At 45.5% G+C, this 134,505-nt stretch overlaps 3 protein-coding genes across 3 annotated transcripts; 2 read left to right on the forward strand and 1 right to left on the reverse strand.

Moving 5' to 3' along the window:
- Positions 1-62,836: 62,836 nt before the first annotated feature.
- On the reverse strand, positions 62,837-95,030 carry tex2l (testis expressed 2, like; the record flags this gene model as incomplete). Its single annotated transcript, XM_084322332.1, has 12 exons — positions 62,837-62,983; positions 66,364-66,484; positions 68,446-68,649; positions 70,092-70,217; positions 71,196-71,328; positions 78,340-78,439; positions 82,142-82,291; positions 84,013-84,269; positions 84,741-85,092; positions 88,356-88,556; positions 93,701-93,989; positions 94,162-95,030. The coding sequence occupies 12 exons, from the start codon at positions 95,028-95,030 to the stop codon at positions 62,837-62,839; spliced, it is 2,949 nt and encodes a 982-aa protein (XP_084178458.1).
- Positions 95,031-107,529: 12,499 nt separating this feature from the next.
- Positions 107,530-109,677, forward strand: neurl2 (neuralized E3 ubiquitin protein ligase 2). Its single transcript, XM_084323210.1, has 2 exons — positions 107,530-108,592; positions 109,396-109,677. The coding sequence occupies exons 1-2, from the start codon at positions 107,800-107,802 to the stop codon at positions 109,509-109,511; spliced, it is 909 nt and encodes a 302-aa protein (XP_084179336.1). The 5' UTR covers positions 107,530-107,799; the 3' UTR covers positions 109,512-109,677.
- Positions 109,678-111,774: 2,097 nt separating this feature from the next.
- On the forward strand, positions 111,775-121,430 carry msrb1b (methionine sulfoxide reductase B1b). The gene is made up of 4 exons (XM_084322692.1): positions 111,775-111,928; positions 114,659-114,801; positions 118,081-118,198; positions 119,202-121,430. Exons 1-4 carry the CDS (start codon positions 111,874-111,876, stop codon positions 119,219-119,221), a joined length of 336 nt encoding a protein of 111 aa, XP_084178818.1. The 5' UTR covers positions 111,775-111,873; the 3' UTR covers positions 119,222-121,430.
- The last annotated feature ends 13,075 nt before the right edge of the window (positions 121,431-134,505 follow it).

Here is a 134,505-nt window from a genome sequence, read left to right on the forward strand (position 1 = left end):
GGTTAGAACGGTTAAGTTTAGGCGCTGTTAAGGAGCTGGTTAAGGTTAGAGTTTGTGTTAGAGAATGGCAATAGACAGCCTATTTCCGCGCGACAGCTCTCAGCAGCCTCGTTGCGCGTCCTGAGTTTGCCGCGTCACGTGCCTGTCGGGGCCAATCAGGCCTACCCCGGAAGTCACTTACTGTTGCGGAACAGGTACACGCGTCCCAGGCACAGGATATCAGAGAGAGGCTGCCTCTGATCTCTGGCGAACTCCCCATTTGTTTTTGGTTCTTTGTTTGTCTGGTTGCTGTTTGTTGATTATTTGGTTCTTTGGTAATTTGGCTGTTACTTTTGGTTCATTTGTTTTGGTTGCTTTTCTTTGCTTTTACACCTACACATTCATGCTGCACATACACTCATCCACACACTGCTGACACACTGATACTCATATATATTGGCTGATCCTTTAAATGACTGATAATACATTCTTTGTTATTTCTTAAATTGTGCCTGTCTCCCTATTCTTGTTGCGAGCTTGAGTCAGTTCGTAACACTACTCAATGTCACAGAGCGGAGCAGCACTGCAGATTTACCCTACTCTTGGAATTCATTGCCAGATCCTTTAATGGGGGCGCTGTCTCGATAATGCAGTGTTATTAAAGCAGCGTGTAGCCGACGCATGAACCAGTTGGGATTCGAATAGAAAGCGTCAACACGGAACTGGAAATCCGTTGGTAAAGAAATAGCGGCCTGGAATAGTTTTTGGGACGCTCAATTCGCAGTAAAGGAATATATCTGCGGTTTCCCTGGCGGATGGCGAACAAGCCAGCAGAACTATCCGAGCCCCCGGGAGGGTGGTCGAAGACCTTTTGCATGTCGGCGATGTATGCTGGGAACGAATTGCAGAGGGAGGACTGACTGAAGTGGAGAGCTGCCTGTCGCCCATTCTAACGCAGGACCCTTGAGCAGACCTGACAGGTAAGCGATTTTAGATGTATCACTTTGGAAGTGTGCGGCTGTTGTCCGAATACTAGTGAACATTGAAAAATAAAGGCACGACATTTAGGCTACGTTTAGACGAGCGTTTTGGGATGGAAGTCTGAACAGAAACCGCAAAAGTCGTCTTGCGGTTTCACTTTTAATTTTGCGTTTAGACGAGCGTTTTGGGGTGGAATTCTCCGTGCAGACGAGGCTGTAACAACTCGAGACAACGGAGCCCCGCTGTCACACGATTGGCGCATATGTCACATGACGTGCTGTGAAGACCCGCCCTACTCTGCCTCTGATTCGCAGAGTGTGGGTGGGGAATGTGATTGGACCAAAGCAGAGTCACTCACAGACAGTGGGTCCAGTCATAATAGTTGTGATAGCCGCGGGACAGATTCTTGTGTATTTAAAAGTACTGCCAATGTAGCCTTCAGGTGATCGCCATGGATAGAATCAGACATGCTTTGTTTACGCTTCTAGGCTACTGGCGCATGCCTGTGATGTAAGCAGTAGGTGCGACGAGAGCCTTGACGACCCTTTCGTCATCGTTTTATGCGGTTTGACAGTTTAGACGAGAGCGCAAAGGTTTACCGTTTCTAGGAATTCCACCCTGGAAGGTGGTTTCACTTTTTTACGGTTTCACCCCGTAAAAACGCCGTTTCCGTATAAACGAAAGGCACATCTGAAAAAATATTTTTGCGGATTCACCTGCTAGCGTTTCCGTCTAAACGGGGCCTTAGAGACGTCCCCATCGTAGCGTTCTGGTGTGGGGACATGGGGCTCTCTGTGCGGGGGCGCAACAGGTGGGGTAGGCTGGGCATCGCACGCTCCGCAGAGCTGAGCGTGAGAGCGCGGAGTTGGGCAGTGGTCTCCTCTAGTCAGTGAACCAGAGTGAAATGTCAGATTTAACAACAACTCTTTTCAGAAAAGTGGGAGTATTTAATTTTTTTATCTGACATTACAAAAAACCAAACATCTAAAAATAAAAATGGTTGAAGTTGAATAAAAGATGTATGAGCTGTTTAGACTTCGTTACTCTCTGTCTGTTTACTCTCTGTACTCTGTCTGTTTTTTATATATTTTTTTGCTATGCGACTTACTGTGAAGCACTTTGGTTGACGTGTGTCATGACTCATGTGTCATGTTGTGTCATGTTGAAGTGTCATGTCTAAATGTGCTATACAATTAAATTAGATTGATTGATTGTCACAGTTATCTCATGGTTGTTCCCCACTTAGGTTATCTAACTATCGCGTCGCTGCAACTAGAAACGCTGGCCGCGTGAATATTAAAGGCAACCAACTTGTGTTCGGCTTTTCTCTGATTGGCCGCGCCCCCACGCGCAGGCAAGCGCAGTCGTCCCACGTCCCAAATGAAATCCAAGGAGCGCAAGCGAGCGGCAGCGCGGGCAACCAACTTGTGTCAACCAACTTGTGTTCAGCTGCGGTAGCAGTGGAGCGCTATGAAATGCGCTGAACTAGAAAGCGTAACGTTATTATGTTTCGCGTCACTGTACACCAGATTCACTCGTGTATAAACAAAGCCCATACAGTTATGAAATGCGCTGAACTAGAAAGCGTAACGTTATTATGTTTCGCGTCACTGTACATCACTTCAGCTCCAGCAGCAGCAGCAGCAGCAGCACCGTTGTACTACCAGATTCACTAGTGTATAAACAAAGCCCATACAGTTATGAAATGCGCTGAACTAGAAAGCGTAACATTATTATGTTTCGCGTCACTGTACATCACTTCAGCTCCAGCAGCAGCAGCACCGTTGTACTACCAGATTCACTAGTGTATAAACAAAGCCCATACAGTTATGAAATGCGCTGAACTAGAAAGCGTAACATTATTATGTTTTTCGCGTCACTGTACATCACTTCAGCTCCAGCAGCAGCAGCACCGTTGTACTACCAGATTCACTCGTGTATAAACAAAGCCCATACAGTTATGCTCATATTTTGCGAATGCATAAACTATATCTTAAATTATGGCTATGTGTCTAATATGGCTGTCGCTTATCAATGACTTCGCGACAGCCATATTAGACACATCGCCATAATTTAAGATATAGTTTATGCATTCGCAAATATGAGAGCTCTGTCATTGAAGTGGGTGGTGGCACTAACAGTAGCGATTTTTATTGTTTTGTCATGACCAAACATAATCCCAACATAGATAGGAGGTGTACTGTATGTCAAATGTCGGTCATGTGGGCATGGTGGAAGAGTTTAGTACAGTCACACAACAGAACACCAGTGGCATTAACCAACAAGGGCGCTCCTCTCAAGAGTACCTGGGGGAGCCTCATGCGCATGCGCGTCTCTCGAGTCTCTCTTGCCGCGAAGGGCGTGTGCTAGTGGATTGATTGATTGGCCGTGTGGCCAATCAGAGAAACGCTGAACGAAAAGCTGAACACAAGTTGGTTGCCTTTAATATTCACGCACACTGGCCTGGCCTGCTTCTTTTTTTTTTGGTCTTTTTCCCCCTCCATTTTCCTCCGATTTTCTCCCATCCCAATGTTAGTCGTATGCCAATTCCCAGTCCCTTCCTGGTCGCTGCGCTTTACCCCCCACAGTCAGATCATTTTGGGAGAGTGGAGGCTACCACGTGCTTCCTCCGACACACGTCCAGCCAATCACCGCTTCTTTTCACCTGGCAGCGCGGATTCTCATTGAGAGGGCGTAGCGTGTGGGAGGACCACACTATCCCCCTCACGTCCAATCCGCGCTTAGCAGGCGCCCCGACCGAACTGTAGGAGTCGCTGTTTACAACGACCCGGACCCACCCTGCCAGCTTCTCCCACCCTCTGATACAGCCAATTGTATCAGTGCAGACGGCCAGCCAAGCTGGTGACAACCCCGGAGCTGTGAGCTGGATTCGAACAGGCGAACCAAGCTCACAGCTCCGGGGCTGGTGACGAACGCAATCTCCGCTCGACCACCTAACCGCCTAGGCCTGGCCTGCTTCTAAGTTATGTGGCCTGATTTTTTTTTATAAAATAAATAAATTATATAATTTTCTTTACAGCACAGGCCAGGCCAGAAAACTCCCGGTGCTCCCGATGGCCAGTCCAGGCCTGCATACTGCCATCAATAAAAGCACTTGCAGTGTACATACATTAGTATTTAGTAATGCATAATTGGTAAAAGAAACTCAATCTTTGCAACTTCAAAGAAAGCTTGCTATATTACCTCACACACAGCAGTAGGGTGCAGGGTTACAGCTCAGACTGCATTATGCCCTCTGTCATCTGAACATTCAAGAGGGGACATGTCTAAAACTGACAACTTAAATGGATGGAATATTGTAGTGACGGGGCCATAGATATATATATAGAACACTAGATAGCTTACCTGTGCTGCCGGCCAATAGAGAGTGACACCATCGTAGGGCGGCCATCTTGCCAGAGGCAGCTCAGCTACTGATAACATTAATGTATATGGTGCATGTACTATTTAAATAACCATAGATTGCTCAATTCTTTACCGATTTTCAAACTGGTTGGTTTGCTATAAACATCAAAGATGTAGTTATGATACTGCATACTTATAAAAAAACAAACCACTTGAATCATAGCCACGTTAATAATGCTTGTAATAAACCAAACCGTTTGTAAATCCGTCAATATTTCAGCGAGTTATGAGTATTTTTGTCTGTGCAGATCACTCACCCTCACTCAAGGCTGACTCGAGCAAGATGGCGGCGGTTCAGAGATGCTGGTGACTCCGCCTTAAGCTATCTAGTGTTCTATATATATCTATGGACGGGGCTGCTCAGAGTTGTGCCTCAAGTTCCCAGCATGCTTGGACTTTGTGCCTCAGTTAAACTAACTTACTCTAACCTAACCTAAAGGATACATTGGGGGGGAAATAGGGACAGTGCAGATCGAGAAACATCAAAATGTTAGCTAGATATTAGCCCATCGGTTCCTTGCAAAAACTCAGAAAATATTTGCTAATGGCCATATAATGTGTTTAGAATATACTGTAAGCAGGGTTTAACTATTTTGCAACACCCCTAGACTGTCTTCATCATGGCACCCACTTTGGGAAAGCCATAGTAACCTGCATCACATTTTATCCACTAACAGAGCAGCCATTAAGACACGCTATTTAATTTTCTTGCTATGTTTTCACCACTCAATAGGGCACTTTAGCATGACGTTTTTCAACCGTGGGGGCACATGGTCAAGTTTAGACCATTGGAGGGGCACTAATGGGCATGTCCTCTCATTTTCGCCACTCAAAAGGGCACTTTAGCGTGATGTTTTCAACTGTGGGGGCACATGGTCAAGTTTAACCATTGGAGGGGCACCAATGGGCACGTCCTCTCATTTTCGTCACTCAAAAGGGCACTTTAGCGTGATGTTTTCAACTGTGGGGGCACATGGTCAAGTTTAACCATTGGAGGGGCACCAATGGGCACGTTGTGAAGGGTAATTTCACATTCTTAATCCTCTGGGGCCCCACAACAGGGTTGATCGTGAAGTCATGTTATCCTTCTCTCAAAAACTGTTAAAACACTATATCCATTCATTATATTCAGAGCAGGCCAGATAACGCTTGCATTCAAGGCCGCAGCGAGCCCTCCGCAAGGGCCCATCCCATCCGACTCCCCAAATGACCATATAAAGCCAACCCAATCAGAGACGGAGGCGTCTCTATCTCACTGTGTTAAGCCATTACAATATTGCTTTGTCTTCACTTTGACTCTGACAGACCTGTGATATGCACTCTGACAGACTAGAAGTCCGTCCGTACGGACGTAGGCCTACTGTATATTTTCTTTTCCAATAAACCTGTATTCATTTAACGTGAGTATTCCGGCTGTCTTTTATCTCCTGTTTCATTATTTCAGAATACCTGATTCGCAGTGTGACACTGTTTTAGGCTGCTGGATGTCCGTGGAGAACCTGGTGGTTTGCACGCTCATGAGGCCAATATGACTTGTCTCTGTATTTTACTTACCCTGGATTAGGGCTGGGCGATATGGCCTCTAAATGATATCGCGATATTTTTTGGCCATATCGCGATACACAATATATATCGCGATATTTTGACATTTCCTCTAAAGCACTTAAAAATGCTTGATTTAACCCTTTGATGCATAGTCACGCCAATATGATGATTATAATAAGTCCCTGCAACATATGTTTGCATTATTAAACCATGAAGATGCTTTAAAAAATAATTTAATGAAAATGTACTAAGAGTAGTCTACTGACACACTAATAAAAAAGTGTATTTACATCTAAGACAATTTATATAAAAACTCTTGGGTGCCTAAGACTTTTACACAGTACTGTGTTTTCTATCCACTTTAGCCAAACACACACACACATATATATACACACCCTACTGTGAGAAAATAATAATCACACACAAAGGTATAATGGCTTATAGCAGACTTAATGATTTTATAATATTTCAGATAATGAAATTAAATGTTTATATCATCAACTATCCAGTTAGTATTTATACTGTCTGTAACGTTTGGCTACTGAATGTAGAGAGAGAGCGAGAGAGAGAGAGAGAGAGAGAGGGGGCGAGAATGAACAAGAGAGCCAGCCCCCCCCCCCCCTCGGGTTTTGTTCTAGGTTCGCGTTTTGATCGTCTAAGCTGCCGTAGGTGATGACGTCACACCCGAATGTAAACAGGAAGAGATGGAGACACACAGAGATGGAAATTGGATGATATACAGAAACGAATAACCAATAAATATGAAGTTATGTTTAAACTTCTGTTGTCAAGCGTTGTCAATATAACCCACCCCCTTTCCTCACGAATGGAACTAGTCTTGTGGAGTCCGCTTTGACCGTTTTCCAGGGTTAGCAGCTATCGCTAGTTAGCTTAGCATAATCCTAATGGATACCTTGGTTACTTAGCAGCTACCGTTAGCTCATTGCTCGTGTCAATTAACTCTTTCAATGCCATGCCTGGTTTTCCGTTTTACCGCTTGAATGCCACCATCCGCGCCAATGTTAACGTTAATATCGCCTAATCTATGTTTTAAATTATGGCTATGTGTCTAATCTGCCCATCGCATTATCAAATACTATTTTCCAGTCAGTGCTGTGAAGGCAGATTCTTTTTTTATCGCGTCGTTTCCGTTTCAGAGCAGTTAGAAAAGCCCCCGTTTTGATATAAAAAACAGCTCATTCTGGAGCATTCTATGAAAATCGTCTTTTAGTGGAATATTCCACAACGTTGATATTCGTCGGCCTTTTTATGAATCGTTTTCAAATAAACGCTAGATGATCAATATTATACGTGCACGCACGCACATTACGGCCGCGCACTGATAATCGCCCTGTTGATTTCCTCTCAGACTTTTACAATGAAACCGAAAGAAGACATTTCACAAAACAGCTTATAACTTCATCAAACTTACTCCGATTATCCTACCACTGATAACACAGAGTCCTTACCTGACATCAGATGGTATTCAACTGGTATATTCCAATTCCTGATCACCATTCGAAAAAATCGATAAGTGTATGGATCCAACGCGACACAGTAGATCTCTATGATCCGCGGGGATCTGAGGCTCCAGAATGAACTGTGGTAACCCCGGCTGGATCAGTGAACTGGAAAATGTGGAGTACCGGATTTTTTTCCCCATTCATTTTCATTGAGTCCATTCCAAAATCACTTATGTCATCTGGGAGACGACAGGGGGCGCTTTTTTCCACAGTGATCGTCGGCGCCCCTCGGCTATACTCGGGTAGGCTCGGGTGATGCAAGAATTTTTCAGATCGCAAAAAAAATAAAAAATCCGAGAAATCTCGTGAGTGGCTAGCAACCACCTATAAAAAAACACGAGAAATCTCGTGAGTGGCACTGAAAGAGTTAAATTGCAAATTGCATGTTATTAAAGGTCCGCGCTGGTCTGTCTAATGAAATTACAACCGCAACATTATATCGCACTGTACAGCCCTGACTACACTAACGTTAGCCTATAGCTCCGCCGTCCCTGCTACACTCGGGACCAGTACACTAACGTTAGCCTATAGCTCCGCCGTCCCTTCTCTTGGAAAGTACTGCGAGTGTCTCTCGGCCGCGGGCGGCGCCATATAAACTAATACTCGATGTTCGCGATATAGTACAGTACTACATCTCGGGTAGAACAATCCACGATACATCGAGTATACTCGATATATCGCCCACCCCTACCCTGGAGACGTCAAAATCCACCACATTCTTGGTGTCTGAAGTGGTGATGCTAACCGATCCTGCCGGTGCAGACGGGCTCTTCATCGCTCTACAACACAGCCACGTCTAGGACAGTGAGGAGTACTGAGGGTGAATTGTCTGTCTGCATCGGCTGGTCGGGCCGGCATTCCACGGGCATTACACGCAGTGTCACGTTAGCAGGTTAGCTTCTAGCTAGGGCTGCGTTTATCTAATAATACTTGAGTTAATAATATAGAACTACCCTGTCGACGTTTTTGGATCACCGGTGTTTTTAATAAACCGTCTTTATCAGAATTGACGACAAAGCTCCTACTGCGAACATGGACCCGAGGGGTCTATAGTATATGTGTGCGCACGCACGCTCGTGCCTTGCGCTGATAATCGCTGCTATTATTTCCTCATGGCTTTTACAGTGAAACAGCCATATCACATATAGTGGAAACGCTTATATCTCTATGAAAACGAGTCTGATTATCCTAACACTGATAACATAGATTCCTTACCTGACATCAGATGGTATCCAAATGGTATAGTCCAATTCCTGATCACCATTCGAAAAATATCGATAAGTATATTGATCGCGGCTCAGAGGCTCCAGAATGAACTCTGGTAACTCCGGCTGCATCAGTGGACTGGAAAATGTGGACTGGAATATTTTTTTTCCCCCATCCATTTTCATTGAGTCCATTACAAAAGGGTGATTTACCATCTGGGAGACGATAGGGGGCGCTTTTTTCACATCTGATCGGCGGCGGCCCCTGAATCTCCAACGGTAGGCTCGCTTGATGCAATATGATTTCAGATCGCTAATAAAAAAATCAGAGAAAAGCCGTGACGTGGCTTTCAACGTCACAATTGTAAACCCGAGATTAGCCGTGAGTGGCGCTCAAAGTGTTAATAAACTTATCAATCAATTAGGCAGTTTAATATTTTATTCTGTATTCTGTTTTCTAATAATACAAAGTTATCTAGTGTAGTGCCGAGAGATGGGAGTCGGGGACAGTGGCTCAAGGCAGAGTGAATAGGCTTTATTAAGCACAGAAATACAACATGCTACTGCTACGTTGCTTGCAGTCGACTGACTGACTGAGAGAATTGCCGAATACATATATACATACACGCCATGTTCTAGAACGTTTGGCTATGACATGACCACAAATGTTCCAGAATGTTCGGGCGGAACTAATGTTCCTAACCCTAGTTCCGTGGGTGAATTATGTACAATTAACAATCACTACACTAGGCTATATTAATTTTTTACTGACAGGTCTAATAAATAAATAAATTTCACCACAGTCAGGTGTTCTCAGGTTAGAACCTCACTGTTTTGTTTAGGTCCTAGTCTGAAGTTGTTCTCAAATGTTCAAAATAACATGGCTCACATCCCTGGAGACGTCAAAATCCACCACATTCTTGGTGTCTGAAGTGGTGATGCTAACCGATCCTGCCGGTGCAGACGGGCTCTTCATCGCTCTACAACACAGCCACGTCTAGGACAGTGAGGAGTACTGAGGGTGAATTGTCTGTCTGCATCGGCTGGTCGGGCCGGCATTCCACGGGCATTACACGCAGCGTCACGTTAGCTTCTAGCTAGGGCTGCGTTTATCTAATAATACTTGAGTTAATAATATAGAACTACCCTGTCGACGTTTTTGGATCACCGGTGTTTTTAATAAACCGTCTTTATCAGAATTGACGACAAAGCTCCTGCTGCGAACATGGACCCGAGGGGCACATGGCGCACAGACTTCGGCTGTGAGCTGACTGAGAGCTCTGTCGTGAAGTTCCAGAGTGATGATGAGCTGAACTTCAACCATGAGCTCCACCTGACTCTGGCCACCGCCTTGGATCAACCTGGTGGCTGGAAGACGGTGCGTCTGCAGGAGACAGGGGTGGGCGGGCAGACTTACAGGGTTAATGTCAACCCCGAAGTTAATATGTACTACAAATGAAGACTACCAGTCGAATTTGAAATGGAAATTGGTGCGGGGCGCGTGGAATTAACGGGCCATCACGTGCGCACCGTACTGCAAGGTTCCGGGATGCCGGCTGAGGTGATGCAGGGACGCTTGAGGCGCAATGGCGACAAAGCTCCTGCTGCGAACATGGACCAGAGGGGCACATGGCGCACAGACTTCGGCTGTGAGCTGACTGAGAGCTCTGTCGTGAAGTTCCAGAGTGATGATGAGCTGAACTTCAACCATGAGCTCCACCTGACTCTGGCCACCGCCTTGGATCAACCTGGTGGCTGGAAGACGGTGCGTCTGCAGGAGACAGGGGTGGGCGGGCAGACTTACAGGATTAATGTCAACCCCGAAGTTCATATGTACTACAAATTAAGACTACCAGTTGAATTTGAAATGGAAATTGGTGCGGGGCGCGTGGAATTAACGGGCCATCACATGCGCACCGTACTGAAAGGTTCCGGGATGCCGGCTGAGGTGATGCAGGGACGCTTGGAGGTTGGAGTCGGCGGCCAGGTTGGAGCTCCTGGAGTCGGCGGCCAGGTTGGAGCTCCTAGAGTCGGCGGCCAGGTTGGAGCTCGTGGAGTCCGGGGCCAGGTTGGAGCTTGTGGAGTCCGGGGCCAGGTTGGAGCTCCTGGAGTCCAAGACCCGGGTATGGCTACTCGAGTCCGGGGCCATGGTAGAGCTCGTGGCCAGGGTGGAGCTGTTGGAGTCTGGGTCGCGAGTAGAGCTCTTGCAATCGGGAATTAACGGGCCATCACGTGCGCACCGTACTGCAAGGTTCCGGGATGCCGGCTGAGGTGATGCAGGGACGCTTGGAGGTTGGAGTCGGCGGCCAGGTTGGAGCTCCTGGAGTCGTCGGCCAGGTTGGAGCTCCTGGAGTCCAGGGCCAGGTTGGAGCTCCTATAGTTTAACTACTGTGGCAACGACTAATCAAATGATAAAGGAAATGCACACCTTACTGCTAAAAAAATGGTGCAGCAGCAGCAACCGTCCCAGATGGCCTTCCATTTACGATGTTACCACTTTCCACCCTGGATGAGCGGAGAACCCTTGATGAGCGCATTGCACAGGAGGATGTTTATAAGGAAAAATTGGTAGGTGAAAATGTATATTTGAGGAATTGACATTTGCTGAGACTTTTGACCTATGGCCCTTTTTTTATTATCTACTTTTTTTCACCCATTCTATTTATTATTATATATTTGGTTACTTGATCATGATTAGGGCTACTTCTACGCACTAGGCCTTATGCTTTTTCTTCTTTTTTTTGCTATCATGAATATGATCAGTTTCCAATTGTCTACCTATGGTGGTATGTTCTTATGTTGGTCCACCACTCCTGAATGAAGTGTAGAGGAAACTAAACAATTTTGTCTTTCAGATCCTTCACTTGGCGATGGCTGGGGGATTGACTGTTAAAGAAACTGTTTGGAGGACTATGGCGAAACTAGTGACAAACCAGCTGGCCAAGAAAATTAACTGGCGTGGGGCAAATGGCAAGCAGGCCTTCGAGCCACTTGCAATTAAAGATGTTGTCCTGAGTAAGTTTTGCTTTATTATTATATGGTTTCTTAATCTTCTAAAGGAATAGTTCAACATTTTGGGTAATATGCGTATTTGCTTTCTTGAGCTCCTGGAGTCGGCGGCCAGGTTGGAGCTCCTAGAGTCGGCGGCCAGGTTGGAGCTTGTGGAGTCCGGGGCCAGGTTGGAGCTCGTGGAGTCCGGGGCCAGGTTGGAGCTCCTGGAGTCCAAGACCCGGGTATGGCTACTCGAGTCCGGGGCCATGGTAGAGCTCGTGGCCAGGGTGGAGCTGGAGTCTGGGTCGCGAGTAGAGCTCTTGCAATCGGGAATTAACGGGCCATCACGTGCGCACCGTACTGCAAGGTTCCGGGATGCCGGCTGAGGTGATGCAGGAACGCTTGGAGGTTGGAGTCGGCGGCCAGGTTGGAGCTCCTGGAGTCGTCGGCCAGGTTGGAGCTCCTGGAGTCCAGGGCCAGGTTGGAGCTCCTAGAGTTTAACTACTGTGGCAACGACTAATCAAATGATAAAGGAAATGCACACCTTACTGCTAAAAAAATGGTGCAGCAGCAGCAACCGTCCCAGATGGCCTTCCATTTACGATGTTACCACTTTCCACCCTGGATGAGCGGAGAACCCTTGATGAGCGCATTGCACAGGAGGATGTTTATAAGGAAAAATTGGTAGGTGAAAATGTATATTTGAGGAATTGACATTTGCTGAGACTTTTGACCTATGGCCCTTTTTTTCTTATCTACTTTTTTTCTCCCATTCTATTTATTATTATATATTTGGTTACTTGATCATGATTAGGGCTACTTCTACGCACTAGGCCTTATGCTTTTTCTTCTTTTTTTTGCTATCATGAATATGATCAGTTTCCAATTGTCTACCTATGGTGGTATGTTCTTATGTTGGTCCACCACTCCTGAATGAAGTGTAGAGGAAACTAAACAATTTTGTCTTTCAGATCCTTCACTTGGCGATGGCTGGGGGATTGACTGTTAAAGAAACTGTTTGGAGGACTATGGCGAAACTAGTGACAAACCAGCTGGCCAAGAAAATTAACTGGCGTGGGGCAAATGGCAAGCAGGCCTTCGAGCCACTTGCAATTAAAGATGTTGTCCTGAGTAAGTTTTGCTTTATTATTATATGGTTTCTTAATCTTCTAAAGGAATAGTTCAACATTTTGGGTAATATGCGTATTTGCTTTCTTGAGCTCCTGGAGTCGGCGGCCAGGTTGGAGCTCCTAGAGTCGGCGGCCAGGTTGGAGCTCGTGGAGTCCGGGGCCAGGTTGGAGCTTGTGGAGTCCGGGGCCAGGTTGGAGCTCCTGGAGTCCAAGACCCGGGTATGGCTACTCGAGTCCGGGGCCATGGTAGAGCTCGTGGCCAGGGTGGAGCTGTTGGAGTCTGGGTCGCGAGTAGAGCTCTTGCAATCGGGAATTAACGGGCCATCACGTGCGCACCGTACTGCAAGGTTCCGGGATGCCATGCGGCTGAGGTGATGCAGGGACGCTTGGAGGCGCAATGGCGACAAAGCTCCTGCTGCGAACATGGACCCGAGGGGCACATGGCGCACAGACTTCGGCTGTGAGCTGACTGAGAGCTCTGTCGTGAAGTTCCAGAGTGATGATGAGCTGAACTTCAACCATGAGCTCCACCTGACTCTGGCCACCGCCTTGGATCAACCTGGTGGCTGGAAGACGGTGCGTCTGCAGGAGACAGGGGTGGGCGGGCAGACTTACAGGGTTAATCTCAACCCCGAAGTTCATATGTACTACAAATTAAGACTACCAGTCGAATTTGAAATGGAAATTGGTGCGGGGCGCGTGGAATTAACGGGCCATCACATGCGCACCGTACTGAAAGGTTCCGGGATGCCGGCTGAGGTGATGCAGGGACGCTTGGAGGTTGGAGTCGGCGGCCAGGTTGGAGCTCCTGGAGTCGGCGGCCAGGTTGGAGCTCCTAGAGTCGGTGGCCAGGTTGGAGCTCGTGGAGTCCGGGGCCAGGTTGGAGCTCGTGGAGTCGGCGGCCAGGTTGGAGCTTGTGGAGTCCGGGGCCAGGTTGGAGCTCCTGGAGTCCAAGACCCGGGTATGGCTACTCGAGTCCGGGGCCATGGTAGAGCTCGTGGCCAGGGTGGAGCTGTTGGAGTCTGGGTCGCGAGTAGAGCTCTTGCAATCGGGAATTAACGGGCCATCACGTGCGCACCGTACTGCAAGGTTCCGGGATGCCGGCTGAGGTGATGCAGGGACGCTTGGAGGTTGGAGTTGGCGGCCAGGTTGGAGCTCCTGGAGTCGTCGGCCAGGTTGGAGCTCCTGGAGTCCAGGGCCAGGTTGGAGCTCCTAGAGTTTAACTACTGTGGCAACGACTAATCAAATGATAAAGGAAATGCACACCTTACTGCTAAAAAATGGTGCAGCAGCAGCAACCGTCCCAGATGGCCTTCCATTTACGATGTTACCACTTTCCACCCTGGATGAGCGGAGAACCCTTGATGAGCGCATTGCACAGGAGGATGTTTATAAGGAAAAATTGGTAGGTGAAAATGTATATTTGAGGAATTGACATTTGCTGAGACTTTTGACCTATGGCCCTTTTTTTATTATCTACTTTTTTTCTCCCATTCTATTTATTATTATATATTTGGTTACTTGATCATGATTAGGGCTACTTCTACGCACTAGGCCTTATGCTTTTTCTTCTTTTTTTTTGCTATCATGAATATGATCAGTTTCCAATTATCTACCTATGGTGGTATGTTCTTATGTTGGTCCACCACTCCTGAATGAAGTGTAGAGGAAACTAAACAATTTTGTCTTTCAGATCCTTCACTTGGCGATGGCTGGGGGATTGACTGTTAAAGAAACTGTTTGGAGGACTATGGCGAAACTAGTGACAAACCAGCTGGCCAAGAAAATTAACTGGTGTGGGGCAAATGGCAAGCAGGCCTTCGAGCCACTTGCAATTAAAGATGTTGTCCTGAGTAAGTTTTGCTTTATTATTATATGGTTTCTTAATCTTCTAAAGGAATAGTTCAACATTTTGGGTAATATGCGTATTTGCTTTCTTGAGCTCCTGGAGTCGGCGGCCAGGTTGGAGCTCCTAGAGTCGGCGGCCAGGTTGGAGCTTGTGGAGTCCGGGGCCAGGTTGGAGCTCGTGGAGTCCGGGGCCAGGTTGGAGCTCCTGGAGTCCAAGACCCGGGTATGGCTACTCGAGTCCGGGGCCATGGTAGAGCTCGTGGCCAGGGTGGAGCTGTTGGAGTCTGGGTCGCGAGTAGAGCTCTTGCAATCGGGAATTAACGGGCCATCACGTGCGCACCGTACTGCAAGGTTCCGGGATGCCGGCTGAGGTGATGCAGGGACGCTTGGAGGTTGGAGTCGGCGGCCAGGTTGGAGCTCCTGGAGTCGTCGGCCAGGTTGGAGCTCCTGGAGTCCAGGGCCAGGTTGGAGCTCCTAGAGTTTAACTACTGTGGCAACGACTAATCAAATGATAAAGGAAATGCACACCTTACTGCTAAAAAATGGTGCCGCAGCAGCAACCGTCCCAGATGGCCTTCCATTTACGATGTTACCACTTTCCACCCTGGATGAGCGGAGAACCCTTGATGAGCGCATTGCACAGGAGGATGTTTATAAGGAAAAATTGGTAGGTGAAAATGTATATTTGAGGAATTGACATTTGCTGAGACTTTTGACCTATGGCCCTTTTTTTCTTATCTACTTTTTTTCTCCCATTCTATTTATTATTATATATTTGGTTACTTGATCATGATTAGGGCTACTTCTACGCACTAGGCCTTATGCTTTTTCTTCTTTTTTTTGCTATCATGAATATGATCAGTTTCCAATTGTCTACCTATGGTGGTATGTTCTTATGTTGGTCCACCACTCCTGAATGAAGTGTAGAGGAAACTAAACAATTTTGTCTTTCAGATCCTTCACTTGGCGATGGCTGGGGGATTGACTGTTAAAGAAACTGTTTGGAGGACTATGGCGAAACTAGTGACAAACCAGCTGGCCAAGAAAATTAACTGGCGTGGGGCAAATGGCAAGCAGGCCTTCGAGCCACTTGCAATTAAAGATGTTGTCCTGAGTAAGTTTTGCTTTATTATTATATGGTTTCTTAATCTTCTAAAGGAATAGTTCAACATTTTGGGTAATATGCGTATTTGCTTTCTTGACCAGAGTTGAGGAGATTGATACCATTCATGTCTGTATACTTTAAATATGAATTGGCACGGAAATGTACGTGGATTCACGTGGATCACAATTTCAGGCCGGAAAAATCACATCCTTGATTTATTTGAGCTTTGAGCCGATGTAAATCTAATGCCTTCATCACTCTGACCGACTCTCAAAACACTTATAGTTGGATGAGTATCAAGAAAGCATTAAAAAAAAAATGTATGGAAGTTTCTTATGATAGGGCTTCACCTGTCCCATTCTTTGTCTTTTTTTAGGGTCTGTGAGACTCAATGCGGGCACTAAAAGTGCATCTGATGCAGATGTAGAGCGCTATACTAAAAGGTGGCTTCAGCTCTCGGCAGATAGAGATGGAGGAAGGAGAGAGCGGGCCTTGAGACAATTAGCAGTTCATTCTTAGTAAGTTGTGGTCTGTCTGTCTACGTTTACATACTTACTGAATGTTGAAGTCATTAAAACTACATTTTAACCACTCCACAGATTTCATGTTGGCAAACTAGTGTTTGCAAGTCAGGACATCTATACTTTGTGCATGACACAAATAATCTTTCCAATAATTGTTGATTTATCACAGTGAAGACTGTATTGAAAACTCCACCTTGGTGACACCAGTGTACCGCTCTGTAGAAACATCAAACTCTCAAGCATGAGGTACAGAAGCCAACCTAGACATAACCAAGAAGCAGATGGAGAAATGTCACCACCTTCATTCTCAAAATCGACTTGAGAGCGAAAGAGTCCATTAGTCCAACTGCAGCCCTTCGCAGTAGGCAAGACTAGAGGAGGCGGTTACAGGTGTTGCACAATCTGGTTGCAAAGAAGAAAAGATAAGGTCCTACCGTTAGTGTTTGAGCCAGGATGACTTGGGAGGGGTCCGATGACCCCCTTCAAATTGTTTAGGGGGACACTGAGATATTTGATGCATTTTCTTTGTCCCTTTCCTCTCCCACCTTCCTCTTCCCTGGGAACAGTTCAATCTATACAAATAAAATGTGTTCATTCATTCAAATGGAGTGTTTATAATATATAAATAAAATAATATCATTTCGAAGATTTTCATGTTTTTTTCTTAAGGCACAATCGCATCCCTGAACTAACTATCTGTCCCCTCCCCCTACTTTTCTCTATCTATCTTTCTATCTATCCAGGAGCGGGAATCAAACCGGGAACCTCCGGATAAAGACGACTGCTCTACCGACCAAACCACTGTCGTATACACATGCAAACACACAGTAAATCCCCCAGCCATCCCTAAGTAAAGGATCTGAAAGACAAAATTGTTTCCTCTACACTTCATTCAGGAGTGGTGGACCAACATAAGAACATTACCACCATAGGTAGACAACATTTTGAACTGATCATATTCATGCTTACAGTCTTCTCCAGAGAGACAAGAAGATGTATACCAGTCTCGTATCTGTGCATTGAGTAGAAATCTATCTGGCTTAGCACAATGAATGGAAGCGGACATGACTGTGTATAGCCTTCGGGAGAGGTGTTAGTTGGACAATGCCTAGGCTAACCAGTCATGCCCGCTTCCATTCATTGTGCTAAGCTAGGCTAACATGCAGCCAGATAGCTTTCTACTCGACGCACAGAGAGGAGACTGGTATCTATCTTCTTGTCTCTCTCTGGAGAAGACTGCTAATTTCACAAAATGTTGGGAGTTTTAAGTGAAAGTACATGGGTACCGTCTCAAAATTGTACTCAAGTAAAACACAAAGTCTCTACTAAAGTTTCTACTTTTAAATGTACTTAGTTAAAAGTACAAACATTTTTTCTGACTGTCTATTCTTCTGATAGCAGTGTTTAATCAAAGATCCCCGCCTTCTATAGTCTTACACAAGGACCAATCCGCACTACTCAAGTAAAGTACAAATGTACTTTTGACTAAATGCACTTCATTCTTTACACCCATGTTGCGTGTATGGACTATTTTATTTTGTTACATGTTTTGTTAATTATCTCTCAAGGCCTGTTTTATGGTACACATGTTGGGTATGGACTCTGGGAGAAGACTGTTACAATTGAGTTGTAACAATGATTATATATCTATAGTCTTGCACAAGGACCAATCCGCAAACCTAATACTACTCAAGTAAAGTACAAATGTACTTTTGACTAATTGCACTTCGTTCTCTACACCCCTGCACACACATGTTGGGTATGGACTCTGGGAGAAGACTGTTACAGGGGTACAATTGAGTTGTAACAATGATTATATATCTATAGTCTTGCACAAGGACCAATATGCAAACCTAATACTACTCAAGTAAAGTACAAATGTACTTTTGACTAATTGCACTTCGTTCTTTACACCCATGTTGCGTGTATGGACTATTTTATTTTGTTACATGTAATTATCTCTCAAGGCCTGTTTTATGGTAATACATGTTTACTAATGTTCACAGAGAGAGAGAATACATTATTCTATATGTATGTTGGTGTAGGTATATTTACATAATGAGCAATAATGGATATTCAAATGTTTATTTTTTATTTTTTTGAAGGTAGTAATTACCACCATAGGTAGAAAAAAATTGAAACTGATCATTCATGCTTATGTGCATTTGAGTAATCTATCTGTACATAATTTATTGTGATGTTGATTTTGATTAAACCTCATTTTGGGTGTAATGGCCCAGTAAAGTCATTAATGTGATATTTCCTTTGCTAATAAATGTTTAAATATCTATTCAAGTTGTCATTTTTAACTGGAAAAAGTAGCATTGTTACTTTACTTGATATTTGAGCTTCACTGCAGAATGATGTATATTGTGTACAATATGCACATACATTGAGAATATATTTCAGGTAGGAGACAGCATGTAAACTTCTGAATTTTTCAATGAGGGACATGCCAATACTGAATTGGTAAAGGGAAGGGTCCTTAAATATGTGGCATTGTATTACTAATCAACCATTTCCTACTGTATTTCCGGTAATGTACGGTCATAGGCAGATAGTGGAGTAGCTCTGGCAGATGGGTACACAGTAAATTCCGCTGACTCAAACTGAGTACATTTCACTCAAACTGAGTAAAATTTACTGTGTAGTACCATTGCATTGGCAGTGTCGGCTAGGCTCAGTGTGTTTGGGCCGCATCTGGGCTGCTTTAGGCAACCGGACGTTCACCGCTTCCGGCAACCCCGGACATGGCCCAGTGTACTCGGCCGCAATCGGCCAGTCAGTCATTGCCGCCTACTGGGCCGATTCCGCCAATTCCGGACGTTCACAGCTTCCGGCAACCCCGGACCTGGCCCAGTGTACTCGGGCTGGAATCGGCCAGTCAGTCATTGCCGCCTACTTGGCCGACTCTGGCAACCGGACTTGGGCCGATTAATTTCTTCCGGCCTGCCGGATACAGGCCATTAATGGGCCGGAACTTTTTGGCCACCTGGGAAGTTATTACATTTTGAGTTAAGTTTCACTCAGTGTCGCACTAAACACTATTGTTGTTGTTTCTCAGTATCACACGCTGCGGTAAACACTTGTTGTTTCTCAGTATCACACCCTGCAGTAAACACTGTTGTTGTTCCCCGTAAAAAAAAAAATAAAATTAAAAGAGTGATTCGAACTTGTGACCATAGGCTCCACAGCAAGCTGGTGAACGAGTTAAGCTAAGTGCGTCGATGTTAAAACTGAGTGACGAATGCATAATTTACACTTGTGCCAATTGCGTGCGTTTGTCTAAGTATTATTATTCTAAGTATTATTATTATTATCTACCGGCGTGGCGGCAAAACCTGCATTATTATTATTATTAAAACCTGCGTGTGTGAGCGTGTGGGGGCAAAACAAAATGCGCATGCGTGCGCTACCGGCGTAGGGCGAAACGAGCGTAAGATCGCTGGCCAATCAGAGCAACGCGGAAGGAAATGTTTGTTGCCGAAAGGATACACGCGAACGGGACCCACCCATTGACCACTGTCCATGACCATGTCACAACACAACCCCTAGCCCGAGGCCACAACATAACTCAGTACATACAGACCAGCATTAGTGCGTTCACTCAGAGGAATCCCCAAGTTCCCTACCCTACACTAACACCATTCAAACCACATACCTGCAGACCCACTAGTAGCATTAACGCTTTCCTTCCACGTACCTGCAGACCCACTAGTAGCATTAACGCTTTCCTTCAGAGGAATCCCCAAGTTCCCTCCTACACCAACAACACACATACCACATATCAGCAGACCTACCAGACATATTAACACACTGAGAAAAATGGTGGACTGGGGATTAGGGGTTCGTTCAAAATGGCTGTCTACAGATAGACAGTTACCCAGGCGCCACGTTTAGACATGCAAAGGCAATTATAACTAAGGCCCCGTTTAGACGAGCGTTTTGTGAACAGAAACCGCAAAAGTCATCTTGCGGTTTCACTTTTAATTTTACGTTTAGACAAGCGTTTTGGAGTGGAATTCTCCGTGCAGACGACGCTGTAACGACGGAGACCCGCTGTCACACGATTGGCGCATATGTCACATGACGTGCTGTGAAGACCCGCCCTACTCTGCCTCTGATTCGCAGACTGTGGATGGGGAATGTGATTGCACCAAAGCAGAGTCACTCACAGACAGTGGGTCCACTCACGCCGCGGGACAGATTCTTGTGTATTTAACCCTTTCACTGCCACACGACAGCCGGTTGTGTGATAGTAAAGGGGTAACCTTCTGTCGTGTGGCAGTGAAAGGGTTAAAAGTACTGCCAATGTAGCCTTCAGGTGATCTCCGTTGATATAAGTCAGACATACTTGCTTTGTTTACGTCTCGGCTACTGGCGCATACCTGCTACCTGTGACGTAAGCAGTACGCGCGACCGAGCCGTGACAAACCTTTCGTCATCGTTTTATCAGATTTATACGTTTTAACAGTTTAGACGAGAGCGCAAAGCTTTTGCGTTTCTAGGAATTCCACCCTGGAAGGTAGTCTCACTTTTTTGCGGTTTCACCCCGTAAAAACGCCGTTTCCGTATAAACGAAAGGCACATCCGAAAAAATATTTTTGCGGATTCACCTGCTAGCGTTTCCGTCTAAACGGGGCCTAAGGCTACCACAAGTGTCACAGTAGAGAAGATTATCCTATCATTTGGCGTCAACAACAGAACACAGAAAATTAGAGAAACAAAACCAAAATTCCCCTATGCGGAAATCTGGATACCGCAAATACATTTGTCTAAATCCCTGAAAATGGAGGAACAAACCAATTTACAATGCATCAACCGGCACATTAGCTCTAGAGTGGGACATATACCACCATTGCCAGAACAGCTGTTTAAGACAGAGAACGATAATGTCCAACGTATCAGGGTCCATCCTGTCCTTCTCTCTGGCAACGCCGGTCTGTGAGTTGCGAAACGCGGTTATGGGGGTCAAAATAATTTGTATGTAGATCTCCCGTGCATATAGTGATACTGGCCGTGCCTGCCACTCCTCTGGGGATGCCGGAGGTGGCCATGCGGCATCCGACCCTCTCTTTGTGGGTCTTGTCTGCGTGCCTCACATCCACGGTCCAAAAGCGGACCGCGCTCAAAGTGCTCCATATTCTTGTCAAGCAGATTGCGACGTTTCGATAAATATTTTATCTTCTTCAGGCTATGCTTGACTTATTTTAAGGGGTTGACATGTTTATTCACTGGCTCACTGGCCATGTCTTTCTCTCTTACTAGATGTCTCTGTGTTCCGTCGTACGAGTGAAGTGAGGGACTGTGTCTCCCTTTTATAGGAGGGAGGGAGGGACTGGCCCACTTCCAATTGGTCTCCCTTTGTTGAGGGGCGTGGTCCCACTTGATTGACAGCTGACCGTACTTTCGCACTGTCAACAACACTGGCTCTTGTGGCCATGCAGGTGAGAAAGCCATAGGAGATGTGAAATATTAGATAGATTCATATTGAGACATACATAATGGAAATGGACAAAAGCGTTATCGTATTATAATATATCATACAATAAATGGGTCAATGATGTGTTTTTTTTTGGGTCCAAAACCAACATTTTCATCAAAAAGCAGATATATTTAGCTGATTCTAGTGATGGGAAATACATAGAAAACATTCATTTTCACTTTGAGAGCCACTCACGGCTAATCTCGTGTTTACGATAGTTACGTTGAAAGCCACTCACGCGATTTCTCGGAATTATTATTATTTTTTTTTTTTAGCGATCTGAAATCATATTGCATCACGCGAGCCTACCCTAGCCTACCCAAGGGCAGCCGGCGATCAGATGTGAAAAAGCGCCCCCTATCGTCTCCCAGATGGTAAATCACCCTTTTGGAATGGACTCAATGAAAATGGATGGGGGAAAAAAAATATTCCAGTCCACATTTTCCAGTCCACTGATGCAGCCGGAGATACCAGAGTTCATTCTGGATCCTCTGAGCCCCGCGGATCATGAGTTCTACTGTATACACGTTAGATATATACACTTATCGATTTTTTCGAATGGTGATCAGGAATTGGAATATACCATTTGGATACCATCTGATGTCAGGTAAGGAATCTATGTTATCAGTGTTAGGATAATCAGACTCGTTTTCAAGGAGATATAAGCTTTTTTGTGATATGTGCTCTATCTGTTTCACTGTAAAATCCATGAGGAAATGAAATCAGCTATTATCAGCGCGCGGCTCGAACGTGCACGTATACTATTGATCATCTAGCGTTTATTTGAAAACGATTCATAAATAGGCCGACAAATATCAACGTTCTGGAATATTCCAGTAAAAGGCGATTATCACAGAATGGGCTGTTTTTCACCTGAAAACGGGTGCTTTTCAAAATGCTCTCAAACGGAAATGAAGCGATAAAAAACCAATCTGCCTTGACAACATTGACTGGAAAATGATTCTTTGATAAGCGACGGGCAGATTAGACATATAATTTAAAACATAGATTAGGCGATATTCAGTGATGGGCAGTAGCTAGCTACAAGTAGCGACGCTACATAGCTTAACTACAATTCTCAGTAGCGTGATGGTAGCGTCGCTACTTTTGAATCATGTAGCGTTTTCTGTAGCGGAGCTATTTATAGAACGAAGTAGTGACGTAGCGATGAGGAAACGCTACAACGCTACTGGAGTGTCGGGAGAAACAGTCTAGACTAAAGATTTGGGAGGAGAAAAAAAAATCCCTGTAGAAAACCCACTATGATTGGTTGGTTGGTTTAGATATGAGTATGACGACTCACGATTGGGTATGGTTAGGCCAAAACATTACGGGTAGGCCAATCAGAGGCAGGATAGGGCGGGACTCCAGCCCGCAAACCAGGAAGTGAAAATCGAAACGCAAACCACTGAATGAGAATGAATGGATGCAATTTACAATAACAGAACCAGTCCGCGCGAAATAATGGCAGAGGGATTTGATGTTTCCACTGATGGCATTGATGGCATCTCCATGGCCCTACCTGGACACGTTTATGAGTTTGACTGAAAAAACGCCTAAAACATATGTGTTTAGGTGTTTATTGTGTCAACCAAAAACAAAGATGCTCTCAACGTCCCACACGTCCAATACTAACTTGAGAACACATATTCAGGTGAGCTGATGAAAACCTTTACTGTCTTTACATAAACATTGTCAACTGTTCCCAAACAGCACACAAGTCAGTGCACTTTTTATCAACAGCTTTAACTAACAGTCTGAGATAGGCTAGCTGCTATGAACAATATTATGGGGGTGGAGAAAAGAAAAAAATAGGGAAAAGGTCACCTAGACCAGTGGTTCTCAACCTGTGGCCATGGAATGTGTTGTGAGTTACATATCTAGCAGCCAAGGATAGTATTTTGTCTAGCAGTGTCAAGCTTGAGTGTTATACTCTGAGTACATACTGTAGTAGTATAGACATATTAGCATAGTTGGTAGTACGACCAAATAGGATGTGTGGACCCATGGCGTTTTTTTAATCCGAGTAAAAAAACACTTTTCTTTCTACTCTCAGGTCCATAAAACATTCTCTAGAATTGATTACTTCTATATTGATAAATATTTCATTCCGGCTGTCAATAATACAGAATACTCAACTATAGTGATATCGGATCACGCCCCATTACTACTTCGCATTCTCACTCCTACAAAAATCACGCCCCCCTTGGAGGTTGGACTGCACATTGTTAAGTGATGATGGATTCTGCCAAACAATATCCAAGGTGATTGACGAATTCCTCATAACCAATAACCATGACAGTATATCCCCATCCCTACTCTGGGAGACCTTAAAGGCGGTAGTTAGAGGAGAGATTATATCCTACTCTGCAAGACAAAACAAACTGAGAAAACAAAAACAGGAACAGCTCATGGAAAGTATTGCAAAACTAGACAGAAAATTATCAGTATCCCCAACCCCTGAATTAGACAAGGAAAGACAAAATCTCCAAATGGAATATAATTTACTTTCAACTCGTGAGACTGAAAAACAACTTTTAAGATTACGTGGGTCTTTCTACGAACATGGGGAAAAGGCAGGACGCCTTTTGGCACACCAAATTAAGAGTAGATCGACATCCCAACAAATTGAACAAATAAGGACTCCCTCCGGAGAACTCACAGTCATCCCATCTCTTATTAATGAGACCTTTAAAACATTCTACTCCGAGCTTTATACCTCACAAACCCCTCGGATGATACAGACATGACAAGGTTTCTTGACAACCTGGAATTCCCATCCATAACCCACACGCAAGCGAGCGAAATAGACCAACCTCTAGAACTTGGTCATATAGCAGACTCGATTGGACTGATACAAAGTGGCAAGGCCCCTGGCCCAGATGGCTATCCAATAGAGTTCTATAAAAAATTCATAGATAAACTAACCCCCCTCCTGTTAAAAATGTTCAATCACTCTCTGGACCAAGGGGCTCTGCCTCCAACTCTCACTGAGGCCTCAATAACCTTGCTATTAAAACCGGGTAAAGAACAATCTGACTGCAGCTCCTACCGCCCTATCTCCCTTTTAAATGCAGACTATAAAATCCTAGCAAAAACACTAGCCATGCGGCTAGATTCGGCCAGGTATCATATCATTAGACCAAACAGGGTTTATGAAAAACCGCAACTCCTTCTCTAATATCCGGCGCCTTTTAAATATTCTTCATTCTCCTGCATCCGGTGAGACACCAGAGGTGGTGGTCTCCTTGGATGCGGAGAAAGCATTTGATAGGGTGGAGTGGGGGTATCTGCTAGAGGTCCTTAATAGGTTTCGTATGGGCCCCAAATTTATTTCTTGGATAACACTTTTATACTCGGCACCTAAAGCATCTGTGAGTACTAATGGGATGATATCCCAGTACTTCACTCTTGGTAGAGGTACCCGCCAGGGATGTCCTCTGAGTCCTTTGCTATTTGCCGTAGCAATCGAACCTTTATCTATTGTGCTCAAATCCGCCAACTCCAATCAAGGAATCTTTAGATATGGTTCGGAACACATACTCTCCTTGTATGCAGACGACTTATTATTATTCATTTCTGATCCACTGTCTACCATCCCTCAGACTATCGGACTGCTGAATAGATTCGGAACCTTTTCAGGTTACAAACTTAACTTTTCAAAAAGTGAATGCTTCCCAGTGAATAATCTAGCCTTACATATCCCTGAAAAGCAATTCCCCTTTAAGATAGCTAAAGACAGTTTTAAGTATTTGGGAGTGAACATATGTCGTAAATTTCCAGACCTTATCGAGAATAATTTCTCACCCCTAATAGCCAAGCTTAAATTAGACCTGGAGAGATGGAATAGCTTACATATAACTATTGCAGGGAGGGTAAACTGCATAAAAATGAATGTGCTTCCACGTTTTCTATACCTTTTTCAATCCCTTCCAGTCTTCTTACCCAAATCCTTTTTTACTAAAGTAAATGCACTTATTTCCCATTTTATATGGGGAGGCAAGCCCCCCAGAATCAAAAGAGAGTTCTTACAGAGGCCTAGAGAGGGTGGGGGATTGGCACTCCCTGATATAAGAAACTACTATTGGGCAGCCAACATCCACAAAATGATTTTATGGACCCAAGAACCGGCACTGAGTTGGTGTGAATCTGAAGCAGGATCCTGTCAGTCTACCTCACTATTGGCTCTGCTCTCATCTGAATTGCCAATCCGGCGACCAAATTTTCAAGAAACCCAATTGTTGTATCGACTTTAAAAATATGGCTTCAATTCAGGCGCGCCTCTGGACTCCTTGGGTTCTCTAGCCACAGCCCCATTTGCAACAACCACCTCTTTATCCCTCCCCACACTGATGCAGCCTTTTTGACCTGGCAAAGGTCAGGCCTAGTTAGAGTGAGGGACCTATACACCAATAAGGTTTTCTGTAGTTTTAGCGATTTGTGTGAAAAATGTTGCCTCCCGAGATCTCATTTATTTCGATGCTTTCAAGTTCGAAACTGGGTTAAACAACACAATACCTCCTTCCCTATTATCTCCAACTCAGTAATTGACACAATTCTGGACATCCCCACAAATCAAAAAGGTCTTATATCAAGGATTTACACCCTGATCTCCCGTAACACAGAAACATGTCTTGATCAAATCAAAGAGGACTGGGAAAAGGAATGGGGTGAGGCTATAGATGAGAATATTTGGAATGGAGTATTGGCCAGAGAAACATGTCTTGATAAAATCAAAGAGGACTGGGAAAAGGAATGGGGTGAGGCTATAGATGAGAATATTTGGAATGGAGTATTGGCCAGAGTAAATGACAGTACATCCTGCTCCAGGCTCAATCTGATGCAATTTAAGGTGGTCCATCGCATCTACTTCACAAACTCTAAACTTGCCAAAATATATCCCAATATTACAGACTCTTGTAATAGATGCCACATGTCCCCAGCAAATATGGTCGCTTTCACACAGGGGCTGTTTGGTCCGGACTTTCGGACCAGAATTCGATAGTCCGGTTTTTCGGGTTTGTGTGAATGCGCGTTGAACTCGGTCCGCGGACCAAGCAGGCGAACTCTGGTCCGCCTGAAAACGTAGGTCTCGGTTCGGCTTCATCGAACCAAACGTAGGAAGTCACCTGATAAACCATCTTGGGTATATTATTACCGCGGCGCGCATTCACTGCAAAACAAGCACACTGCATCTATCTATCTATCTATCTATCTATCTATCTATCTATCTATCTATCTATCTATCTATCTATCTATATCTACTGTGCATCTTGGGGTAGAACAAGGATGAAAAAAAACACAGCTGTTATTATTATTAATATTACCGCGGCGCGCATTCACTGCAAAACAAGCACACTGCATCTATCTATCTATCTACTGTGCATCTTGGGGTAGAACAAGGAAGAAAAAAAACACAGCTGTTATTATTATTAATATTACCGCGGTGCGCATTCACTGCAAAACAAGCACACTGTGTAAACATGTCTCGTGGACAGACTTGGGGGGCTGAAGACCAAATAAAACAGCTGCTTGTGGGGAATGTGGGCACTCACAAAAACAACGAGGTGTACAAGTTGTTTAGCGAGAGGATGGCGGTAATGGGAATTATAATCGAACGATGGATCAATGCCACGTCTCTGCTACTATCACGCTCACGCAGTTTGTGTTGACGCGCATTTCACTTCCTGAAAGGGAGGGATTTCCACTCTCCATTGTGTCCAATAGACGAGTGCCCTTTTCGACCGCGTGACATTGTTCAGATAGTTCGGTGCATAGGGGCGCCTCACAGATTTTAGTGTGAACGCAGGCGAACCAAATGAAGAATGCAACAATGTTGCAACTTCACCACCAGAACCGCACAGAGTCCACCAAAACTATATGTGAATCTTGTCCCCGCCTACACATCTTCTGGACAGCTATTTTCAACACCTCGCCGAGGCTTTCGACATGGAGCTAACTCCCAGTGCAGAAATAGCCATCTTTGGAGTCTTACCAAGACCGGATCACCAAGGGGTTAGGAGAAGAACAATAGATAGAATTGCCTTTGCATCCCTACTAGCACGCAGAAGGATCTTGCTAGAGTGGAAATCACCAGCAGCCCCCAAAGCATCCCTATGGCTTAAAGATCTCATGTTCTTTTTAAATCTGGAGAAAATCAAACACAACCTAAGGGGGTCTAGTGAAAAGTTTGAAATAGTATGGGGCCCTTTTATTGGTTACATAGCCAAGCTAAAGACACTAGGATAATGAGAAGGAAGGATGAGTGAGAGAGATATGTGTTTGTATGTTCTATGTTTCCTGTTGTGTATTTGTAGGATTAGGCAAGATAGGGGAGGGAAAATGGGAGGGAGGGGGGAGGGTTCGTACAAGGTCCTTGAAATGCTAAATACTTGTATTTTGACACAAGGTAGCGCTAACTGTCGGAGATTGGCTTTGAGCCATAAAATGTGATGCTGGATGCAATGGCCATCAAAAAGCATGTCCAGTATGATCCACAGACACAAACAATGTCTGGATATGTGGACATGGGGGATCGATCGAACGAGACTGACGTCGCTGCCGAGGCTCTTGTATTTATGGTGGTTGGGCTTCAAGGTTATTGGAAAGCTCCAATTGCCTACTTTTTAACCAAGACACTCACACCAGAAACACAAAAAGTCTTGGTAGACCATGCATTAGAAGAGCTGCATCGGCGTCAGATAAGGGTGGTGTGCACCCAGCTTGGGTGTAATCTGAAGGGAAACCCCTGTGAGCCTTTGACGACCCATTTCCCCCATCCAGCAACCCAGGACAGGGTTTTTGTTACGATGGACGCTTGCCACATGCTGAAGCTGACACGCAATATGGTGCAGGCATACAGCCCAATTAGAAGCCCCACTGGGATAATTAATTGGAGTTACATCGTCCATCTGAACAATGTCCAGAAGAAAAGCGGACTGCATGCTGCCAACAGAGTTACAGACAAACATGTGAACTTTGCCCATCAGAAGATGAAGGTCTCCCTGGCTGCTCAGACTCTGAGCAACTCTGTGGCAGTGGCACTTCGCACCTTGCGGGACTTGGGCTATGTGGAGTTCAAAGACTGCGAGGTTACTGCAGAATTCATTAAGTTCATAAGATGTTCTGTCCTGTCTGCATCGAGTTCATAAGATGCTCTACTCTTCTGCATCGAGTTCATAAGATGCTCTTTCCTGTCTGCATAAAGTTCATGAGATGCCCTACTCTTCTGCATCGAGGTCATGAAGTGGTTCCTCTCTATCCTGGGCTTCATCATCAACATTGACACGTTGATGTTGATGGTTCCTGATCTGCTTGAGGGACAGCGATATGTCCTGACGTACAGGTTCAGCCAGGACCACTTGGAACTTCTCTTTAACTCCATCAGAGCATCCGGTGGCTGGAATAACAACCCCAATGCCAGCCAATTCAAGTACATTTTTAGAAAGCTAATGGCCCGGTGTGGGGTTGTTAAACCAAGCTCCAAAGGGAACGTGACGGCACAGGATGACACCGAGTCCCTGCCAGCTTTTGCATTGTCCTCTGCTGCCCAGTCCTACCAAATCGACATATCTACAAATCTGTCAGCTGTAGATATGTCCTCTGCTGAAGGAGGAGAAGATCTTCCATCCCCGTTTGCTGACATTCCTGCCATTGTACATGACCACAGCTACCTCCCCACCCGCTTCGATGGTCTTGTGGACAACGCCCTTGTGTACATTTCAGTTAAGGTAGCCGATTGTGCCAATAATCAAAACCTAGGGTGAAAATGATTGCTGATTAATTGGATGATAGTCCAAAAAAAGAAATGTTCACAGTTGGAAATTCTAATTTCCCCATACTTATTAATTATTATTATAAGTTATTATATTATTAATCAGTCTACCTCTAATTTTAGGATTTGTTGTGCGATGGACATTAAAGAAGCTGTCCTGTGATGTCTGCCGTGCCAGCCTGGTGACGGACGCTGCATCTGCTTGTCAGGACAAGAGTTACCACCTGCTCTCTCTAAGAAACAATGGAGGCCTAGTGATTCCATCTGAAGGCACGGTGAGGGTTGTCAGGGCAGCAGAGTGGGTCATTCGCCAGTCATCAGCTGATTCCAGACGATCACAGCCCATCAAACCGCTGGAAGTCCTCTACATTGTGCGCAAGAGGATAGGGTCAGAGGATGTGTTTTTGCTCGGGGAGCACATCGGTGAAACACAGCATGGCATTGACAGTCACCACCATATGCTGTTGACATTAGTCCTGTCCCTGTTTTTCAAGCTACGTCTGCACCACATTGCCAAATTAGATACTCTGACCTTACAGAGTGGCAACATGAGACAGAAGCTCACCAAAACTGTCCTTTTCAAAGGGCATTAGGAGAGTAAGAGCGTTGACTTGGTGTTTCTCTCCTCAGTCGTACTCCGTCACAAATGTGGAAATTCCGGTATGGCTCTTTTTTTTTTTTTTTTTTTTCACTTTTTTGTTTATTATACTTTTTTTGAGGACATAGAAATCGAAGTATATGTCTGCATATATACATTATTGTATTGTCATTGTCCACATAGAACAGATAACAACATTAAACATTAAAGAAAACAGTTCAAAAGTAAATAATAAGACAAACAAACACTGATTTGGTCGCACGACAGTCGTCTGAAAAGTATATACATAGTATATCAAATATATAGCACATGATCAGGTACCCAAATATGCTTCTCCAATGTATATACGGTATATCAAATAACTCACGTTGAATTAACGTTCACACAGATGAATACCAGCAAGCAAGCAGCATAAGAATTGCTATTCTGGAATAGTATGGAACTGTCCATCATCCACAAGTACAAGGAATGAACCCCACGTTTTCTTGAACATAGATGAAGAACCTCTCAGAGTACATCTTATCTTTTCAAGTTTGATAAAGTACAGTATGTCTCTAATCCAGTGAAGGTGAGTGGGGGGACTCTCTTTTATAAACGTGTTTTTTGTGTATGTGACATCTATGGACCAAGTGTCTGACAATAAAGGTTTGATGATTGATGATGATGCTGTGTGGCAATAAAAAAAAAAAAAAAAAGCATAGTTGGTAGTAGTATATGCATGGTAGCATAGTAGTAAAATGAAGACAGTTAAAATTCAGATATTGAAGAAGACATAATATGGGCGGCTACGTGGCGTAGTGGGCAAGGCACTCGCCACGAATGCAGAGACGCTGGGCTCGCCTGTTCGAGCCCAGCGCTCCACATTGCTTTCAGTTTAGCTGGTCGTTCATACTAATACACATTGGCCGTATTAGGGGGTGGGAAACTGATGGGTAGGGATCGGGCGTTGTGGACAGCGACTCCTACAGGTCGGTTGGTGCGCCTGCGCAGTAGAATCAGGAAGTGTCGGGGGCAGCGTGAGCCTCCCACGCGTTACTCCTCGCCAGATCGAGCTGCGCAGGTGAAAAGATGCGACTGCTGTTACCTCAAGTACCGGAGGGGACTTGTGCTATGTATGACTTAGTCCACATTGCAGCCGGCTTGTGGGAGGCAAGAAACAGCGTTCGTGACAGGGGAGGGTTGAATTAGATGATATGAAATTGGGATGGGAGAAAATATAGAAAATGGGAGAAAAAGTGGATAAAAAAAAATATTTACAGTATTTTTACAGAAGTTTACAGTATTTACTGAAGGAGCGTACAATTTTGAAAGTTTTATAGAAGTTCTGTTTTGTTCTGGCTAACCTGACGGTGCACAGATGCGTGAGCAAACTGCTCAGGGAGGATGGAGGCGATGTGAAAGTTCCAATGCCGATTACCCCATGCTGCTTATTTTCGTACTTAAGAATGTATAAATGTTACATAGGATTTCGTTAATGTCTATTTTGTAGACAAATGTTTCTTGCACTTTTTCTTTGGCCAGGTTATTGTCATTTTGCTACTGTGGTTTTAGTTGAAACAGTAGTTTATCCTGTGCTGAAAAGTCTCCATTCCAATAGAGAGTATATATTTGTGTTTATTTTATTATTGTTTCACTGCCTTTTATTTATTACGTTTCCACAGTTCTTTCCTCATGTTAAAAGGATGACACAAAAAGCCAGACCGAGGGCTTGTTTCAGTTTTATAATAAACAATCAAACTGAGCTATTTTTTTGCCTGCCTATTTGTTTGGTCAGGTGTAAACTTGATCACAAAGTAAAAAAGAAAAAAAAAGTAGTGCCGATGTAGCTAGCTATTTTTGCCATGTTCTTGTAGTGTAGCTTGCTACATTTCTCTGGGGATAGCTTCCATTGTAGTTTAGCTATATTTAATCGAGAGTAACTTGTAGTGTAGCTTGCTACATTTTCCAAGTAGCTTGCCCATCACTGGCGATATTAACGTTAACATTGGGAGTGGACCGTGGCATTCAAAGGGGTAAAAAGGAAAACACGGCGTGCCGCTCAAAGTGTTAAAATAGGCATGTTTACACCAACTGACCTTTTTACGGGATACATACATATTTAAAATAATATTTGATAGTTACATAATTGTATTTAATATTGTCACAGCTCAACATAGGCCTACTAAAAGGGCTTTTTTGTAATAAAAATTACTAAAATATTCTCAACATTCTTCTATATATATATTTTTTTTTAACTAGACAAACCCAGGTCCAAGGCTACACCAGTTTATGGAAGAGGTTGGGCCAGGAAGCATCTGGCAGGTTGTCCAGCTCAGCAGGACCAATGCTGATGATGACACCTTCAACACACTGAAGCTTCGCCTCACCAACAGCTTCTGAGGCTGGAGTTACACCTAGGCTGTTTTCGTTTCGTTTTTCAGGTGAGTTTCGCTTTCCAGAGCGCAACGCACGTGGCAGCCGAGTTAGACATTCGTTTTGCACCTTGAGCGCTTTCGTTTAGTCAGAACGAGGCTTGGTCAGACCACAACGGATCTCGTCTCGAATTCAGCACTGAGCATGCGCGGGGAGGTAGTTACTCTCCCTCATCCCCGCTGTCGTCCACACTCAGCTGTGAGAGCTGGACCTGTACTTTGTGACGTTATGTTATTTCGGGCATTCATAACATTATTTCGCGCGACTGTACATTGTAACTTTAACACAGCCCAGCTGTCAACTGTACTTTGTAACGTTATGTTATTTCGGGCATTCATAACGTTATTTCGCGCCACTGTACATTGTAACGTTAACACAGCCCAGCTGTCAACTGTACTTTGTAATGTTATGTTATTTCGGGCATTCATAACATTATTTCGCGCGACTGTACATTGTAACGTTAACACAGCCCAGCTGTTAACTGTACTTTGTAATGTTATGTTATTTCGGGCATTCATAACATTATTTCGCGCGACTGTACATTGTAACGTTAACACAGCCCAGCTGTCAACTGTACTTTGTAACGTTATGTTATTTCGGGCATTCATAATGTTATTTCGCGCGACTGTACATTGTAACGTTAACACAGCCCAGCTGTCAACTGTACTTTGTAATGCTATGTTATTTCGGGCATTCATAATGTTATTTCGCGCGACTGTACATTGTAATGTTAACACAGCCCAGCTATCAACTGTAGGCTACTTTGTAACTTTCGGGCGTTTTATTCATAACAAACATTGACGCGATTCCGCCAACACATATGTAATATTAATAGGTTTTGCTCACAGAGAGATAGATAAATAAATAAACATAATCACGGTTATCTACCAACAACTGCATGTACTGTAGAAATGTATGTTTCAGTGCAGATAAAGGTACTGTACAAAATAACATCTAAAACACTGCTAGAATACACAAGCAGTTAGGGTGCGCTGTGTTAATGTTACAATGTACAGTCGCGCGAAATAACATTATGAATAAAACGCCCGAAATAACATAACGTTACAATGTACAGTTGACAGCTGGGCTGTGTTAACGTTACAATGTACAGTTTCTGACAGCTGGGCTCGCGGAATAACGTTATGGCATTATGCTTGGTGCTGCTCGAGGCAGGAGAGATGAGGCGCGCGGGGCATGGGGGCTGCTGCTGCTCGGTGCTGCTCGGGCTGCTGCTCGAGACAGACAGACAGACAGCCCAGACAGTAGAGATACACGGTGCTGCGCCAGCGGCTGCTCCCCGGGCTCGAGACAGACAGCCAGACAGGAGGGATATACATGGTGCTGCGTGCGGGCTGTAGGTTACACTGCAGTCTGACAGTCTACTGCGCATGGGCGTTGAGCAAAAACGGCTCTGCGCAGATTACACGGCCACGTTGTCGGCGAGTTTTGGCGAGTATCCAAAACGAAAACACCTTCTCAGCGTTCCTGCTAGGGCAACGCGTTTTCCTGCCAACACAGCATTTCTGTGTAACAGGGACAGCAAACGTATTCATTTAGCAACAAAACAAAAACAAAAACGCCCTGTGTAACCTAGGCCTCAGAGCGCTTCAAGAGTCTGGAGAGCGGCGTTCTGAAGGCAACCTCCACACAATTTGACATATCCAACTGGCCAGAAGACACCACCAATCTGGCAACATTTGGCACAGCTGAGCTGAATGCCTTCATGGAGCATTTCCATCCAGTTTTAGAAGAATGTGAGGACTTTGAATCGGTGGAGGCAGCTAGGCGAGAGTGGCTTGACCTCAAGGTATAAAAGATTGTATAATTGATTGATATGAACATAGATAATGTATGTAAAAGCTAAATAGTATTATGCTGTATTGTATTATGAATTAATTATGAGTAGGTATTGTTGTATTGTATTATGAATTCATTAGGCGTATATATTGTTGTATTGTATTATGGATTTGATTAGGAGTATTTATTGTTGTTTTAATTGTCTGTATGACATGTGAATGTTGTGAGTGTATAAAGTCTGTAACTGTATTTTACGTGTTATGGACCCCAGGAAGAATAGCCATGGGGATCCAAATAAACTTCAACCTCCGACAGTTATATTCACAGATATGCTCTCTGGTTATTAATAAGCCCACAGACACTGCTTGCCCGCCTTCCTTAAACCTCTGTAAATAAAGAAAATAAATACATGTCAGTATGATTGCTGAAGTAGTAGTGGAATTATTACATTAGCGCTAGCTGCGAGCTAACGCACGGCTAACGTCAACACAGTTGACGTATTTATTTCGCAAATGCAGTGTTTTCAAATAGCCACATTGCTGTATTTAGTGTATTCATTAGTGGGTCATATTCCTATAATGTAACATATCTCGTTTCAACCTAGAATTGACGACAAAGCTCCTGCTGTCGCCCGACTTCCTCACCAGCGAACATGGATGGATACACATGGAGCACAGACTTCCTCACCAGCGAACATGGATGGATACACATGGAGCACAGACTTCCTCACCAGCGAACATGAATGGATACACATGGAGCACAGACTTCCTCACCAGCGAACATGGCTGGATACACATGGAGCACAGACTTCCTCACCAGCGAACATGGATGGATACACATGGAGCGCAGACTTCGGTGAGTAGTGCTGTCAAAAAAAAATCTATACATATCGATTCTGAATATTTAAAACGGCCATCTACTGATGGCTCACAATATCAAGATATTGCTCAGTGTCAGCAATTATTGGCAGCCGTGCAATTTGGAAAAGACGCTGCTATCTGTATCCATGAGCTGTGTGTTGATTGTCAGGTTCATCATCCATGTGTGTGTGTAACTTTGGTTGCCAGTCAATTTGGGCACGATTGTATCAGAATAACCCACAATGTACAAGTGCACTGAAGATTCTAAATGTGTGCATGTCCCCAGGGACACTGCGTTACGTGTCTAGCTGCTTGCTTGTTCTGTGAAACTACAGATCGGATAGCTGCGTATAGAGCTGCTGGAGGCCGGGGCCATGGTAGAGCTGCTGGAGGCCGGGGCCAGGTTGGAGCTCCTGGAGTCCAAGACCCGGGTATGGCTACTCGAGTCCGGGGCCATGGTAGAGCTCGTGGCCAGGGTGGAGCTGTTGGAGTCTGGGTCGCGAGTAGAGCTCTTGCAATCGGGGGCCAGGGTGGAGCTCATGGAGCCCGGGGCCAGGGTGGAGCTCGTGGAGTCCGGGGCCAGGTTGGAGCTCCTGGAGTCCAAGACCCGGGTATGGCTGCTCGAGTCCGGGGCCATGGTAGAGCTCCTGGCCAGGGTGGAGCTCCTGGAGTCTGGGTTGCGAGTAGAGCTCTTGGAGTCTAGGTCCAGGGTGGAGCTCCTGGAGTCCGGGGCCAGGGTGGAGCTCCTGTTTCCGAAGAGCAAAGAGCTTCTTGGTTCTTGATTTGACCTACTGATACACTCATTCTTTAATTTAATTCTTTTTTGTAAATAGTTTAGTAGTATACTTAAATAACATTTCTTTAAAAACCTTAAGTACTTGTGTGGTCTCCCTTGTTTTTGTCTGTACCTTGAGTTTGGTTCATGACACACACACACACATGCGAGTAGAGTAGAGCTCTTGCAATCGGGGGCCAGGGTGGAGCTCATGGAGCCCGGGTGGAGCTCGTGGAGTCCGACTACCAGTCGAATTTGAAATGGAAATTGGTGCGGGGCGCATGGAATTAACGGGCCATCACGTGTGCACCGTACTGCAAGGTTCCGGGATGCCGGCTGAGGTTATGCAGGGACACATGGCGCACAGACTTCGGCTGTGAGCTGACTGAGAGCTGTCGTGAAGTTCCAGAGTGATGATGAGCTGAACTTCAACCATGAGCTCCACCTGACTCTGGCCACCGCCGCCAGGTTGGAGCTTGTGGAGTCCGGGGCCAGGTTGGAGCTCCTAGAGTCGGCGGCCAGGTTGGAGCTCGTGGAGTCCGGGGCCAGGTTGGAGCTCGTGGAGTCTGCGGCCAGGTTGGAGCTTGTGGAGTCCGGGGCCATGTTGGAGCTCCTGGAGTCCAAGACCCGGGTATGGCTACTCGAGTCCGGGGCCATGGTAGAACTCGTGGCCAGGGTGGAGCTGTTGGAGTCTGGGTTGCGAGTAGAGCTCTTGCAATCGGGGGCCAGGGTGGAGCTCCTGGAGCCCGGGTGGAGCTCGTGAAGTCGGCGGCCAGGTTGGAGCTCCTGGAGTCGGCGGCCAGGTTGGAGCTCCTGGAGTCGGCGGCCAGGTTGGAGCTCCTGGAGTCGGCGGCCAGGTTGGAGCTCGTGGAGTCCGGGGCCAGGTTGGAGCTCGTGGAGTCTGCGGCCAGGTTGGAGCTTGTGGAGTCCGGGGCCATGTTGGAGCTCCTGGAGTCCAAGACCCGGGTATGGCTACTCGAGTCCGGGGCCATGGTAGAACTCGTGGCCAGGGTGGAGCTGTTGGAGTCTGGGTTGCGAGTAGAGCTCTTGCAATCGGGGGCCAGGGTGGAGCTCCTGGAGCCCGGGTGGAGCTCGTGAAGTCGGCGGCCAGGTTGGAGCTCCTGGAGTCGGCGGCCAGGTTGGAGCTCCTGGAGTCGGCGGCCAGGTTGGAGCTCCTGGAGTCGGCGGCCAGGTTGGAGTTCGTGGAGTCCGGGGCCAGGGTAGAGCTCGTGGAGTCCGGGGCCAGGTTGGAGCTCCTGGAGTCGGCGGCCAGGGTAGAGCTCCTGTAGTCCAAGACCCGGGTATGGCTGCTCGAGTCCGGGGCCATGGTAGAGCTCCTGGCCAGGGTGGAGCTCCTGGAGTCTGGGTCGCGAGTAGAGCTCTTGGAGTCTAGGTCCAGGGTGGAGCTCCTGGAGTCCGGGGCCAGGGTGGAGCTCCTGGAGTTGGGGGCCAGGGTGGAGCTCCTGTTTCCGAAGAGCAAAGAGCTTCTTGGTTCTTGATTTGACCTACTGATCCACTCATTCTTTAATTTAACTTTTTTGTTTTTGTCTGTACCTTGAGTTTGGTTCATGACACACACACACACATGCGATGGGCGACCCACAGGAACACACACACACATGCACTGAGTCGCTGACGAAATGTTCTCTGCACCTCCCATCCCGTCGTCCTTCTCCCCAAAGGCAGCCGGGAGCAGACAAGGGCTGCAGCGTGCGCCGCGCCCGGGGACCAATCCAAGTGCTCCTGTCCGTCTTTGTCAGGGACGCGACAGCGTTAGCGATCTGTTGTACATGTTTTTACATTGGGTTTATCTTATCGGGAGGGGAAACCCTTGCAAGCACGGGGAGAGAACATGCAAACTCCACACAGAAAGGCCCGGGAGATACCCCACCTTAGTAACTGGAAACACGGCAACCTGGTCCCCAAGCAGGAATCTAACCCACAACTAGGCTTGGGCGGTATGACGGTATACCAGGGTATTTAGAAATCCCGACGGTATTGAAAATCAATACCATCCGTCACTGTCAAAATCACAGATGCGCTTCAGTTTATATTACAGTGAAACGGAGTTTTGAGTGTAGTGCACACACGCGCCAGCAGAGGGCGAGACCAGTCCTCACTAGTGGAGCGAGTGGGTCACAACGGGGTTCACGTTTTACGGTAATGTTGCGACAGTGCTGTGAAAATACCGTAAAGCGTTGTGGTAACTAGAGTTGGTTTGTGTTGTTGTGCACTAGTGGAGCAAGCAAATAATCCGTCTCTTATTATATGTGAACTAATGAGTACAAGGTTTACACAACAGCCCCCACCCGCCTTTTTATTGTATTTGTACCGTCCTGTACTATCCGCTGTCAGCTGTTTATCTCTCTCTGCGAGCTTGATTAACTAGCGTTAGGTCACGTTAACTAGCGTTAGCTCTGCGGCTAATCTTAGATTACCCTGAACTAAATCAATGACTAGGTTATAAAGCATTCGAGTAGTTTTCACTGCTCATAGAAGTAGCCAAACAACGGGAGCATTTCGGGAGCATATGACCAAAACCCAGGCAATTTCGAGCCCGTAAGGAATCAAATAGTCTGCCATGGCTAGGCTAGATGCTAACGCTAACTGTGCGGGCTTCTGACTACCATTCTGAGAGCTGATGATTTGTTTACTTGGTAACACGGGTTGCCCCCCCCCCCCCCCCCCGCTGATGAAAATGAAAGTCATACCGTCATGTGTGAGTCAGTCTATAAGCGAGCACTGGGAGAGACGGCATTCTAATAAGACCGAAACAGGCTATGTAAATGCTTCTTAGTTTTGTTTATTTATTACGTTCATATAAAACCGTGTTTTGAATATTTAAAACAAATACAAAAAAAATTATATTTTAATAATAATAATAATTTTTTTCGGGTTTTCACGCGGGCTAGGGCTTAAAATATTATTTACAGTCGGGCTTATTTTCGGGCAGGGCCTGAAGTTCACAGGCTCGGGCAGGGCTCAGGCTTTATTTCAAGGCCCTTGCAGACCACTAATGTATATCTCCACCTCCCAACGACTTGGTGCTGGTCATAATGTCCGGTGAAAATAATTCCCTCTAAGCACAATTTGATTATTTGAATTGTATTAAAATAGGCTAAAATTAAATAGCCTATGCGATGAACGAAACAATCATTACATTTGTTTCATCGTTGCTTCACCAAGCAGGTCTAATAATGTTGTCAGCGGGAGCTTGCTGCTAGATTTGCGAGAAGCATGCAGCTGCAGACCCGCAGACCAGCAGTGTTTTCAGGTCCGGTCTGGGGACCGCTCAGCAGCGCGCCCCACCCAACAGCTGAATTGCCAATGGCTGAATTGGAGTACTCCACTGTGCCGGCAAGGCTGGTGGGTTCTGTGGCTCTGCAGCTGCATGCTTCTCGCAAACCCAGCACTAAGCTCTCGCTGACAACATCGTTAGACCTGCTTGGTGAAGCAACGATGAAACAAATGTAATGATTGTTTCGTTCATCGCATAGGCTATTTAATTTTAGACTATTTTAATACAATTCAAATAATCAAATTGTGCTGGGGGAATTATTTTCACCGGACATTATGACCGGAGAGATTAAATATGTCGGACTTCAACAGATTTTGCCGGTCAAATACCGGTAATTACCGGCTAACGGAAACCCTGGACCTGACCCATACAGCGGTACCAGTATACAGCGGTACCTCGGCCCGGGATTACGAGGTACTGTATACATTTGGTCATTTAGCTGTACGAAAGTGTTGAGTGCTATACAGTGTAGGATAATAGGTAAATAGGACAAGTAAGTAAGTAATTCTATTTTTATTTTATTCATTTTAGGTACGCCATCGCTCGTATTAGCGAGATGGAGGACTCGTTGATGTTTTTCATCACAGATGAAATCAGTGAGATCATTGTGGAAATGACCAACCTCCACGGTTAGTTATTTCATCTTAGTCATTTGTAATTACTTTTATTGTAAGTAATCATGTCATCTGTATATGTGATAATAAATAAATAAATCTCTTGAATATATTTTGAAGGGCGCCGAGTGCATGGCCAGTGGAGTGGGGCTATTGGTCTTGGCTGGTGTGTTCCGCTCCCGGGGCGAAGCCACCAGGAGTATGTGGGGCGAACGCACCGGCCGGCCGATATTCCGATAAAAGATTCTTGTGGTTTTTGGGTTAATACTCTCAGGGTTGCAAAAGGCCTACAGGAAGTAGGAACTCTGGTGCACTTTATTATTATAAATTTTTTAACAGATGCAGGCTTTTAACACTTTGAGCGCCACGCCTGGTTTTCCTTTTTACCGGCTGAATGCCACCATCGGCGCCAATGTTAACGTTAATATCGCCTAATCTATGTTTTAAATTATGGCTATGTGTCTAATCTGCCCATCGCATTATCAAAGACTATTTTCCAGTCAGTGCTGTCAAGGCAGATTGTTTTTTTATCGCATCGTTTCCGTTTCAGAGCATTTAGAAAAGCACCCGTTTTCAGATAAAAAACAGCCCATTCTGGAGCATTCTATGAAAATCGTCTTTTACTGGAATATTCCACAACGTTGATATTCGTCTGCCTTTTTATTAATCGTTTTCAAATAAACGCTAGATGATCAATATTATACGTGCACGCAAGCACATTACGGCCGCGCACGGATAATCGCCCCGTTGATTTCCTCTCGGACTTTTACAGTGAAACCGAAAGAAGACATTTCACAAAACAGCTTATAACTTCAAACTTACTCTGATTATCCTAACACTGATAACATAGAGTCCTTACCTGACATCAGATGGTATCCAACTGGTATATTCCAATTCCTGATCACCATTCGAAAAAATCGATAAGTGTATGGATCCAACGCGATACAGTAGTACTCCATGATCCGCGGGGCTCAGAGGATCCAGAATGAACTGTGGTAACCCCGGCTGCATCAGTGGACTGGAAAATGTGGAGTACCGGATTTTTTTCCCCATTAATTTTCATTGAGTCCATTCCAAAATCACTTATGTCATCTGGGAGACGACGGGGCGCTTTTTTCCACAATGATCGCCGGCGCCGCTCGGCTATACTCGGGTAGGCTCGGGTGATGCAATATGATTTCAGATCGCTAAAAAAATAAAATAATTCCGAGAAATCTCATGAGTGGCTTTCAACCACCTATAAATAAACCTGAGTATTCTCGTGTGTGGCACGGAATGTGTTAACAGATTTGATAAAATTGTAGCCTACTCTTTGGGGATCCATGACCTAATATACTGTGTATGTCTCCTTGGAGGTCCATGACATGAATATATCTGGAAACCGCTGTTCTAAACCACAACTCTTTATGGTTTTGCCCTTTGTTATAATAATACAGGTTGGCAACATGGCAAACAAATACATGCATGGCTGACGAGATGTCACAGACCAAGAAGTGAGCATACAAAATGCCCCAAGTTATTACATTTTGAGTTAAGTTTCACTCAGTGTCGCACTAAACACTATTGTTGTTGTTTCTCAGTATCACACGCTGCGGTAAACACTTGTTGTTGTTTTTCAGTATCACACCCTGCAGTAAACACTGTTGTTGTTCCCCGTAAAAAAATAAATAAAATTGAACTAAGAGTGATTCGAACTTGTGACCATAGGCTCCACAGCAAGCTGGCGAACGAGTTGAGCTAAGTGCATCGATGTTAAAACTGAGTGACGAGGGGAGCTCCAGTAGCTCACTGCGTACCTCGGACGCTATTTCGGCGTCGGGGACAACCGTGCGCGTCACGGATCTGGGGTACACGAGTTCGACTCCCGGACTCGCCGTATTTTCTCAGTGTCTTTCACCCGATCTATACCCCATTCAACCTGTTTCTGTCGGTCATGCTTGACCAGAAAAAGCGATAAACGCTAAAAGAACCAGCTGACTGGTCAAAGTTTAAAAAAAAAAAAACTGAGTGACGAATGCATAATTTACACTTGTGCCAACTGCGTGCGTTTGTCTAAGTATTATTATTCTAAGTATTATTATTATTATCTACCGGCGTGGCGGCAAAACCTGCATTATTATTATTATTAAAACCTGCGTGTGGGGGCAAAAGAAAATGCGCATGCGTGCGCTACCGGCGTAGGGCGAAACGAGCGTAAGATCGCTGGCCAATCAGAGCAACGCGGAAGGAAATGTTTGTTGCCGAAAGGATACACGCGAACGGGACCCACCCATTGACTCAGGCCCAGCCACTGTCCATGACCATGTCACAACACAACCCCTAGCCCGAGGCCACAACATAACTCAGTACAGACCAGCATTAGTGCGTTCACTCAGAGGAATCCCCAAGTTCCCTACCCTACACTAACACCATTCAAACCACGTACCTGCAGACCCACTAGTAGCATTAACGCTTTCCTTCCACGTACCTGCAGACCCACTAGTAGCATTAACGCTTTCCTTCAGGGGAATCCCCAAGTTCCCTCCTACACCAACAACACACATACCACATATCAGCAGACCTACCAGACATATTAACACACTGAGAAAAATGGTGGACTGGGGATTAGGGATTCGTTCAAAATGGCTGTCTACAGATAGACAGTTACCCAGGCGCCACGTTTAGACATGCACAGGCAATTATAACTAAGGCTACCACAAGTGTCACAGTAGAGAAGATTATCCTATCATTTGGCATCAACAACAGAACGCAGAAAATTTGAGAAACAAAGCCAAAATTCCCCTATGCGGAAATCTGGATACCTGTAAGGGACAAGGACAGACAAGGAGGACACAGTGGTTTTGGCAAGAAATAAGGGTTTTATTTTACCCATTTCAAAAACATAATTTAAATATAACATAAATGGTCCAAATAATATAGCAGGACAAAAACAGACCTGAACAGAACGGAAGACCCCACACAAAAGATAACTCAAACTATATATAGGTCCTGGCCAGACACATAAACATAGGCAGGCTAATTTGATTAATTTATATTTGACTCTACTATCTTAAAAATGCACATTAATCAAATAAACAATAAACATACAACATATCTACCGAACTAAACAACCAATAATCTTAAGTAATAAGGGAAATACATAAAATAAACTAAATCACAATACAAGGAACCCCCCCCCCCCCCCGGACATCTCCTGTGACATGGTTTGGTCCACCACACCCATCGGGCTATTTAGGGTGGACCAGTTGCAGCTGCTCTGTTTGCCCAGAGTTAGGACGGCTGGCTGTAGAGTTGAAGCAACCAAACAAATGATAAGGGTGAGGGAACAAGTTAATATGTGCGGGTGCGGCGCACAGACGCATCCGTCACAATACCGCAAATACATTTGTCTAAATCCCTGAAAATGGAGGAACAAACCAATTTACAATGCATCAACCGGCACATTAGATCTAGAGTGGGACATATACCACCATTGCCAGAACACCTGTTTAAGACAGAGAACGATAATGTCCAACGTATCAGGGTCCATCCTGTCCTCTCTGGCAACGCTGTTACCAGCCGGTCTGTGAGTTGCGAATCGCGGTTATGGGGGTCAAAATTATTTGTATGTAGATCTCCCGTGCATATAGTGATACTGGCCGTGCCTGCCACTCCTCTGGGGATGCCGGAGGTGGCCATGCGGCATCCGACCCTCTCTTTGTGGGTCTTGTCTGCGTGCCTCACATCCACGGTCCAAAAGCGGACCGCGCTCAAAGTGCTCCATATTCTTGTCAAGCAGATTGCGACGTTTCGATAAATATTTGATCTTCTTCAGGCTATGCTTGACTTATTTTAAGGGGTTGACATGTTTATTCACTGGCTCACTGGCCATGTCTTTCACTCTTACTAGATGTCTCTGTGTTCCGTCGTACGAGTGAAGTGAGGGACTGTGTCTCCCTTTTATAGGAGGGAGTGAGGGACTGGCCCACTTCCAATTGGTCTCCCTTTGTTGAGGGGCGTGGTCCCACTTGATTGACAACTGACCGTACTTTCGCACTGTCAACAACACTGGCTCTTGTGGCCATGCAGGTGAGAAAGCCATAGGAGATGTGAAATATTAGATAGATTCATATTGAGACATACATAATGGAAATGGACAAAAGCGTTATCATATTATATCATACAATAAATGGGTCAATGATGTGTTTTTTTTTTGGGTCCAAAACCAACATTTTCATCAAAAAGCAGATATATTTAGCTGATTCTAGTGATGGGAAATACATAGAAAACATTCATTTTCACTTTGAGAGCCACTCACGGCTAGTCTCGTGTTTACGATAGTTACGTTGAAAGCCACTCACGAGATTTCTCGTAATTATTATTATAATTTTTTTAGCGATCTGAAATCATATTGCATCACGCGAGCCTACCCAAGGGCCGCCGGCGATCAGATGTGAAAAAAACGCCCCCTATCGTCTCCCAGATGGTAAATCACCCTTTTGGAATGGACTCAATGAAAATGGATGGGGGGAAAAAAATATTCCAGTCCACATTTTCCAGTCCACTGATGCAGCCGGAGTTACCAGAGTTCATTCTGGATCCTTTGAGCCCCGCGGATCATGAGTTCTACTGTATACACGTTAGATCTATACACTTATCGATTTTTTCGAATGGTGATCAGGAATTGGAATATACCATTTGGATACCATCTGATGTCAGGTAAGGAATCTATGTTATCAGTGTTAGGATAATCAGACTCGTTTTCGAGGAGATATACGCTTTTTTGTGATATGTGCTCTATCAGTTTCACTGTAAAATCCATGAGGAAATGAAATCAGCTATTATCAGCGCGCGGCTCGAACGTGCGTGCGTGCACGTATACTATTGATCATCTAGCGTTTATTTGAAAACGATTCATAAATAGGCAGACAAATATCAACGTTCTGGAATATTCCAGTAAAAGGCGATTATCACAGAATGGGCTGTTTTTCACCTGAAAACGGGTGCTTTTCAAAATGCTCTCAAACGGAAATGAAGCGATAAAAAACCAATCTGCCTTGACAACACTGACTGGAAAATGATTCTTTGATAAGTGACGGGCAGATTAGACACATAATTTAAAACATAGATTAGGCGATATTAACATTAACATTGGGAGTGGACCGTGGCATTCAAAGGGGTAAAAAGGAAAACACGGCGTGGCGCTCAAAGTGTTAAAATAGGCATGTTTACACCAACTGACCTTTTTACGGGATACATACATATTTAAAATAATATTTGATAGTTACATAATTGTATTTAATATTGTCACAGCTCAACATAGGCCTACTAAAAGGGCTTTTTTGTAATAAAAATTACTAAAATATTTTGGGTCCAAAGCCAACATTTTCATCAAAAAGCAGATATATTTAGCTGATTCTAGTGATGGGAAATACATAGAAAACATTCATTTTCACTTTGAGAGCCACTCACGGCTAAACTCGTGTTTACGATAGTTACGTTGAAAGCCACTCACGAGATTTCTCGGAATTATTATTATTATTTTTTAGTGATCTGAAATCATATTGCATCACGCGAGCCTACCCTAGCCTACCCAAGGGCCGCCGGCGATCAGATGTGAAAAAAGCGCCCCCTATCGTCTCCCAGATGGTAAATCACCCTTTTGGAATGGACTCAATGAAAATGGATGGGGGGAAAAAAATATTCCAGTCCACATTTTCCAGTCCACTGATGCAGCCGGAGTTACCAGAGTTCATTCTGGATCCTTTGAGCCCCGCGGATCATGAGTTCTACTGTATACACGTTAGATCTATACACTTATCGATTTTTTCGAATGGTGATCAGGAATTGGAATATACCATTTGGATACCATCTGATGTCAGGTAAGGAATCTATGTTATCAGTGTTAGGATAATCAGACTCGTTTTCGAGGAGATATACGCTTTTTTGTGATATGTGCTCTATCAGTTTCACTGTAAAATCCATGAGGAAATGAAATCAGCTATTATCAGCGCGCGGCTCGAACGTGCGTGCGTGCACGTATACTATTGATCATCTAGCGTTTATTTGAAAACGATTCATAAATAGGCAGACAAATATCAACGTTCTGGAATATTCCAGTAAAAGGCGATTATCACAGAATGGGCTGTTTTTCACCTGAAAACGGGTGCTTTTCAAAATGCTCTCAAACGGAAATGAAGCGATAAAAAACCAATCTGCCTTGACAACACTGACTGGAAAATGATTCTTTGATAAGTGACGGGCAGATTAGACACATAATTTAAAACATAGATTAGGCGATATTAACATTAACATTGGGAGTGGACCGTGGCATTCAAAGGGGTAAAAAGGAAAACACGGCGTGGCGCTCAAAGTGTTAAAATAGGCATGTTTACACCAACTGACCTTTTTACGGGATACATACATATTTAAAATAATATTTGATAGTTACATAATTGTATTTAATATTGTCACAGCTCAACATAGGCCTACTAAAAGGGCTTTTTTGTAATAAAAATTACTAAAATATTTTGGGTCCAAAGCCAACATTTTCATCAAAAAGCAGATATATTTAGCTGATTCTAGTGATGGGAAATACATAGAAAACATTCATTTTCACTTTGAGAGCCACTCACGGCTAAACTCGTGTTTACGATAGTTACGTTGAAAGCCACTCACGAGATTTCTCGGAATTATTATTATTATTTTTTAGTGATCTGAAATCATATTGCATCACGCGAGCCTACCCTAGCCTACCCAAGGGCCGCCGGCGATCAGATGTGAAAAAAGCGCCCCCTATCGTCTCCCAGATGGTAAATCACCCTTTTGGAATGGACTCAATGAAAATGGATGGGGGGAAAAAAATATTCCAGTCCACATTTTCCAGTCCACTGATGCAGCCGGAGTTACCAGAGTTCATTCTGGATCCTCTGAGCCCCGCGGATCATGAGTTCTACTGTATACACGTTAGATCTATACACTTATCGATTTTTTCGAATGGTGATCAGGAATTGGAATATACCATTTGGATACCATCTGATGTCAGGTAAGGAATCTATGTTATCAGTGTTAGGATAATCAGACTCGTTTTCGAGGAGATATAAGCTTTTTTGTGATATGTGCTCTATCTGTTTCACTGTAAAATCCATGAGGAAATGAAATCAGCTATTATCAGCGCGCGGCTCGAACGTGCGTGCGTGCACGTATACTATTGATCATCTAGCGTTTATTTGAAAACGATTCATAAATAGGCAGACAAATATCAACGTTCTGGAATATTCCAGTAAAAGGCGATTATCACAGAATGGGCTGTTTTTCACCTGAAAACGGGTGCTTTTCAAAATGCTCTCAAACGGAAATGAAGCGATAAAAAAACAATCTGCCTTGACAACACTGACTGGAAAATGATTCTTTGATAAGTGACGGGCAGATTAGACACATAATTTAAAACATAGATTAGGCGATATTAACATTAACATTGGGAGTGGACCGTGGCATTCAAAGGGGTAAAAAGGAAAACACGGCGTGGCGCTCAAAGTGTTAAAATAGGCATGTTTACACCAACTGACCTTTTTACGGGATACATACATATTTAAAATAATATTTGATAGTTACATAATTGTATTTAATATTGTCACAGCTCAACATAGGCCTACTAAAAGCGCTTTTTTGTAATAAAAATTACTAAAATATTTTGGGTCCAAAACCAACATTTTCATCAAAAAGCAGATATATTTAGCTGATTCTAGTGATGGGAAATACATAGAAAACATTCATTTTCACTTTGAGAGCCACTCACGGCTAATCTCGTGTTTACGATAGTTACGTTGAAAGCCACTCACGAGATTTCTCGGAATTATTATTATTATTATTATTTTCTTTTAGCGATCTGAAATCATATTGCATCACGCGAGCCTACCCTAGCCTACCCAAGGGCCGCCGGCGATCAGATGTGAAAAAAGCGCCCCCTATCGTCTCCCAGATGGTAAATCACCCTTTTGGAATGGACTCAATGAAAATGGATGGGGGGGGGGAAATATTCCTGTCCACATTTTCCAGTCCACTGATGCAGCCGGAATTACCAGAGTTCATTCTGGATCCTCTGAGCCCCGCGGATCATGAGTTCTACTGTATACACGTTAGATCTATACACTTATCGATTTTTTCTAATGGTGATCAGTAATTGGAATATACCATTTGGATACCAACTGATGTCAGGTAAGGAATCTATGTTATCAGTGTTAGGATAATCAGACTCGTTTTCGAGGAGATATAAGTTTTTTTGTGATATGTGCTCTATCTGTTTCACTGTAAAATCCATGAGGAAATGAAATCAGATATTTACATTTATATTATCAGCGCGCGGCTCGTGCGTGCGTGTATACTATTGATCATCTAGCGTTTATTTGAAAACGATTCATAAATAGGCAGACAAATATCAACGTTCTGGAATATTCCAGTAAAAGGCGATTATCACAGAATGGGCTGTTTTTCACCTGAAAATGGGTGCTTTTCAAAATGCTCTCAAACGGAAATGAAGCGATAAAAAACCAATCTGCCTTGACAACACTGACTGGAAAATGATTCTTTGATAAGCGACGGGCAGATTAGACACATAATTTAAAACATAGATTAGGTGATATTAACGTTAACATTGGGAGTGGACCGTGGCATTCAAGGGGGTAAAAAGGAAAACACGGCGTGGCGCTCAAAGTGTTAAAATAGGCATGTTTACACCAACTGACCTTTTTACGGGATACATACATATTTAAAATAATATTTGATAGTTACATAATTGTATTTAATATTGTCACAGCTCAACATAGGCCTACTAAAAGGGCTTTTTTGTAATAAAAATTACTAAAATATTCTCAACATTCTTTTATATATATATTTTTTTTAACTAGACAAACCCAGGTCCAAGGCTACACCAGTTTATGGAAGAGGTTGGGCCAGGAAGCATCTGGCAGGTTGTCCAGCTCAGCAGGACCAATGCTGATGATGACACCTTCAACACACTGAAGCTTCGCCTCACCAACAGCTTCTGAGGCTGGAGTTACACCTAGGCTGTTTTCGTTTCGTTTTTCAGGTGAGTTTCGCTTTCCAGAGCGCAACGCACGTGGCAGCCGAGTTAGACATTCGTTTTGCACCTTGAGCGCTTTCGTTTAGTCAGAACGAGGCTTGGTCAGACCACAACGGATCTCGTCTCGAATTCAGCACTGAGCATGCGCGGGGAGGTAGTTACTCTCCCTCATCCCCGCTGTCGTCCACACTCAGCTTTGAGAGCTGGACCTGTACTTTGTGACGTTATGTTATTTCGGGCATTCATAACATTATTTCGCGCGACTGTACATTGTAACTTTAACACAGCCCAGCTGTCAATTGTACTTTGTAACGTTATGTTATTTCTGGCATTCATAACGTTATTTCGCGCAACTGTACATTGTAACGTTAACACAGCCCAGCTGTCAACTGTACTTTGTAATGGTATGTTATTTTGGGCATTCATAACATTATTTCGCGCAACTGTACATTGTAACTTTAACACAGCCCAGCTGTCAACTGTACTTTGTAACGTTATGTTATTTCGGGCATTCATAACGTTATTTCGCGCGACTGTACATTGTAATGTTAACACAGCCCAGCTGTTAACTGTACTTTGTAATGTTATTTCGGGCATTCATAACATTATTTCGCGCGACTGTACATTGTAACGTTAACACAGCCCAGCTGTCAACTGTACTTTGTAATGTTATGTTATTTCGGGCATTCATAACGTTATTTCGCGGGACTGTACATTGTAATGTTAACACAGCCCAGCTGTCAACTGTAGGCTACTTTGTAACTTTAGGGGTTTTTATTCATAACAAACATTGACGCGATTCCGCCAACACATATGTAATATTAATAGGTTTTGCTCACAGAGAGATAGATAATAAATAAACATAATCCGGTTATCTACCAACAACTGCATGTACTGTAGAAATGTATGTTTCAGTGCAGATAAAGGTACTGTACAAAATAACCTCTAAAACACTGCTAGAATACACAAGCAGTTAGGGTGCGCTGTGTTAATGTTACAATGTACAGTCGCGCGAAATAACATTATGAATAAAACGCCCGAAATAACATAACGTTACAATGTACAGTTGACAGCTGGGCTGTGTTAACGTTACAATGTACAGTTTCTGACAGCTGGGCTCTCGGAATAACGTTATGGCATTATGCTTGGTGCTGCTCGAGGCAGGAGAGATGAGGCGCGCGGGGCATGGGGGCTGCTGCTGTTCGGTGCTGCTCGGGCTGCTGCTCGAGACAGACAGACAGACAGGAGAGATACACGGTGCTGCGCGCGGGCTGCTCCTCGGCCGCTGCTCGGTGCTGCTCCCCGGGCTTGAGACAGACAGCCAGACAGGAAGGATATACATGGTGCGGGCTGTAGGTTACACTGCAGTCTGACAGTCTACTGCGCATGGGCGTTGAGCAAAAACGGCTCCGCGCAGATTACACGGCCACGTTGTCAGCAAGTTTTGGCGAGTATCCAAAACGAAAACACCTTCTCGCCGTTCCTGCTAGGGCAACGCGTTTTCCTGCCAAAACAGCATTTCTGTGTAACAGGGACAGCAAACGTATTCATTTAGCAACAAAACGAAAACAAAAATGCCCTGTGTAACCTAGGCCTCAGAGCGCTTCAAGAGTCTGGAGAGCGGCGTTCTGAAGGCAACCTCCACACTATTTGACATATCAAACTGGCCAGAAGACACCACCAATCTGGCAACATTTGGCACAGCTGAGCTGAATGCCTTCATGGAGCATTTCCATCCAGTTTTAGAAGAATGTGAGGACTTTGAATCGGTGGAGGCAGCTAGGCGAGAGTGGCTTGACCTCAAGGTATAAAAGATTGTATAATTGATTGATATGAACATAGATAATGTATGTAAAAGCTAAATAGTATTATGCTGTATTGTATTATGAATTAATTATGAGTAGGTATTGTTGTATTGTATTATGAATTTATTAGGCGTATATATTGTTGTATTGTATTATGGATTTGATTAGGAGTATTTATTGTTGTTTTAATTGTCTGTATGACATGTGAATGTTGTGAGTGTATATGTCTGTAACTGTATTTTACGTGTTATGGACCCCAGGAAGAATAGCCATGGGGATCCAAATAAACTTCAACCTCCGACAGTTATATTCACAGATATGCTCTCTGGTTATTAATAAGCCCACAGACACTGCTTGCCCGCCTTCCTTAAACCTCTGTAAATAAAGAAAATAAATACATGTCAGTATGACTGCTGAAGTAGTAGTGGAATTATTACATTAGCGCTAGCTGCGAGCTAACGCACGGCTAACGTCAACACAGTTGACGTATTTATTTCCCAAATGCAGTGTTTTCAAATAGCCACATTGCTGTATTTAGTGTATTCATTAGTGGGTCATATTCCTATAATGTAACATATCTCATTTTATCAACCTAGAATTGACGACAAAGCTCCTGCTGTCGCCCGACTTCCTCACCAGCGAACATGGATGGATACACATGGAGCGCAGACTTCGGTGAGTAGTGTTGTCAAAAAAAATCTATACATATCGATTCTGAATATTTAAAACGGCCATCTAAAACGGCTCACAATATCAAGATATTAATTATTGGCAGCCGTGCAATTTGGAAAAGACGCTGCTATCTGTATCCATGAGTTGTGTGTTGATTGTCAGGTTCATCATCCATGTGTGTATGTAACTTTGGTTGCCATTGTCAATTTGGGCACAATTGTATCAGAATAACCCACAATGTACAAGTGCACTGAAGATTCTAAATGTGTGCATGTCCCCAGGGACACTGCGTTACGTGTCTAGCTGCTTGCTTGTTCTGTGAAACTACAGATCGGATAGCTGCGTATAGAGCTGCTGGAGGCCGGGGCCAGGTTAAGACCCGGGTATGGCTACTCGAGTCCGGGGCCATGGTAGAGCTCGTGGCCAGGGTGGAGCTGTTGGAGTCTGGGTCGCGAGTAGAGTTCTTGCAATCGGGGGCCAGGGTGGAGCTCCTGGAGCCCGGGTGGAGCTCCTGGAGTCGGCGGCCAGGTTGGAGCTCCTGGAGTCGGCGGCCAGGTTGGAGCTCCTGGAGTCGGCGGCCAGGTTGGAGCTCCTGGAGTCGGTGGCCAGGTTGGAGCTCGTGGAGTCCGGGGCCAGGTTGGAGCTCCTGGAGTCGGCGGCCAGGTTGGAGCTCCTGGAGTCGGCGGCCAGGGCAGGGCAGGGTAGAGCTCCTGGAGTCCGGGGCCAGGTTGGAGCTCCTGGAGTCCGGGGCCAGGTTGGAGCTCCTGGAGTCGGCGGCCAGGGTAGAGCTCCTGGAGTCCAAGACCCGGGTATGGCTGCTCGAGTCCGGGGCCATGGTAGAGCTCCTGGCCAGGGTGGAGCTCCTGGAGTCTGGGTCGCGAGTAGAGCTCTTGGAGTCTAGGTCCAGGGTGGAGCTCCTGGAGTCCGGGGCCAGGGTGGAGCTCCTGGAGTTGGGGGCCAGGGTGGAGCTCCTGTTTCCGAAGAGCAAAGAGCTTCTTGGTTCTTGATTTGACCTACTGATCCACTCATTCTTTAATTTAACTTTTTTGTTTTTGTCTGTACCTTGAGTTTGGTTCATGACACACACACACACATGCGATGGGCGACCCACAGGAACACACACACACATGCACTGAGTCGCTGACGAAATGTTCTCTGCACCTCCCATCCCGTCGTCCTTCTCCCCAAAGGCAGCCGGAGCAGACGAGGGCTGCAGCGTGCGCCGCGCCCGGGGACCAATCCAAGTGCTCCTGTCCGTCTTTGTCAGGGACGCGACAGCGTTAGCGATCTGTTGTACATGTTTTTACATTGGGGTTAATTCATATTTATTAAATAATCATTAGTAACCTATACATAAAAAAAAAGACTGCCGTTTGAAGTGACCAGATGACGCTCAGTTTACCGTGCATGCAAGGTATTAATTGAACTTTAAAAGAACGAAACGAAAAAAGGCATTCATATTCCAGCATGGTTAATAATGACACCAATGACAAACAAAAGTGGTTATTAACGGTCTTTATTGCTCTTTTCGAGCAATTTGTATCCCCGACATCACCGTGACCAACTCTGACAAAGTCTGGCGTGCGAGCCGCACTTCGTCCCTTATCTCGCCCATAATAGTAATGGTGTTCTCCTGATTCGACATCCCTCCCCGTCAGGACCCTCTCCCCCCGGCGCGCCGAAGGGGGTTAGCTGCAGGACGCCTCCTGCTCCTCCTGGGTGTCGACGGAATTGATGGGCAAGGGTTGTCTGTGAATAGGCAATTTAATTACGTTGTATTTATTTGCTAGAAAGGTTTGAAACCATACGGTTAAATATTGTTTCAAATACAAATGAAGATATTCTTTGTCATGTTCCTCAATAAAATCGTTGACAACAAAATTATTTCTATGCCCGTCTTCTTTACTGATATGTGACAATTCCTGTATGAAAGGTGCTATACAAATGAAGTGTATATTATATTATTACCTTCCATGACCATCTGTTGGCTGGATGGCCCAGCCACGACATAAAGATCGGTGTCACCAGACACTGCACTGGCATCGATGCCTGACAGCACATCCACCTCTTTGTCTGTATAATTTCGTTGTTTTGTTCGCTTGGCCATTTTCCAACATTCCACGGACAGTAATATCCTCTTGGTATATTATTTTTGTATCTACTTTTTCTCCCCATTTTTCCGTTTTTCTCCCATCCCCAATTTCGTATTGTCCAATTCTACCCTCCCCTGTCTCGAACGTTATTAGACCATGCCTCCCACAAGCCGGCTGCAATGTGGACAAAGCCTTGCATCACGTGTCCCCTCCGGTACACGAGGAGGCAGCCGTCGCATCTTTTCACCTGCACAGCGCAATCTCAGCGGCGAGGGTCTGTGTGGGAGGGACACGTCGCTTCCTGATTCTGCTGCGCAGGCGCACCAACCGACCTGTAGGAGTCACTGTCCACAACGTCCGATCCCCACCCACCAGCTTCCCACCCCCTGACTTACTTGACTTAATCCTCTTTACCCCGTTGGGGGGCATAGGGCGTCCACCAGAGCTCTCCATCTCACTCTCTTCTGGGCCAGGGCCTTTGCTTCTTTCCAGCTCACTCCGATGTTCTTTAGGTCTTGGAGTGTGGAACCCACCCCCTAATACTGCCAATTGTATTAGTATGAACGACCAGCCAAGCTGGTAGCAATGCCGAGAGCTGGGCTCGAACCCAGCATCTCCTGCATTAGTGGCGAGCGCCTTGCCCACTGCGCCACTTAAGGACACGGCGTGCGATTTTAGCCGGGCGACCGACCTTTTTTTGCGAGCCGACCGACAGAATTGTATCGCCTCCATTGTTAAGAATGAGAGAACCCACACGGCAGGAGATTTTGAAGCGACGGTCGCGCAGCTATTTCTGTCGCCTGGCTAAAAATCGCCTCGATCCTATTTTTTGAGGCGACACAGAAAGGACAATGAGGAAATAACATGACTTCTACTGGTGTATCATTTGTACACCATTAACACTTTCGCGACCACTGGGCTGAGTCTAATTAAGAGGACCGGGGAATGTAAACAGACGTGGGGCTTTTTGTAGAGCTAAATCTATACTTTATAGTATTGCTATCTGTCCATTCTCATTGTCAATTGAGTTCATAAACCGTCCCTTCAAAATGGCTTAAAGAGAAAAAAAAATCATCAATAGGTTCTTATTTTATAGCGCCGTGAATATAAGCTTTATAGCGGATTTGGTCTCGTATATTTTCTGGAAAGCTAGATAAATGGCTAATAGCTGCTAACGTTATATCCAATGGCATTTCCGTTTTACAGATGCTAAAGAAATAACTCAAACTGCATATGATCGGGACTGTCCCAAAGCATGTATGCATGAAAGGGGGGGCGGGGGACGTCGTTTATTATTATTGATTACCAATAACCGTGTTCGTCTAACTAGCCACATACGCTGGTCAGCTGGTTGAGTGTCATAGCAAGCTCTGATCGGGCTGTAATTTATGTGAAAAAGATCTTACCATGAGCCGGTGGGATCCCCCCGAGCATTTCCCCGTTATCGATCGCCATCTGGTAGATCGATATGTCCATTGGCTGATGATAAATCCCCTTATTGCATGGTGAAATCCGCAATTCAAAATGTATCCCGTGCAACAGACAATAGCTATCGCTTCAGATGAGTAGAAAACGACATTAGAGATCCAAAAAAAAAAGACAACTTCTGCCACAGGGAACACTCTATTATCGCGATAGCGCGCCTAAGAGGATCTGGCCGGTATTGCACCTTTTCGAATTCACAGCGTAGGGTAGATCTGCAGTGCCGGTCGGCGACCTTGAACAGGTTATTAAAATGGAATAAAAGCAATAACAACTTGCCACGGCTTTATCCGTGATTCTGTCCACAGCGCATGGATTCGAAACACGTATAAATACGTGCTTCGTCCCCAATGTGTTAATGTATCAATACATTCATTGATCAATAACCTACGTATATTTACCATGCTACTTATGTTAATTATTATTAACAGGAACAATTTAAATAAATAACGTTAGTTGCAGAACTTAAGGTTTAGTGGCCGCTTGTCATTAACTAATAAATTGACAAGGCGCCACGGTGCACCTACTAGATGTGTTTGTACTCGGGTAACAAACAATAAGTTGTGGATGTTGACAGAGTTTAATGTCCAGGCTGCAGCTGATGTGGTTTATAAGGTTTATTGTCCAAAGAAATTATGGTTGATAACAGAACAGCGTCTTCAGTGAAAAAACATTCAGCCACACCCAGCTAGACAGAGCGGCGGTCGCCTCTGGTGTGGGGGGACAAGCGATTGTCGTTGGGACATCGGTCGCCCCGCCGTGTGCAGACCACTTTAGCCGCCCGCATTTTTCAAGTAACAGAGTTTATTAACAAACTATTTATTACATGCATATTATACTGTGCGTGCGTGTGCATACTAAGGGTCAACATCTGTGCAATAGCACATATCACCAAAATCACACATTGGCCCATGCCTACTAGACACAGGATATCTGTTGTCAAGCTACTTTTGTATGTTGTACTGTTGTCACAAAAACCAACATTTTGACTTTGATACAGATAGGAAAGGTAATGGAATATATTATTAGATGACAGAACATGGAAAATTCTTTATACAATTATTTAATTCATTATAATTTAAACGCTATTGAATGATAGTTAATCAATAGTAATTAATACAATTATTCTGTTACAGCTACTGAGCTATATACTATAGCTACTGTCCATCAATATCTTCCTTTTGAATGAAATGGGAATGAAATTATAATAATAATAATAAATAAATAATAAATGAAATTGTACCCTCCCCTGTCTCGAACGTTGTTAGACCATGCCTCCCACAAGCCGGCTGCAATGTGGACGAAGCCTTGCATCACGTGTCCCCTCCAGTACACGAGGAGGCAGCCGTCGCATCTTTTCACCTGCACAGCGCAATCTCTCAGCGGCGAGGGTCTGCGTGGGAGGGACACGTCACTTCCTGATTCTGCTGCGCAGGCGCACCAACCGACCTGTAGGAGTCACTGTCCACAACGTCCGATCCCCACCCACCAGCTTCCCACCCCCTAATACTGCCAATTGTATTAGTATGAACGACCAGCCAAGCTGGTAGCAATGCCGAGAGCTGGGCTCGAACCCAGCATCTCCTGCATTAGTGGCGAGCGCCTTGCCCACTGCGCCACTTAAGGACACGGCGGGCGATTTTAGCCGGGCGACCGACTTTTTTTGCGAGTCGACAGACAGAATTGTATCGCCTCCATTGTTATGAATGAGAGAACCCACACGGCAGGAGATTTTGAAGCGACGGTCGCGCAGCTATTTCTGTCGCCTGGCTAAAAATCGCCTCGATCCTATTTTTTGAGGCGACACAGAAAGGACAATGAGGAAATAACATGACTTCTACTGGTGTATCATTTGTACACCATTAACACTTTCGCGACCACTGGGCTGAGTCTAATTAAGAGGACCGGGGAATGTAAACAGACGTGGGGCTTTTTGTAGAGCTAAATCTATACTTTATAGTATTGCTATCTGTCCATTCTCATTGTCAATTGAGTTCATAAACCGTCCCTTCAAAATGGCTTAAAGAGAAAAAAAATTCATCAATAGGTTCTTATTTTATAGCGCCGTGAATATAAGCTTTATAGCGGATTTGGTCTCGTATATTTTCTGGAAAGATAGATAAATGGCTGATAGCTGCTAACGTTATATCCAATGGCATTTCCGTTTTACAGATGCTAAAGAAATAACTCAAACTGCATATGATCGGGACTGTCCCAAAGCATGTATGCATGAAATGGGGGGGCGGGGGACGTCGTTTATTATTATTGATTACCAATAACAGTGTTCGTCTAACTAGCCACATACGCTGGTCGGCTGGTTGAGTGTCATAGCAAGCTCTGATCGGGCTGTAATTTATGTGAAAAAGATCTTACCATGAGCCGGTGGGATCCCCCCGAGCATTTCCCCGTTATCGATCGCCATCTGGTAGATCGATATGTCCATTGGCTGATGATAAATCCCCTTATTGCATGGTGAAATCCGCAATTCAAAATGTATCCTGTGCAACAGACAATAGCTATCGCTTCAGATGAGTAGAAAACTACATTAGAGATAAATTAAAAAAAAAGACAACTTCTGCCACAGGGAACACTTATTGCGATAGCGCCCCTAAGAGGATCTGGCCGATATTGCACCTTTTCGAATTCACAGCGTAGGGTAGATCTGCAGTGCCGGTCGGCGACCTTGAACAGGTTATTAAAATGGAATAAAAGCAATAGCAACTTGCCACGGCTTTATCCGTGATTCTGTCCACAACGCATGGATTCGAAACACGTATAAATACGTGCTTCGTCCCCAATGTGTTAATGTATCAATACATTCATTGATCAATAACCTACGTATTTTTACCATGCTACTTATGTTAATTATTATTAAGTGGGCAGTGTCAGAGAAGTTCAGAGGTATCTGTTAGGTGGTTCCTGCACTGTATATACAGATAACAAGCCACTCACCCACCTAGACACAGCCAAACTCGGTGCAGTAGAGCAACGATTGGCAGGCGAGTGTCACGTTTTTAGACTCGGACGTGAAAGTTGTATTAAAATATTTAAAGATAAAAGAGATGAAACACTTTTGAAGGTATTTATTATAAAAAGTGAACAAGCAATGTAATTTAAAAAGTGAATAAGCAAAGTATTATAAAAGGTGAATATAGCAACCTAGTTTGTTACAACCGGCCGGTCGTGTAGAAAAGAAAAATGCAGTCAAGTCATTGTTCCGTCAGTCCAGTCTCGTCCGTCCAGTCAGTCAGTGCAGTAGTCTAGTCGAAGTCAAGCAGAGAAGTGAAGTGAAGTCCAGTCCTTTCTCTGTCAGGGTGTTTTATTGGTCCCCCAATCGACCAGTGTGGCTGTGGTCTTCGTCCTGCGTGCACGTTGTGTGTCTGTGTGTATCAGCCAGTATGTCCGCCGTGCATGAGTGCGTGGTACGCACATTTACGTGCGCATTTGTGCGTGTGTGTCTCTATCGATAACGATCTGTGATTAATGGAGACTGTGCTATGTTGACCAGTGGTTGACCGGGATTTTATAACTCTTTGCCAGTCGTATATTAGTTGGCTTGTGGCATTTTGTGACAATGAGTTGAATTATTTGATCCGGGCTAATCTGGTGAGATCTCTCACCAAAGGAGTCAATGTGTGCGTGTGGAGAGTGAGGGTGTATGTGTGTGTGTGGGGGGGAGATGTGTGTGTGACAGTGAGAGTGAGTGATGGGGGAGGGCTGATCTGTGTACTGTAGTGGAATGTATCAATGTGTCTCCTGCAGTATTATGGAGAATTGCTACATGGAATTTGGCTCCATTTAACCTGACCTTAAAATATTGTCCCGGGGCTAGGAATGGGAATGCGGATCGGATGCCTTGTCTCGCCGGTACAGGGAGCCCAGTACAGCTGAGGCCTCAGAGGAGAAAGATGTTTGGGAGGAGAGGCTCTTTGGCATCCAGTCTGACATTTCTGTGCTTCCAGGTTGTTCCAAAGAGAGCCGTGTTGCAAGAACAAGATCGAGTTATTGGACGACTGTTGGCCCGTTGGAGAAAAGCCTGAGCGCCTGGCGCCTGAGGAAGGGAAAGTGCTGTATCGACAGTGTACTGGCCAAATATGTACAGAGATGTCGAGAAATGGTGTCAGCAGTGTGGGAGATGTGTTTTTTAGCAAAAGCTGTACAGCCAAAAATCTAACCGGTTATGGGCAGTCTTGCAGGCTTCTCGGCCACATGAAATATTTTTACCATGTTGGAACCAGCTTCAAATGGAAGAGAAAATGTGCTGGTCTTAACAGATGTGTTTTCTAAGTACACCCAGGCCATTCCCACTAAAGATCAGCGGGCCAGTACAGTAGCTGATGTTCTGGTGAAGCAGTGGTTTCATTTATTCGGGAATGTATCTGTGATGTATTGTCCTTAAATACTTGCCGTAGTTCCCAGCTCCCAGTTGTGGGTACTTCCCAGATCAGGGAAGAAACTTTGAGAGTAGCTTGGTCAGACAGTTATGCAAGGTCTACAAGATTCACAAGTCTCGTACTACCCCTTACCATCCTCAGGGCAATGGTCAGTGTGAGAGATATAATCGCACATTACACTGCCCCCTGACCAGAAGAGATATTGGCCACGGCACCTTCCTCAGCTATGCATACAACACCACAACGTGCATCAGTCAACTGGCATGACTCCCTACTTTTTAATGTTTGGCCGGGAGCCCCGGCTGTCTGTGGATTTCTTGCTAGGGGCGGGGCTAGATGAGGGTAAAGGAGCACCAGGAGTCACTGGAGGGAGCGTATAGCCACGTACGACAGCGGCTGGCTACAAGGAGAGAGTACAGAGATAGGAAACAGGAAGAGAAAGTGAGAGATCCATTTATAGGGGAGGGAGACCTTGTATATGTCCGTAACCATGGGGTAAAGGGTCGGAACAAGATTCAGGATGTCTGGGAACCGACCCCTTACTGGGTGGTACACTTCCCCCCAGAACGCGGTGTGGTCTACTCCATCACCCCTGCAGTTCAGGATGGTCCGGTGCGGCAAGTCCACCGGACTGAGTTGAGAGGTTTGCCCATAGGTGAGTTGAGGCCATATTCAGGCCACAATTTAGGGGAAGAGCAGGGGGATATAGGCGACAAAGGAGTGGGGGAAACAGATTTTACACTGACAGAAGTTTTAAAAAGGGTCATACTATATAGTTCAGTAAACTAAAGCCCACCACCCTCTTTTCATCCCCCTTTCTCCATCTCCTCTCAACTCCTCCATCTTCCTATTTACCACACCTCCTTCTCGTCCCGTCCCCCATGCTGCTATGATGCCTGAATTTCCCCAAAGGGATAAAAAAAGGAATATCTTTTCTTATCTATCGTCTCCATCGCTGTTCTCTCCCTCCACTCCTTCTCCTCCCCTCTTCTCTCCACACAGTGTCAGAACACAGGCTGCTCCGCCACCTTCCCCCTCCACGAGGAGTTCCACCACTCTGCCTCCCGTTTGTTCCAGGACGTCCCGTGCCCCCACCCGGGGTGTGAGCTCCTGGTGCCGAGGCACCACCTGGGGGCCCACGCCCAGCTCTCCTGCTCCTCTGATCTCAAGACAGCTGAGGCAGCAGGTGGCGCCACGGAGGCCACCATGGGTAATCTTACCTGCTTCTCGACATGGCATCCATTCGGGCTCATCCGGGTCTGACTCGGTAATCGCTGTCTGTGTCGCTATCGCTGAACATTTCAGTGAAATATATATACTACTGCTGCGCGGTGAGACGCTCTAAACATTACATCCTCAGCCGGTTTGGCTTTAGTATTTTTCTGATTTACCAGAAATGCGGACTCCAACGTATATTCTTCACCTTGTTTTTCATCTTCATGATAATCTCCAATTGTTCGCTACACACCGATAACTATTGCCACCTCTCTCACAAACAGTTTGCTCAGCTGAGTTCATGGGGGACAGGACCAACTGGCCCAGATGTACTCAAAAGGTAGGCGACACTGCCACCTATCGGGATTCGATCGTCATTTATTTCAGTCCCAGGGTTACCACATCCATACACAAGGTGTGCGAGAGTAGTATCGTAATACATTTTTATTTTTTTTAAACGAATATACTTATTTTTGGTGTTCAATGCATGGGCGCAAAAAACAAATATACTCGTTATTGGCAGTCAATGAGTTAAAATAACTGTTAAATAGCTCTACATTCTGACAGCCATCACTGATATAGAGTGTCTGGTCAGTAACATGGGTTCATCAGACACTCTATATCAGTGATGACTGTCGGAATATAGAGCCAGTATTTGAACACTTATTTTAACATGTAGACCATTTTAATTTAACAACAAGAGAGACCAATTACAGCACCTTTAATGACATGTTTTAAGATAAAGCTCATATAGAAAAGGTAGGAGGAGTGAGATTATCTGAGAGGGAGGAAGGCTGAGAGGAAACCGGAGGATGAAGAGCATTTGAGAACCTATAGGGATCGACCATCTCATAGCTGCATCACTGAGTTCTGATCTGAGACTGTTAGTTTTGTTTCTAGTGGAAGGTACGTTAGGGAAGGAAGGAGGACTCAGATGTGTGTGGAAGGAGGACTCTGATGTGTGTGTATAATTTAAATGTTATCCCTTTAGTACTTTGTGGAACTGGGTTTTATGATTGTGCGAAATGTCAACGGAAGCGTCTCTGGGGAAATATGAGGTGTGTGGAGGGAAATCCGTATGCAGCCGCCGTCAGCTTTGTGACGTTTATTTTGTGCAAGATTGACATTTATGGGGGTGGGGAGAAATGTCCTTTGTCTTAACGAAAAATAATCTCTGTACATTTATTAATTGTAATTATTATTATTATTTTTTTAAACTTTATTTTTTTTAGCGTTTATCGCTTTTCCTGGTCAAACATGACCGACAGATACAGTGAGGGTGAAACGGGAGAGAGAGCAGGGGAAGACGGCGGGTCCGGGAATCGAACTCAGGTCAGCCGATCCGCGACGCAGCGCGGTACATGGTGTGCTACTGGAGCGCCCTTTAATTGTAATTTTTATATATTAACTTTATCAATGGACAAGTGATTTTGTATGCAGATCATTCTGTTGGGAGGAAAATGTTACTCCGTGCTATTTTGCAATACGGGGATAGGACCTGATAAGCATATGGCTTCTACCTATTCCTTTTCAGACAAGACTGTTTTGTTTATTATTTTATCTTCTTTTTTTTCCACATCAAATTGTCTTTCTATTTAAAACAATTTTTGATTGTTATTTCTTCATGTTTATTGTTCGAAATCAAACTCATTTATTCATTTATTTATAAGGTTGTATTAGAATAAAGAGGATAGCTATATCACCATTGTCCATCGCCAACTTGTTTTTATTTGATTAACAACTTCCATCATCTCACGTCAAGTACACTGCTCACAATGACATCGAACTGTAAACAATCGAAGCAGCAAGCAAATGGGTCAGAGTCAGACTCATTGTGTAAACATTAACAAAAGGTGTCACTTTGTAGTTGTACGTCACAGCATCTCATCGTCATGGCTACGCCACACCATCCCGTTACTATTGTGTCACACACAATATAACCACAGGTAAACAATACCACGTGTCTCAAACAGCAACACAAACATCTACATACCGATCGCCCAGATCTCGAGGGATTCTTTGCTGCCTACCAGACACCAATATTAGGAGAAGCAAGTCTACCTCAGGGCTACGTGGAGTAGACGACTTTATAGAACATTCTCATTCATCGATCTGATCACAAGATTCACCCACACCGACAACAATGGAGATGAACAGTAATGATCCGGTATGATGGATGGAGCCGTCCGTACATGAAAGTCAGCCCCTCCTGCTGCGGTTGCGTGGTTCGGCCACAGGGAGGCACTAGTCTGACTCTGCCCCAGTGGTCTCTGGGGGGATCCTGGCGGACTCCACGTGAGGGGAGGGGTGCCGTGACGCGGGAGGACTGTCCGTCACGGACTGCATCAGGGGCAGGTAAACGTCGTCCATGTTGGGCATCACAAACACTTTCTGTGACAAGAAGAAGTAGAGGGGAGAATATAGATGAGAATGTGAAGCACTGGAGTCGCTATGGGTCAGAGTGGGCTGAACCACAGGGGATAAAGCGATATCAAAACGGATGAGGGTTAAGTGGTGCTGTAAGTGGTATTCTTCTGTTAAAAAGTGTTATAGCTAGGGATGCTCGATATTGGCTTTTTTACCGATACCGATATTCCGATATTGTCCAACTCTTAATTTCCGATACCGATATCAACCGATATCAACCGATACCGATATATGCAGGGTTTCCCACCCCAAAAAACGGAATAATTTCAGGTAACTAATCATTTCACTGGATATATATATAACAAATATTGTTATTGTTTTTTTCTTTTTTTAAACCGATACCGATATTTTCCGATATCACATTTTACTGCCGATATCGGCCGATAATATCGGTCGGCCGATAATATCGGACATCCCTAGTTATAGCTCTACATTCCGACAGCCATCACTGATATAGAGTGTTTGGTCAGTAACATTGGTCTCCCAGTCCCTCTGCTCTGCAGTAAACAGAATTTATTTTCCCTAATATCTAATATATAATACCTAATATATCCTGTTCCCACTTTATCCAATCAGGAGAGAGAACCCTAGATATTTCTACTTATTTCAAGAGATCTTGCCAAGCCAAATTTTCTTACTGCACTGGCAGATAATTTTTTACTACACATAAAACTAGTTTTTATTTCTTATTTTGTCAGACCCTTTTTGCAGCGCGGAGTTGCAGCACAGTGGGCCTGACGGAGAGATGATGATGTTACCGTCAGAGCCATTTAATGTAGTTTATAGACATCATTCATCCTTGTGAAAGCCCCCCCCCCCACACACACACACACAAAGGGCCCATGTGCAGTTGTATCCCCTGTATCTCCACTCCTGATGTCAATGTGTGTGTGTGTGTGTATGAATATGAATATGAATCTTTCTATATACTATAGTATCAACTAATCTTGTTGATTCAGCTCAGCCTGTTCCAAGCATCTACTCAGTTGATTCTACTGTATGAATACAATTTGAATAGGACAAGGAAAGTGTAACTCTTGTATAAATCGTGGAGAGTTCAGCCACGACAGTGTTTTTTTTTTTTATCCACTTTTTCTCCCATTTTCTATATTTTCTCCCATCCCAATTTCGTATCATCCAATTCAACCCTCCCCTGTCACGAACGCTGTTTCTTGCCTCCCACAAGCCGGCTGCAATGTGGACTAAGTCATCCATAGCACGAGTCCCCTCCGGTACTTGAGGTAACAGCAGTCGCATCTTTTCACCTGCGCAGCTCGATCTCTCAGTGGCGAGGAGTAACGCGTGGGAGGCTCACGCTGCCCCCGACACTTCCTGATTCTACTGCGCAGGCGCACCAACCGACCTGTAGGAGTCGCTGTCCACAACGCCCGATCCCCACCCATCAGTTTCCCACCCCCTAACACGGCCAATGTGTATTAGTACGGACGACCAGCTAAACTGAAAGCAAATGTGGAGAGCTGGATTCGAACAGTCGAGCCCAGCGTCTCCGTCATTCGTGGCGAGCGCCTTGCCCACTACGCCATGTAGCCGCAGCCACGACAGTGTTTGGTCCTTTATGAATATTAAACAGCAGAGAGTTTTTTTCTTTTCTTTTTTTTTCTTTTTTTCTGACGTGTCAAGGACAAAGGAGCAAGACGAAGGGGGAAGAAGAGAAGGGAGGAGGAAATGGTATAAGGACATAGGGGACAGAACACAGGTAGGGGGGGGGGGATCCATGGATACACAAGGAAGGATACGGCAAAATATGTTATCTTGTATTCAGACTTATCGTGCTTAAATGCTCATTTAGCTTTTCTCTCAAGAAATTGGCACTTGCTAGCGGCTGGGTGGCGCAGCGGACATTGCGCTCGTCACCAACGCAAGAGACACCGGGTTCGAATCCGGCTGTCGGCGTTGTTGCCTCCGGCTTGGGCCGGCCGTCATACTGACTCAATTGGAAGAGTCAGCGGGTGGGAAGTCGAAGGGTGGTAGTCTGGTCGTTGTGAACAGCGACTCCTACAGGTCGGTTGGGGGACGCCTGCACAGCAAAGTCAGGAAAATGGCGGGGGGGGGAGCAGCGTGAGCCTCCCACACGTTACTCCTCGCCAAATGAGAGTCCGCGCTGGCAGGTGAAAAGACGTGACAGGCTGCCTCCACGTGTATCGGAGGGGACACGTGATGCAAGGCTTCTATCCTCCCTACAACCGGCCAGTGGGGGGCATATGCAAGCAACGATCAGGGGAGGGGAGGGGAGAATTGGCACGAGAGGTAAATTGGGATGAGGAGAAAAATCACAGAAAAAGGAGGAGAAAAAAGTAGAAAAAAAAAAGAAAAAAAAATTGGCACTTGATGGTTTCAAGGAATTTGACTTGTTTCATATTTGGAATGAAACAAGGAAACGTTCAAATAAATCTCCTGTAGTCAGTCAACCTTTGACTTAACATACTATCTGTCTTGAAATAAGTCTTAATACAATGCTACCATCACCCTGCCCATACCTGCACCTCCCCTCCCCCACGCTGCTATGACACCCACATGTCCCCAATAGGGGGATCAATAAAGGAATATCTCATCTTATTATCTTACTTTCACTAGAATAAATTTGCTTTTTCAGAGTACCACTGGGAGGAGAGAAGGGCAGAGAGGGATGAAGAGGAGGAGGGCAGAGAGGGATGAAGAGGAGGAGGGCAGAGAGGGATGAAGAGGAGGAGGGCAGAGAGGGATGAAGAGGAGGAGGGCAGAGAGGGATGAAGGAGGGGAGGAGGAGGGCAGAGAGGGATGAAGAGGAGGAGGGCAGAGAGGGATGAAGAGGAGGAGGGCAGAGAGGGATGAAGAGGAGGAGGGCAGAGAGGGATGAAGAGGAGGAGAGAGGGATGAAGAGGAGGAGGGCAGAGAGGGATGAAGAGGAGGAGGGCAGAGAGGGATGAAGAGGAGGAGAGAGGGATGAAGAGGAGGAGGGCAGAGAGGGATGAAGAGGAGGAGGGCAGAGAGGGATGAAGAGGAGGAGGAGGGCAGAGAGGGATGAGGAGGAGGAGGGCAGAGAGGGATGAAGAGGAGGGCAGAGAGGGATGAAGAGGAGGAGGGCAGAGAGGGATGAAGAGGAGGAGAGGAGAGAGTGATGAAGAGGAGGAGGGCAGAGAGGGATGAAGAGGAGGAGAGGAGAGAGTGATGAAGAGGAGGAGGGCAGAGAGGGATGAAGAGGAGGAGGAGGGCAGAGAGGGATGAAGAGGAGGAGGGCAGAGAGGGATGAAGAGGAGGAGAGGAGAGAGGGATGAAGAGGAGGAGAGGAGAGAGGGATGAAGAGGAGGAGGGCAGAGAGGGATGAAGAGGAGGAGAACAACAACCTGGAACTCATCCTGCAGCTTCTTCTCAATCCACTCCGTCACGTGGCAGAAAGTCACCTCCCTCTCCCCCAGTTTGGGACGAACCCGCAAGTCCAGCTTTGGTGGCGCACAGAAGCTATACCTGAACACACACACACACACGCACGCACACACACACACACACACACAGAGAGAGCACACACACAGAGAGAGCACATCATAACAGCATGTCATAACAGCACATCCATATCACATCCACAGCAAACTTGTTGAGAGCTATTCGTATCTGTGTGCCGTTCTTCTATGTTACGTTGTACTTGAGACAACCTTGGAGATTAATATAATTTCAAATGTAGTACAGTGGAGTGAGGGCAACCGCACCAGGGCTTTCCCTAAACAATGGTATAGGGGGCGCAGTGCCACTATGTGGTTTAAGAAAATAAATAAATACACTTTCAAATGTATTTTGCAGTGAAAGCTTGGGGCCAACTTTGTCCAATACATGATTGTTCTGTTCCTTTGTTCCACTGTGTGTCCGCGCGTGTGTGTGTGTGCGTGCGTGTGTGTGTGTGTGTGTGTTTTCGTGTTCAACGTTAAACTGTACTTAATGTTTTTAAGTTGCAGGAAATTACAGAAAATCGGCTTTCTTTATTGCTTTCTTTTTGTTGGCTCATGAACGGGGGGCACAGACCCCCTCAGGAGGGACCACCCCCTAGTTGTGACTCAGCAGCACCATCTTGTTTGAAAATCCTGGGGAAAGCCCGGCATATCCTGTCGGCAAGAGGAGATGGGAAAATAGGCTCACTATATAGATAATCGTATCACATCCGCGTAGCGAACCTCTTTCACATCGAATCAGTATCCGTGCCCTGTCTTTCTGTGTCACATCGTACTTGATAATCATACTGTGTGTATCGGAGTGAAAGTGGGTCAAACTATGGGAAAATGTGGTTGTTTAGTCTGACGTATATTCATGTCCGGGGGCCAAACGCTCCGCTTCAAACGGCGGGAGATACTAGGAGCACATGACCCCGTGACTCAGATCTATTAAAACAACAAGGGACACTGAGGTGCGCTGAAAATACGTGAGCCTAGGCCAAAGCAGGAAGCTTGGCCACAGAGTCTGTTTACTGGAAGGTCGATACGTCACGACTTAACAACCGAATAGGCTCTGAGCTCAACAACAAAGGGAAGGAAGGGAAGCAGCGGTTGTGATTGGAGGATCAAGAAAAGAGGGCGGGACTTGAGATAGGTCAGATAGTGTTTGGTATCACTGACTGGTATCAGTCCACCTCTGACTCAACCCTGGAGCGCTTCGTTTCAGGTGAGAAAGCAATCGAACCGAAAGCAGCTTTTGTTGGCATTTTTCCAAATATCTCTAAATGTGTGATTATTCCTCATCACAAGGTTATTCTTTTTCACTTTTAGTGAGTGCAAAATAATCAAACAACGTTGTGATACTAAACAGTCAGGCTACACCCGTCAATCAACCACCCTCCCTCTGGAACACCCTCCCCATTCACATCCACACCCGTCAATCAACCACCCTCCCTCTGGAACACCCTCCCCATTCACACGCGTCAATCAACCACCCTCCCTCTGGAACACCCTCCCATTCACACCCGTCAATCAACCACCCTCCTCTCCTTCAAACAGGCCCTCAAGACCCGCCTCTTCAAGCTCGCTTTCACCTGATCATCATCCTCCCTCCATCAACACTCAAACTTTACATTTTAAATAATTTGTTTTATTACTGATATTTCTTTGTTGTGTTTTACTCTATTCTGTATTTATTAAATAATTTAAATTGTAAATAATAATTTGCCATTTAAATAATTTGAGTGTGTGTAAAGTGACTTTGGGTACCTAGAAAAAGCGCTATATACATTTCATGTATTATTTATTTGTTTATCAAACGTGAAACAAAACCGAACCAATAAGAACTGCAACAAAAATTAAGAATTTCACTTTGGATTTGGACCATTTCAAACAAACATAGGTGTGAAAATGCAGTAAGTCGGTGAAACCAGGATATAAAGCGATATCCATAGAAATAGAACAGACATTCCCATACAAATCAATGTTGCACATCTATGGTCATACCATATTCTATCTGTAGGGGGCGGTGGGATGTTGACCACCAGGGTTCCCGACAGCTCCCTGACCTCCACGGTGAGCAGCAAGGGAGTGTTCGACATCTCCTCAATCTTCTTCTTGATGAACTCATTTTCTGTCGCCTTCTGGAAGTACTTAGACTTAGCGATTTTGTCCACAAATCTTAAAATCTTCCGTCCTGTCCTGCCACCCCTGTAGAGAAGATTATAAAAGAGGATTGGGGGAGAGAAGAGGAAGAGTGGACGAGGAGAGAGGAGAAGAGAGGGGAAGAGGGGAAGGAGAAGAAGAGAGGGGAAGAGGAGAGAGGAGAAGATAGGGGAAGATGAGGGGAAGAGAGTGGAGGGGAGAAGGGGGAATATGAGGAGAGGAGAGTGGGAGGGATGAGAGGGTTTAGGCTGAGTTGGACTTGATGAGTGGATTTAAAAAGGTTAAAAGTCAAAAGTGACCACAAATGAAATCAAAAGTGATAACAGATGAAATATACCATCCATTATTTAAGCCACAGCCTGCCAGGTTATAGAGGTTATGTTATTATACCATCTGATATGTGCCAGGTCCAAAATACTGATATTCAAACATCATGCACCTTTCAACCCTAACAAGAACATCACGTAAGAGAGTGACTGCAGGCAGTGATATTTAATCAGCATATCAGTCAAGGGGAGCGGAATATTCTGTTCAGTCCAGTTCGCACTGGATTTTCAGAGTTGAAATAAAGGTAATGTATTTTTATATATATATATATTCAGATTCCAAGTGGACAGCTCTAAGTACAGAGTACAGTTGTGAACATGCACCCAAGACGCATTGAGGACGCATTGAGATCCGATCACTCAACATTCGGAGGTGGTCTGGGTCGCATTACTCGCATATGACCACAGACGAACAGACGTACTTAGAGCTGTACACTTGTGATCGGATCACCCAAGATGCATGTTAATGCCAGGTGTGTTACATCGGCAGTTGGAGGGTTCTCTCTCTGACTTCTGGCTTCAGGAGAGGGTGGTGCGTGTTCACACATACTGACTGAACTGTCCTATAGGGCACAGGGAGAACATGATGTGAATTCTTAAAATAGGTGGCATTCCCCTTTAAGCGAGGGGGAATTTGCCATTGTTAACACTTATTGGGACGTTGTTGGTAATAATAATAATAATAATAATATATTCCTGCAAATAAAATTTTTACAGGCTCAAAATCCATGGTGGAGGATGGCAAAAGTTAAAATATTTAAAGGTATAATCTGTAATGCCGTCTAACAGTGACCTCTATAGGCAACAGAGCCCCGCTTGGTATTACACATATTGGTTGGAGTTTAGTGACTTATTACACTGTGAATGTCTCCACACCTCTCTTGGCAGAGCCTGAGGTGCGGCCAGGTGTAGCAACCCCTCCCCTGTACCCACTGAAATCCAACCCACACACCAGACAAAAACAAAAACTATAAACAAAGCACAGTACCATGTTGTCCTCTTTTGCCTCGGAGGTCGCTGTTTGACGACACGACGGATTCTACCTTTACACTTTTACCAGGGCACATTCTTTCGTGGGCCGCCAACGTCTGCGTCGTTGACAGACCTCTCACTGAAGAACATCCAGGTTTGCTGTCTACCGTTGCTTCTATCAAAGCTCACCCCTCAGATCCCGGTGAGGACGTCGGCCCCTGGGGCTCGCAGAGCAGCACCTCCTCCTCATCAGACGAACAAGCACTGGATGACTCCTCATCGCTGTCAGCCAGCACACTGAGGACGGGCCTACAGCTGGAGGGAGAGAGAGAGGGAGAGGGGGCATGGAGGGAGGGAGGGAGGGAGGGAGGGAGGGAGAGAGAGGGAGAGGAGACATGGAGGGAGAGAGAGAGGAGACATGGAGGGAGAGAGAGGGAGAGGAGACATGGAGGGAGAGAGAGAGGAGACATGGAGGGAGGGAGAGGAGGCATGGAGGGAGAGAGAGAGGAGACATGGAGGGAGAGAGAGAGGAGGCATGGAGGGAGGGAGAGAGAGAGGAGACATGGAGGGAGGGAGAGAGAGGGAGAGGAGGCATGGAGGGAGAGAGAGAGGAGACATGGAGGGAGAGAGAGAGGAGGCATGGAGGGAGAGAGAGAGGGAGAGGAGGCATGGAGGGAGAGAGAGAGGGAGAGGAGACATTAAGGGAGAGAGAGAGGGAGAGGAGACATTAAGGGAGAGAGAGAGGGAGAGGAGACATTAAGGGAGAGAGAGAGAGGAGGCATGGAGGGAGAGAGAGGAGACATGGAGGGAGAGAGAGAGGAGACATGGAGGGAGAGAGAGGAAGAGGAGGCATGGAGGGAGAGAGAGAGAGAGGAGGCATGGAGGGAGAGAGAGAGGAGGCATGGAGGGAGAGAGAGAGGGAGAGGAGGCATGGAGGGAGGGAGGGAGAGGAGGCATGGAGGGAGGGAGGGAGGGACGGACGGACGGACGTACAATGGTTGGATGGATGCTTGGGTGGATGGATGGATGGATGGAGTGATGGGGGGATGGATGGATGGATGGATGAATGAATGGATGAAGGGATGGAAAGGCACGACAAGGACAGCTCTCATTAATCTGTGCCACAAAAAATAATCCGGGGTGTATGACAGACAGGCTCAGGCTCTGGCAGGGAGCCACCTAATGGAGGTAAAGTACCGCTCTATCCCGGACATCAGAGGAGATGGTTTTAATGTGTTTAGTGTGTGTGTGTGTTTAGTGTGTGGGTGTGTGTGTGTGTGTGTTGTGACTGACCCCAGGGTCCCAGTCTCCGTCAGACTAACGATGTCCTGTCCACCCTCCTTGCCCAGCTTGGACAGGTTGAACTTGGTCTGCAGGGTCATCTGGAGGGTTCCTGTGTACGCCACCTCCAGCTCCAGCCACAGACCTGTGTGCCACACGACGACGACAGACAGAAACACACACACCCTGCTAGCGTTAGTTACACATACAGTACGGTACAGACAGTCGACCGTTGGACAGCCGCAAATACACACACACACATTAGGGATGGGTACCGAATTAGGTACTTTTATAACGACCGAATCACGTCGGTGCTACCGAGTACCGATTCACGTGAGATCCGTCGGTGCCACATTTCGGTACTTTTTCTTTTCACGTCAACGTTCACACGCACAATATATATACGCTTACCTAGGATTTGACTTGATTCAACAACAAAGCAGTCGGGGCAATGGCAAGCCGAAAACGGTCGAAGGTGTGGTTATTTGAAGTTTGGATATTTTTTTTCATAACTGACGTAGGTAGATTACATTTTTAGAGACTAAAGTACCGAAAAAAGGTACCGTTGGGTACCGGCATCGGTTCAAATGTGAAAGGTACCCAACCCTAACACACATTTAAACACAGATCCATCTAGTAGTAGTATAGTAGTAGTGTACATAGGACCCAGTGCCTTTAAGTGATTTATTAGCATGTCTATTTTATCATGTCCATTCTACTTATTTTATTTACTATTATTACTATTGTATTTTTGCACAATCGTAGCGGGCATGGCCAACCGTACATTTCACTGTATGCCCTGGTATGTATGTGATGAATAAACTCTTGAATCTTGAATCTTGATCTTTGATTCAATAAATTCGCAAATCCAAATTGGGCTGAACAATCTTGCCATACTTTTCTTTGTAATGAAAACTAGCAAACACTGGGCACCCAAGTGGCGACCCATGTAAAGCGGTGCGTCGCGAAGCGGCCGACCCGGGTTCGATTGCCGGACCCGCCGTCCTTTGCCGAATGTCTTCCCCCCGCTCTGTCTCCCGTTCTTCCTCTCTCTCTCTCTACCGGACTGCCCGGTAGTACAAACAAATAAAAATCTACCAAAAACATAATAATAATAAAAAGAAAACAGCAAACACTGATGGGGGGGGGGGGGGGGGAAACACCTTATGAAATGGTAATTTATTCATTGTACATTCCATTACACCCGACCCACTGTACAGGAGCGGTCGACTGTAAGAACTAATTAACTGTAGACAATGGGCAGTGGCAGACCTCTGAGGCCTCATCTGTAGAGAGAGGTACTTAGCGAGGAGATTAAACTGCTTTATGGTGATTATGAGGGATCGCCAAATTATGGTAAATTACGACAGATTATACAGTAATTCCCCCGCGGAGGGATGACACATGTTAAACCTGGGCGGAGAGAAAATCTGAAAATAGGATGATTTGCGGGCAAAGTGATTTGACGTGGGAGGTGGTTGTGTAATAGTGTTGCAGGAGACGCGTAGATGTTGATGCAGAGAGACAGAGGGAGGGAGAGGAGGGGGGTGTGTGTGTGTGTGTGTGTTACGTTCTGGTTCGCTGACTGCTGTCTGTGAACCACCCACCATTCTGTCAACTGTCACTTGGCTACTGTCACCTGTCTCCCTTGTCACTTAGTGCTGTCACTTAGTGTATGGGTCCTGATTGGCTGTCACAGGGGTGTGTGTGGAATGTTGGAATGTGGTCGCTACTTAACCCTTCTATCTTTTGTTTGCTCTTCGTCAGGTCTTCATTATAACGTTCGGAGATAACGTGGGCGGTTCCGGTTTCTGGACCACCATTAAGCTCCATTTATATATTCCCTCTTTCTTTCCTGCCACTCGGCAATGTATCCTAGTATTACTCTTTGTGTTCTTTACTATTAAATCGAACCTACTTAAGAGTACACCCTCTCCGTCTCCTTGATTGCATACCACAACTGGAACTCACCTACCTCCATCCTGACATGTGTGTGTGTGTGTGTGTGTGTGTGTGTGTGTGTGTGTGTGTGTGTGTGTGTGTGTGTGTGTGTGTGTGTGTGTGTGTGTGTTGTGTGTGTGTGTGTGTGTGTGTGTGTGTGTGTGTGTGTGTGTGTGTGTGTGTGTGTGAGGGGGGGGGGTAGAGTACCATGTCCCATTTGAGCCAAATCTGGAAATAAACTAAATATTGAGGACTCAGGCACAGCATACATCCACACACACACACACACACACACAGTAGTATACACATGAGAGCGAAAGCGTTTCAATAGTGAACGTGAGAGCGTCTCAATAGTATTGGCCTAAATGGCCAATACACACACACTCACAGACACACACACATGCATGCACACACGTACACACACTCACAGACAGACACACATGCAAGCATGCACACACATGCATGCATGTATACACACACACATACACACACACACACATGCATGCATGCACACACACACAAACACACACAGATGCACATACACGCACATACACGCACATACACGCGCACACACACACACACACACACACACACACACACACACACACACACACGCACACCTAGCTGCAACAACGTCCCAGCTTGATAGTGCATATCTGGGCCACAGATAAGGTCATACAGCTTCCCTGTGCTCTTTATGACTTGGCACATATTCGCTGAACCTCGTGACATGTAAACACACACCAAGCACAGCTACCCGAGTGATTTAAAATGATATATGCAGATGATCCGGGTAAGAAACACAAACGACGTGGCGGCCGGGTAGCGCAGCGGACTAAGCGTCTGTCTACCACCACAGAGCCAGTGGGATCGAATCCAGCTGTGGTGCCTCCGGCTTGGCCGACCGTCCATACTGACACGATTGGAAGTGTTAGCGGGTGGGAAAGCCGGCGAGGGTGTGTGTCCTTGTCGTTGTAAAACAGCGACTCCTACAGATCGATCGGGGCGCCTGCACAGCAAGGTCGGGTCCTGGGAGAGGTAGTGTGACCTTCCACGCGTTACACTCCCCCAGGCCAGTGAGAGTCCTCGCTGCCAGGTGAAAAGAAGCGGTGGGCTGGGTACACATGTGTCGGAGGAAGCATGTGATAGTCTCCGCCCTCCCAGACCGATGGTAGGGGGCAGAGCACGCAACGACCAGGTAGGGGATTGGGAATTGGCATAACGACTAACATTGGGATGGGGGAAAGATGGAAAAAGAAAGGGGGGAAAAAGAGAAAGTAAAAAATAAAATAAAAAAACACGAACAAGGAAAACTCACCTCAGCTTTGTAAAAATACAAACCTACCGCCTATAAGGACCAAACAAAAGTAGAACACGACGAGTAGAGCTACAGCTGGAGCTAACGTTAGAGTTCACCTTTTCACATTTCTTACCAAACTGTATATACATTTAAAACAATCAGATAGCTGTGCTTTGTGTGAATACATGCTACAAAATATGAGCAAACTTAGCAAGTGCATAGGGAAAATGTACATCATCACACAGCTAGCATCACACAGCTAGCATCGCACAGCTAGCATTGCACAGCTAGCATCGCACAGCTAGCATCACACAGGAGCATGTCTATGTATGTTGCCCGGGTTCTATGTTCCCCACTCCTGCTAAAAAGGGTCCTACTGTATGTTCCCCGGGTTCTATGTTCCCCGCTCCCGCAAAAAAAAAGGGTCCTATGTTCCCCGCTCCCGAAAAAATGACAGAGTTGTGTGAGGGTGTAGATGTTGCAACAGATTTGCACGTATAGGCCTATCAATGCGATTAAATAGAATGGCACTGGTAGTAGGCCTATTCATGACAAACAGCTTGCGCCAGGTGCTATGTAGTATAATATGCGCTTGCGCTGGTTAGACTATATGTAACGTACATTACTTGCAGTGCATTCAGGGGAGTAGGGGGGGGAGGTTAGGATGATTCCAAGGGCCCAGCACTGGGGGGGGGGGGGGGGGCAGAGAACACTATTATTATCTTTTTATTAATATGGTTTTTATTATTATCCTAAGTAAGGGATAATGTATAGCTACGAGGTCATTGTCGCAAAATAATTGACCGACACAGAGTTTAAAATACCGAGCCGCTTCGGCGAGGTGTTTTAAACGTCAGTGAAGGTCAATTATTTTGCGACAATGACTGAGTAAAGCTATACATTATCCCGCTTATTACATGGCTAACTTACTAACAATATACCTAATTCATTTGACAAATCGCAGTTGTTCTGTGGCTCTGTCGGCCCAAATAAAGTGATTATTATTATCGCGGGCAGCCTCTGTTCTGGCTCCGCTGTAATACACAAACTCCGCTGTCAGTGCAGTCGCGGCAGGTGTGTCTGATTTGCTGCACTATACATTATCCCGCTTATTACATGGCTAACTTACTAACAATATACCTAATTCATTTTACATCGACTCGCAACACTGGTTCTGGCTGCGTTCTGGCTCCGCTCGTCGCTCCGCCCCCTGTCATCGCCGGCAGCAGAACACCGGCAGTGTCTAATTGCACTGAAACAGTGTGTGTCAGTGGGCTTGATTGCGAACAGCTGCGCACAGCGGTCATTATTGAAAAAACAGCGGTCATTATTGAAAAATAATGACCGCTGTCGGGGGGCTATTGACCAATCACAAGCAAGCATTTCGGCGAATGTGAAAACGCCATGTAATAAAGTAAGTTAATGTAGATGACTCAAAAGTATAATTACCTGTATTATAAAAAAAAATAGGTAAAAACCATATTATGCGTTTTCATCAATAAATAAATGCCCCACATTTTTTAAGCTTGTACGCTAACGCGCACTCGCATAGATTGGGGGCCCACAAATTGATTCTTTCATGGGGCCCTGAATCTACAGCTACACCCCTGAGCGCATTAATGCATGATTGGGGATTAATGACAAAAGCAATAAACATTAATATATAAAAATTGTTTATTGAAATGCGGGACATTGAAATGTTTAAGATATTGCTCACCATCAACAAGACTTTCATCAGCAAGGTAGCATAATATTGTTGGGTGAAAAAACTTTGAAAATGATTGTAGGTCATGTGCATGAGTGTGCAAGCGCAGGACCGCTGGTAGCACAATTCTGGTGTGCAGCAGAATTCAGTTGAACACCTGCCCTCAAGTGTAAATGAACATCTCTCGCTCATGCCATCAGCTGGTTCATTGTTCTGTTTCTTATTTCAAATGACCGAAATAGATAAAACAAATCAATCATAAATGTCAAGTAGCTAGGTCTACAACTTGCAATAATTCCAGTGAAATATTAGGCTGTGTTTGAGCTTAAAAATAAATGATAAGTTGGTGACGGTGTATGTGTATGTGTATGTGTTTGTGTATGTGTATGTGTTGCTGTTGTTATTATTATTATTATTATTATTATTATTATTATTATTATTATTATTATTATTATTATTATTATTGGCCTATTTATATTATTTTATTATTGTTATTATTATTATTATTATTATAAATGTTTTACTGTCTGACTTCAAGTTTAATTACAGATGGGTTGGTTGCAATAAAAGCTTATTTTGGATTGATTATTGACAGATATCTCTACTGTATTTCTTTGATTTCGTTTGAGAAAAATACAGAATAATGTAGCCTATATACAGTATATAAATACAGAATAATATATAAGTATATATATACTGTATATATATGTCTCATTGAAGAAATATGTTGCATGTTTGTATAGGCTATATACGCCTATAGTAATTGTTTGAGAAAAATACAGAATAATGTAGCCTATATATACAGTATATAAATACAGAATAATATAAGCCTAATTAATAACGGCACCAACTTTACCACCACAGCGCTGTAGCAAAACACCTCTCTTATCATACACATACACTAACGGTAAACTTTTCTCCGTCCCAATGGTTGTGTGGGCTCGCGCTGTATACAGCACACGATACAAGGAGCATATACGAAAAGGGCAAATAATAAAACATAATCAGGTCTACAGTAAATATATATCTTATACAAATAAAACAATATATATAAGGTATAGAAAATGATACACACACGCAATCATAGGACCCTTTTTTCGGGAGCGGGGAACATAGGACCCTTTTTTTTTGCGGGAGCGGGGAACATAGAACCCGGGGAACATAGAACCCGGGGAACATAGGGATGACCCCCATCACACAGCTAGCACTGCACAGCTAGCACCGCACAGCTAGCATCACACAGCTAGCATCGCACAGCTAGCGCCGCACAGCTAGCATCACACAGCTAGCAAACCGGGACGCTGATGTGGCAAACTCACTCCCACTTACATTCCAGCTTACAACATAGGACCCGGGGAACATAGGGATGACCCCCATCACACAGCTAGCACTGCACAGCTAGCACAGCACAGCTAGCATCGCACAGCTAGCGCCGCACATCTAGCATCACACAGCTAGCATCGCACAGCTAGCATCACACAGCTAGCATCGCACAGCTAGCAAACCGGGACGCTGACATGGCAAACTCACTCCCACTTACATTTCAGCTAATATGTTTTCAGCCCCTTCTCTCCAGATCTGGAGATTATGACACAGACACAGAGACCACACACACAGAGACCACACACCACACACACACACACCACACACACACACACACACATGTCCTACATGTCCTCAGCATGGGGTAACAGTTCCCTCGCTGTGTGAGATTACAACAGGATAATAACATCTCATCTCTGCTATAATCACATGAGCAACGTGTCATCATCTCCTCTCCTCCCACTGAGCTGCTGATCTGCTGCTGAGACAGCCATGAGTGTGTGTGTGTGTGTGTGTGTGTGTGTGTGTGTGTGTGTGTGTGTGTGTGTGTGTGTGTGTGCGTGTGTGTGTGTGTGTGTGCGTGCGTGTGTGTGTGTGTGTGTGCAAGCATGGTTGCATGCAAGTGTGTGTGTGTGTGTGTGTGTGTGTGTGTGTGTGTGTGTGTGCAAGCATGGTTGCATGCAAGTGTGTGTGTGTGTGTGTGTGTATACGCGTGTGTGCAAGCCCGTTTGCATGCAATTGCGTGTCTGTGTATACCATAGGTGTGTGTGTGTGCGTGTGTGTGTGCGTGCGTGTGCGTGTGCGTGTGCGTGTGTGTGTGTGTGTGTGTGTGTGTGTGTGTGAGAGAGAGAGAGAGAGAGAGAGAGAGATCTGGGCTCCAGACTGACCTCTGTGGTTAACCTCTGGTCTGGAGGTAGAGATGATCTGGGGCAGACAAGAGCCCATGTCCAACTCTGTCAGAGTTAACTCGTTCATGAAGTAAGGCAGCTGGTACAGAGAGAGAGAGGCAGAGAGGCAGAGAGAGAGAGAGGAGAGAGAGAGAGAGAGAGAGAGAGAGAGAGAGAGAGAGAGAGAGAGAGAGAGAGAAACAGCAGAAATCCAATTTACTATTTCGGGGTTTTTCATTGAAAAGATGGTCTGTGCTGTGCATGTTAAAATGGTAAATGGACTGCATTTATAAAGCAGCTTTTATCCAACGGGCCGACGCGCTTCACAACTCATGCCTCACAGTCACCCGTTCACTCAGACATTCACACGCCGACGGCGGAGGCGACCATGCAAGGTGCCGACCTGCCCGTCTGGCTCAAGGACACTCCGACGACAGCCAGAATCCTCGCAATCACATTTACATTTACATTTAGTCATTTTAGCTGACGCTTTTTATCCAAAACGACTTACAAGTTCTGTAGTCATCAGGAAGGGCACAACTCTATCAGCTGAGTAACAATGTTCATCAAAGTGTCGAGTGCTACAGTGTAGGTTAGTTTATTAGGACAAGTGCATGACAGTAAGGTTAGTTAGGGTTAGATTTTTTAAATATTTTATTATTTATTTATTATTATTATTATTATTATTATTATTTTTAGATAATGGTTGAAGATGTGCGTCTTTAGTCGACGGCGAAAGATTGGACGGGTTTCGGCTGTCCTAACTGGGGTGGGTAGTTCATTCCACCATTGTGGGGCAAAGACCGAGAATAGGCGACTTCTCTTTGATGACCCTCCCGGGGCTTGGATAGGAGGAGTAGGTCTGAGGCGGCCAGAAGATGCAGAGCGTAGGGGTCTTGAGGGTGTGTAGTTAGAGACCATTGACCGGAGGTAGGCGGGAGCGGTTCCCTTTGCTGCACGGTATGCTAGGTCGAGGGCCTTGAAGCGGATTCGTGCAGCAATGGGGAGCCAGTGCAGGTCTCTAAGAAGTGGGGTGACATGGGCCGACTTCGGTAGGTTTGAGATCAGGCGAGCCGGATGACCACGTTTTTCCTACTGTCGCGCACATGGTCAATTACTTTCACAAACACAAGAGGAGCAAGGACACTTGCACCCTGCTTAATATTATTATTATTATTATTATTATTTAATGCAACGTTTCAGTCCGGGATCTTCTTCAGGCTTATGGTAATAAATGGAGAAGGAATGAAGTTTATATAAAAGGCTGGACTAAGAGTGACACACATTACCAGTGCTAACAGGCTACACTTGGAACTATCTATGGGCGTTTATTTATACAAAACATTGTATTGTCAACAAATCGGTAAGCAAATAAAAAAAACAGATCTATGCAATAAACTATATTAAAATGACATGGCTCATGGGCGGCCGGGTAGCGCAGCGGACTAAGCGTCTGTCTACCACCACAGAGCCAGTGGGATCGAATGTTGGCCGACCGTCCATACTAACACAATTGGCAGTGTTAGCGGGTGAGAAACCCGGCGAGGGTGTGTCCTGGTCGTTGTAAAACAGCGACTCTTACAGTTCGGTCGGGGCACCTGCACAGCAAGGGAAGGATCTAAGAGAGGTAGTGTGACCTTCCACACGTTACACTCTCCCCAGTGAGAATCTGCGCTGCCAGGTGAAAAGAAGCGGTGGGCTGGGTACACATGTGTCGGAGGAAGCATGTGATAGTCTCCGCCCTCCCAGACCGAGGTTGGGGGTAGAGTGCGCAACGACCAGGAAGGGGGGATTGGGAATTGGCATAACGACAAAAAAAATAAAAATCGGAAAAAGAAGGAGGAAAAAGATCATTAAAAAAAAAGAAATGACATGGCTCAGATTATCCATATACAATTTGAATTCAGTGACTCATTCAATCATATTCAAATTCCACACATCATCAGTGTCAATAAGGCTACGTTCACACTGCATGCCTTAGTGCTCAATTCTGATTTATTGCTCAGATCAGATTTTTTTTGTTTGGCTCTTCACATTACAACAATAAAAAAATATTGTGTGGCCAATTTTCCAGTCTGAACTGGTCGCACTCCTGAACTGACCCGCATGCGCAAATGAGGATGGACATACGGAATTGTGTCAAATGTCAATCTAGAGTGACGTAAAAGTCACATGACTGTTCAGACTGAGGTTGTGTTGCAAGAAAAATCAGATCGGATTCAGGACGGCATATGAAAGTGGCCCAAATCAGAATTGAAAAATCAGATTCCATGTGATTCCATGTGAAAAAAAAAACAGATCTGACTCACATATTGTATGAGCGAAAAAACTGATTTGGGCCACTTTTGCCTACAGTCTCTGAATGTAGCCTTAGTTAAGCTCGTTTACACAATGTTTACACAATATTCCTGCACACTCTGGCTTGTTTCTTTGGTTTTGATCGGGACTTTGAAGTGACACAAAGTCGTTGCGCATCATTGGCAGGGATCCAAGCTCTCTTTGATCATGTAAAAACTCTACACGGCCAGTTCATTTCAGAGGCACACTCCTAACTAATGCCCCCCCCCCCCCCCCCCCCGAGAGACACGACGCCCACACACAGCCGGTAATCCACCCTCCAGGCATGGATATTTAGGGAGAATACCAAACAGGCTGAGGAGATTTATTATAATATCGTGTAGTCCGAGTAGACCAAGCATCAGCCTCGCTCCTGTCCCTCACATCCCTCAGTCACAAATCTAAGCAGTCGCCATGTTGGCCCTGGAACCACTGTACGTATATACACATATTATGGCTAAAATCATGACCTCAATCTTGCACCATTGATATTTGATACTTGACCGATTCAGTGTTGTAGTGACTCGAGTCAGAGTCCTGGACTGATTTTCAGGACTCGTGACTCGACTTGGACTTGAGCACTGATGACTCGGACTTGGACTTGGACTCGAGCATCGACTGCATTCGGACTCGGAGGGTGCAGACGAGGACTCGGACTTGTTCATTGATAAAAAAATTATAGAACTTTTTTGTAATAGGCCCTAATCATTTGGCATAAGATATTGATGGTTATATTAATACTGTAACATTATTTAATTTCGTGCAAGGGCAGACACGCGTGTTCCACCTACATGCGGATTCACCTCGATACCCTCATGTTCAGTACTTGCCTAAAGAGACGCCCCAAATCGTACGCTTTGCTTACACAGATTTTACATCAAATTTGGGACACTGGGGACTCGAGACACGACTCGGACTCAAGATTTTGTGACTACAACACTGGACCGATTACATTAAAACCATGTTCATTGGGGATGCTCGATATTGGCTTTTTTACCGATACCGATATACCGATATTGTCCAACTCTTCATTTCCGATACCGATATCAACCGATACCGATATATGCAGGGCCCCCCCCCCCATAATTTCAGGTAATTAACATTCCATATCTCTTGTCGTGGAATTAACACAACATTATGCATACTTTTGACAATAAAAAAAATCAGAATGTGTTCTTACTTGCTTGCCTGGGTAAATAAAGGTTAAATAAATGTAAACCGATACCGATAATTTCCGATATCACATTTTAATGCCAATATCGGCCGATAATATCGGTAGGCCGATAATATCGGACATCCCTAATGTTCATCCATCATTCATTCCTCCACACACACACACACACACACACACACACACACACACACACACACACACACACACACACACACACACACACACACACACACACACACACACACACACACACACACACACACTCACTCACTCACTCACTCACTCACTCACTCTGATGTTGCTCAGTTTCTTCTGGATCTTGTGAGAGACCACGTCTGCCCAGTACCTCTCCCGCAGGAAGTCCCAGAAGATTCGACCAATCAGAGCGTTGGCCCACGCCGCCTGACTCTCCCAGGGGAACTCTGGGAGATCGCAGGTACACTGTAAGAAGGAGGCCATTAAAAGTCTGAGCCGGGGCATCACACAGTGTGAGCGGGCGCTGCGCACTCAAACTAATGTGAAGGTGAGAGTGGAGCCGGGGGTGAGGGGGGGATAAATGGTGAGAGATGTTTTCCATTAGCTGGTACTGCTAACGGAACGTAGGCCAAATGCGTCCACATTTGTATAGGATTCTATCACATTTTCATAACAATAGCACCCTGCGCCGTTTTCATTGAGGTTTCTTACAAATTAACGATGCTCTATGTTGTCCTTTATATGCCGATTATCATTAGAATCTTAAATTGTACCATATGTCCCCCTTTAGACAACATATGTAACGCTACCAGCGCACTTTTGTTAAGATAATTAGTTGGCCATTCTCGGTCGCTATACCGAGGTCGCAGTATCGTTTAACGTTGTTCAGATCACGTCGGAGAATATAGACACATCCCAGTGACCTGCGACCTGCGACCTGTGCTAACACTCTTGGGAAATGCAGTGTTGTAGTTCTCAACATTTTCAGCTTTTAATTTTAAACCAATGCTGCCATCTACTGACAACAAAAAAGTGTTGTCTAATCGTCACCTTGAGAGCTACTTCCGTATACAGCGACGCCCCAAACCCATTCTAGAGATTCCCACTTTTTTGCTGGGAGTGGGGCGTGGCCGTATTTGGTCCCAGACAATAAGAGTGGCCGCGATTGGGCACTGTGACGTTACTGTGTAGAGCATTGTTATTCCATCCGTGTAACGCAATATGTACATGACAATCTAATCTAATTATAAAGGAAGGAATGTCTGTCCGTCTGTCTTTGCATATCTCCAGAACCGGCTTCATGCATTCAGGTGTATCGCCGAGGACCCAGGGGAGTGCAGCGTCGAATGTGGCGCCACTTGGCCAGATGGTGGCGGCGTGGCGCTATAACAGCGAACCTTGCATTTTGGACTGTAACTTTTGAACTGTATCTTTCAGAAACAAGAACAATTTAATCCTGGATTCTGTGGGTCCAGACGAATCTATCCATGTGTAAGCAATACTGAGGTTCTCTAAAACACTGCAAGCAACAAACTGTGGTTCTCAAGAACACTGCAAGCTGCAATACTGAGGTTCTCAAGAACACTGCAAGCAGCAAACTGTGGTTCTCAAGAACACTGCAAGCAGCAATACTGAGGTTCTCAAGAACACTGCAAGCTGCAATACTGAGGTTCTCAAGAACACTGCAAGCTGCAATACTGAGGTTCTCAAGAACACTGCAAGCTGCAATGCTGAGGTTCTCAAGAACACTGCAAGCTGCAATACTGAGGTTCTCAAGAACACTGCAAGCTGCAATACTGTGGTTCTCAAGAACACTGCAAGCAGCAATACTGTGGTTCTCCAGAACACTGCAAGCTGCAATACTGTGGTTCTCAAGAACACTGCAAGCTGCAATACTGTGGTTCTCAAGAACACTGCAAGCTGCAATACTGTGGTTCTCAAGAACACTGCAAGCTGCAATACTGTGGTTCTCAAGAACACTGCAAGCTGCAATACTGTGGTTCTCCAGAACACTGCAAGCTGCAATACTGAGGTTCTCAAGAACACTGCAAGCGGCACTTCTGGCTGCCAAACAATAGCCTGAACGTTCCGAACGGGCACATTTTGAACAGGCACTGCACCGGTTGTACTTAATTAAAGCTTGACTTGGTTTGACATATTCAATGATCAAGGTAAGCGTGACTCACCTTCCCTCTGGCGGTTGGGCTGGTCTCTGTGCTGCTGGCCACAGGGCTGACCACCGGGCTCGGCTGCTCTGTGGCCAAAAGGCGGGCCATGTAGCCGGGGTAGTCCAGGGCAGGAGGGTACCTGGCGTGGGCTGTAGGGTTGGAGGGCGAGGAGAGGGCCTCGTCTTCAGTGCTGCCCAATCTACTAGAACCCCGACTGCCCGGGCCGTGACCTGAGGGCGGCGGGCTCACACTCCACCCCACCGGGGGGGGCTCTGCTGGAGGGGGGGGGGGGACAAACGGCATGTACACAAATCATTCATTATTAGCTCAGTGTTCCCCCCCCCCCCCCCCCCCCCCGACAGGTCTAAAAAAAAACAATCAGATCTCTGCCGCCGCAACTTTAAGAACTGCATGGATCCCGAGCTCATGCTCATTTCAAAACAACTCGCTTTGTGCTTTTTTCCCGACACACAGTGCATCATAGTAGTAAAGCATCTGTTCGGTCTACTGCGAAGCTGGCGCGAGGCCAACACACATCTGCGATGATGCTGAGTGCTCTAAGAGCAGCACGCCACCCTCGTGCCTTCTTCCCACGCAGCATTGTCATGCATCTGTTAACTAGAAGCGAAACGACCCTGGAATGCAAAGAACTGGAGCATATAATCCATAATCCACACATATGTAGCGTTTCACGTAGACACAGGCCCCTTATCCTTATCCCTATAATGAGAGCTACTGTCTCCTACCCGATCTGGACACACTCGGGACGGCCCTCTCTCTCTCCCTCTCCCGCTCCGTAACCACCGCCGCCTGGAAGCGATGGAACCACTCCTCCTTCTCCCTCCCCGTCCGGCCGAAGAGGTAGAGGGTGGCGGACGTGGGGACGTCCTGAGCCGACGTCCTCCTGGGGTTGTTGTTGGGTCTCCGGTCTTGGGTCGCCGGTTCGACGCCCGTCGGCGGCTCTTCTCCTTGGCCGCCCTCCGGCCGTCCGTCCTCCTCGGGGGCTGCTCTCTCTCCCTCCTCGGCCAGCCGGATGCAGATGGGGTACTTGGGGTTCCACACTCTCTTACGTGCCAGAACAGACGGCAGCAAGAACACCTGGGAGTAGTGGCGGGAACAGCTGTCGTATCAAAGAGCTCATTGGTCACACAGAGAGAGAACACTGAATGAGTGGACGGGTGCCCCGAACTGACCGACAGACTGCTAGACGCTGCTGCGTATGCCTCATCTGAGTCGTCTCCACCACCCGGCCAGGTTTTTAAGCCATGCTGTTCATTCATGAATTAATTTTAATGAATTTTGAAAGGTTGCCTAGCAACCGGGGAGTTTACAAGAAACGCAATCGAGCGGCCGGGTAGCGCAGCGCGGACTAAGCGTCTGTCTACCACCGCAGAGACACCGGTATCGAATCCGGCTGTCAGCGGTGCCTCCGGCTTCTTGGTCGGTCGTCATACTGACACAATTGGCAGTGTCAGCGGGAGGGAAGCCGGTGGGGGTGGTATACTGGTCGTTGTAAACAGCGACTCCTACAGGTCGGTCAGGGCGCCTGCACAGCAAGGGAGGGAATTGGTGATGGTAGTGTGACCTCCCACGCTTTACGCTCCCCTAGTGAGAGTCCTCGCTGTCAGGTGAAAAGAGGCTGCTGGCTGTCTCCACATGTATCGGAGGAGACATGTGATAGACTTCAGGGCTCCCTAGACCGGCAAATGGGGGGGAAATGCGTGCAACGACCAGGAAGGGGAGGGGGGAATTGGCATAACGACTAAATTGGGATGGGAGAAAAAGTAGATAACATTTTTTGAACATAGCTAATGGAGACAAGGCAAGCCAGGGGTATAGACACAGGGCGGTGTGGGGACCATGATGTACAGTAGGGGTATAGACACAGTGTGGGGACCATGATGTACAGTAGGGGTATAGACACAGTGTGGGGACCATGATGTACAGTAGGGGTATAGACACAGTGTGGAGACCATGATGTACAGTAGGGGTATAGACACAGTGTGGGGACCATGATGTACAGTAGGGGTATAGACACAGTGTGGGGACCATGATGTACAGTAGGGGTATAGACACAGTGTGGGGACCATGATGTACAGTAGGGGTATAGACCAGCGTTTCCGTTAGCCGGTAATTACCGGTTTTTGACCGGCAAAATATGTTGAAGTCCGAATATTTAAATATCTCCGGTCATAATGTCCGGTGAAAATAATTTCTCTAAGCACAATTTTATTATTTGAATTGTATTAAAATAGGCTCAAATTAAATAGCCTATGCGATGAACAAAACAATCATTACATGTTGCTTCACGCTGATAAAGCGCGGATGGCGCCGCTCGGATGTGAATCTTTTTTTCTTTCTTTTTTTGAGCCTGTCTGTCTGCCCACCACAGAGACCGCTGATGCCGTGGTGAAAGAAAACAGAAACAGAAATGTCGAGCGTTCAGGCCCGAGTGGAAAGTTTAATTCTCCTGGCTGAGGTGCGACATTATATCCACATTTTCCAGTTCACTGATCCAGCCAGGGTTACCAGTGACACAGTTCATTCTGGAACCTCAGATCCCCGCTGATCATGAGGTTCTACAGTATCGCGTTGGATCCATACACGTATCGATTTTTTCGAATGGTGATCAGGAATTGGAATATACCAGTTGGATACCATCTGATGTCAGGTAAGGACTCTATGTTATCAGTGTTAGGATAATCAGAGTAAGTTTGATGAAGTTATAAGCTGTTTTGTGAAATGTCTTCTTGTTTCGGTTTCACTAAAAGTCCGAGAGGAAATCAACAGGGCGATTATCCGCGCGCGGCCGTAATGTGCTTGCGTGCACGTATAATATTGATCATCTAGCGTTTATTTGAAAACGATTCATAAAAAGGCCGACGAATATCAACGTTGTGGAATATTCCACTAAAAGACTATTTTCATAGAATGCTCCAGAAAGAGCTGTTTTTTATCTGAAAACGGGGGCTTTTCTAACTGCTCTGAAACGGCAACGACGCGATAAACAGCCTTGACAGCACCGACTGGAAAATAGTCTTTGATAATGCGATGGGCAGATTAGACACATAGCCATAATTTAAAACATAGATTAGGCGATATTAACGTTAACATTGGCGCCGATGGTGGCATTCAGCCGGTAAAAAGGAAAACCAGGCTGACCGGCATTTCTCGAATATGTCCGGGGATAGAAATCTTGCAGGACATCCAGACCGGCACGAATATGTTCTAACGGAAACGCTGGTATAGACACAGTGTGGGGACCATGATGTACAGTAGGGGTATAGACACAGTGTGGGGACCATGATGTACAGTAGGGGTATAGACACAGTGTGGGGACCATGATGTACAGTAGGGGTATAGACACAGTGTGGAGACCATGATGTACAGTAGGGGTATAGACACAGTGTGGAGACCATGATGTACAGTAGGGGTATAGACACAGGGCGGTGTGGGGACCATGATGTACAGTAGGGGTATAGACACAGTGTGGGGACCATGATGTACAGTAGGGGTATAGACACAGTGTGGGGACCATGATGTACAGTAGGGGTATAGACACAGTGTGGGGACCATGATGTACAGTAGGGGTATAGACACAGTGTGGGGACCATGATGTACAGTAGGGGTATAGACACAGTGTGGGGACCATGATGTACAGTAGGGGTATAGACACAGTGTGGAGACCATGATGTACAGTAGGGACCCCAAAAAGAGCTCCCTCCCAAGAGTAAGTAAATAGTAGGGCTGTCCCCGACTAAGGATTTGTATAGTCGATTTGTAGTCGCCAAAATTAGCCGATAGTTGACTATTAGTCGACTATGAAAAAAATAAAAAAGTATATATATATATATATTTTTTTTTTATCATTCCATTTGGGCTGTGGGGGCGCTTAATGTCTGAAGGAGTCGACTGAAGGCTTCTTGTCCTCTGCGAAAGCATGCAATTGGTCCACTGATGGATACATCTTGATATTTGTCTAGTCTAGTGTGTTCATTAGACGGGTGAAATCCTCTTTCAGTGCCTCTGTGCCCGTTTTCTTAGGCAGTTAGCCTCTGGTATGCGTGCCATTAGCGTTAGCCACACTTCTGGGTGTCTTTTCTTTTGGAAAGAATGATGTATATATATATATTCTTTTTAAATATATATATATACCGGTAATATAAAATATAATAAACAATTTTATTTGATTTTTTTTTGCATTCGACTAAGAGGTTGGCCAGTCGACTACGGCTCCTTTCGATCGATTAGTCGACTATTCGACTAATAGGGGTCAGCCCTAGTAAATAGCACCTAAACACGATATAAAATGGCCACAAAATGAACAGTTCTCATGAGCAGGGGCTAGCTCTTCTGCGTACCTTGCTGTGCACCAGGTGGAAGCAACGCGACCTGACGAAGGTGGCCTCGTTGACCTTCTCGTCGTACGTGGCCCTGCGGCTGATGTTGGCGCGTGGGGTGTCCAGGCGCAGACAGGAGCCCTCCAGGGTGGCGTACACCGACTGTGTCAGAGACGGGTTGTAGGTCTCTGGGTCATACTCGCACACCTCGTTCATCCATCCCTGATAAAGCAGGAGGGGGGGGGGGGGGGGGGGGGGTCGCATAGAAGGGTAATGGTAAATGGTGCATTTATATAGACGATTTTATCCAAAGCGCTTTTTGTTCCTCACATTCATTCACACACCAACGTCGGAGGCAAGGTGCCAACCTGCTTATTGGTAGCGATTAGGGGTAAGTGTCTCGCTCAAGGACACTTGCTGCCCGAGAGGAGCGGGAATCGAACCAGGAACCTTCCGATTACCAGACGACTGCTCTACCTCCTGAGCCACTGTCGTAGTACTACAGTAGGAAGAGCTGGTGGTAGGATTCTCAGTACTTGTGAAGTGTAACAGTTATCATTCCCTCAGCCCTTGCGAACACCCTGCACTGAAGCCCCGGGCGGCTTCCACATGCGTGTCTAGTTCATCCACTTCATAATAATCATTAACGAAATGGGTATAGAAACATATTCAGCAGGGCGGCTGGGTGGCGCAGCAGACATTGCACTCGTCACCAACGCAAGAGACACCGGGTTCGACTCCGGCTGTCTGCGCTAGGCTCTGGCTTGGGCCAGCCGTCATACTAACTCAATTGGCAGAGTTAGAGGGTGGAAAGTCGATGGGTGGTAGTCTGGACGTTGTGGACAGCGACTCCTACAGGTCGGTTGGGGACGCCTGCACAGCAGAGACAGGAAATGGCGGGGGTAGTGTGAGCCTCCCACACGTTACACCTCGCCAATGAGAGTCCGCGCTGGCAGGTGAAAAGATGTGACAGGCTGCCTCCTCGTGTACCGGAGGGGACACGTGATGCAAGGCTTCTATCCTCCCTACAACCGGCCAGTGGGGGGCATATGCGAGCAACGTTCAAGACAGCTGGGAAGAATTGGCACAATGGAATTGGGATGGGAGAAAAATAGAAAAAGGGAAGAAAAGGTGGATAAAAAAAAGAAACATATTCAGCATAGTTGTACTGTATATCTCATTCATCTAACCCTGAAATGTCTTTAGAACACCGGATGGACATTAGATTAGATTAGATTCAAATTCCTTGTCGTTATACAGCACAAGTAGTGCATACTCTAGCTTCAAATCAAAAGGCCACAAGAGACAACATAAAACATATGTGTAGCTACCTGCCATACGTCCTTCATTAATTAGGGGGAACTATTGATGACCCACTATATAGCATGAGGACATTATGTTCTCCAATGAGCACCCATTCTGGTTTGGAACATGTGTTTATGGGTGGAATACAGTAAGGGGAAAGATTTCAACTATCATAGTAAATTGCCGAAAACAAACAGCAATTTTTTTCAGAATATGGCGATCGACGTGGTTGACCATCAGGATCGATACGGGTATCATTTAAAAGTGATGCCACGAGAGCTCATGCTCCCAGTAAACTGTTTATGAGCGCAGTTTCAAATGCATATTAAGCCGAAGTCAGTCAGGTTTATTGTCTCTTTACACGTTATGAACAGTTTAACGTTTAAAAGTGTGTTTAAAATACAGTTAGATTAGATTACTTTCAAATGTATTGTGATCATACACAGCACAAGTACAGTACAACAAAAGGACGTTTGGCTTCCAACCAGAGTGCAAATGTAACAGTAAAGTTACATGTAGTAGAAATTCAGTACAGGTGATTAAATATATAAACGAGTACTACTAAGTAATAGTGCTAATCAGATGTATGTACAGTACAGAGTTGTAGTATTAACATGTACAGTGATACAGGTATGAAGACACTATGGTAGGTACTAGGTAAGGATATGTACAGAATCGATCTACAGATATTATGTAATAGGATTATATCCAGGTATGTACTGCACAGACAGATGTGGATAGATATTATATACAGTATGTATGTAGTGTATAAGCGAGGGCAATGTTTATTATCTATTATCCAGACATTAAAGGCCACAATTGGAAACCTCTGCGGTGGAAGATACAATATGTTCCACGCTGAGCCTAAGCTCTATGAGAATTATAATTGTAGCACAAGGAGTGTTTAAGAGAAAGACGGACTCCCTTTAGTGTTCACTAAGCTAACTAACAAGTGTGCAGAATGCTGTACCCTTTGCCTATTAATCTGTGTGAAATGCTCCCTTTAGTGTTCACTAAGCTAACTAGCAAGTATGCAGGGGTGTAGGACACACACGCAGACACACACAAAAAAGGGAATATTTTTTTTGTAGACACTTTTTCTCCTTATTTTTCTCCCATCCCAATTTCGTGTTTCCAATTCTCCCCTCCCCTGTCTTGAACGTTGCTCGCATATGCCCCCCACTGGTCGGTTGTAGGGAGGATAGAAGCCTTCCCCTCCGGTACACAAGGAGGCAGCCTGTCACATCTTTTCACCTGCCAGTGCGGACTCTCATTGGCGAGGTGTAACGTGTGGGAGGCTCACACTACCCCCGCTACTTCCTGTCTCTGCTGTGCAGGCGTCCCCCAACCGACCTGTAGGAGTCGCTGTGCACAACGTCCAGATTACCACCCATCGACTGCCACCCGCTGACTCTGCCAATTGAGCCAGTATGACGGCCGGCCCAAGCCGGAGGAAATGCTGACACCCGGATTCGATACAAAAAGGGGAATCTTAAAATTACCCCAGAGGGGTAACCACTGGAATCGCATAGCGATGAGAGAGGGTGGGGGAAAACACAGGAATAAAATAAATAAAAAAAAAAGCTGTAGAAAACACAAAACACCAGCATAAAAGAACTGGGGGAAAAAGAGAAAATAACCACCACTGCCTACCTAGCAGTTGAAGACAACAAGGAAACCAACAGCACTAGAGACACAGAAAACCCTAGAAGCATGAGCTTGGGACAACACTCCTCTACAATTGAGGGAAAACATGAAATGGACAATCGTCTGAACACAGTACACCAAGCCTACTTAAGAAGGCACTGCACACCTGACACCAATCAGGTGGCAATCAAGCCCACACACCTGCCCTGCCGCATGGCAATTAACTGGTGTCTGGTGAGTGACAGCTCACCAGAGAAAACCCAAAATACATCCAAAGCGCAGAAGAATAAACTAAAATCAAATCCACATAAACCGTGATCCATCACAGTAGTACCTTTTGCCCATTAATCATCAGATAACGAGCAGGTAAACAGTAAGCATTTTCTCTTAATTGGATACCCTACTACTGATGCTGATCTGGAGGCTTCTCCACATCACACAACGTTCGCTTGCTGGGTTTCTTTCAGGTGATACAGAATATATATAAAAGAAAAGAAAAAAAGTGTTTTACACTCCATGCCCTGCGGCGTATATCTATTCTGGTCTCTTCTCATGTTGAAAACACACAGCACTCTCCAGCAGAACATTCCCACATCGCTCACCGTGAGTGTATCACTGCCATCTCACCCTCCCCCAGGCCCCCGGTGCTCACATTAAAGCCAAACAAACGGATAATAATTACCAAACAAGGGAATAATCTGAGTGCATCAGACAGCAGCTCCCTGCACCACCTCCACCCCCGGAGGCCACCAGCGTCTGCCCCCTTCACCCGGCTAAGTGCCCGTGGAACGGACAGTGGGCGCTTCGGCTGGAGTTGTCCCCCCTCCTGTGACCCCTCTGTTACGTAAGCTCAGCCAGGAGAACCGGGGTAATTACCAAGCTCTACTCTTTTACTTTAGCGAGGAACTTTCTTTTACGTCAGACACTAATTGCATTCTGGGCACTTTCTGTTGACACACGTTAGGAAGCGTTGAGCTGTAGCAGATGTACTGAGCGTAACACAGCGGGTGTGAGAGAGGCAGTGAGTCATGGACCGCCAGCTTTTTGTCACATCCAGTGACTTGCATAGGTCCCGCTGTGCTTTGTAAAAAGAAAAAAAAATTAAACACAGCGGCAAGAGTGAGCAGTCGGGAGTGGAGGAAGGACTGGGGGACGACATCAAAGAAGCTGGATCTAGGAAGAGGGAAGATGAATAGGAGGCGATATGCTCGCTGAAGACTCAACGCACGTCATTCACGTCATTAGTGAAGTGAAGCTGACTTGTGCCCATAGCAGTCGACTGCTTAAATATGAGGAACGTCAATTTCAATATTGTGAATACTGTAGTGCCGAGAGATGGGAGTCGGAGACGGTGACTCGAGGCAGAGCGAATAGCATTTATTAAGCACAGAAATACAACACGCTACTGCTACGTTGCTTGCAGTCGGCGGCTGACGTGTGGACGGCAGGTAGAGCGAGCCACCCGGTATATTGTTTGGGCGGAACCAATGTTCCTAACAATCACTACACAAGCCCCCCCCCCCCCAAAATTCACCCATAGCCAAAATCTCCACGGCGGGGGGGGGGGGGGGGGGGGGGGGGACACAACGACCCGGCCACGGTAAGTGCGGAAAGCCAGGGGCGGGGAGGGAGGGAGGGGCGGCGGTGCTTATTATTTCCCCAGAGCTGCTGATGGAGGTAGCGGAACGTAGACCAAATGCGTCCAAATTTTTATAGGATTCTAGCACATTTTCATAACAATAGCGAATATTACCGTTTTCATTGAGGTTTCTCACAAATTAACGATGCTTTATGTTGTCCTTTATATGCCGATTATCATAAAAATCTTAAATTGTACCATATGTCCCCCTTTAGACAACATATGTAACGCTACCAGCGCACTTTTGTTAAGATAATTAGTTTACCATTCGCGGTCGCTATACCGAGGTCGCAGTAATAGTTTACCACTGTTCAGATCACGGCGAAGAATAGACACATCCCAGTGACCTGTGCTAAGGATCTTGGGAAATGTATTCATGTGGTTTTCAACATTTTCACCTTTTAATTTTAAACCAATGCTGCCATCTACTGACAACAGAAAGTGTTGTCTATCGTCACTTCCGTATACAGCGTCGCCCGAAACCCATTCTAGAGATTCCCACTTTTTACTGGGAATGGGGCGTGGCCGTATTTGGTCCCAGACAATAAGAGTGGCTGCGATTGGTCACCGTGACGTTAGCTAGTATAGGGAGCTCCATGTCTCGGTTCCTCCCCGTCTCTGACAACATGATCAATAAGGAAAAGAATAATAACTCTCAAACAGTCTGTCTGTCAAGTGTGTTTAATATGTTGTTTATATGAGACATTTGATTGGTGAGAATGAAGTCAGTATGATGTGTGGGAGGGGGGCGGGGGCCGACGGCAACACTATTTACCTTGAGGACATCAGGCTCAGCGCCGAGGACGTCACACGGCTCCACCCCTCGTCCCGGCAGGTCCGGGGACAGTCTGTAGGCGGAGGGGGAGGGTAAGCGGGGCCTGGAGGACCCCAGCCTGACGAGCAGCAGGCCCAGCATGAAGCCAAAGGCCAGCCCCAGAGCCATGCCGGAGAGGTAGGGCCCAAGCGGCAGGGTGAAGTACGCGTAGGACAAGGCTGCCACGCAGAACAGACTCATACGAGGCAGGGGTGGGGGAGGAGGGGGAGGAGGAGGGGGGGTGGTGCTGCTGACCAGGGGTTGCGGAGGAACCAGGGGCCCGACGGTGAGTCGGCGCGGACGCCTCTGCGTTTCAATGGCTACCACCTGCATCGTGTCGCCATCGGTGCATATCGCAAGTTCTTCGCCCCCTTTCAGTCTGTGTTCAGGGCAGGCTCCCGTGGCCGGCTTTACGGGCATGCCTGGCAGAAGGCCAGTCGAACGCGGGGAGGAAATCAAAGTCTGTTCTCTTGGCACTCTTCACGGGGGACTCGGAGGAGACCTCCGAGCTCCCGTCTCTCCCCGCCGATCCTCCCCCGCTGGAGCTCTTGGCGTTGGGGGAGGAGCCGGCCTGCAGGGGAGCTCCCTGCGCCCCCCTGCTCTGGTGCTTGGGGCTGCCGCTGCCGCCGCCGCCGCTCTCCTCCCCCATGATCTTACTGAACATGTTGCTCAGGGGCTCCTGCATGGCCTCCGAGAACTTCCTCTTGGTGTCCTCCAGTTCCATCTTGAAGAAGCCCGACCGGGGCCCCTCCCCGCAGGGGGAGAGCGAGCCGGCGGGCGACGGTGGCGCGGTGCGGGAGTCCCCGTTCCCGCGGCCTTTGGACTGGGTCAGCTGCTTCCACAGGTGGACGTTAAGGCGCGAGTCGGACTTGGACTGGGACACCTCAGGCTCGGAGCGCGAGAGCTCCGTGGAGATGGACTTGACGAGGCTGAGCAGAGGCCTGGGTCTGAGGGTGGCGCCCTCTTTGAACTCCAGCTCCGTGGACAGGGACTTGACCAGGCTCAGGGGCTGGTGGACGGGCGAGGTCGGCCCCCCCGGGGACAGGAGGCTGGGGTTGGCGCAGTCCCCGAGGGAGCCGGGGTAGGAGGGGGAGAGGTGGACGTGGAACGCCGGGGAGCGCAGCCCTCCCTCGTCCTCCTCGGAGCGCTGTTTGGCCTTCGGGAGAGAGACGGCGGGGTAGCCCTCGTCGTGGTCCAGGGAGAAGATGAGCTCGCTGTCGTCCAGGCTGTCCCAGTTTCCCTCGGAGCCCGTCAAGTGGATCACGATGCCCCGGGCGAGGTGCCTCGCCATCCCGCCGGCCAGGGCAGCAGGGGGAGGGCAAGGTGCCGCGCCCTGGGGATCCACTCTTCCTCCTCCTCCTCCTCCTCTCTTCTTCCTCCACCTTCTCCTGCTCCTCCATCGTTTCCCCCTTTCTCTGCATTTCTTATCTTTACATTGCGAACCCCAGGCTCCTGAGAGTTAGTGAAAGACAAAGAGAAATAATGAACACGGTCAGCGACATTATTAAGACCCAGGGGGAGATGGAATAAAAGAGTCAGAGAGAGAGGGGGGAGGGAGAGGGGAGAGAGGGAGAGAGAGAGAAAGAGGGGAAGGGAGAGAGAGAAGAAGGGAGAGAGAGGAAGAGAGAGAGGGGGGGGGAAGGGAGAGAGAGAGGGGGGGAAGGGGAGAGAGAGAGGAAGAGGGAAGGAGCGATAGAGAGAGAAAGAGAGAGGAAGGGAGAGAGAGAGAGAGAGAGGAGAAGGGAGAGAGAGAGGAAGAGAGAGGGAGAGAGAGAGAGAGAGGGGGGAAGGGAGAGAGAGGAATAGAGAGGGAGAGAGAGAGAGAGAGAGAGGGGGGGAAGGGAGAGAGAGAGGAAGGGAGAGAGAGAGGAAGAGGGAGGGAGCGATAGAGAGAGAAAGAGAGAGGAAGGAGAGAGAGAGAGAGAGAGAGAGAGAGAGAGAGAGAGAGAGAGAGAGAGAGAGAGAGAGAGAGAGAATATTTATGCTTCATTTCCATCAGCAATTTATTTCTGGTTGGGGGCTCTGCTTGAAGATGCCATTTTCTTATTATTGTATGATGTCGTTTGGCTGAGGGAATATGAGGGAACGTACATAAATCATAAATCTCTGTATTATTGATTAAGTGGGATGGAATCGGGGCCAAATGATAAGCAATTCTCCACAGCCAATGCTCCACATATGGAATAGACTTTGATGAATTACGAAAATAGATGTGAGACTTTCTTCCCCAAACCGTGTTCAAACCAGGCCGCATCCAGCTGGATTCTAATAGACTTGGGGCTGATTGGTTCATGAGGAAATAGTAACAAGGTCAATGTGGAATTTGTTGAAATAGAGCTGAGCAATATTTTCCAGTAAAAACAATGTGATATGACACATTTTTCATAATACATTGTCACGGTGCTATTTCATAAAGAAAATGGTCTATTCTTATTTTTTTTTAATACTGTAGCAAGAAACATTTTGATTGACTTTTTTTTTTACAATATGTATATGTCGTAAAAATCCATACCTTTGCATGGATCCATGACGGTATACCTTCATATTCTGTAAACTTCCCAACCCTATTTGAAATTATAATGTGTGAGGGCCTATGCTGTACATACAGTACATAATGCAGTCTGTCAGCATACACAAATTAACAAATTTATATTACAACTGTAACAGCACTGCATCTGAGTGAAAGTGTATCTTTGAAAGTGTATCTTTCCCATCCTGTGCCTGTACACTTCAGCACAGGGGGACCGTGATGTAAACAAGACGAAAGTCTTTCTCTGGTCTGCATCCCCTTAACAATTGTTTGTATTGAGCCGTACTGTATTGTATCCATTCTGCAATCTGTTAATAAAATGTTCAATCAATCAATCAATCAATCAATCAATCAAACAGCACACATTGACATGCAAAACAGAGGTCTGTAAACACAAAGACGGGGAGAGAGGGAGGGAGAGAGAGAGAGAGGAGAGAGAGAGGGAGGGAGGAGAGAGAGGGAGGGAGAGAGATAGAGAGGGAGAGAGAGGAGAGATAAAGAGAGGGAGTGAGAGGGGGGAGGGAGAGAGAGGAGGGAGAGAGTGAGAGAGATAGGAGAGGGAAAACAGAGGTCTGTAAAGACAAATAAACAACCAGTAAACAACTGTATTACATAACACAGACCACTCTGAGGGCTGGGAGAGTGCACTAGTGGGATTTTAATATATCCCTTAGTATTGTTCATAGTTACTGAAGTGAGACTCCACACATCAACCCACCCCCCCCCCCCCACCCCCACCTACCTCCTAAACTCATCCGCTAAGAGGCAGCCGCCAGCCTAAAAACCCCCAACATCACATCCCTCCGACATGATCTGATGCCTTCTTGAGCAGCTTAAATAGTGCTTATGTAACTATGTAAGATGAATGGTAGAGCGTAGTTCAAAGATGCTCTCAATCAATCACCCCAACCCCAAAACACTCACCCGAGCGGACCTGTGTGTAGGGATGGGAATTGATCAGATTTTATTGATACGATTCCATTATTGATTCTGCTTATCGATCCGATTCCCTTATCGATTCCTGATACTTTTATAATTTAAATAAATAAATTGGAAATGCAACAGAACTAAGCTGGTTAGAATAACAACATGCAACTTGACATTTCTGATTGTCATTTATCATTTATTGTTGAGCCCCCATGTCAGAAAAATACAAAAACTGTAAGAAAATGTATTAACTATACACTTAAATAAAAGAATGTATTTGAGAACTAATTTAATCTATTGAACTGTAGTTGCATTCAATAGGTCGTTATTGCAAAAGAGAATTTGTTAGCAATAACCTACCTGTATAAATAAAGGCCAGCTCAGTGTTCTCTCTCTGTCTCTCTCTGCAATGAGCGCATGGCTATTTAGCTAGCTAGCGGCTAACGTTACTTTACCATGTAAATGAATGACTAGGATGCAAAGCACTTTCAGTTTTCACTGCACACACACAAAACAGTCGCAATATCGAGCCCTTTAGGTTTTCCTAGTCAAGGAATCAAACAGTCTGCTATGGCTGCCTGCATGCGTGGCGCTACCGTTATTTTTTTTAAATGCGCAACTGTCGGAAAAACATGGCATCGATAAGAGGAATCGATAGTCACAGAGGCATGCGATTCCAGGAGTCGGACAATTATAGGAACCGGTTCCCAATCGATTCTGATTCTCGATTCCCATCCCTACCTGTGTCAGTGTGTCAGTGTCACCGGTGTTCTCGTTTAACACCCCCATAAAACACATCAGCCGTCACAGGCAGGGGCATAGCTGGGGGGGGGTAGCTTAGGATGATTCCAAGGGCCCAGCACTGGGGGGGCCCCCAAAAAAATTTTTTTTTTTTTTTTTTTTTACTAGACATCACTCAGGTGTATTATTGATGCTCTCATTGATACTATGTTTGTTTCTGAAGTGTGTGTGTGTGTGTGTGTGTGTGTGTGTGTGTGTGTGTGTGTGTGTGTGTGTGTGTGTGTGTGTGTGTGTGTGAGATATATAGAGAGAGAGGGGGGGGCTTTGGTAGACTATTGCATTGGTCCATTCATTGAAGATGAACGCAATGCGACATCCTTTACTAGGCTCACCCACCAACAGTGCAGGTGCTGAACTGCTGATCCGAATGTATAGGTAAAAACCATATTATGCGTTTTCATCAATAAAAAAATGGCACAAAAAAATTCCGCTTGCGCGCTTACGCGCGCTCGCATTCACTGGGGGCCTACAAATACGTTCTTTCATGGGGCCCAGAATCTGGAGCTACACCCCTGGTCACAGGCGATATCCTGAAACCTGGCTGACGGCTCACAACAACCGTCTAGGGTTGTGGGGGAAAGCCCCTTTGCTCTCTGAGAATGTGGCAGAGAGAGGAGACATTTCTGGATGGCTGAGCAGAAGCGACAGAATAAAAGGCCTAAAGAATCCTCATTCACCGACTTTCCGGGTCAACTGAGCCCGCTCCTTAATGTGAATTAAAAAGACTACCTTTCAGCGGTCGGGGGGCTTATGTAACCGTATTATTATACAGAACTGTGTGGCACACTTTCAACCAATTCGACAGCAGCTGGTGGATTCTAACTAATCCACTCTCACCCTAAATGAGCTGTGGGGGCGGCATTAGACCATCTCCCAGGGTGCTGCCGGGTGCCAGGATACTGGCGACGCCGTGCACACACACATACACATACACACCCATACACACACACACACATACACACGTACACACACACACACACACACACACACACACACACACACACACACACACACACACACGTACACACAGCACACACACACACACAAACACACACAGTATTGGCTTTTTGTTAGCAAACCAGGTAGTATCTTCAGCATGCACGATTAACCAAACATTTGACTATGCTCTATGCCCCCTCTACCTGGCCATTAAGCAACCTGACACCTGAAAGTCCCCCCCCCCCCCACACCCCCCACCCCCCCCCCCCCCCACACACCCCCAGCCTAAATTGGAAATACCAAACCCTGGATGATGTATGTGGGGTAGATACAAACAAATTGTTTACACTGCCTGTGTTGTCTTTTACTACCTGTATACTGTGTTGTTTTACTACCTGTACCCCTCCCCCCCCTCCCCCCCATGCTGCTATGATGCCTGAATTTCCCCAAGGGGATCAATAAAGGAATATCTTATCTTATCTTATCTTATCTTAGATGGCTAGAGACTGAGGTATAAAAAACAAATGTAAATCAAAAAGAAATACATCAGAATGGCTCCAACACTCACACACACACACACACACACACACACACACACACACACCCTTTTATCACACACACGAGAGAAAGAGAGAGAGAGAGAGAGAGAGAGAGAGAGAGAGAGAGAGAGAGAGATAGAGAGAGAGAGAGAGAGAGAGAGAGAGAGAGAGAGAGAGAGAGAGAGAGAGAGAGAGAGAGAGAGAGAAAGAGAAAGAGAGGATTGGGTCAGCACACACACACACACACACACACACACACACACACACACACACACACACACACACACACACACACACACCTGCCCCACATACTCACGGTACATTCCTCACCCTAAAATACTCAAATACTAATCTAAACAACCTATTTTTTTTGGGGCTTGAGGCTATAAAGGTCCAATCTCTGGCCGGACTTTGATATTGAAATGCCAGACCAGCTGCGTTATCCTAGACAAGCCTAATGTCTAATAATAATGCTTTGATCCAGTCACCTCTGGGGGAGCAGATGACAGGCAGTTTCACTGTGGCCCTGTTGTCTTGTTGTTGCTGCTGCTGTCCTACAAATGCAGCCAACAGTATTGGAAAATAAACCCTGCTTGTTCCAGCGTTAAATATAGCGGCAGACGTGCAATTCTGTAGAAGAAATGGGACTTCACAAGAATGCACCAAACCGCACAAGCAAGCCCCAGCTTTTTTGGGGACAGATGTGATCCATATAGCCAAGGTAGGTATGATAGTACTGAAAATGTGTCAAGATTTATATTTAAAATCCATTTTGAAAGACCTTGGGGGGGTGACAGTGGCTCGGGAGGTAGAGCAGTCGTCTGGTAATCCGGAGGTTTGATCCGGTTCGATTCCCGCTCCTCCCGGGCAGCGTGTTTAAAGTGTCCCTGAGCAAGACACTTTTAAACCCCTAATTGCTCCCGATGAGCAGGTTGGCACCTCGCATGGTCGCCTCCGCCGTCGGTGTGTGAATGTGTGTGTGAATGGGTAAAATGTGAGGAACAAATTGTAATTTATTTATTTACCATTTACCTCCAAAAGAATATGAATAGCGTTCATCTGATCAGTAGGAGTCCAGTGGTTTGTGACAGTTAGGTTAGTGAATTAGTTTAAGCATGGGTTATACAGTCCCCTAAGGGGCCCTGGGCGATCACATAATAATAATAATAATAATAATAATAATAATAATAATAATAATAATAATAATAATAATAATAATAATAATAATAATAATAATAATAATAATAATAAAATAATAATAATAATAATAATAATAATAATATTTTCAACAAGAACACTTCCAACTGTTCCATCGGTGTTCATACACTGGTTTTATTTTTTCGTATCATTGGTTCCAGCACCAAAGTGAACTTAAAGGAACTCGCCAATATTTGGGGGAAATTAGCTTACTGTCTTCTCCAGAGAGACACAAGAAGATAGATACCAGTTTCCTCTCTGTGCGTTCAGTAGAAAGCTATCAGTGGACAGTGACGGGTAGCCTTCGGGAGAGGTGTTAGTTGGACAATGCCTATAGGCTACCCGTCACTGTCCGCTTCCATTCATTGTGCTAAGCTAGGCTAACATGCAGCCAGATAGCTTTCTACTGAACGCACAGAGAGGAAACGTATCTATCTTCTTGTCTCTCTCTGGAGAAGACAGTAAGCTAATTTCCCCAAAATGTTGGCGTGTTCTTTAAAATATAGAATTGTGAACCACAGTGAGATCAACTGAATGATACTGTGTAGATACAGTATGAACCACAGCAATATGCTTCAAGTGCAATTGTGCTAACCAGACAAGATAGTGTGTCTAGGAGTGTGTTACTACAGTTTGAACCATTACTACTACTACTACTGTCTGATTGAATCCTGCCACCCACTACTGTTCACTACTGTTATCACTATTGTCATTATTATTTGCACTTTGTTCTATGTTCTATTATTAATAATAGTTAATACTTAATTGCATTTATATAGCGCTTTTCTAGACACTCAAAGCGCTTTACAATTATGGTGGAAATGTTCTCCTTCACCACCACTGGTAGCACCCAACCTTGGGCTACGCAGGCTCAATGGCTACCATACACTGGCACCCGGCACACAGCACACTACACAATGGCTACCATACACACTGGCACCCGGCACACAGCACACTACACAATGACTGCCATACACTGGCACCCGGCACACATCACACTACACAATGACTGCCATACACTGGCACCCGGCACACATCACACTACAATGGCTGAACGGCTCATGAGACAGGGATTGATATCAGCCAATTAAGGGGGAGGATTAGGTGGCCTTGATGTCAGAGACCTGATTGGGAATTTGACCAGAGAACGTCTGGGAACCCCCCTACTCTTTACGATAGACTTCCTGGGTTCTTTAACGACCGAATTCAGTCAAGACCTCGGTTTAGCGTCTCATCTGAAGGACGGATATTCTATTATCTATGTATCTACCCTACCTGTACCCCCACCATGCTGCTATGGCACTTGAATTTCCCTAAGGGGATTAATAAAGGAACACTTGATTTGACAACGGTGTGTGTGTGTGTGTGTGTGTGTGTGTGTGTGTGTGTGTGTGTGTGTGTGTGTGTGTGTGTGTGTGTGTGTGTGTGTGTGTGTGTGTGTGTGTGTGAGTGAGTGAGTGAGTGAGTGTGTGATCAGACACAGAGAGTGAGTGAGTGTGGTGTGTGTGTGTGTGTGTGTGTGTGTGTGTGTGTGTGTGTGTGTGTGTGTGTGTGTGTGTGTGTGTGTGTGTGTGTGTGTGTGTGATCAGACACAGACAGTGACAATCTCAGATTAACATTAATACAGGCTTTTACTGTGAATTCTGACAAATATACAGGCGGATTATGGACTGAAGCTGCACTTGGTGCAGGCTCTGTTCTGACAGCCTGGGCTCGGTGGAGCAGGCTCTGTTCTGACAGCCTGGGCTTGGTGGTGCAGGCTCTGTTCTGACAGCCTGGGCTTGGTGGAGCAGGCTCTGTTCTGACAGCCTGGGCTTGGTGGTGCAGGCTCTGTTCTGACAGCCTGGGCTTGGTGGAGCAGGCTCTGTTCTGACAGCCTGGGCTTGGTGGAGCAGGCTCTGTTCTGACAGCCTGGGCTTGGTGGGGCAGGCTCTGTTCTGACAGCCTGGGCTTGGTGGAGCAGGCTCTGTTCTGACAGCCTGGGCTCGGTGGAGCAGGCTCTGTTCTGACAGCCTGGGCTTGGTGGAGCAGGTTGATTGTAGCCAGTAGCCACTGACATCACAATCCCTTGTCCTCTTGCTGCCTGCTGTGTGAATTATGCTTCGTTTTGCTGCACCTTTGTTCCCTGTTTGTTATTCATGCATACATTCAGGGATGTAATGGAGGGTAATACTGCACTCAAACTCAGTTTACCCACTTTTATGAGTAATAGAGTTGATGCCCTCCTTTTGATATACTCATCTTAATATGACATAATAATATATCCATAAAGATCATATCATAGCAGGCCTTGGATTGTAGTAAATGATATATCAGATTGATGCAAGTTGAGAATGGAAATGTGGTCTTTTAATGAAAATATGCATCGAAAAGATCACAGAACATACGGTTATTTTATATTATTGCTGATTTTTGTTGATGATAGAGTTTACCCACCTTTTATTTCACCACTGCATTACCGAAAAATAGCAAAGAATAAAACACATTTGGTATCTGGTGAAACTCTGGTAAGCATTGGGGAAAGTCTCTTGTGTACATGTTCTGAATGTATTTTTTATGAATATACATATAATCAATATAATCACCTGGTAATCGCCTCCATAAGATTATTTCTCCTATATAATACGTATACGTCGGTCCTGTCAGCAATGCAGACACCTCCCTGGAGAGAAGCTTCTGAAGATCCCTACACACAGAAACAGCTGAATTCGAGTTTTCTATTATTAATAATAATAATAATAATCATTCTTGTGGTTGGCCCTTGAGCGCTGCGCGCTGTCAGGACAAGTGCGACACACAGGGGGGGGGGACCAACTGACAATCCAAAACAATAACACATTCCCACAACGCACAACTATCATAGCTATTTCACGTACCAGAAAAAGTCACTTAAATAGAACCGTCTGTTTCGAAGCTCTCCTCTCCACTTGTTGGTCTTCATTCACCGGCGCGGTGACAATATTGGTGAAGCGCTCTCCGTGCGTGCGCGCGGCGGTCCTCTCTCCCTCATCACCGCGTCCAGATGTGAAGGCGCGCTGCCGCGCATCCCGGCGGCTCCAGCAGCTTACCAAACTGATTAGGAAAACAACCATGGCCGCAGCATTCTAATCCAGATCAAATACCACACAGCACCAACAACACTCACACACACGTGAGAGAGCGAGCGAGAGAGAGAGGGGGGGATCGAGGATAGAGAGTGTGGGGGAGAGAGAGAGAGAGAGAGAGAGAGAGAGAGAGAGAGAGAGAGAGAGAGAGAGAGAGAGAGAGAGAGAGAGAGAGAGAGAGAGAGAGAGAGAGAGAGAGAGAGAGAAAGGGAGGAGATAGAGAGAGGAGAGAGAGAGAGGAGAGAGAGAGAGGGGGGGGTGGGAGAGAGAGAGAGAAATGGAGAGAGAAAGAATTGAAAGGGAGGAGAGAGAGAAAGGGAGGAGAGAGATTGAGGCAGGGAGAAAGAGCACCAACAACACTCACACACGTGAGAGAGCGAGCGAGAGAGAGGGGGGGAGATAGAGAGTGTGGGGGGAGAGAGAGAGAGAGAAACGGAGGAGAGAGAGAGAGAGAGGGAAAGGGAGGAGAGAGAGAGAGAGAGAGAGAGAGAGAGAGAGAGAGAGAGAGAGAGAGAGAGGAGAGAGAGGGGGGGGTGGGAGAGAGAGAGAGAAATGGAGAGAGAGAGAATTGAAAGGGAGGAGAGAGAGAAAGGGAGGAGAGAGATTGAGGCAGGGAGAGAGAGGGGGGGGGGAGTGTGGGAGAGAGAGAGAAAGGGAGGAGAGAGATTTAGGAGAGAGAGGGGGGGGAGTGTGGGAGAGAGAGAGAAATGGAGGAGAGAGAGAGAAAGGGAGGAGAGAGATTGAGGGAGGGGAGAGAGGGATGGAGAGGGGGGAGAGAGATGGAGAGAGAGGGAAGGAGAGAGAGAGAAAGGGAGGAGAGAGATTGAGGGAGGAGAGAGGGATGGAGAGAGGGGGGAGAGGGAGGGAAGGAGAGAGAGACTTTCTATTTGACAAAACAATTATGTAACAAATTGCATAGTCACAACATTAACCTAATTTGTGGTGAACAAAATTAAGTTTATAATCATACAGTATAAGATTTGACTGTCATTTGATATGACGGCGCAATTCAAACTCAACCACCATCTCCATTAGTGCTTCATGTGCAATGATGAGTGCACGGAGCAGCCTTGGCCTGAGGCATTCTTTTAAAAACAATGGAGAAATCTCTCTTTCACCCTCCCACTCAATCACTATCCTCTGTCTGTCCGCCTCTCTCTCTCTCTCTCTCTCTCTCTCTCTCTCTCTCTATCTCTCTCGTTGGCCTACATACAGATATAAGGAGGCCTAGAAATGACAATATGAGGCTATACAGCAATGGGCAAACTGCAGCTGGGGTCAGCCACTACAACCCTCATCCATCACTGCCTCAGGAAAGTGGCTGACTGACTGGCTGACTGGCTGACTGACTGACTGGCTGACTGACTGGCTGACTGGCTGACTGACTGGCTGACTGGCTGACTGGCTGACTGACTGACTGACTGACTGACTGGCTGACTGACTGGCTGACTGGCTGACTGGCCTGCTGGCTGACTGGCTGACTGACTGGCTGACTGACTGACTGGCTGACTGGCTGGCTGGCTGACTGGCTGGCTGGCTGGCTGACTGACTGGCTGACTGACTGGCTGACTGGCTGACTGGTTGACTGGCTGGCTGACTGGCTGACTGGCCGACCGGCCGGCTTACTGATGGACCAGCTGGCTGGCTGACTGAATATTTCCAGGGCAATTCGATAGTAACGCCAAAGCCCTCTATGAGTCACGTTGAGTGTACATACAGAAACAAGCATAAAAAAGCATATACAATCACACAGCATATAGAGTTATGACAATAAGACGACTAGAGGAGGCAAAAAGCAAGGATAAAAAATAAAATAAAACATGTACAACTAGTTTGACAATGGTTGGAGATCAAGGTTTTAAACTCTGCAACAGAGGGGACTGCTCTAAGGACCGTTGGAGTTCATTAGAGGGGCATCATAGCAAAATGCAGATTTACTTCACTTAAACCTATAATGAAGATGGCTATGCTCAGATATGCACTGGCTAATTTACATGATAATTCAATGTTATAAGTAGCATAGTGTACATTTATTCAAATAGATAGTAGGCTATGTCTTCTCCATATTTTTCATGACAAACACTATGTGATGGTGATAATTAATCTCAAGAAACCTCTCTAACGGGCCTATAGCTCGTTACATCTGAATCCCACCCACACAGAATTAGCATGAAATAACTATATTTAGACAGCAGATAGCAGTATGTATAGAAAGTGTATATCCTATACATAATGTATTCAAGGGACTGGCATGGATCGTTAACCCACACGACAGCCGGTTAACCCTTTACTATCACACAACCGACGGTGACGCTCCATCATTAGCATCATCATCTGCTCTGTTGTTATATTTTTTTATTTAACTATTTTATCACACTTTTTACTGTCCGTTCTATTTGATAATTTTTTGCCTATTTTTAAACTGAATCAAACCGCACTTTTTAACTATGTATTCTATTTTATTATTTTTATTACTGATCCTAATCTGAAAAGCTGTGATTTACCTTACCTATCTATCTATCTATCTATCTATCTATCTATCTATCTATCTATCTATCTATCTATCTATCTATCTATCTATCTATCTATCTATCTATCTATCTATCTATCTATCTATCTATCTATCTATCTATCTATCTATTCATCTAGTATTATGGCATTATGATGATTAGACAGTTAGCCTGTACGGCAGGCACGTGCACACATAGAGGCCAAGGGGGGCCTGAGCACCTGCCTTTTTGAGCCTCATCAAAAAAGTGCCCTTTTTGAAAAAAAAAAAAAAAAAAAAAGTTTTACCGTTCCGCATATAGACTGCCCTTCCAACTGAAAAATGTCAGGATATAATCAAAATATTAGGTAAAGAGAGAGATGCCCCATATTCCATTGCAGTTTGCACGGCCTCCTCAGCGTGCCTCTCCGCGGACCTATATATTTTATGCATAGCGTGGGTGGTGATGATGATGATGATAGAAACCGCTGTTGAATGCTGGTATTACACTCATTGAGGGACACGAAGAAGTCAAGTCCGATGGGATTTGGGAATCTCAAATACAAATCGGGATTGGAATAAAAAATGCATTTATATTAAACAATACAGAATATACAGCACTTCTTGGGGTCTGTAGGGTAAGCACTTATTCCCTCCCCCCTGAACATTTATGGAGATGTGTGGGCCTTTTAAGTCAGTGATAAAAGTGTCTTTCAAGGATAAGTGAGCTCCTGCACTGATTATTATAGTTCAATATTCAATATTTGATCACCAAAAACCCCCAAAAAGCATAAAAAGGGGGCTCCCCGCCCGGAAAGGGCCCTTGAAAATCGCCCACGCGCGCTACGTGCACTCGGTTTATATATACACACACAAGTGTAGTGCCCTTTTCAGCCTTTGAGCACCTGCCCCTCTAAAGTCCTGTGCACGTCCCTGCTGTACGGTACAAACTAGATGAACACTGGGGTACAAGTTTTATTTCCCCTGGTGACTCCTCCTCCTTCTGTGTGTGTGTGTGTGTGTGTGTGTGTGTGTGCGCGCGCGCGCGAGCGTGCGTGTGTGTGTGTGTGTGCACGCATGCGTGTGTGTGTGTGTGTGTGTCTTGCCCTGCATACCTTGCCATCTGTTGACACATGCAGCTGTTCAGAAATAGCCCTCTACGGCACCAGAACGAACCCTGGGTAGCCAGCAGATAGTTAGTCCAGCCAGGGCTAGCATGATAGTGTGTCTGTGTGTGTGAGCGCGCTTGTGTCTTTGCAGTCACCATGTGTCTGCTGCTAAAGACTGTCAAATCCAAACGACAAGATTCGCGAGACCGCTGGGAGAGTAGCTACTAGACTTTCTGTGTAATTTGCGTGGGTTGTAAGTCTGTGTCTAAGTTGTTTTGACAGCTGTTGCGCAAAGAAACTCTTCAGGCTATACCCTTCAGAGCTTATCGTATAGCTGGACAGCCCGGCTTTCTGTCACCCACACTTGAGTGATTGTATTTAAACTAGCCTAGCTACACACTAGCTAGCACAATTTGGAGGGGGGAAATGGAGCCTTTCCATGACCGGTTTGTGGAATTCCACCCGATCCATGGAAGCAACGTGATGCTGGATCCTTCCGGAACCCAAGCCACCCGGGTGGAGAGCTTCGCCAATGGGGTGTGTTTCAGCAAACACCCTCTGAGCCCCGGGGAGATCTTTCTGGTGGAGATACAGGAAAAGGAGCTGGGCTGGTGCGGCAACCTCCGGGTGGGCCTGACGGCCAGGAACCCCGCGGCCCTGGACGTGGTCCCCGAGTACTCCCTACCCGACCTGACGGACGTGGGCGATAGCTGGATCTTCGCCATCACCCGCAACCACAACAAGGTCATCGAGGATATCGAAATCAGGGGCGCCGCCGATGGAGAGGACGGCCTGGCTGGCGGGGGGAGAAGGCTCGGAAACGGGGAGGATGGAGGCGTTGCCGTCAACGAGGACGGAGGCGGCGTCGCCGTCAACAATAAGCCCAAGACATTCTTCACAGACACTCACCTGTACATCGGGGGGGACATTTGCATCCCCAGAGACAAGCTGGTGGGTCGGAGCCGGCCCGGGCGCTTCAGCCACATCCTGGACGACCTGTACAAAACCAACGCCCTGCCGCCCACCGCGCGGCGCAGCCGGATAGGGGTGCTGTACGCGCTTAACGGGCGTACAGGTCTCGCCGACATGCACATCGTCATCAACGGGGAGGACATGGGCGCTTCCGCGAAGGGGATCCCCACCGCTCAGCCTCTGTACGCGGTGGTGGACGTGTTCGCCGCCACCAAGTGTGTCCAGATCATACAGGTGGATTACGGATGTGAGTGTCACAGTCACACAATGACAATGCACAAAACTATTATTTGGTTTGGTCCGTTGAAGGCGAAATCAATAGAATGCATGTAGGGCGGCTGGGGTGGCGTAGCGGAGATTGTGCTCATCACCAATGCAAGAGACTCCGGTCTCGTCGACTCCCTTCTCGAGTCAGCATTGCCTGCGGCTTGGGGCCAGTCGTCATACTATCTCAATTGGCAGAGGTATAGCGGGTGGAAGTCGATGGGTGGGGATTGGACGTTGTGGACAGCGACTCCTACAGGTCGGTTGGGTGACGCCTGTACAGCAGAAACAGGAAGTAACGGGGGCAGCGTGAGCCTCCCACGCGTTACTCCTCGCCACTGAGAGTCCGCGCTGTCTGGTGAAAAGATGCGACAGGCTGCCTCCTCGTGTACCGGAGGGGACACGTGATGCAAGGCTTCTATCCTCACTACAGCCGACCAGTGGGAGGCATAGTCTAGCAACGTTCAAGACAGGGGAGGGGAGAATTGGATAATACGAAATTGGGATGGGAGAAAAATTGAAAATGGGGAGAAAAAGTGGATAAAAAAAATAATAATGCATGAGATGCACAAGTTATTTTTTTTCCTTTTCTTTCCTTACACACAGAACTGTCTTCAGTCCAACCATGTCTCAATTTGAACCCCTTCACCCTTCTACCTCTCCTGTCTGTTCCCCCACTCCATCTACCTCCTCTCTCTCTCTCTCTCTCTCTCTCTCTCTCTCTCTCTCTCTCTCTCTCTCTCTCTCTCTCTCTCTCTCTCTCTCTCTCTCTCTCTCTCTCTCCAGTCTCCTCCTTGCAGACGTTGTGTAGGCAGACCATCCAGAAACACATAGTCCATAGGATGGCCCTCGACTGGTTAGAGTTGCCCGAGAAACTCAAACAGTATTGCAAATACGAGTGATGGACATCAACCCTGGTGCTGGATGGATGGATGGATGGATACCACTGCACGAACACTGCGTCACGAGTCAGCTCTGCACAGTTACACAGCTCAGTCAGTCATTGAGTTAACCTCCTTTTGTCCTCTCTGAAAATCAAAATGAGTGTTACTCTTTTTTTTTTGCAATGGAATTACATGTGTCAGTTCTTGGGACTTTTTGTTAATTGTTAATGAGTTGAGCTTTTTTGGTGTATGCACTTCTAACTCCTGGCTGGTGTAATACCCCATTTGGAAGAGAAGTTAAGGCCTTCTCGCAAACTGGAAAATAAATGAAGTCTACTCTATTTATTTTTCTCTCACTTTGTTATTACTGTATCGTGCAATACAATGAATGGAGATGGATTTAAAGCCACAATCTGTTTCCCCCCCCCCCCATATTAATATGGTGTAGCCTATATTCACTTCGTCTACATTCTTGAATAGTTTGATCTGTAGATGGAAAATACACAATACATTTACATTCACTTTTAGTCATTTAGCTTTTATCCAAAGCGACTTACAAGTTCTGTACAACAAGTCAGCAGGAAGGGTACTATTCTGGCAGCTACGGGGTAATTAAGATTGTTTGTCAAACAGTGTCGAACTTAAGTGCTACAGTTTTGAGTGCATAGTAGTAAAGTATAGACATATTCGCATAGTAGTAGGTAGTAATATAGGCAAGGAAGATTACTTAGTAGAAAAGTGCGTGTTTTTCTCCAGTGTTTACAAACATTACCTAACAAGTCTTGCAGCCACAAATCACAGCAAATACAATTACAAACTCATATTTACATGTTGTCTAGTGTTAGTCCTTGTTTTATTGGTTCTGCTGGTCTCTGACAGGGACAAGTTGCAGGTTGAAAAAGCCCTCAGCTCTGAACTCGGCAGAATCTGCACCTGGCTCGCTGATAACAAACTATCATTACACCTGGGTAAAACGGAATCCATTCTCTTTGGATCAAATAGCAAACTCAGCAAGGCCAACGGCTTCTCTGTTACAGTGGGTGACAATATTGTCACAAGGAAAGATGAAATTACCTATATGGGTTTCATCCTAGAGGCAAATCTTTCCTGTGACAAAATGGCAACCAATAAAAAAGTCAACCAACGAACAAGATTTTTGTACAGGATCTCCTCTGGTAAATGAGAATACCTTGAAGACTCTAACAGGAGCACTCATTCAAGGGTTCTACGACTATGCTTGCACTCCAAAGGCCCTAAAAACAAGGCTACAAACATCACAAAACAAACTGGTCAGACTACTGCATGGCCTTACTCCTAGAACCCACCTCACCCCTGCCCATTTTGACAATCTAGGATGGCTTAGAGTAGACGACAGAGTACAGCAACTTGCAATGGGCCTGGTCTACAAGATACACTACACCACTAAGGTACCCATGTACATGTCGAAATACTTCCTAAAGGTCAGTGAACTCCACGACCACAACACCAGAGGGAGTTCCACAAATCACGTTCAACCCAGATTCGGCTCAAACAAGGGACTAAACACGTTTAGCAATTATGCCACATCAATGTGGAACGCCCTACCCACAGCCGTAAAGGAATGGGAATCCCTACCCTCCTTCAAAACCGCTCTCAAAGAGCACCTACGGGTGGCTGCAATTAGAAACTGGCCCGGTAAATGTCAAAATACCCCCCCCCCCCCCACCCAACCCCCTCCAATGTACAGTTTCTTCCCCTTCGGATGTATATATATTTTTCTTTATGATCTCTTTTTCTTGTTTGTCATAAATGTCTTGATTAATTGAAAATGGAGGACCCTTATGTAAACAAGACGAAAGTATTTTTCTGGTCTTCATCCTCTTAGCAGTTGTTATTAGTATTGAGCTGTACTGTATTGTACCCATTCTGCAATCTGTTAATAAAAATGTCAATCAATCAATCAATCAATCAATCAATCAATCAATCAATCAATCAATCAATCAATCACTTGAATGAAAGGTTGAAAATGGGGGACCCTGATGGAAACAAGACAAACGTCAAACGTCTTTCTCAGGTCTGCATCCCCTTAACAATTGTATGTATTGAGCCGTACTGTATTGTACCAATTCTGCAATCTGTTAAATAAAGTTTTCATTCATTCATTCATTCATTCATTCAGGTCCCAGGCCTCATCTCCCCATCTCTGGCCAGACAGACACTGCCATCTAGTGTTGGTGGAAATGTTAACAGTGGGCGTGGCCTGCGTGTATTAGGTCATCAGCTCTAATCTGCTGCAGTCAACATCGCTCACATTGAGGAGGAAACCTCTACAGTCTCCAGTCATTTACACGAAGTCACCTTTCTATTTATTGTGCCTGGTCAATACTGTGGCTACGGAATAATGTCGTTTTGTCAATTCTCTGGCGGCGAGGTCTACAAGGACCATTTTAAACCAGGTGAGTCGCAGTGTTGTGGAGGAGAGGGATGCTGCGACTGCACTTGTTTGACGATGCAGAACGATTTTGAATTCCTCTCTAGTCTACCAATTAGATATATAGCGTATTAAATAAGTATGTTGATAGAAAATAAACAATTGGCCTAAACAAAACAAGAAATTAAAACGTTTAGTTTATAAAAACACAACAGTTCACTTGTTATAATAATGTCACAACACCAAGGCTAGTTCCACTTCCTGTTTACCTGATTGATTGATTGATTGATTGAAAACTTTATTAACAGATTGCAGAATGGGTACAATACAGTACGGCTCAATACACACAATTGTTAAGGTTTAGGTTAGGTTAGGTTTACTTTATTTGTTCAAGGGGGACAGTGTACATTAATAAAACATTTTACAACTGTAAATGCACCCAATTTTAGCCAAAAGGCTAATTTCCATTGGCAGTCCCCCTGCCAGAAGGTACAGGCTAAAAAAAATCCTGTGTAAAAAAAAAAAAAAAGGGTTAGCAATAAAAACAGAATAAAATCAAGATGAATACAATAGAATAAAAACACAACAAAAGCACATAGACATAGTAGGGATATAGGTCACAATACAGTCATGGACACAAGGACAGAGCACATCATGACATATTAAGAGACCCAGACATAGACAGACACACCATATCCACACACACATATACACATACAGACACCTCGGTGTTGACAGTTCTGGTTTTCAATAAGCCATTCCCTAACCCTGCACTTGAATTAATGGTATGATGTGGACACTCTAATTGTTTGAGGAATTGAGTTCCATTGGTGGTTTGATTGATTGATTGAAAACTTTATTAACAGATTGCAGAATGGGTACAATACAGTACAGCTCAATACACACAATTGTTAAGGGGATGCAGACCAGAGAAAGACTTTCGTCTTGTTTACACCAGGGTCCCCCATTTTCAATTCATCAGGACATATATGACATACATGACATACAGATAGTCAGTACTGCTACATCTATACATTTATGACATACCAGATTTGCAAATACAGTACTGTTTGTGATACAGAAGGAGTCAAGAAAAGGGAGTATATACATTTGACGTAGAAACTGTACATTGGAGGAGGTTGGGTGGGGGGGGTTGGGTACACTGGGATATTGACAACCATACTGGGTAATTTACATTGGAGGTGGTTGGGGGGGGGGGGGGGGCACACTGTATAAGCAAGCAAAACTGTACATTGGGGGGGGGGAGACTCTGTACAAACAAACAAAATTGTACATTGGACTATTGACAAAACCATACTAGGTAAATGACTGTACATTGGAGGGGGTTGGGTTAGGATATTTACAGGGGCCAGTGTTGAATTGCAGTCTCCCGTAGGTGTCTCTTGAGAGAGGTTTTGAAAGTGGGTAGTGATCCACATTCCTTTACAGCTTTGGGTAGGGCGTTCCACATTGATGTGGCATAATTGCGAAACGTGTTTAGTCCCTTATTTGAGCCGAATCTGGGTTTAACATGATTTGTGGAGCTCCCTCTGGTGTTGTGATCGTGGTATTCACTGACCTTTGGGAAGTATTTTGCCATGTACATGGGTACCTTGGTCGTGTAGTGTATCTTGTAGACCAGGCCCATTGCAAGTTGCTGTACTCTGTCATCTACTCTAAGCCATCCTAGGTTGTCAAAGTGGGCAGGGGTGAGGTGGGTTCTAGGAGTAAGGTCAAGCAGTAGTCTGACCAGTTTGTTTTGAGATGTTTGTAATTTTGTTTTTAGCGCCTTTGAGGTGCTTTGGTACCATGAGGTGCAAGCATAGTCGTAGTACCCCTGAATGAGTGCTCCTGCCAGAGTCTTCAGGGTATTCTTGTTTACCAGAGAGGAGATCCGGTACAAGAATCGAGTTCGTTGGTTGACTTTTTTTATTACATTGGATGCCATTTTGTCACAGGAGAGATTAGCCTCTAGGATGGAACCCAGGTAGGTAATTTCATCTTTCCTTGTGACAATATTGTCACCCACTGTAACTGAGAAGCCGTCGGTCTTGCTGAGTTTGTTATTTGAACCGAAGAGAATGGACTCTGTTTTGCCCATGTGTAATGATAGTTTGTTATCAGCGAGCCATATGCAGATTCTGCCTAGTTCCGAGCTGAGGGTTTTTTCAACCTGTAACTTGTTCTTGTCAGAGACCAGCAGGGCTGAGTCGTCCGCAAACAGGAACAAGTTGCAGTCACAAGCTGACGACATGTCATTTGCATAAATTAGGAACAGTAGCGGTCCTAGTATGCTTCCTTGTGGAACACCACAGCTCACTGTGAGGGGGGGGGATAGGGTACCGTTTACCTCCACCATCTGTTCCCTCCCCTCAAGGTAGGATTGCATCCAGCTCACTGATAGACTATCAAAACCAATTGGATGCAGTGGGATGCTCTGTATGAGAAGACGGCCTGGCCAAATACACTTTTTTTGGGGATGCAGAGGATGCAGACCAGAGAAAGACTTTCGTCTTGTTTACATCAGGCCTCAGGGTCCCCCATTTTCAATTCATCATAATATGACATACACGACATACAGATAGACAGTACTGCTACATCTATACATTTATGACATACCAGATTTACAAATACAGTACTGTTTGTGATACAAAAAGAGTCTAAAAAAGAGGTATGTACGTGTGCTCCCGAGTGCAGCAACCCCCTGTTCTCCAGTCCTAACCCTAACCCTGTTGACCGTGATGTTTTTCTCCAGGTATGTACGTGTGCTCCGAGTGCAGCAACCCCCTGTTCTCCAGTCGGTCCAAGTACGCTCACTCCTCTCCTTGGCCCGCGTTCACTGAGACCATCAGGGAAGACAGCGTGACCAAGATGATGGAGAGTCTGACTGCTTTTAAGGTAGGTCAATAAGGTCATCCTCCGATAATGGTCACAATTATGTACAATCAATCACACATGTCTGACTCTCACTGTCTGACAGTGGTCTTCAAAACAATAGCTGGTTGTTGGAATTGATCTTGTGTGTTTGAGCGACATCCCACTTAGCTAACCGGCGTTGTAGTCCAAATACATTTTTAAAGGTGCTGTAAGTGGTATTTTGTTCAAATACGTGTTAAATAGCTCTACATGTACGTTCCTACAGCCATCACAAAATCCTGCAGTTGGTTTGCCAGCTACCTTGCTAATCGTGTTCAGCAGGTGAAGACAGAGAACATCTTGTCTGACCCTCTCAACATCTTTAAAGGGGTGCCTCAGGGCTCCATCTTGGGTCCCTTGCTGTTCTCCATCTACATCAACGATGTAGCCAAGGCTGCTGGAAATTCACAGATTCATCTATATGCTGACGACACCATCTTGTACTCAGCAGGCCCTTCACTCCACTCTGCGGCATCCACTCTTCAAATTAGTCTTACCTCTATTGAACAGTCCTTTCACAGTCTCCACCTTCTTCTCAACTCCAAGAAGACGAAATGTATGCTTTTTATCAGAAAGCATGACACTGCTAGCAGCACCCCTAAAATCACCTGTGCCGACGGCTCAGAGCTGGAGTTTGTTACCTCTTATAAATACCTTGGCCTCTGGCTAGACCCATCCCTTTCCTTCTCTACTCGCATAAAACACCTGCAGGCCAAAGTCAAAGCTCGTCTGAGCTTCCTGTACCGCAACAAAGCTTCCTTCACCCGCTCGGCCAAACACACTCTTGTCAAGATGACCATCCTCCCTATATTTGATTATGGCGACACCATCTATAGAATGGCATCCCAGCGTGCCCTCAGAAAACTCGACATACTCCATCATTCCGCCATCCGTTTTGCCACTAGTGCACCCTTCACCACTACTCACCATTGTGACCTTTATTTTTTATTTTTTTTTATTGATCTTTTTCCCCCTCCATTTTCCTCCGATTTTCTCCCATCCCAATGTTAGTCGTATGCCAATTCCCAGTCCCTTCCTGGTCGCTGCGCACTTACCCCCCACAGTCAGATCATCTGGGAGAGTGGAGGCTACCACGTGCTTCCTCCGACACACGTCCAGCCAATCACCGCTTCTTTTCACCTGGCAGCGCGGATTCTCATCGAGAGGGCGTAGCGTGTGGGAGGATCACACTATCCCCCTCAAGTCCTATTCGCGCTTAGCAGGCGCCCCGACCGAACTGTAGGAGTCGCTGTTTACAACGACCCGGACCCACCCCGCCAGCTTCTCCCACCCTCTAATACAGCCAATTGTATTAGTGCAGACGGCCAGCCAAGCTGGTGACAACCCCGGAGCTGTGAGCTGGATTCGAACAGGCGAATCCAGCTCACAGCTCCGGGGTTGGTGACGAACGCAATCTCCGCTCGGCCACCTAACCGCCTACCATTGTGACCTTTATAACCTGGTGGACTGGACATCTCTTCACACCAGAAGGCTTCTTCACTGGCTTCAAATAATTTACAAAACCATACTTGGTAAAACGCCTCTCTACCTCTCCTCCCTTCTGCACGTCTCCACTTCTAACTACAGCCTAAGGTCCAGCAACTTCATCAAACTCACCATCCCCAAAGCCTGCATGGTTTTCTGGACACAACGCCTTCCGATTTGCTGCTGCATCTGACTGGAACACATTACAAAACAAACACCCTTAAACTCACTGCCCTCACATCGCTCACTGCTTTTAAACAAAATCTGCAACAGATCTTAACCGACTGTTGCACCTGCTGACTGCCTCCCAATCGCACGCATAGCCCTCAGACTATTCTCTCCTCCCCCTAAGCCCCCCCACCTACCTCCCTCCTTCTCCCCCTTTCTTCTCTCTCTCTGGTTCTCGCTCTTCCTTTCTCTTTTTCCCTCTCTCTCTTTCCTTCTCTCTCCCTTATTTATTGTTGTCCTTGTATACTATTGCTACTGTCATTTTGTATTTTATTTACTTGTATGCATGTATATAACCTTGTTTTTGTTACAGCCTCCCACCCCCCTTCCCACAAAAGGCCTTTGCTTTTTGGACAGGCTGCTTTTGTATATAAGAATTTGTTCTTAATTGCTTGCCTGGATAAATGCAGGTTAAATAAAAATTAAAATAAATTAAATCACTGATATAGTGTCTGGTCAGTAACATGAGTCTCTCAAGTCCCTCCGCTCTGCAGTAAACAGCCATCACTGATATAGAGTGTCTTGTCAGTAACATGGGTCTCCCAGTCCATCCACTCTGCAGTAAACAGCCATCACTGATATAGAGTGTCTGGTCAGTAACATGGGTTTCCCAGTCCCTCCACTCTGCAGTAAACAGCCATCACTGATATAGAGTGTCTGGTCAGTAACATGGGTCTCCCAGTCCCTCCACTCTGCAGTAAACAGCCATCACTGATATAAAGTGTCTGGTCAGTAACATGGGTCTCCCAGTCCCTCCACTCTGCAGTAAACAGCCATCACTGATATAGAGTGTCTGGTCAGTAACATGGGTCTCCCAGTCCCTCCGCTCTGCAGTAAACACAAAATAAAGTGTCTGGTATCCCTTCCCACGTTATCCAATTAGGAGAGAGAACCCTAGATATGTTTTTACTTATTTCAAGAAATCTTGCCAAGTCAAATTTGCTTACTGCACTTGTTTCAAGGATATATTTGCTTAAAACTAGTTTTCTTTCTTATTTTTGCAATGTGGAATTCTCTCTCCTGATTGGATAAAGTGGGAACGGGATATCAGTTTGTGTTCCATTTCCTATGAAAGAATTGCACCAAAGCTATGGAACACCCTCCCTATGGACACTAAATAAGATAAAAACCTACCTCTTCACGTAGCCTTTTAATACACTCTGCCACTTAGACTCATTACATCCACACTATGATTATGGCACTGTAAATGAGAGCTATTTTATTGCACTGCTTTTATTCTGTCTATTTTATACTCATTTTATGTCTGCATTTTATGCATTGCTTTTATTTTTGTCAATTATCTGCAAATTTTATGCCCGTCTATATTTATGCCAATTCTATGATAATTGTATGCCTATGTCTATTTTATGTCTACATTACTGCTGTGAATTATTGTATGAAAGGTGCTATACAAATAGTTTATTATTATTTTTTTTTATCAAATTTAATAGTTTATTATTATTATTATTATTATTATTATTATTATTATTATTATTATTATTATTATTATTACAGGACACATGTCCTTGTCACCCTGTGGCCTCTCAGGTCCTGTGTGGGAGATGTGGTAACGGCCTGGGTCATGAGTTTGTGACTGACGGACCAGAGGAAGGAACGTCGCGTTTCTGAATATTCAGCGACTCGCTCAAGTTTGTCCCTAACAAAGGTAATAATTACTGTAGAGTGGGTGATGCAATCTAGGACTAGACTTAAAGGTGCACTATGCAGTTTCTGGGGCGGGGGGGGGGGGGGGGGGGGGGGTACTGTATACATTTATTTTTCACTTCACTGAATTAAAAAAAATCATTTTCAATAAATGTATCCTAGTCACTCGGTCGAGCTCCAGCTCTGTCACTCAATGACTTTTCCTAAAAGTACCCGTTTTATCTGGCACGGTTTCTGAAATTTCAAAATGACTTCAGGAAAATGTAATTAGAATGTTATTCCACATATGGGCCGTTGGAACAGACGAAAGTCACAGCACTTTGCGAGCGTCTAGCACAGGGGTGGCCAACCCGTGGCTCGCGAGCCGCATGTGGCTCTTTGCTCGTCAATGTGTGGCTCTTCCATCCAAAAAATAAAAAAAATATAATATACCGGTGTATATATATATATATATATATATATATATATATATTTTTTTTTTTATGTCACTCAAACCTACATTTCATTGTGGTAAACCTCATATTTTTATATTCAGAGGTAATTATATAGTTTACACTGTTTATTTTTCTCATATTTCTCATAAGCTGTCGGGTCATCTGACCCGTTCCTGGCGGGAATTAGTGGCATTTTCTCCATGGTTGTGCTAGTGTTAACCGTTAGGACTTGACTTGTCAAAATATTATTATTATCAAACCTTTTACATAAAGACGACAGGATTTTCCCCAGGATTTTCAAACAAGATGGTGCAGAGTCTCAATTACAGGGTGGTCTCCCCCCGTCCAGGATGCCAAAAAAAATGCAATAAAGAAGGTATTAGACAATGATAGACAATGTTTGTTTTTCTAAGCTGGCCCCAAGCTTTCACTGCAAATTCTTATTATATTTATTTAAAACTTTATTTTTAAACGCATGGTGGCCATTGTTTAGGGAAAGCCCTGGACTAAACTTCGCTACATATTCTTAGTAAAAGCACTGGGTCTCTCTCTCTCCTTTCTCTGTTTCAGACAAGGCGGACAAACGATAAAGGCGAGTCCAACCCAGTACTGTAGCTGCTATAGAAGCCTCACCATCCAACCCAGTGGACCGGGCCGGTCAGTTAGTGAAGTGGGCAGGGGAAAGGCCCGAGTGGGACGTCCTGTACACAGATGAGTTTCTGACTGGCGGAGGACACAGGGATTGGATCATGTCTCAAAAAAAAAATATTACAAAAAAATACCTCATAAGCAGAACTTAAACTCCATCTGTATTATGTTATCTACTTGCATCACACCTGCCAAAAGACTATCACAAGAACAACATACTTTATTATTTAGAATCATTGTGGAAATGAATAGAAAGCTATTACATGTTGTGGTAAATGTGGGGAAATTGTGATTTCTTTAAATTTCCCAGGATTTGTATGTACTGTCAGGTTGGTAGCCATGCAAGGGTCCTTTTAATTCCCCCCTGCACAGGTGGCCACGACACAGTGAGCGCTCATTGAGTTTCTGGTTAAGATATCAATCACCAAATGTTCACTGTATTTTAGCAAATTATCTCTATTTCCTTTTAATCTCTTTCTAATTAGGCGTGATATCTCTAGTGAGATTGAGGTAAGGGTTATTGATACACAAAAAAAGATGATTTAATCAGATGGGATATAAACCACCAAGTGTTCACTGTATTAGAGCCTTATTAACACGTTGGCTGCCATGAAACGTGTTTAGACGTCATTGCCGGCCATGCTCAAGGTGCCGGAGGACGCTTTACAGCGTCCTTATATCAATATTTCAAAAATCTGCGATCGGATTCATATGTCCCCTCCGCTGGCCTGAGATCCACCAGGAGGACCCACTGAGCTCTCTGGCGGTTCAGGAGCGCCATCTGGTGGCCGATCGGCGCAATCGCTTAAACAGGAAGTGGCATAGAGGTTGTGCTGGACGTCCGTATTACTTCCGGGCACTCGCTATAGGTCCCGGCATTCTAGCTCGTCACAATACACAGTGATCGATTGCCAATAACTCGATAAACAACATGATTTGGACGTATATACCATTATACAAGCTGGAGATGGACCGGGTAAATCTACATCCCATAATGATAAGATTTCTACTCTACGATGATCGCCCAACGGCGCGCGGAGACTGGGGTGAGTTTTAGCGTGTAAAGTTACCGTCTTCGATACTAACTGCTATTATCAACATTTGACCCACATTACATGATTGGTATAACGCTGCCCACGGAATTATAAACGCCCCCTAGCCCATCCGGTCAACATCAGATGACGTGTAGTAACTTCTAGAAGTACGTCTAGTTGGAATTTTTTATATCGCGCTGATTGCCATAAAACTGTATTGCATCATCAATATAATGCATTTGGGGCTATAGATCACGTTCTGGAGAAAGCTGCAGAAAGAGATGAAAACATACTTATACATTAGACCATACTTTACTATGAATATGTGAATAAAAAAGTTTAACGTTGCTACACAATGAACAATACATATAGGACTTTGAATGGGCCCTAATAATGGCAATGTAGCAATAGAATTTAAAAAGTTATAGCCATGCAAAGAAGGGGTACTTCTCCATAGACAAATAGAGCCGGCAACCTATGGTATATCATTAATTTAACCCAAGGCAACCAAAGTGTTAAAGCTGCAGTAGGCAACTTCGGGCGATATTTGCGAGAGTGAGTTTACCTGCCCAGCAGAAATATAGAGCTCTGCATCACTTTTCAAGCCCATGCACGCGCAACAACAACAACAACAACAACAACAACAACAACTCTGATTGGTTATTGATGCAGGGAGCTGTTGTATTTGGCCAATCCGATGTTTGTGGCCTGCCAAGTGGTGTCCCCGGGGTCGGATCACAAAACTAAGACTCCACCGCATTCCTCGTCAAAAGGTACACGACGCAATGTGCAAAAGCCGAGGAATTCTTACTTATTAAATTCTGCTTCAAGCTGCTAGTGCCTCTGAGAGTCTGTGGGGAAACCTTTGCTTTGCATGGTCTTGGAAAAAGTGATGCAGAGCTTGCTGTATTTCTGCTGGGCAGGTAAACTCAATGAACTTTAATGAGTTCATTCCTCAGAAGTGGCCTACTGCAGCTTTAACTGATCATTGGCCTCGGGGCGGCTAGGTGGTGTAGTGGGCAAGGCACTCGCCACCAATGTGGAGACGCTGGGTTCGCGTGTTCGAGCCCAGCGCTCCACATTGTTTTCAGTTTGGCTGGTCGTCCGTACTAATACAATTGGCAGTATTAGAGGGTGGGAAACTGATGGGTGGGGATCGGGCGTTGTGGACAGCGACTCCTACAGGTCGGTTGGTGCGCCTGCGCAGTAGAATCAGGAAGTGTCGGGGGCAGCGTGAGCCTCCCACGCGTTACTCCTCGCCACTGAGAGATCGAGCTGCTCAGGTGAAAATATGCGACTGCTGTTACCTCAAGTACCGGAGGGGACTTGTGCTATGTATGACTTAGTCCACATTGCAGCCGGCTTGTGGGAGGCAAGAAACAGCGTTCGTGACAGGGGAGGGTTGAATTGGATTATACGAAATTGGGATGGGAGAAAATATAGAAAATGGGAGAAAAAGTGGATAAAAAAAAAAAACTGATCATTGGCCTCAAAGATCTCACATTTACTGTCCCGATGGCATATGTTGTGCATACAGTATATCCTGGGAAATGTGCAAAATCACACTTTTCCCACATTTACCATAACACCACTGAGTATACATTACATTAGCAGCACCCGTGCTTTGCATGACAAAAAGCAAAGCTTTATTCGGAAACCTTTTGCTTTTGTCACGAAAAGGGTGCGGCTCTTGCTAATGTTTGAATACTCGGTGTATTTAAGTACATTCATCTGTCAGTGAGCAAAGTACTCGCCAATAATGTGTTGTATTTTATTCAGTATTCATTTAATTAGAAATGACAAACATGTATTTATTTAACCGGTTTTCTTGACCCAACTTGTCTTAAGCGTTCCCAAAGTTATACAAAACCACAAAACCATATCTATGCACAAGAGGAGTCTGAATGTCTGAAGAAATGTCTGACAGAAAGTGATTTCTCATATTTTATTCAGAGAATTAAACTACAAAGCAACTGTATTCCAGTTGGAATGATCAATTAGCTACATGTTCCTGCCTACTTGCACTGTTTGCCATGTCGCTACTGTAACAGTGTATACTTGAAATACCGGCATGATTCCTTCTTATATGCTATATATGTATGTATATATGTATATGTATATACGTGTATATATACATATGTATATGTATATATATGTGTGTCCTGTCCAAATTTGATCATTTGTCTCATTTTATTCTTTACTTCAGTATAATTAATGCACATTTTCTTTTGTTTTGTTTAGCATGACTCGGTCAACAAGTGAGTGGTCTGTATGTTAAAATAATAGCGTTACACTCATGACAGTCATCACTGATATAGAGTCAGTTGGGTCAGTAACATGGGTCTCCCAGTCCCTCCGCTCTGCAGTAAACACAAAATACATTGTCTGGTAGTCCCTTCCCACTTTATCCAATCAGGAGAGAGAACTCCACACTGCAAAAATAGTGTGACAAAAAAAAGAAATAAAAACTATTTTAAGCAAATGTGTCCTTGAAATAAGTCGTATCTAGGGTTCTCTCGGCTGATTGGATAAAGTGGGAAGGGATTTCATAAAAATGTGTATTGTGTTTACTGCAGAGCGGAGGGACTGGGAGACCCATGTTACTGACCAAACACTACATCAGTGATGGCTGTCGGAGTGTAGAGCTATTTAACACATTATTCTAACAAGAAAATACCACTTACAGCAAGTTTAATGGATATAACACCCCCCCCCCCCCTCCATATTTATCTCTCAAAGAAATAAAAGACTATATTTATAGAATATATTTTCCATGTCTATTGTGGTTTTGGGCTCGACACTGAGTGGTACTGAACTGATGGTTATTCACAGAGAGACCAGTAGATGGCGTAATGCTCCCACTGTATGAGTGCTGCTCTGTCTGTCAAGCTATTGGTCTGGTAGATAGATAGATACTGTACACTGTAAGTATTCCCCCCCTTGTATGACTTTAAACCAGCCAGTAATCTGATCAACATCTGGAATGTATTGGGATTGTATTGTTGAACGCTTATGGATTTTAAAACACAAATATACAATATCTGGGCGTCTTGGTTGGACGTATGGCAATATATCAATATTGATGGATGATAAGATATTGTCATTTCTGTGTTATCCTATCATGTATTTTTTTTGACATTGTAAATCGTGATACACAATCTTATTGTCTAAATTAACGATAAAGGCCAAATATTAAGTCAATAGACTTCTGAAATATTTGAGAATGTCAATTGAATACCCCAGTGTGTCACTTTGATACTGTATTGATTGATTGATTGAAAAGTTTATTAACAGATTGCAGAATGGGTACAGTACAGCTCAATACATACAATTGTTAAGGGGATGCAGACCAGAGAAAGACTTTCGTCTTGTTTACATCAGGGTCCCCCATTTTCAAGAGAGGGGGGGGTTGGGTAGGGGACACACACACATTGTACACTGTACATTGGAATACTGACAAAGCCATACTTGGTCATTTACTGTACAACTGGGTTAGGACATTTGTAGGGGCCAGTTTCGAAATGCAGTCTCCCGTAGGTGTTCTTTGAGAGTGTTTTTGAAAGTGAGTAGTGATTCACATTCCTTTACAGCTGTGGGTAGGGCGTTCCACATTGATGTGGCATAATTGCGAAACGTGTTTAGTCCCTTGTTTGAGCCGAATCTGGGTTTAACATGATTTGTGGAGCTCCCTCTGGTGTTGTGATCGTGGTATTCACTGACCTTTGGGAAGTATTTTGACATGTACATAGGTACCTGTGTGGTGTAGTGTATCTTGTAGACCAGGCCCATTGCAAGTTGCTGTACTCTGTCGTCTACTGTCGTCTACTCTAAGCCATCCTAGGTTGTCAAAGTGGGTAGGGGTGAGGTGGGTTCTAGGAGTCAGGTCAAGCAGTAGTTTGTTTTGAGATGTTTGTAATTTGGTTTTTAGTGCCTTTGAGGTGCTTTGGTACCATGAGGTGCAAGCATAGTCGTAGTACCCTTAGTATCAATCACATACCCTATTATTGCCATCATCATGCGGTCCCAATATATCTAACATGTGACTTTCCATAACTACGCAGATATATATTGTGTAAGAAAAAAGTTCTCCTGAATATTGTGACATTTCTTTTCTTTTCTCCATAATTCCCGTCCCTAAAGCAGTGCGCATGTGCGATCAGACTCTGCGTGTTGGTTGGTTGGTTGGTTTTCGAGGAGCTCCCAAGGGGCGGGGCTGGGTTCCGTGACCCAGCTGGAAGCTATTCTCTGGGCCTCTGGTGGCTGGCACAGATCCCGGAGGTGAGAGGAGTGGCCCGGCCGCCAGGCTATAGAAACCCAGGGCTATCATTACAGAGAAGGGCTCACAAACACACACAGACGTCGCACACTCACACACACACACTCGCACGCACACACAAGACAAGTGTCTGAATTGTTATGTGAACTCGCTCCTGGTTTTCCTCTCACACACCATTGCTGTTGTTGTGCGAGTCTCTCACGTATAAATACAGACAACCGCCAGTCATTCCAGCTTGTGCATCATTATTATGTCTCGGAACGCGTCCTGCACATTCCGTGTTGACATGCTGCACATTTTGTGCATACAGTACATTTACATTTAGTCATTTAGCTGACGCTTTTATCCAAAGCGACTTACAAGTTCTGTACGACAAGTCATCAGGACTCTATCAGCTGAGTAACAATGTTCATCAAAGTGTTGAGTGCTACAGTGTAGGTTAGTTTATTAGGATATAAGTGCATGACAGTATGGTTAGTTAGGGTTAGATTATTATTATTTTTAATTTTTTTTAGATAATGGTTGAAGTGCGTCTTTAGTCGACGGCGAAAGATTGGATGGGTTTCGGCTAGGGATGTCCGATATTATCGGCCTACCGATATCGGCATTAAAATGTGATATCGGAAAATATCGGTATCTGTTTTCAATTTTTTTTATTTTTTTTTACATTTCTATAACCTTTATTTACCCAGGCAAGCAAGTAAGAACAAATTCTGATTTTATTTATTGTCAAAAGTATGCATAATGTTGTGTTAATTCCACAACAAGATATATGTAATGTTAATTACCTGAAATTATTCCGTTTTTTTTGGGGGGGGGGGGGGGGACACCCTGCATATATCGGTATCGGTTGATATCGGTTGATATCGGTATCGGAAATTAAGAGTTGGACAATATCGGTATATCGGTATCGGTAAAAAAGCCAATATCGAGCATCCCTAGTTTCGGCTGTCCTAACTCGGTGGGTAGTGTGGGGCAAGGACTGAGGACTGAGACTGTACACTGTGTATAATGTGTGAAACACAGACGCGCACACACACACCCCCGCTTACAAACACACACACACACACACCGCACACACACACACACACCCCCGCTTACAAACACATACACACCCCCGCTTACAAACACACACACACACCGCGCTCCCCGCCGCGTTTTATAGGTCTTGCCACGGGCGGGTTAAGTTCGAGGCTTATTTTGTTTCAAAACATTACCCGCCGTCGTCGTAGAGGACTTCATCAAAACATCAGCGTACGTGCGGTCGACGAGCGGAGAGCACCACTATGAATGCAAACCCCCTTCACTTCCTCCCCCCAAAATTACCTAATCATGTATTCAAATGGCTTTCAGCCTCATTGTGGCTGAACAGCCTGGCCTTGCATTGAAGTTGAGTTTTGACAAGAGTACAATTTGGCAGAGAACATGCCTGATGTAGCCTCAGCAGTTTGCTTTCATATCATAAACGGAACAGACAGACACACACACATACACACACATACACACAGACACACACGTACACACACACACACACACACACACACACACAGTGAGGCTGACGGAGGACTGATCCTAACCTATAATAAAGGATAAGATGCATAAAACATACCAGCCCTCACAGTGTTTACGCAGGACAATAGGGTCCAGAGCAGTGTTTTGGCTGGGAAAGGCATGCGTCCTCACCGCAGGAGCAGTTAGGTAGACCCCAAACTGGTTCCACCGCTCCCATGATGCCGTTCCGCCGCGGCACAGAACTACTAAATGACGGGCGGTTCGCCGGGATCACATTCTCATCGCTATATAGCAGCATCGTCCGTCTGAGTCACCGGTCGGTCGTAACTGGAAGTGTCGCTGGTTCTCATGCGTGAAATGAAAGTTGTATTTTTAGAGCCCTACTTAGGAAACCGTAGTAAGCAGATGTGATTCCTCCTAGAAAGAGGTGGATTCGATTAGAAGTACCGTATATATAAAAACGTCTGATTGTTTCCCCCCCCCCCCTCTGGTACAGCTTGTGTGTATTTGCAGTTGTGAAGTCGGTCCACGTCACCTGAAAGGTGTCGCCCTGTATTTCTGTCTTCAGCCTTTAGTATTTACACAGTTTACCGTCTTTACATAATTAGGTTGGGAAGAAACATAAGTTGGAAAACGAAGACCAGGATTTTGGAAACGTATGTTATGTCAGTCTTTTCATACGGAGCAGAAGCATGGACGCTGAATGAAGAGGCAAAGAGGATGATAGACTCTTTTGAAATGTGGACGCTGAGGAAGATGCTGAAGATAACATGGAAGGATAAGATCAAGAATGAGGAGGTACTGAGAAGAGCGGATATGCAAGGAGGACAGCTGCTGGAGAGGTTGAAAAAGAGAAAGATGGAGTTGTGCGGGCATGTTCTGAGAGGATCCAGCGGGGAGATGTTCAAGAAGGTGGTGATGGGGAAGGTGGATGGAAAGAGAGGAAGTGGAAGACCAAGAAGAGGCTGGGTAGACGACGTCTGTGATTGGAGCGGAGTGAGAGGCGGAGTCACAGAGTTGGAGAGAAGAAGTGGGGACAGAATGGGTTGGAGAGTGATAGGCAACCTTCGGAACGAAGAAGCCACCTAATGATGATGATGAACACGTTTCATCTCAACTTTAAAACCAACATACTGAATATGGTTATCAAGAGGGTTCACCCGAGGACACTATTTTAGCTGACGAGCTTCAGTTAATGGCGGACTTGAAGGAAGGGCAGACAGACGGACAGTATTTTGGGGGCAGCCGTCTAAACCTACTGTCCTAGAACTGAGAATCCTCTTTCCATTAACCCTGGTGTCAACTTTTGTCAAGTTGATTTGTATGATTCATTGTGACAATGGCATTGTCCAACTAACACCTCTCCGGGCACTGTCCGCTTCCATTCATTGTGCTAAGCTAGGCTAACGTGCAGCCAGATAGCTTTCTACTGAACGCACAGAGAGGAAACTGGTATCCATCTTATTGTCTCTCTCTGGAGAAGACGGTAAGCTAATTTCCCAAAATGTTGGCGTGTTCCTTTAAGAGTGAAAAACCTCAGTCCAGACACAAGTTAAACACTATGAAAGTGGGAATTGACCCAGAGGAACTGTGCTTTTAAAGAGGCACAGCTGGGGATAAACTGATTGGATGTAATGGGACTATGGTAATTTTATTATAATAACTAGCAACTGTGATCGATTGCAGTAAGAAGAAAAAAACTGCAGTAATCAGATTACTCATTTAATTTCACACCTTTATTTCAATTTGTGAGACACTGAGGTCACCCTAATTTACAGCGACGACGAGCTTACTGTACAAAACAAGACAAAGTTTATCAGCAATTTCATACATATAGGTACAATAAAGAATAAACAAAGAAATCAGCACATACTTTAGTCAATGAATAGCCTTCAGCTCCAGAGTCAGTCGGAGGACGTTCCAGGTGTTGGAAGCATCAAAGGAAAAAGCAGTTTTTCTGAATTCAGAGCAAACTGCAGGAACCCTAAGAACCAACCATGCAGTCTCAGACGAGACACTTACAACCAACGTGCTCACATGTTGGATTAATATGATTGAAGGGGGAGAACGCATTTTTTTCGCCTGATGAGATTATTGACACAAACATTGCTACAGTACAGCTACAGTCTCGGTGACATAACTCCCACGTCTACATTACAACAATAACTGTGAACCGGACTTGCATTGCTGCACTATACACTATTCCATCCATTGCAAGCCAACGCCCCCCCCCCCTCCATCGATTAACTCAGCTGGACTGTCACTGTACTATTTATTTGCACTAGCACTATTGCACTTGGGACATTGATGTTATATTATTATTATTGAGGACATTGATATTATATTATATTATTATTATTATTATTTATTATTATTGATATTATTATTGCACATGCTATATTCAGTATGTTTGTATGCCAGTGGTGATGCTCCAAACTCAATTTTGTTGTACCAACAATGACATTAAAGATTCTGTTCTATTCTATTCTAGTACCGTATATATAATTTGAGATCATGGTCATGTGGAAAAGTTGTATACAAAATGTATACAAATCTTATGGTCTTATATGGTCTAAATCCCCATATAGGATTTTCACAATGAATTCAGAAAAACATAGAAAAATGCAAAAAAGAAAAAAAAGGCAGACTGTTTCTTATAAAACCTTCTTGAGGCAGAAACTTGTTTCTTATAATCCCCTTTTCCGTATGGGCTTCGGAGTACAATTTCAAACAGGTAATCGATTGTCACACTTTAAAAGGAACCTTCCCGGTTCACTTTCAGCTGGTGCCACGTTTGAAAGGCCTTGCGGTGGTTTGTCACACTCAAAACAACTAAAATGTTTTCAGTCTGTACACCCCAGGTGAGATCTCTAATGAATGTATTTAGGGCTGCCTTGGATGTCAACCTGTCTAAGACGATTTTTGTCTAAGATTATAATAAGATAATATCCCATCATTCATCGCTGCCCTGCGGCCAAAAGAACAACAAAAGAAACAGGTGTATGACATCATGGTTATTAGAGCACATTAGACCTGCATACCGTGCCAAAATACACACGTGCGCAGTGCAGAAAAACACGCGCGTAAGTGCAGAAAAACACACGCACGTACGCAGTGCACAAATACACGCACGCACACAAACACGCAGACAATAGTTTTTCCATGGGAGAATGGAACGCCAGTGTCTGGGTTGCAGCCCGTTAAAACCGCTTTAAACGTTCCAACGGAAATGCTTCTTCTCATAGGGGTAGCAGCAGTAAGGGCTTTTCAACACCTGCTCACACACACACACACACACACACACACACCGCCCACCGTGGCATGTCTGTGGCAGCCTGTCTGATGGGAGAGACATCCATAACCACCATTTTAGGAGCATTCCAGCTGTCGTTCTTAAACCTCGGCGACATCCTGGAACGCTCCATCAGTCCCACCAACAATAATTACCAAGACAGTGGAGTACCAATTTAAATGGGATTAGTTGTACAAAAAATAATAAGAAGAATAATAATAATAAATGGCTACCACCACTTCCCCACAGAATCCAAGTGTATTGGAAGGGAACCTGCTGTCAGTGCCGGGCAAGTAGCTCAACATCTGGGCTGAATTACACCCCGTTCCCCCGTCATCCAGAGACCAGGGTAAAGTCTCCGCCATCCATCTTCCTGCTCTTGACATGTGCCGCGTTGTTAGACCACAACACCCAGTGCACGTACTGTATGTTGTGCAGTCCTCCCCGTCCCTAGGTCCCTACGGACCACACACACACACACACACACACACACACACACACACACGCATGGCCATGCATCATACTCTGTGATTCAGTGCAGCGAGCCGCTGCTCAATAGCAGTCAGTTACCAGACAGCGGGGTATTGACACCACACAGGATCTGATGTGGAGTTAAGAGAGCAATAAGGGGCGTCGTGGTGACTTACTGACCCGACCGTCTGTGTGTTGCCGTTTGACACGGCGATCCATAGGCTCCTCTAATGTTGTCTGTACAGTGTGTGTGTGTGTGTGTGTGGATTGGGGCTGCACGATGAATCGTAACAAAAAAATCGCGATCTCGATTCCTAGACCTATGCAATCTCATTTCTAAATTATTATGATTTTCCTTTTTTCTTTTCTAATTTTTTTTTTTTTATCCACTTTTTCTCCCATTTTCTATATTTTCCTCCCATCCCAATTTCGTATCATCCAATTCAACCCTCCCCTGTCACGAACGCTGTTTCTTGCCTCCCACAAGCCGGCTGCAATGTGGACTAAGTCATACATAGCACAAGTCCCCTCCGGTACTTGAGGTAACAGCAGTCGCATCTTTTCACCTGCGCAGCTCGATCTCTCAGTGGCGAGGAGTAACGCGTGGGAGGCTCACGCTGCCCCCGACACTTCCTGATTCTACTGCGCAGGCGCACCAACCGACCTGTAGGAGTCGCTGTCCACAACGCCCGATCCCCACACATCAGTTTCCCACCCCCTAATACGGCCAATGTGTATTAGTATGAACGACGAGCTAAACTGAAAGCAATGTGGAGTGCCCAGCGTCTCCGCATTCGTGGCGAGCGCCTTGCCCACTACGCCACGTAGCCTCCCTTCTTTTCTAACTTTTTAAGTTTAATAAGTCAAACACTTTCATATAACGGTATGTTAAGTTTAAGTCAAGCACTTTGATATATGGTATGTTGTCTGTTTAAGAAAGAGTGCAATAAAGGATTTTATCGAAAAAATAAGAATCGTGTGAGAGAATCGTGATCTCAATTCTTAGAGAGAAAAATCGTGATTCACATTTTAGTAAGAATGGTGCTGCAGCCCAGGCTAGTGTGGATCATACACGTGAAGGGAGGGATTCTGATGTTGTCATGTTGATGGGAGATGCACCGCGTGTGGAGATGCTCTAAACATGGTGAATATGTACTCTGTGTGTGTGTGTGTGTGTGTGTGTGTGTGTGTGTGTGTGTGTGTGTGTGTGTGTGTGTGTGTGTGTGTGTGTGTGTGTGTGTGTGTAAAGAACAAAAGTATTTTCAAATAGGAACAGGTATTTTCTTCTCGATACCATTCTGCATCCCAGTGTTCTCCACAAGAACGGCTCAGTGTTCTCCACAAGAACAGCTCAGTGTTCTCCACAAGAACGGCTCAGTGTTCTCCACAAGAACAGCTCAGTGTTCTCCACAAGAACGGCTCAGTGTTCTCCACAAGAACGGCTCAGTGTTCTCCACAAGAACGGCTCAGTGTTCTCCACAAGAACGGCTCAGTGTTCTCCACAAGAACGGCTCAGTGTTCTCCACAAGAACAGCTCGGTGTTCTCCACAAGAACGGCTCAGTGTTCTCCACAAGAACGGCTCAGTGTTCTCCACAAGAACAGCTCGGTGTTCTCCACAAGAACAGCTCATTGTTCTCCACAAGAACGGCTCAGTGTTCTCCAAGAGAACAGTGAACAGCTACTTCCACCGGGCAAACAGACGGACAGACTCTAAACTATCACAGGAGCATACACCTTAAGTGACTTACAGTACACACACACTGCTGCTATTTACACTATAGAATCATTTTAGTTTTTGCATCCACTTTTTTTTTTTTTACCTTGTATTGTATAGTTTCTATAGATCGTTGTATATTGTTGTTTACAAATGTACTATGGTTGAGGAACGAGCGTCTCACGTTTTTCTGAATGTACATTTAAAGAAAGACGATAAAAGAATCTGAATCCCAAGTGCAAATAAATGAAATGCTTACTAGGAGGGTTAGGGACACGATACGGGCGCCGCTGGAAGGCTGTGACATTATGTGACAGCGAAGGATAATTATACCATCACAGCGTTATAATATGGTTAGACATTACAGCAGTTGTACAGTACAGGTTACAGTAACTGCATAGTTCCCGGCAGACCTCGGGCCTCGAGGGACATGAAATTCTACAGTTTTGTCTGCGTGATCTTGCCCTCCTGCCAGCCAGACACATGCCACCCCCCCCCATGCACCCCGCCTCCCCAGAGGAGGGCAGCGGGAGTAGATGTTTGTAAACACACCAGCTCGTGAGTGCCGTCTCATCTTTAGCTTTATCGTCGTCCTCCTTCGCCAACACAACTGATAACAGCCGAACACACCAACTGGCCCCGGAGGAGGAGACTTCAAAGCGTCTGTGTTGTTCCCCTGGCGGGCCGGAGCGATGCAGGCTCGGCTCCCCAGCTATTTAATCAGCTGCTTTTCTCTCCTCTCCCCGGCCTGGCCTCTGTGCCGCCGCAGACATGCAACTGTGATAACCTGTATATATGTGTGTGTGTGCGTGTTTGTGTTGGGGAAGGCTCTCTTTTACTCTATGTAATCAGCTGCTTTTCTTTCTCTTGACCTCTGTACCACACAGACTGCAACTGTGATAAACTGTGGTGTGTGTGTGTGTGTGTGTGTGTGTGTGTGTGTGTGTGTGTGTGTGTGTGTGTGTGTGTGTGTGTGTGTGTGTGTGTGTGTGTGTGTGTGTGTGTGTGTGTGTGTGTGTGTGTGTGTGTGTGTGTGTGTGTGTGTGTGTGTGTGTGTGTGTGTGTGTGTGTGTGTGTGTGTGTGTGTGTGTGTGTGTGTGTGTGTGAAGCATATTGTTAAGGCTCTCTTTTACTCTGTAATCGGCTGCTTTTTCTTCTCTTGACCTCTGTGCCGCAGACCTCTGCAACTGTGATAACCTGTATATATTATATATTATATTATATACATATATATATTTGTGTGTGTGTGTTGGAGAAGCATATTGTTAAGAGGCTCTCTTTCTTTTTTTCTCTCTCTCTCTCTCTCTCTCTCTCTCTCTCTCTCTCTCTTTCTCCCCTCCCTCCCTCCCTCTCTCTCTCTCTCTCTCTCTCCCCCCTCTCTCCCCCCCTCTCTCCCCCCCTCCCTCCCTCTCTCTCTCTCTCTCTATCCCCCCCTCCCCCCTCCCTCTCTCTCTCCCCCCTCCCCCCTCCCCATCATCTCTCTCTCCCTCTCTCTCTCTCTCTCTCTCTCTCTCTCTCCCTCTCCCCCCCCCCCCCCTCTCTCTCTCTCTCTCTCTCTTTCCCCCGCCTCCCCCCTCCCTCTCTCCCCCCCCCCCCCATCATCTCTCTCTCTCTCTCTCCCTCTCTTTCTCTCCCCCCCCCCTCCCTCTCTCTCTCTCTCCCCCCCTCCCCCCTCCCTCTCTCCCCCCCTCTCCCCCCCCCCCCCCCCCCCATCATCTCTCTCTCCCTCTCTGCTCCATACATTGACACTGGCACGAGTCAACTTGGCCTCAGAGACGTATCATTCTGTGGTCAAGTTGTTGAATACGTTCACCTCTCGGTAGTTTTTCATATAAAAAGAAAACAAGAGGCTATTCCTCTGAGGTTCGTCCCAGCGCCTGATGATAAGGACAGCGAGGCCGCCACGGTGGGTTGGCCTCCCCGTCCGCTTACACAAGGTTTCATTTCGTGCAAAGGAGAGACGTCTGCTCGTATGTATTTTGGACACGCGTTCACATTTGCATAAAAGCCGGCCCCACGCACGTCTCCCTTTTTATCGAAGATAAAGCGCTCTCTCGAAACCGACACAAGCCGCGGCGGCGGGCGGAGCAACAGAGTAATTTCACAGTGAATTTCTGTCCTTGGGTCCTGCCAGGCATGTATCACGGCGGCCACCGTACAACCCTAGTATATTTACGGCCTGTGTCTGGTGTTGTGATGTACCGCCCCCCCCCCCCCCCCCCCCCCCCCCATGTGGAATCCTGTTGTACAAGAAGAGCAGAGCGGAATGATTACGGGTTGCTCTTTATTACGGCCGATGACATCATGACTGTAGATCTATCGCGGGAACCCTCCGAGGGGTTTTTGGAAAACCTCCTGTGCGTTTTTCACCATGTCGTAAATTGTACAGTAGCTGTAGCGTATAATCCCAAATTCCAGCTAAATGTTTGTATTTCTAACGGAGAGAGCACAGAGGTCAACGGACGGAGGGATCTACAGATGCATGCGAGCAGAAAGACACGCACGCTCACGCGCACGCTGAGTTCCTTCTCAGTGAGTACAGTGGAGTTGAGTAAGTATAGGCTCTAGGCCTCTCATCAGCACATTTTACGGGTGGTCTTATTACCTTGAATTACACCTGTCTGATAGCTTATCATAAAAAGCTGATTGCTTACCGCTGTGGACTGTGGCTGACATTGACTGATAACCCGTTGCTGACGTCACCGACTTCATTCCTGGGAGTGTTTTTGTCAACTTCTTTTTGAAGCAAAGTGTGTGTGTTTTTTTTTAGAATAGAATAGTAGTAGTAGAAAAGTACTTTATTGATCCCGAGGGAAATTCAGCACCACAAATCGCTCACAATGAACATTCAGGTAGTCAAAAATCTAAGAATGAGAATAAGAGTACTCAGTCAGAGATATACAGTATATTATTTTTTTTTTTTAAT

Source organism: Notolepis coatsorum, assembly GCF_963971535.1.
Source record: "Notolepis coatsorum genome assembly, chromosome: 10".
Classification (NCBI taxonomy): domain Eukaryota; kingdom Metazoa; phylum Chordata; class Actinopteri; order Aulopiformes; family Paralepididae; genus Notolepis; species Notolepis coatsorum.

Coding starts and splice junctions, on each gene's coding strand:
- neurl2 (XM_084323210.1), top strand. CDS start 107,800: ATGGAGCCTTTCCATGACCGGTTTGTGGAATTCCACCCGATCCATGGA. Junction 108,593..109,395: donor CATACAGGTGGATTACGGAT/GTGAGTGTCACA, acceptor CTCTCTCTCCAG/TCTCCTCCTTGCAGACGTTG.